Genomic DNA, 144,179 nt, shown 5'->3' with positions numbered 1-144,179 from the left:
TTGATTGATGTGTAGCCGATGAGATGATATGTGAACTATGTTGTCCTGCATTTTGTCATCAAAAAATGTTGGTAACAAAACAAAACTTTTCCAAGCTAGTTTCACATTTCTCTAAGCTTGAATTTGATATTTATTTGTTTAATGTTGATTGATCGATCCATTTCAATTCAAATATCAAATTATTTTACTAAAGGCCTTCATCAAGTCTTTTTCATTTTATTTTCTGTTGAGCCTTTGCTTGATTTTTGAAGCTTTCATCATCCATTCTTTGCTTTTGAGTTTGTGTTTGCTTTTTTTTAGTCCTTTGGTTTTGCTCATGTCATGCCTTTCATTTTTCCCTTCGATTTAGTCTAACCTAGAGGTCAATTGGAGTTGTGAATCAAGAGTTATGTCCATTTTAGTGCCTCAAAAGTGGACATTTTAGGTGCAACAACACGAATTGAAAATATGATGTTATATTTTCAAATTGACATTCACTTTTTGAAAAATATAACATTATATTCACTTTTTGTTATGTTTTTAAGTTACTTTTACTTTAAATTTATACTTAAAGTGACTACAATGCACTTTATATTATAATTTTAAGTTGAGTTACGTTTTAATTTTTCACTTAAAGTAATTGTATAACTATATAGTTTCATTTTAATTGTTGGTTTTTAAAATCAAATGGTTATTTAAATGTTACTTTAAAATGATTTTTATGTATTATATGATAAATAAATATTGTTTATAATCCATTTTGTAAATTTTTTATAATTTTAAGTGAATTAAATAACTTAAAGTCTTTATAAGTGGATATTTTATATGTAAATGCATGTAAAATCCATCAAAAGTGGACTTTTTACATACTATTGCATACAAAGTTTACTTTGGTGGACCTTTTTGATGTCATTACATCAAAATTTCATCATAAGTGGACCTTTTTGATGCTATGACATGAAAAGTGAAGTTTTCATATCTTTACATCTTAAAAGTGAGATGTAGCTTAAAATATGCAAGTGATGCAAAAAGGTTCGATTTTGATGACTTGCATGTTTTAAAACATGTTATGCACCCAAAAAGGTTCAATTTTAACTTGGATGCATATTTTAAAACATGTCATGCACCTAAAAAGGTCTGATTTTGAAGGAAAGCATATTTTGCAATATGCTATGCATCCCAAAAAGTTTGATTTTGAAAGGAAAGCATGCAATTGGCCTCAAAGAACCCGATTTTGCTCATAACTTGAGATTTACTTGGTGGATTTGCATGAAATATTCTCCATTGAAGATGTTTTTCCTTGACAATAATTTTCTTTGTATCAAGAATGGATTTAACATGCTAAAAATTGTTTTTGGAGCTCAATCCTAGGGCATGTTTTTGAAGAAAACTCCAAATACCTCCATTTGTGCTCATAACTTCAGTTTTTCTCAATAGATTTGCATGAGATTTGTTTTATTCGAAATTTTTTTGGATGGCAATGAGTTTCCTTGCTTCTAAAATGGATTCATTTACCTCAAAAATGTTTTTGAAACTTTCATAATGGATCACATTTTTGAAGAAATCTGCAAGAAAATCCATTTTTAATGCATGTTTTTCCTTCCAACTAATTCGATTTGGAATCTTTTGGGGATCACATTGCATTGTAGTTCATGTTTTGAGGTTTAATGATCAAAATGTTTTGATCTTACAACATGAGAAAAAATGTTTTTTTATCAAAAATGCCTTGCAAGCATGAACCTACAAAAATGTTGGATCTTGAAGTGTTTTTAGGGCATGTTTTGGAATCGTCTAATAAGAATCCCTTGTTTTCTGCCCTCTCCCATTCAAATTTGCAATTTTGGAAAAGGTCTTACCATTTTTGAAGAATTTTTCAAAAATTGGAGCATCTTTTTGCTTCATATTTGGCTCTTAATCTTCATGTAAGTGGACTTCTTCCTCCTTACTATTTAATTCATGCTTATCTTATTGATTTTATGCATGAAATTACTTGATGGTTTCCATTTGTGAAAATCTTTGCCATGGAAAGTGCATTTTTCCTTTAAATATGAATTTTTTATCCATTTTCATGTTTTTGGTTCTTTCCCAAGTCCCAATTTTGAATTTGAGTTTTGAAGTGCATTGCATCTTCACATGTTTGAGTTATTTTTCAAAGGTACATTATTTCTTTTGTATTTTGTGTTTTGTGCTTGCTTGCCGATTTTCTCCACTTGGAGAAATTGCAAGTTCTTTCCCAAGAACTTGTTTTTGCTTCATTACATGCGAAAGCATCATCATATTTCACATTTCATTTCCATGTCATAACACTTCATCTCTCACTCAATGCGATGCAATTACATGTTTTTCATCTCATTTTCCATCCCCATGTGCATGTAATCCCATTTATCACTTCCATTTTCACCCATCTCACTTTTCACTTGCATTCTAATGACATGATTACACAAAATGTTTTACATGTACTTGCATCCAAAAGGTCCAATTTTAATTAAAAGTCACATTTTGAAAAGTCAAAAAGATGTCATTTTCACTTCCCATGTACTTTGACTTCTCCTTTTCACCAAAAGTGACTATAAAACTCATTATCTCACTTTCATTTTCCATTTCCATCCCTTCCTATGCATTTGCACTTTTGTGAGCAAATACATGTTTCCGCATCATTTCCATGCTTTCCATCTTGACCTTCATTCGCACATACATGTGAAGTGTATCCTTCACTCGCATTTGCATCTCATTTCACCCTCCACCTCCCATTACATGTTACATTTACATGTATTCATTTTTCATGAAATAATGACTTGAAAATGCTAAGTCACTTTTGAAATTAATATTTTTTATTTCTACGCATTGCCATGCATTTCACCTTCTCACATTCTCATTTCATATCATCTTCCATTTTCTCACTTTCATTTCATTTCATTTCACTTTTTGTTCCATGGCATATGCATATGCTTTCTCTTTGAAGTTACTTTGAGGGATTTGTGAAGTCTCCATTCCATTTTTGAATCTTCACTACTGATCTAGAATTCACTTGTATGGAGATCCCTTTTGATGATGTATTTACGTTTTAAGATTTTTGTGTTGTAGCGCAAGCACAAGACATGTCCTCACCATCCAAGTCTAAAGTCAAAATGAAATATCAATATGATAAATAATTGGCTCACATAGTTCCTTCTTTAGCCATATCTATTTTGGATAACATGTTGGACACAAAGGTTGCTCATGTTGATGTGGCTAATTTTCTACAAAAAGTTGAGGCTTTAGATAATCATGAAATAAAGCATATTAGGAGAAGAAACATTCATTTGGTATCCACATTTCCTATGGTGGCTATAGAGCCTGACTTTATTTATGGATGTGCACAATAGTTTACTCCCAAGACAAAAACTATCAAAGATGCTAACTGCAAGGTTATCATTAGCATAGATATTGAGGTTATAGAACAAATCCTCAAGGTTTTACATAAATAAGAATGTGCTTATTTGACTAAAAGATCATCATTGGCTAGTTGGAATGAACAAAAGAGTAATTATCAGAAGTATGTCAACCTTTACTGGTTAGACAATAAAAGAAGCAATTTTTTTGGATGGCCAAAGACTATTCATCGGTCAAATTTCAAACAAGAGTATAAGGATCTCATTATCCTACTCAGTTAGATTTGTGGCCTTAAAAATTCTATTGATTTTTACCCATGGATGTATAAGTTTATGTTTCAAATTATGGAGAATAAACAACACACCTTTTGGGGAGAACTTATCAATACTATAATTTGTCAGCAAATATGCCATGTGGGAACATTAGTACATTTTTACATGAATTCTTATCTAGTTTCCATCATTGCTACAATGGGATCTTTCTTTGGTATTTCTACCAAAGGAGATCATCTTCAAGTTTTTATTTGGGATTACTATGACCAAATCACTTTGGAAAATAGTAAATTCCACTATAGAAGAGTCCAAGATGCCTTCTTTAGACATTTCTGATGCTTGTTTGATAAGCTATTGATTATTAAAAGAATATCTGATGCAACATGGGAGAAGGTGAACCAATATGATTGTATTTTTCTTTATTTTTCCACTTTCACATACTTAAGAGTTGGATATTTCAAGGGAGATTCATATACTTTACTTAGGTATGCTACAGATCAAATCATCCTAATGAAAGTAGCTAGATAGCTCATGGACTTGCAGAGTGATTTGCATGCTTCACATAGGCTTGGTTTTGGCATAACCTCAGTAAACCTTTGGATATTGGCAATTATTCAATTATTTTTATGCCTAAAGAAAAAAATATGGAATCAGAGTTGCAGTTGATTACCTTGAAGAAATTCAAGGCTAGATTTGACTTTGACTATTGAGAGATGAATTCTTAGATGAAAAGAGCCTATGCTCATGTTCATCACATCAAAGACATCTAGATAGATATGAGGAAAAAAATTGATATCATGAAGATAGATTATTGCAAATTAACCTTCAACTGAAAATTGATCTTAACATGTTGGAAATCCATTTAGATTTCCAAGTTGAAGATGATGGCGACATTCTTGATCTAGAGTTTCATCAAGCTGACTTTGATAAGAAATGCCCTTTTCCTATCCAATGGAAACAAAAGGAAGGTACATCTATCATGGACAAATTTTAATCCATCCTAGTAAACACTAAAAAATGGTTGAAAAATAAAGGCCTTAAAAGAGTAAATCCTAAGATGGACTTGGATTCTGGAAGTTTTGGTCCTCCCAGTAGGAAATCAAAATTGGAGATTACAGAGAAAGATGGTGCTTCATCCTCTGATGCCAAGGGTTCCCTCAAATTCAAATTAAAGGGAAAAAAGGGAACAAAATCATCTAAATTTCCTGAGCTAATTCAAGAATCAATAGCAAAATTGAAAGAAGAATAGGAAATAGAATTTGATAAAGGAGATTCAGATGAATAAGGGGAAATCACAATCATATCTCCTCCAAAGCCAACACAAGCCTATACATCTTATATACATGAAGAACCTTTTTTGCATGAGGTTGATGATGATGTGGATTCATTTTCCACTATTTTCACTCCTTCCATTCCAGTCTTAGAGGTTAATATCATGGCTCTTCCTATTTCTTCTACTACTCCTTGCATCCCTACACATGAATAATATGATCACTTAGCAAATGTATTTGAAGGTTTTTTGACTCTTACCAGTGATCAAGTTTCCCAACTTGCTATGTCTTTTGACAAGATTTGAACTTTTCATGACAAAGTCTTCTCAACATTTTCCTATGCCTTCAATGGTACAGATAGAATCTTGCTCAGTCACTAAGAATATACAATATGGATCAATACCAATGGTCTCCACTATGCTTGCTTCTATAGATGGAAGTTTTAGCTTGCCTGCATGGTTGAGTAAAATAACATCAAAGAGAATGAAAATGGTTGTTCCTCTTGACAATCTTCCTATTAAGAAGAATAAATCCAAATCTTTGAAAAATAAGACTGTTTCTAGAATTTTGGTTAACTCTGATAAAACCAAATATTTTGAGGTTGATGAGCCCTTGGTAGATAAACTTGTTGAGGAACTTACTCATTCTAACTACAATTTTACTACGGTTGAAGTTGGAAAGCAATCAAATTTGGGTTGTTTGCAAGATGCTCAAGATGCACTGGCCAATGTATCAAAAAGCAATCATGAGTTTTGGGAAAAGAAGAATTGGATAAAATAGGAGATCTCTCGTTTGAATGAGGTTATCTAGAAACAATCTTGTCAAAGTGTTGTTATTATGACTCAAGCATCTAAGACAGAAGGCTAATTGAAGTTGCTAAGTCTTGGATACAAGAAATCATTTCTCAAGGAGTTTGAGCCATCACAAAGGCATTTGTAGTTCTTAGGTGTGTCAAATAGATGAATGAAATGGAGCAAAACTTAATTTCTTCTTTGACTCAAGAAGCTAATAACTTGAAGGAAATTCTTGATGATTGGGATGAAATGGTGAGATTCAATTTGGATGCCTTGGTTTCATGTGACATTCTTCCATCATGTTAAATGTTCTTCAAATTTTAAGGGCTAATTGGTTACAAGGAGGAGACATTAAGGAAGCTGATCACAAAGTTGTAGGTGGCTTTTGGAGATTGTCAAGTAGTTGAAATGAGTGTTTCTTGTGATTTGGAATAGATGGGATTTCATGTTATTGATGAATACGGCAATCTTAGTGTAGCAGAGATAGTAAATTCAGAATATACCAATAGGATCAATGTTGATGTAGATTCTAAAGATTTTGGTTCACATAGGATGAACAAGTTTGTTTTGTATAAATCCTTGATGAAACACTTGTTAGATGCTACAACAAAAAAATCCAAAATCATGCAATCACCATATGCAAATGCAATGAGAGTTGAAGCCATATTGAAGTGTTAGGATTAAACCATGGATAGAAGTAACAATTGCATGCAAATATAACCAATAACAGAAAACAAAGGTCATACAAAATAGAACACAAGGCACCAAGATTTAATGTGGTTCACCCAATCCTTGGGCCATGTCCACCAAACAACAAGTCCAATATTTTTTATGATCTAATGAGTACAGCCTGATTACAATCCATAATCCCTTACAACTCAATACCACCACAAGAACCAATTTCATATCAATAACCACAATCTAACAATCTTCCTAATAGGTACTTTCCTTAGCAGTCACCACAATCTAACAATCTCCCACTTGGGGACTGATAAGGCTCCACAATAAAAAAAATCTCCCACTTAGAGACTGATCCTGTAGTAATACCACTACCACATGGGGTTCCCACTAGATCAAACCACCCTAGAGTCTATTGTTCTTTTATTCATATTCAGTCTAGAAGACCAACTGAAGTAGAAGGGGAGTTCAACTTCTCCCTTGTCACTACCTTTGTCAACATATCTACTAGATTTTCATTGGTATCTATCTTCTCCAGCTTAAACTATCCATCCTCTAAAACTAACCAAATGAAATGGTACCACAACTCTATGTGTTTAGTCTTTGAATGTAGAGCTGAATTCTTTGCAAGATAAATGGCACTCTAACTATCTATGAACAAATAATTATCCTTCTGAGAATGTCCCAATTCTTGCAAGAAGAACTAAAGCCATATCATCTCCTTGGCTACCTCTGTAGCAGCTACATACTCTACCTCTATAGTGGATAAAGCATTAACCTTTTGTAACCTAGAAACCTAGCTCATGGCTACCCCACCAACAGTAAAGATGTGACTTGTAGTACTCCACTTGGTATCAATATTCCCTACCAAATTTGAGTCAACATAGCCCTATAAATCACTAGTAGAGCCCCCAAAGTGTAAAAACTTGTTGGATGTTCCTCTCAAATATCTAAGAATCCATTTGACTACATTCCAATGCTCAATGCTTAGATGACTCATATGTCTGCTAACAACTCCCACTGCATGTGCAATATCTGGCCTAGTACATACCATAGCATACATCAAGCTTCCTATAGCTGAAGCATAGGGTACCTTGGACATCTTATCCTCTTCTTCTTGTGTCTTGGGACACATCTCCTTAGTCAATTTCAAATGACTAGGTAAAGGAGTGCTGACAGCTTTAGCATTCTCCACAAAGAAACATTGCAACACCTTATCAATATAATCAGCCTAAGATAGCATCAATATTCTATTTTTCCTATCTCTAAAAATCTTCATACCAAGGATTTGTTTTGCTACCCCCAAATCCTTTATAGAAAATGCATGTGCTAATTGGCTTTTCAACCCTTTAATGTGATCCATTGTAGACCCAACTACAAGCATATCATCAACATATAAACATAAAATAATGTAGCTATCATCACCCAACTTCTTAAAGTATACAGAATGATCTAAATGACACCTACTATAACCATGCTCATGCATAAAACTGTCAAATTTCAGATACCATTGCCGAGGTGCTCGCTTCAAGCCATATAAACTTCAATTTGCACACTAAGTTCTCCTTAGCTTTGACTGTAAATCCCTGTGGCTGAGTCATATATATCTCTTCATCCAAATCATCATGAAGGAAGGCTATTTTAACATCCAGCTGCTCTAAATGAAAATCTTTAGTAGCCACAAGACTTAAAATAGTATAGATAGAAGTCATCTTAATAATAGGAGAAAATATCTCATCGAAATAAATTCCCTTTTTCTATGAAAATCTTTTTACAACTAACTTGGCTTTAAATATTTTTTTACCTCCTTCCTCTTCTTTTAACCTATAAACCCACTTATTCTGTAAAGCCTTTTTACCTATAGGCAACTTGCACAAATCCCATGTCTTATTCTTCATCAAAGAGTCCATTTCATCTTTCATTGTAGACTCTCACTAAATCTTAGTATCCACCTACACAACTTCATCATAACTTTCAGGTTCACTAGCATCAGTAAGTAAAATAGAATATAAAGAGGAAGAAAATCTTTATGGAGGTTTAATTTGCCTTCTTGACCTTCTAACATTCACCGATGTGTGTGGTATTTTTATTTGTGGTTGTTGCACATCATGAGGAATGGCTAGAACATCAGCTTTTGGAGTATCATCCAATGCTACATAATCATCTTCTTTCTTCTCATGTTGCTGCAAAATATCTTTGTACAACATTTTCTCATTCAATATGACATCCCTGCTTCTTAAAATTTTATGATTTTCAAAATCCCAAAGCCTATAACCAAACTCATTAATGTCATATCCAAAAAATACACATTTTTTTGACTTAGCTTCTAGCTTGGTTCTATTCTTAGAGTCCATATGAGCAAAAGCTTCACAACTGAAGGTTTTGAAAAAAGAATAACTCACCTTCTTACTAGTCCATGCCTCCTTTGGAATATCACAACCCAAAGGAGTAGAGGGACCTCTATTAATCAAATATATACCAGTATTGATAGCCTCTACCCACATGTGTAAGGGCAACCCAACATGCAACCTTATGCTCCTTTTACGTTCCATTATAGTCCTGTTGATGTGTTCAGCCACTCCATTTCCCTATGGAGTCCTTGGAATAGTTTTCTGTCTATAAATTTCATTAATTGAACAATAATCTACAAATTCATGATTGCAATACTCACCATCATTATCAGATCTGAGACATTTTAATTTTTTACTAGTCTCATTTTCAACCAAGCATTTCTATTTCTTAAAATTGTGAAATAGATCAAATTTTTGTCTAAGGAAATAAACCCATACTTTTCTAGTTGTGTCATCAATAAATGTAACATAGTAATGAGAGCCACCAAGGGAAGATACCTAATCCAATCCCTATACATTGGTATGCACAAGCTCTAATTTCTCCCTTTATTTTCCTTCCCAGTCTTTGTAAAACTCACTCTCTTTTGTTTTCCATACACAAAAATTTCATAGAAATCCATATTAACACATTTCAGACCTAGTAAAACTTTCTTTGAATGAAGTACTTTCATACCTTTCTCACTCATGTGCCTAAGTTTGTTATGCCATAGCACTGTATCAGAATCTATAGCAGCTATTTGTTCTCCCTGCTCAACTGCAACAATTGTTCCTAAACATTCATTTTTCTCTAAAACAATTAAAGTAGAAGGAACAATATGACCTGTACAAAGATATAAGGTGCCTACTTTCACACCTTTTGCTACTAAAAGGGAACCTTTTGAAACCTTCCAATTTTTATCATTAAAATTAACTACGTAACCCTCATCACCAAGTTGCCTTGCTGAAATTAAATTACTACTTAGGCTTGGAACATGTCTTGCATCATGTAGTAGCCAATGATTCCCATTCAACAACTTAATCTTAATGTTGCCCTTTCCAGAAATCTAACAGGGTTCATTATCTCCCAAATAAACAAGCCCAAAATCCCCTTGGACATAATCAATGAAATAATCTCTATGAGGTGTAGCATGAAATGAAGCACTAGAATCTACAACCCAAGAATCATCAACACTTTCTAAAGATAGAAGAAAATCATCCTCTTCAGATTTGTTACTTACCACATTTGCCTCCTTGTCTCCATCTAATTTATCTCCTTCATTTTTTTTGATTCCATCAATCTTTCTTTTTGTCCCCTGGTTTCCCATAGTACCAATAGTCATTCGGTCCTCTTAATTGAGACCTCCTCCCCTTTGACTTTCCTCTTGATTTCCCATGATTTCTAGAATTACTTCCTCTCTCAGTTGTTCTACCCCTGCTTTGTGCATTCAAAGCACTTCCTGATGTAGATCCACCTGTGGTTTTCCTACGAGTTTTCTTACTCAAAATAACACAGATCACATCATCATATTTCAGGGTACTAGATCTAGGAACAAAATTACTCATAGCCATTACCAATCCATTCCAACTTTCAGGCAAAGAACACAAAATCAAGAGCACTCGAATTTCTTCTTCAAAATTGATACCCACAGAAGATAACTGACTAGTAATTACTTCCTCTCTCAGTCATTCTACCCTTTCTTTGTGCATTCAAAGAACTTCTTGATGTAGATCCACCTGAGGTTTTCCTATGAGTTTCCTTACTCAAAATAACATCAATCACATCATCATATTTTAGGGTACTCGATCTAGGAACAAAATTACTCACAACCATTACCAAGCCATTCCAGCTTTCAGGCAAAGAACACAAAATCAAGAGAGCCCTAATTTCTTCTTCAAAATTGATACCCACTAAAGATAACTGACTAGTAATATTATTAAACTCATTTAAATGATCTATAATAGATCCACCTTCTACCATTTTCATATTAAATAAATGCTTCATGAGAAATACCTTGTTTGAAGCAGAGGGCTTTTCATACAATGTTGCTAGGGTTCTCATCAATTCTTTTGTCATCTTTGCTTTTATAATATTAAATGCCACCGATGGTGTCAGGCATAATTGAATGCTTCCAAGTGCCTTTCTATCCAAAAGATCCCATTCATCATTTAACATAGATCCCTGATTCTTGGCTTTGCCTTCCAACGCTTTCCATAAATCCTTCTGATATAGATAGTCTTCCATTTGCATCTTCCATAACTAGAAGTTCTACTCATTAAATCTATCAATCCTCATCTTACCCTCATTTTCCATTGCTCCCACTTAGCTGTGAGACTCCCATTCAACCATGAAAATTTCCTACAGAGGATAATTGAAAAAATAACTAGGCTTTGATACCACTTGTTAGGATTAAACCACAGACAAAAGTAATAATTACATGCAAATATAACAAATGACAAAAAATAATAGATCACATAGAAAAGAACACAAGACCCCAAGATCTAACATGGATCACCCAATCTCTGGGCTATGTCCACCAAACAACAAGTCTAATATTTTTATGATCCAATGATTATAACCTAATTACAATCTGTAATCCCTTATAGCTCAATACCACTGCAAGAACCAATTTCACATCACACCTTATGAAACAATCCCTAACCCTAAGCCCTTTTATAGAGGTATTTTAACTGCTTTAGGGTTATAATTAATAATTACATGTCAGCCCAAAATCTTGATAAAATAGGGCCCAAATTATTTTTTCCAGGGTGATGCCCCGATCTCCAAAGAATTTATGAAGTATGTACAATACTTTCCTGATCAATCACCACAATCTAACATGAAGACCATGAAAATTGTTGATCTTCCCATACTGTGCAACATCATTGTCAAATTCAAGGCATTGAGAAGCAATATCTAAGATTATTGTTTTGTTTTTATTTCATGTTAGCAGTTGTAAAGAACACATTACATGAAAAAATATAATTACATTTAATGCAAAGTTACATGTATCTAAAAGGATGTAATGTGAGTTGCATGTGCAATTTCATGTAATCCTATATTTTCTCTTGTAGTTAGACTAGGTCAAAGTTGGTTGAGTTGCTCCCACTTTTTTCTCCATCTTTTTCTCAACTCCTATGCTTATATAAAGGAGTGCCCCCTCATTGTAAAATTATCATTATATTTATGCAAGAGAGCTCTGGAGAATTGTGCCAGTAGAACTTTGTTTGTGTAAGCACTATATTGATAGAAACTGAATAGAATGGAGCATTTGAGACTTAACTTTGATTAAGTGAGATTTTTATTTGCGTGAATTGTAAGCTTTGTCTATAATTTATCCATGTTGTCTTTGATTCATGTTATCTTGTGTTATTGGTAGTTGTATCTTGTGAATTGAATAGAAAAGAGTTAAGAAGAAATTGAAGCTAGAGCTTTGACTGAGAGCAATTATGGAAATATTTAGCTAGAAGCTTTATCCATAGCTTATATTTTCTTCTTAATTTACAAAATAGCTGAGTATTCTTACTTTTAGGAGTCTTTGTGCCCTAGTTGTAAAGCTTTTCATATAGAAGTATGACCAGACTTAGAGTAAAACTGGTATATTTTCAGCTGGCCTTTGAGTTAGTGAAGATTTATTGGTATGACTATTTCCAACTCTTGATAGAAGTGTAGTTAAGATTCACCCTACCCATTACTTGCTCCATGAGTAAGTGGATTCTTTCTTGAAAGATATGAATAAAGGATATTGGTAACACCCATTTTATAAAATCTCTTGACTTCTTGCTTACCTTGAGTTAATCCAAGAAACAGTGAGAAGGGGGAGCCTTGCCTTTAAGGTAGGAGAGACTCTGTCTCATATGATATGGTTGGTCATCCTATTTTATGACTTGATTTTTATCCAAAACTATCGGTTGCAAAATATCCACCCAATAGTTTTTTGGTGACTACAAACACATTCGAAAGCCTCTTGCTTTTGTTTGAAGTTTAGTATCTTATTCTAATTGGCATTACTAGTTATCACACTAGCAATTTTTGAGCACATGTATTCTCAGAGAAACAAGGGAGATAGTTCTTCTAGTTCTATTGGATCATTTTGGGCATAATGGGCTCATTTTGATTTACTTATTAGCATTCCCCCCCCCCCCTCTCTCTCTCTCTCCCATACTACAAGTTATCCTCCTCCTAAAAAGAAGTCACTTGTACATAGTGAAGATTCCTAATTTTTCCTCAAACCCCTTTATGTCTGCCGCATAATTACACCTAGCTACTACTAACCCTCTAGTCATCAATATGGCTGCAGGTCCATGGGGAGCAACTTTTGGTCCATTAAATCTTGTAGCACCATTACATGCATTACCTTAAGGTTCACATAAGAATTTTCCCAATTTCTATGGAGAAGGTAAGCAATATCCTGATGAACACATTAAAACCTTCTACATTGCTATGGGAATCTTTGGTGTTGAAAATGAAGATATATCTGTAAGGATCTTTATTGAGACTTTACAAGGTATAGCAGCTGACTGGTTCTATAATCTATAACCTAATTCCATCACTAATTGGGCATCTTTGCATGCTAAGTTCCTTGAAAGATTCAAGCCCACAGAAGATGAGCATGCTCTCTTAGCACAACTCACACAAATGATGGAATGTAAGAGTTTATTGCTAAGTTCAATAAATTAGCTAATATAATTCCTATTGCTTCTCAACACACTGCCACAAATTAGAAGTATTTCTTCATCAACACTCACCTTCCTGAAGTTAGCTTTTTACTTCAAAGGGCTGCCCCTACAACATTGGATCTCACAAAATCTTTGGCAACTGAGATTGAAGATAATGTAATTTCTGTAGGAATGATTTGCAAAGATGCTAGCCGATTCAATAATTCCTTAGAATCCTCTTCATTGGGTACATCTGATTCACTAGTTCAGAAATTGAAAAATGAACTTCTTGCTCTCAAGAAGAAAATATCTCAAGGTTCATATGCAATGCCATATAAGGATATTCCAAGGTGACCTTATCCTAATGCTACAAACAATTATGTATCTAAGAAGTAGAATAAGCTTCCTCTTCCTTCGGAGAGGCTTACGCTCAAAGCACCACCAAGTAACATAGCTACTAGTTACTTCAAAGCTGATCCACTGAATGATAATCAAGATGAATATACTTTTGAGGATAATGCTGCTTTGTATTATGATGATCCTCAAGTAGTCAATGAATCTACTATTGGTTATGTGTAGTACAATGCTGAAGATCACAAAATTGATTTTGCACAAGCTTATGTAGTAATGACATGTTCACAAGCTAAGTTGGCTTAACAACAAGAAGAGGCTAAAAAGAAGTTGGATGTTCCTTAGATGCCTATTACTATTGCAAAGAGGGGGACACCATTGCTTAGTCCACCTAGTGATTTAGCTAAAAATCAAGTAAGTACTGATGAAACTATTCCTGCATCTACTATTTTAAAGCCAAGTATGCCTTAATCTCATACAAAATTTTTCAATTATTCCTTAGAAAATTATTTTCAAGCTTTTAATATCATAAATCATGCTAAGAAGACTACAATTCAAATTTTTGAGGTATAATATCTACAAGCTTATCTAGATCAGCTGGACAAACTTGCTAAATTTGTCAAATAATCCTAGCCTACTCAAACTAATTTGGTTGCTCCTAAAGTCAAGAATATGCCAAATAACTTAGTAACCATTTCATCCCAAGTTCCAGGAAAGATTGAGCCTTTCTATCTTTCTCTTTTGATCAATGGTTTTATGTTAAGTAATTTCATTATAGATTCAGGTGCCTATAATAATGTCATGCCTGCCAAGGTTGCTAATGCCTTAGGTTTGACCTTAACCAAGTCTTTTGGTAGCTGCTATTCTATGGAGAACAAACAAGTGCCTCTAAAAGGGAAAATCAAAGATACTTAGTTTGCCTTTGCGCCCTTCCCAAACATAAAAAGATCAAAATGAAAGTCTTAGTTTCTGATGTACTAGCCTCCTATGGTATGTTACTTGGTCACAATTTCTATAAGAATGTAGGAGGAGAATTTAACATGGATATGACAAAAGCTAGAATACCTATTAAAGGTGTTATGCAGAAATTGTATCCAAAAAGAGAAACAAAGTATGTGGTAGTCAAATCCAATGATCCACATGCTCAAATTCTTTTTGAATCAGCAGGAATGGGAAATTATTATCTACATGCTAATGAAATATTTGAATTTGCAAAAGATTGGATAGACTCTAAAAGTTCTTCACTATTATCAGACATTGAGAGATTTGTTGATACCATAGAGGAAGATGTCATTCTTGATGAAAAAGCTATTCTTAAAGATGATCCTATGGATTGTTTTAAAGATGATGAGATGCACTTTGAAGGTGATTCTACTAACTCTCTTGAAGGAAGAATTATTATGAATGATTCTAGTGCAAACACAAGTAGCTCTACTACTATTTGGGTTATGGAATTTGATGGTAGTTGTGCTTCTATGGGATTCGGTGTTGGAGTTGTTTATATTTCTCCTAATGGTGAATTCTTCCCTTTTTCATAAAAGGTGTAGTTTTCTAACACCAATAAAATGACTAAATGTGAAGCCTTGATATTGGGATTGAACATGGCATAGGCTAGAGGAATTCAAAATTTGCATGTTAAAGGAGATGATGAATTGGTAGTGTGTCAAATTAAGGGTTAATATCAAGCCAAAAATGAATAACTTAGACACTGTCATGATTTAGCCTAGGATTACATCAAGTTATTTGATGCCTTCAATATTTGAGTGATCCCTAGAGAATTAAATGATAGAGCTGATGTGCTTGTTGTTTTAGCCACTCTTCTACTTCTACATCATGATTTTGAAGACAACATCTATGAAATATAGTTGGTCTACTAACCAAGTATTCTAGATAATTTTGAACATTGGAAAGTGTTCAATGATGGTACTCAAATCATCAAATTCCTTGAAATACAGGAAGGTTTTGATGAAATGTACTTCATAGGAGGTGAATATGATCCAAATGAAGTTCATTCTAAAGTAGATCTAGAAACTAGTCATGAAGTCATTCAACTTAAAGGGAATAAAATTCCTAAAGGATTGGTTTCTTTGGAAAATTTGTTTGATAAACATTAGGTCTATGGAACAGTATGAGAAGCAAAACATTGGAATGGATGAAGACCCAAAACTGGTGAACATTGGTAATTGGTGCAGAGAGGAAGAAAAAGAAAAGTTTATTACTCTTCTTCATAAATATGAAGATGTCCTAGCTTATTCTTATGAAGATCTTAAGTCTTTCCATCCTAAAGAAGTAAAACATGATATTCCACTAAATTTTGGTGTAGCTCCTTTTTGCCAAATGTAGAGGCAATATAATCCTAAAATTTTAGGTAGTATTCTGGTTGAAATTCAGAAGATGCTTGAAGTAGGTATCATTTTTCCTATCCATCATTCATCTTAGGTAGCCAATATTGTTCCTATCAGAAAGAAGAATGACAAGATTCACAAATGTGTGGATTTACACAATCTTTATCAAGCATCTCTTAATGATAATTATCCATTGCTGGTCATGGACCAAGTATTGCAAGATGTTACTAGTTTCGAGATGTTGTCTATGCTTGACAACTTTTCTGGATATAATCAAATTGAGGTCCATGAAGATGATCAATACAAGACATTGTTTACTACCCCATGGGGAACTTTTCCATATAGGCAAATGCCTTTTGGTCTTATTAATGCTGGAGTGATTTTTCAAAGGGCAATGGATCTTACTTTTGATGGTTTAATCAATGACAGTATTGTCATATATTGAGTTGACTTGACTATTTATTCCAAGAAACATCAAGATCATTTCTTTCATCTATGACAAGTTTTAGAAAGGTGTAGACAACATGGCATGTCTTTGAATACCAAGAAGTCAATTTTTGGTTTGATGGAGGGAAAATGCCTAGGACACATTATGTCAAAGGAAGGTATTAAGATTGATCTTGAGAGGGTACTAGCAATTCAAAGCCTATCTCTACCATCAAGTAAGACTACAATTCATTTTTTCTTTGGAAAGGTGAATTTTCTCAAAAGATTTGTACCTAATTTTTTTGAACTAACTCATCATATTGTTGAGATGATGCAAGGCAAGACTACTTTCCATTGGAATCATGAAGGAAGGAAAGCATTTTCAAAAGTCAAGGACACTATAGCACATGCTCCTATGTTGGTATGTCCCGATTATACTAAAAGCTTCAGAGCACACTCTCTCTACTATTCTAATGCATAAAAATAATGAAGGTATTGAATCACCTATTTCATTTATGATTTCTCCACTGAATTTGGCTCATGAATTGAAATACAATCAAATGGAGAAACATGCTTATGTTGTTGTCAAGGTAGTAAAGCATTTTAGATTCTATATTTTGAATTCACGTATCATTGCTCTAGTTCTAGATACTACGGTAAAGACTATCTTGACTTAGCAAGATTTTGGTACAAAAAGAGGGAATTGTATTGCTAAGATTCAAGAGTATGATATGGAGATACACCCTACCAAGTTAATACATGGTAAGGGACTTTGTTAGCTTATGGTTGAAAAAGAACTATTACAAGTAGAAGATGAGAACTCCTCCTCACTTCCTACTATTTTGTTTATTAGTACAATAGATCATTGGTTTTCTGACATGGCTTATTATTTAAGTTATATTGAATGCCCTCCACACTTGACATACAAAGAACAAAGGACTCTCAAGTTGAAAGCTTCTAGTTTTTTTCTTTGGGAAAATGGTCTCTTCAAGCGAGCATTGGATGAAACATTTTTAAGATGTATTGATAAAGTTCAACAAATCCAACTTTTGGATTCTTTTCACAATCAAGTATGTGGTGGACATTTCTTAGCACCTGTCATTTCTCACAAGATTTTGAGAGCACAATACTATTGGCCCACACTTTTTCAAGATGCATATCAGTAGGTAAAGAAATATGAGTTATGCTAGTAGTTTGTTGGTAAGCAAAAACTTGTTGCCTTTCCATTGAAGTCAATAATAATTGATGAGCCATTTTAACAATGGAGAATTGTTTTCATTGGTATAATTAATCCACCTTTAAGAAAGGGTCATAATCTTATATTAGCAGCAATAGATTACTTCACCAAATGGGTTGAAGCAATTATGGTGAAAGGCTCTACATCAAATTATTTGTGACTTTTTGAAGTAGAACATCATCTCATATTTTGGTGTTCCAAATAAGATTGTGATAGATAATGCAACTGCTTTGTCTTCCAAGGAAGTTATTGAATTTTCTTTCAATCATGGAGTTACCTTGGCACATGCATCTAATTATTACCCTCAAGGTAATGGTCAAGCATAATCAAGCAATAAAAAAATGGTGAACGTCATGAAGAAGTTGATTGATTCAAATCAGCAAACCTAGCATAGGGCATTGTTTGATGCTTTGTGGGCAAATCAGATCACTCCAAAGTAGGCAATTGGAATGTCACCTTTCTAATTATTATATGGGGTCAATGTTGAGATTCCAATAACTTTAGAGCTTCCCACTCTCAAGTTGGTACATGCTATTGAAGATGAAACTTATTCAGATGCATTGAATAAGAGAATTATGTTTCTTCAATAGTTGGAGGAACAAAGAAAAGAAGTGGTTGATATGCTTGCTACTCATCAACAAAAAGTGAAAGTTATTTTTGATAAGAAGGCCAAGTATTGAGAATTTCAAATTGGTGATCTTGTCCTACTCTGGGACAAGAGGTGAGAACAAAAAGGAATGCATGGTAAATTTGATTCTCTTTGGTGAGGTCCTTTCACAATTCATTAGATTGCAGGTGAAAATAGTTTTTGGCTTGCATATCATGATGGAACACCAATGCCACTACCTTATAGTGGATAGCATCTGAAACATTACTTCTAGTGATTATTAGATAAGTACCCCTTGTATATAGTTTTGGTTTTTGAGTCATTAGTTTAGTTTTTGTTTTCTTTTGTTTCTTGAATCTATTGCCCAATAGAGTGGATAAAGGCACTTAGAGAACTGGATTTTATGTCACTCTTTGTTTCCAAGAACAAAAGAGTAACATTCCCCAGATAGAGCCAACTGTTGTCCTACATTTTATCAAAAAAAAATGTTGGTAATAGCACAAAACTTTTCCAAGCTAGTTTCACATTTCTTTAAGCTTGAATTTGATATTTAATTATTTAACGTTGATCAATTGATCCATTTCAATTCAAATATTAGATTGTTTTACTGAAACCTTTCGTAAAGTCTTTTATTTTTCTTTCTGTCAAGCATTTGCTTGATTTTTAAAGCCTTCATCATCCATTCTTTTATTTTGAGTATGTATTTTCTTGTTTTTAGTCCTTTGGTTTTGCTCATGTCATGCCTTTCATTTTTCCCTTTGATTCAGTCTAACCTAGAGGTCAATTGGAGTTGTCAATCAAGAGTTATGTCCATTTTAGTGCCTCAATAGTGGACATTTTAGTTGCAACAATGGAAATTTAAAATATGATGTTATATTTTCAAATTGACATTCATTTTTTGAAAAAATAACATTATATTCACTTTTTGTTATGATTTTAAGTTACTTTTACTTTAAATTTATAACTTAAAGTGACTATAGTGCACTTTATGTTATAATTTTAAGTTGAGTTACTTTTTAATTTTTCACTTAAAGTAACTATATAACTATATAGTTTTATTTTAGTTTTTGGTTTTAAAAATCAAATTCTTATTCAATTGTTACTTCAAAATGATGTGTATGTATTATGTGATAAATAGATATTGTTTATAACCCATTTTGTAACATTTTTATAATTTTAAGTGAATTAAATAACTTAAAGTCTTCAGAAGCGGACATTTTATATGTAAATGCATGTAAAATTCATCAAAAGTGGACTTTTTACATGCTATTTCATATAAAATTTATTTTGGTGGACCTTTTTGGTGTCATTACATCAAAACTTCATCATAAGTGGACCTTTTTGATGCTATGACATGAAAAGTGAAGTTTTCATGTCTTTGCATCTTAAAAGTGAGATGTAACCTAAAATATGCAATTGACCCAAAAAGGTTTGATTTTGATGACTTGCATGCTTTATGACATGTTATGCACCCAAAAAGGTCTCATTTTAACTTGGATGCATATTTTAAAACATGTCATGCACCTAAAAAGGTCTAACTTTGAAGGAAAGCATGCTTTAAAATATGCTATGCATCCCAAAAAGTCCAATTTTGAAAGGAAAACATGCATTTGGCCTCTAGGAACCCAATTTTGCTTGTAACTTAAGATTTACTTGGTGGATTTGCATGAAATCTTCTCCATTAAAGAAATTTTTCCTTGGCAATAATTTTCTTTGCATCAAGAATGGATTTAGCATGCTGAAAATTATTTTTGGAGCTTAATCTTGTGACACATTTTTGAAGAAAACTCCAAATACCTCCATTTTTGCTCATAACTTGAGTTTTCTCGAATGGATTTACATGGGATTTGTTCCATTTGAAATGTTTTTGAATGGAAATGAGTTTCCTTTCTTCTAAAATGGATTCATTTACCTCAAAAATATTTTTGAAAATTTCATAATGGATCACATTTTTGAAGAAATCTGTAAGAAAATCCATTTTTAATGCATGTTTTTCCTTCCAAAAAAATTGATTTGGCATCTTTTGGCGATTACATTGCATTGTAGTTCATGTTTTGAGGTTTAATGATCAAAATGTTTTGATCTCACAACATGAGAAATATTTTTTTTTACCAAAAACATATTGCAAGAATGAACCTTCAAAAATATTGGATCTTGGAGTATTTTTATGACATGTTTTGGCATCTTCTAACAAGAATCACTTGTTTTCTGCCCTCTCCCATTCGAATTTGAAAAGTTGGAAAAGGTCTTACCATTTTTGAAGAAATTTTCAAACATTGGAGCATCCTTTTCCTTCATATTTGGCACTTAATCTTCATTTAAGTGGACTTTTTCCTCGTTGCTATTTAATTCATGCATATCTTACTGATTTTATGCATCAAATTACGTGATGGTTGCCATTTGTGAAAGTCTTTGCCATGGAAAGTGCATTTTTCCAATAAATATGAAGTTTTTATTCATTTTCATGTTTTTGGTTTTTTCTCGAGTCCCAATTTCAAATTTGAGTTTTGAAGTGCATTGCATCTTGGCATGTTTGCGCTATTTTCCAAAGGTATGTTGTTTCTTTTGTGTTTTGTGTTTTGTGCTTGCTTGCTAGTTTTCTTCACTTAGAGAAATTGCAAGTTCTTTTCTATGAACTTGTTTTTGCTTCATTATATGCGAAAGCATCGTCATATTCCACATTCTATTTATATGTCACAACACTTCATCTCTCATTCAACGAGATGTGATTACATGTTTTTCATCTCATTTACCATCCACATATGCATGTAATCCCATTTTTCACTTCCATTTTCACCCATCTCACTTTTCGCTTCCATTTGTATGACACAATTATACAAAAAGTCTTACATATAATTGCATCCAAAAGGTCCATTTTGATTAAAAGTCACATTTTGAAAAGTTAAAAAGATGTCATTTTCACTTTCCATGTACTTTCACTTCTCCTTTTCATCAAAAGTGACTATAAAACTCATTATCTCACTCCCATTTTCCATTTCCATCCCTTCATATGCATTTGTGCTTTTGTGAGCAAATACATGTTTCCACATCATTTCCATGCTTTCCATCTTTACCTTCATTCACACATACATGTGAAGTGTATCCTTCACCTGCATTTGCATCTCATTTCACCCTCCACCTCCTATTACATGTTGCATTTATATGTATTCATTTTTCATGCAATAATGCCATGAAAATGCTAAGTTACTTTTGAAATCAATAATTTTCATTTGCATGCATTCCCATGCATTTCACCTTCACACATTCTCATTCCATTTCATCTTCCATTTTTTCACTTTCATTTCATTTCATTCTACTTTCCATTTCATGGCATATGCATATTCTTTCTCTTTGAAGTTACTTTGACAGATTTGTGAAGTCTCCAATCCATTTCCGAATCTACACTGCTAGTCCATAATTCACTTGTATGGAGATCCCTTCTGATGATATATTTATGTTTTACAATTTTTGTGTTGTAACACAAGCACAAGACATGTCATCACCATCCAAATCTAAAAGAAAAATCAAATATCAATTTGATAAAGAATTGGCTCATGTAGCTCCTTGTTCAATCATATCTATTTTGGATAACATGTTGGACACAAAGATTGGTCATGTTGATGTGGTTGATTTTCTACAAAGATTTGAGGCTCCAATTAATCATTAAATGAAGTGCATTAGGAGAAGAAACATTCATTTGGTATCCACATTTCCTATGGCAGCTATAGAACCTGACTTCATTTATGGATGTGCATGATGGTTTACTCCCGAGATGAAAACTATAAAAGATGGGGATGTCAAGGTTATCATTAGCCTAGATCTTGAGATTATAGAACAAATCTTCAAATTTTTGCATAAATCAGAATGTGCCAATTTGACTAAAGGATCATCATTGGCTAGTTGGAATGAATAAAAGAGTAATTATCAGAGGTATGTCAACCTTTATTGTTTAGACAATAAAAGAAGTAATTTATCCGGATGGCCAAAGACTATTGATTGATCGAATTTCAAACAAGAGTATAAGGATCTCATTATCTTAGTCAGATTTGTGGCCTTAAAGATTCTACTGATTTTAGGCCATTGATGTATAAGTTCATGTTTCAGATTATGTAGAATAAAGAACACATCTTTTGGGAAGAGCTTATCAATATTGCACTTTGTCAAAAAATATGCCATGTGGGAAAATCAATACCTTTTTACATGAATTCTTATCTAGTTTATATTGTTGCTACAATGGGATCTTTCTATAGTCTTTCTACCAAAGGATATTGTCTTCAAGTTCCTATTTGGGGTTACTATAACCAAATCACTTTGGAAAATAGTAAATTCCACTATAAAAGAGTCCAACATGCCTTCTTCAGACATTTCTGATGCTTGTTTGGTAAGTAGTTGATTATAAAAAGAATATATGATGTAGCATGGGAGAAGGTGAACCAATACAGATTTATTTTTCTTCAGTTTCCCACGTTCACATACTTGAGGGTTGGATATTTCAAGGGAGAGCCATATACCTTACCTAGGTATGCTATAGATCAAATCATCCTAATGGAGTTATCTAGATAGCTCATGGACATCTAGAGTGATCAACATACTTCACATAGGCCTAGTTTTGGCATAACCTTAGCTAAGCCTTTGGCTATTGGCATTTATTCAATGATTTCTATGCCTAAAGCAAAGAATATAGAAGCAAAGTTACAGTTGATTACCCTGAAGAAATTCAAGGCTAGATTTGACTTTGACTATCAAAAGATGAATTCTCAAATGAAAAGAGCCTACACTCATGTTCATCACATCGAAGACATCTAGATATATATGAGGACAGAACTTGACATCATGAAGATGGATTATTGAAGATTAATCTCATTGTAGATAATTGAACTTAACATGTTGGTTTCCAAGTTGAAGATGATGGCAACATTCTTGATCTGAAGTTTCATCAAGCCAACTTTGATAAGAAATGCCCTTTTCCTATCCAATGGAAAAAAAAGAAAGGTACATCTATCATGGATAGATTTCAATCCATCCTAGTAAACACTAACAAATGGTTGAAAAGTAAAGGCCTTAAAAGAGTAAATGCTAAGATGGGCATGGATTGTGGAAGTTTTGGTCCTCCTAGTAGGAAATCACAATTGGAGATTACAGGGAAAGATGGTGCCTCATCTTTTAATGCCAAGGGTTCCCTCAAATTCAAATTGAAGGTCAGAAAAGGAACAACATCATCTTAAATTCTTGAGCCAATTCAAGAATCAATACCAGAATCAAAAGAATAATTGGAAAAAAAAATGATAAAGGAGATGCAAATGAAGAAGGGAAAATCATGATCATATCTCCTCCAAAGCCAGCGCAAGCCTGTATGTGTTCTATAGATGAAGAACCTTTTTTGCATGAGGTTGATGATGATGTGGATTTATTTTCCACTATTTTCACTCCTTCCATTCTAATATCAGAGGTTAATATCATGGCTCTTCCTATTTCTTCTTCTGCTCCTTGCATCCCTGTACATGAACAATATGATCACTTAGCAAATGTGTTTGAAGATTTTCTGACTCTTACTAGTGGTCAAGTTTCCCAGCTTGATACATCTTTGGCAAGATTTGAATTTTTCATGACAAAGTCTTCTCAACATGTTCCTATGCCTTCAGTGGTATAGACTAAATCTTACTTAGTCACTACAGATATACAATCTAGATCAATACCAATGGTCTCCATTGTGCTAGCTTCTGTAGATGAAATTTTTAGCATACTTGCATGGTTGAGTAAAATAAAAACAAAGAGAAGGAAATTGATTGTTCCTCTTAACAATCTTCCTATTAAGAAGATTAAATCCAAATCTTTGAAAGATAAGATTGTTTCCAAAATTTTGGTTGATTCTGATAAAACCAAATTTTTTGAAGTTGTTGAGCCCTTGATAGATAAACTTGTTGAGGAAGTTACTTGTTCTGACTAAAATTTTACTAAGGTTGAACGTTTGCGTTGTTTGCAAGATGCTCAAGATACATTGTCCAATGCATCAAAAAGCAATCATGAGCTTTGGGAAAAGAAGAATCGGCTAAAATAGGAGATCACTCATTTAAATGAGGTTTTCTAGAAACAATCTTCTCAAAGTGTTTTTTTTATGTCTCAAGCATCTAAAGAGAGAAGCTTGATGGAAGCTGCTAAGTCTTGGATATAGGAAATCATTTCTAAAGGAGTTTGAGCCATCACAAAGGCATTTACAGTTCTTAGGCATGTCAAAGAGATGAATGAAATGGAGCAAAACTTAATTTCTTCTTTGATGCAAGAAGCTAATAACTTGAAGGAAATTCTTGATGAGTGGGATGAAATGGTTAGATTCTATTTGGATGCCTTGGTTTCATGTGAAATTCTTCCATCATGTGAAATGTTCTTTAGATTTCAAGGGCTCTTTTTATAAGGAGGAGACATTAAGGAAGCTGATCACAAAGTTATAGGTGGCTTTTGGAGATTTTCAAGTAGTTGAAACAAGTGTTACTTATGATTGGGAACATAGGGGATGTCATGTTACTGATGAATCTGGTAATCTTAGTGCAGTAGAGATAGTAAATTTAGAATATGACAACATGATCAATGTTGATGTAGATTCTAAAGATTTTGGTTCACATATGATAAACAAGTTTATTTTGTATAAATATTTGATGAAACACTTGTTATATACTACATCAACAAATTCCAAAATCATGCAATTAGCATATGCAAATGCAGTGAGAGCTGCATCCATATCAAAGACCACTAAAATTGCTAATCTTCCCATAGTGCCTGACATCATTGTCAAATTCAAGGCACTGAGAAGCAATCTCTAAGATTGTTGTTTTCTTTTTATTTCATGTTAGTAGTTGTGAAAAAAACATTACACGAAAAAGCATAATTACATGTAATGTGAAGTTACATGTATGTAAAAGGATGTAATGCGAGTTGCATGTAACCCTATATTTTCTCCTATAGTTGGAATAGGTCAAAGTTGGTTGAGTTGCTCCTACTTTTTCCTCCATCTTTTTATCAACTCCTGTGCCTATATAAAGGAGTGCCCGCTCATTGTAAAATTATCATTATCTTTATGCAAGAGAGCTCTGGAGAAATTGTGCCAGCAAAACTTTGTTTGTGTAAGCACTATTTTGAGAGAAAGTGAATACAAATGAGCTTATGAGACTTAAGTTTGACTAAGTGAGATTGTTATTTGTGTGAATTGTAAGATTTGTCTATAATTCATGTTATCTTGTGTTATTGGTAGTTGTATCTCATAAATTGAATAGAAAAGAGTTAAGAAGCAATTGAAGCTAGAGCTTTGATCGGGAGCAATTATGAAAGTATTTAGCTAGAAGCTTTGTCTATAGCTTATATTTTCTTCTTAATTCACAAAATAGCTAAGTATTCTTACTTTTAGGATTCATTGAGGCTTAATTATAAATATTTTCATATAGAAGCACGATCGGACTTAGAGCCAAACTGGTATATTTTCATCTAGCCTTTGAGTTAGTGAAGATTTACCAATATACTTTCATCTACCATTAGTTATTCAGAGCTGATGTTAGAGAGTGAATTGGAAGTTGTGTAGTTAATAGGAGGTAGTTTACATAGAGAGGAAACTATGGTCAAGTGTGCAAGTCCAGATATGATCACAGTAAGTAGGAAAGTAGAAAACAAGTTTATTGGTGATCAAAGATAGTATTTGAATTTGTGGCAGATACACATTTAATGTGTAGTACAATTTGAAATAATTTAAGAATTGTAAAAAAGATTGTGTATACCATTTTTCATGTGAAGTGTCTTGAGAAAATTGAAGAGAGATTTGACAATGGATTGAAGTGTGAAGAGAAGTTTGTGAAGTGCAAAGTTGCAGAAGCCCTAAAACATGGTTTTAAGGTATTCTACAAAGTTTGAATCTAGTTTTTAAGTACTTACAATTACAATTCAATGGCTAGTTAGACCATTTATGATGTGAGTGAAAGGCCACAATATGTATTCAAGAAACATCAATTCATTTCACTTATGGATGACCCATTGGACACATTTTTGCAAATTCTGGAGAATGTGCTTCATGTTGAAGATGTCAGAAGCTATATACATTGTAACATTGAGAGCATTGGTGATGAAGATATACATAAGGACTTGGGGACTATGTGTAATAATGACCTATCCTTGAAGTTTGAGTATGCACACCTAGATGGCTTAGATCTAGTATAGTATGTTTTATACAGAGTTTGATGGCCACAAATGGACCCAAATCATTCTGAGTAGGGTATATGATGATATGTTTTGGTTAAGTGATGCACAAATAGAAATTTATAATGACCTAATTCACAAGGTCATAGGTTTGATCAATGAGGGATGCAATCTCATAAATGAGAAGAATGTATGAAAGATGGTTGAGACAAACTTGAATACAAGATATGTTGGAAGAAACATGAAGGTAGACACCATTCAAGATAGAGGAGTAAAGTTAAAAAGTAAGATATTAGGGTACACGTTTAGCCATGCCTCTAGGCTTAACTTTGTACTAGTTGGATTCTTGCATGTAGCCGATGTGATGGAAATTCAAGGAAGAAAAATCTGCATGAGTTTATCATACTCTAATTGTTGGATAACATTGTAAAGTTGAAGAAGACCAAGAGTATAGTCTTTAGATTTGAGTCCCTACTGACTCATTTGTTTTCTATGCTAGAAAGAAGTTCCCAAGAGTAACAAATTGGGATAGCAATGAGTGCACAATAAAGTTGGTGACTCAATGCTACAAATTTAATATGGAGAATGTCAGAGATAATGGCATTAACATAATGATGAAGAGTTTCTAGTCTGAACTAAAAAAAAGGTACATAATACCTCCATCCATGGTAGAGAAATGTAAGGATGAAATATGTTTCATGGTGGAGACATACAACACCTATATGGAAGTTGTGGTACCAAGGGTTAAGTTCATTGAACCCATGGGATATGAGATGAGCACAAAGCTCATAGAAGGGTATGCAAAGATCATACTCCAATAAGAAAAGGAGACAAAATTCCCTACATGAGGAACCTTTGAGGAAAAAATGAGAATAGTTCATTCCAAACTACATAGCAAGGAAAGAAAGAAGAAAATGGAAAACATGATACATTCCATCCTCAAGGAATCATGCATGACTAGAGAGGAATTTAATGAAGTCAAAGGCATTGAGATAGAAATGAAAGCAAGTGGACAGACTGAAGTGATTGCAATATCTCGTATTATTATTGCAAGACCTTCAAATGGTATGACAATAGCACAGCCATGGCGTAGACCCCCATTGCACCATATGTAGCAGTTGCACAAGTGCAACCTGTGAGAATAAGAAGTGATCAGCCAACAAAGCATCAAGAGGTGGAAGCACCAACAACACAGAGGAAATCTAAGAGATTGGTAAAGGTGAAGAAAGAACCTACACCATCATCCAAGAAAAGGGTCAAGAAGAGCACAAGTGGACTAGGAAAGAGAAGGAAAATGATGCAAGTGAATCTAAAAGTTTTGAGGAAGAAGCTGAAGATACACTAGTTGAACAGGATGTGCAAGAAGTCAAAACAACAGCTAGAAAGAGAGTATGGAAACCAAAGCTAAAGAACTTAAACATGAAAATAATTAATGGCGACAATTTTGTATAGTTAAACAAGTATTATAATTTGTATGGTAATATGGATAGAAGGCAATTAGAAAATGCCATAGTAAGAAACATGATTTTGAGGTATAAGAAGTTTGAGAATATTTAGAATAAGATTCCTGAAGACCTATATAATAGGCTAGTAAATAGGAAGAAGAGAGTATTGGAAGAAGATCTAAATTTAAGCATCACAATGATAAATAAACTATGTGAAGTTGAGTCTAAGGAGGATTTAGATAGAATCTTGAAGGGTATTGAGCCCTTACGAAGGAACAAAAGAAGAGAAATTCTTTTGATGGGAGGAAATTATGAGGATGTTAGGAAGGGGACATGGCATGCAATTTTCAAACTCTTGACTACAGTGCTAAAGTTAAGTACATAGTCCAAACTTGAGAGTCTAGTGTATGTGGAAGAAAACACACCATCCAGTAATGAGGGAGAAGTAGAAGAGCAACAACAAGCACCCTCACCACCACATATTGTTATGGGTATGTAATCCATGCAAGCGGATAATACACACATAAGTATAGATGCAAAGGAGAATCCTTTTGCAAGATGTGGAGTAAATATTATTGGCAATATGAACAATATAACAACATACACTGGCTTAGATGAAGATGAAGAAGAAGAGATGAAGAAACAAGTTGAGGAGAAGAAGAAAGAAGAAGAGAAGAAGAAATAATCATAGAGGATAGAAGAGGCAAAAATGATAGAGGAAGATAAGAAAAAAGAAGATGAGGAGAAGATAAGAAAAGAAGAAAAATACAAGAAAAAGAAAAAAGAAGAAAAGAAGAAGAACAAAGAGGAAGAAAAGAAGAAGAAAGAAGAAGAGTAAAGGAAGAAAGCTAAAGAATATGCAAGGAAAGAAGTAGAAAGGTTGGAATAAGAGAAGAAGAAAGCTGAGGAAGAGAAGAAGAAGGAAAAGTAGAAAGTAGATACACTTATTCCCACAGTAACTCCAGTTGTAGCAACAAAAACAATAATAGTGCCAGTACCATTAGATGATGAAGATGATAAAAAAGGATTAATGAGTTCATTGGGCAAGTTATTTGAAAATTAAAAATTAGTAGTAAAATCTTTGGAGAAAACACTAACTAAAGTCTTGGAAAAAATGTAGAAGACAATTACTACAACTATAGCTAATCTAGACTTGCAGGTAAAGGCCAAATAGTTTGTGAAAATCTTTGATGAAGATTTCACAACTTTAGCAAAAGTAGCTTTAGCACAAGCACATATAAAACATGATGTATCACTATTTGATACAGTGTGCACCAATGTGAGAAATGACTTGAAGGAACTTGATGAAAGCATCAAAGAACTAAGGAAATACATTGATAAATGGAAAAAATTGTATGGACAGTGTGCACTATCATACAAGTACTTGACTAACTTTGAGATTCAAATAAAGGGCAAGTTGAGTGATCTTGAAATACTCACTACAAAATTATAGCTCCCAGAGACCAGCATTGAAAATTGTGGAACAAAAGTGGAGAAGATCCATGATGTAATCAGAGGTTTGGAATTTGATAAGGAGAAGGTAGAAAAGAGATTCTCTAGTCTTAAAGAATTTTTTTCACCAAAGATCAACATTTTGTAGAGGCAACTAGAGGAATGTCTTGCAACAAAGACTTCCTATGAAAAGTTTTCTTGAGCACAATTGAAGTTACATCTTATGCACTATGCACACTAATAACTATTTTTGATAAATAAAGGAGAACTAGAAGAAGGAAGTGGATAGGCTAAAACTTGTTTATGCAAATTAATTTTCCATGATAACAAGTTGATCAATAGTAGGTTGCCTAGTTTTGAGAATACATTTTTTGACACCTTTGCCATTGATGTCAAAGGGGGAGTAATATGTAAAGGAAAATTGTATGTATGTATTGTATATGTATTGGGGAGTACACTTATGTAATTATGTATCAATGTAAAGGAATGATAATGAATGTAATGATCCATCAAAACATGAATAAAATTGTTATGTTTTGAAGGCAATTTTGTATAGTTACTTTTATTTGTTTTTGTTATGTATGCCATCATTTTGGGACTAAGCCAATTTTTTCAAATTTTTCCATCAATGCCAAAGGGGGAGATTATTGGCAATATGGTCAGATAGATGTTTTGGGAGTTGTCATTTATGGAAACATATATTTAGCATTTCATTTATGCATTTTGAGATAGAAAATTGTCTAAATGTTAGATAGTTTATAGTAGTACAGAGATAGATCAGATGTGTACATATGAATCCTTGAGAGTTATCTTATGTGCAATTAAGGAAAGCTCTATGATAGTTTCATGATGACATATACCAGTGTGTAGGTGTGTATGAATAGTATGATGTGATATATGATTGAAATACCAATACATGTATTGAACAATATATAACATAGTATAGAAGAGAATTGGATATTACAGCTTTGGGAATTATTTTAGTGACAAAATAGTTACTAAGTTATGATGAATTGACTATGTGGATATTATTCCATAAGTTATTTTATATTATGCCAAGCATGTGAAAGCATGAAGGTTGACTAAGCAGTAAATTATGAATGTGCAAGGTATATGTAAAGATCTTATCTTGTGAAGATAAGTGTGCAATAGATATATGATCTATGCAATATTTGTGATTGATGTGAAGTCAATGAGATGATATGCAAGCTACATCTGATGTATGATCAAAGAAAGTGAGAAATACAATGGATAGAAAGTATTGTATGTATATCTATTATTATGAAGAACTAAATTGCATAATTGCATTTTAGGGAAATGGGAACTTCTTGCATACTTTGTATTTAATCTACAAACTCCTAATAGGGTTGAGGCTTCTAACAAGGACTCAAGACACTATATATACTTCATAGACTCTTAATAGGGTCAATATCCTTAACATGATACTTTTTTTTAGTGAATCATCTTATAGGTATCATCCCCACTGAGGTTTTCCCTTGGCCAAGGTTTCCCTAGTTAACAAATAATGGTGTTATGAGTTCTTTATGTGTATGGTTATATTTACTATTCAACATTGTTGGTTTACTTTCATATGCAAGTTATAAAGTAATTAACAATATTTAGTTGTGGGTAAAATTTTGTAGAATATAGATTCACCCCCCTATCAGTATTATCTATTTATATTTGTTTCTTTGACTAGTTTTCCTTGCTCTTGTTTCACCCTTTCTAGTTCCTCATCTTTTGAGGTCTTCTTTTATTCACTAATAGGGGTGTCAGGTGTGATGTCATGAATAGGTGATATGTTGCCTTGTAGACTCTACACAAATGAGCTTTCTTCATCACTTTGATCATCTTCAATGGTCACTATTGCCACTTCTTTCTCCTATTCAACTATCTTAGTAGTTAACTCAAAAATTCTCTTCCATAGAAACTCTTTTTGCTACATAAAAACCTCAATTTTATTTTGTAGAATCATGAATTTTCTCAATTTAGGAACAAATTGATTCCTATGCTTATTGAAAAATATTATGTTCTAATTATTTGATAAATTCGACATAATCTTGGCCAATGTGTCTTCTCTTATTTTTCTCTCTACTTCTGATGTTGGTTGCCATCTTATATCTAGTCTACTATAAAAACCATTTGGAATCTTCTTTTCTAATTCAATAAGAGTCAATTTATTATTAGTCATCATATCTATCATGGTCTCTTCTACCTTAATTTTGTCATCATTGCTCAATGTATCATACTTCACATATCTGGAACTTGATAAACTTGTAGATCTTTTGATATTGGCACATACACAATGTTTCTTGGCTTTGTAGGTAAAATGACTTGGTGATGTCCACATTCATCAAATTTATTCTCTTTGCATCTTTCTCTTTATTGTCTTTCATCTTTACTAACATTTTCCTCTTTGTCTAGTCTTTAGCATCTAGCACTTTCATCTTTTCTACACTAGTGCCACTAGGTTTAGTGATTTTAACCACTCCTTTCTTCATAGGTGGATTGACACTTGCTATTGTTTCTACTCTGGTGCTTAGCCTTTTTGGCTTGGGTAATGCCTATTGGAATTTACAAGTGGGAAGAATCTAATTAACATGAAAATAAAGGCATGCATGAAAATAGACAACACAATATTTGATCACCTAGAAACCCTCTAAAATGAGAAGGTAAAACTGGGGTGAGGATGACACCCACAACTTATCACTGTAGCAATAGGTAACTTGTTAAGGTTATAAAGTTTGACCATCATCAATGGTCTGCAATGTGAAAGGCCTACCCTATTAGAGGCTCCAACACCTTGTTAAAAGTGACCTATCTAAAGGATTTACAAACATTCACTTGGAATGTCACCCTATTAAAGGATTTTACAAAATGGATGTTAAACCAACCTATCTTCATAGGATTTTCATTCTCCTAATAAAATGGCTATAAAGCATAGTAGAATGTGTTGAACTGATAACTTACAATCCTCAATTGCTGATTTTAGATACTTATTTTATCCAATCTAATCTGATCCTCCTTGATTTGATTTGATTATGTTCAAAGTGTTGATACTCTATTTTGATAACTAATATTGCAATGCTATCCTTCTTCTAAGTCTTTACACCCCTTTCACTTCCTTCAAAACTTCACTAGCATTCTCTCATGCATTCACATACACTTCCATACAATGCTGAATTGTGGGGTTTTAACCTCCTTAAAAAGGTTTCATGACTTAGGGTTCGATATGAATCTACGATTGAGATTCATTCATCTTTCCTACTCAAATCTTTCCATTTTTCTAATTGGTTCCATGTTGATTTCATAGGGAATTAAAAATATTCAATCTTATCTTTAAATCCTTCAAGATTCTTCATATGTCAGCTCAAAAATGGTTTACATCTTAGTTTGTGGGGGCGCAAACTCTTATGTTGATTCTATGTTACTCAGCACTTACTGATTACCTATGTTACTTGGCACATATAGGAATTCTATTTTTTTTGGTACCTATAGAAATTGTCTTTCTCAGCACCTATACTGACTCGACATCTGTTAGTTACTTAGCAGTTGAAACTTGCTCAACACTATCTATCTATTTGACATCTGAATGACTTAGCATCTATTGAATTTCTAGCTCAGCACATACTATAACTCAACATCTATATTAAGAAAATTTCTTAAGTGTGTTGACACTCAATTATCAAACCCAATCTGAGATGAATAATTGCCCCCTTTGACATGAGTGTCAAAAACACTTAACTATACATGATGAATCTAATCTTCTTCAAGTATAATATACATCTATTTGACATGTATACAAAACTTCAAAAAGTGTTCAATTTTTTGTGAAGATAATTCAAAATTATTGCTCCCTTTGAGTTGATGTGCCTTTGCTATGTCCTCAAATTCTCATGCTGATTGCCATTCTTTCTCTGTCTGCTTTGTTCTATCTGTCCTGCTCTAGTTTTACTCCCTCTTTCACACATCTTCTCTTGCAATTATAATTTCCTTTTGGACTATCTATTTCTCTTCCTCAAAATTTATCTTCTCATCTCCCCCTTAGTTTTATTTTCTTATATCCCCCTTTTTATTATAATTATCTCCCCCTTTTTTGATACTTATGTCAAAGGGTTCTATACATTAACTAAATACTTAGCCAAAAAGGATTCATTTACCTCCATAACTATCCTAAGAGAAACATCCCAGTTGTCTAGTGCAATTGCCAATGATTTAAGCTAGATGGTTGTCTCTATTGCAAGGTGAACTAGGCCTTCCAATGTAGAAAGATTGGGGTCTTCCTTTAAAATATTTTTAGCATAGGCCAGTTTTTTCTGCAAAATTTCCTTGTGTGGAGTGATGACATATTGAACTTGTATTAACTTGGCCTTTGTATTTCTCTCATCTACTGTTAGCACAACTAGTTCCTTTTGAGTGTGAAGTGTAGTTTGAAAATGCTTCCTACTATGAGTTGGATCCTTAGGTAATTGCATGCTTGATATTTTAAAGTTCCTCTCCAAGCTCATTATTTGCTGGCTAGTCTCTTGTTTGAAAATGGATGGGTCACACAATTTTGAGTACAAGGAGAATATATTCTCAAGTACTTCTTTTACCTTTTCAATCTTCTTGGATAGCTCAACTTGTAAAAGTGCTATTTCACTTGATATTCTTTCATTTACCTTTGTTTGAAACCTCTTCTCAAACCATTCTAATAGTTTTTCATTAGCATCAAGGTCTTCATTCTGTACCTGGTCCACTATATTGGATAGTTGTTCCATAATAGGCTTGGTTTCATTAGGTACTTGCAAGCCAAATGCATCTTAAAAGATGTCCTTTATCTCAATCAAATCTTGCCTTTGTTTATACTCACTTCTAAGTATCTCTTGCTTCTTTTTCTTTTTTAGTGCCTCTTGCACTTCATTTATCTGATCAATGTTCATATTTTCATAGTCATACTTGAGAATGACTATGTCCTCATCTAGTGTAGGGTCTCCATAGTGAAGTACCCTTGCTATTCTTGTTGATCTTGAGCCTGGTGCTGAAATTTGTAATGGCATGGCAATAGTGCTCGGCTTCTGAGGCATTGTTGGAGTCCCTGTTGTAGGAAAATTTATCAATGTTTATATTGCCTCTTGCTCCTTCTCCTTTGGGGTCTCCTCCTCTATTCTTCCTTGATAAATTACTATGATCTTTGGGGGTGCACCTTGTTCTTATGCTGTAGAGACAGAGGTATCCATCTATCCTATTTGATCCTTCACTAGCTCCTCGACACTTGTAGTGATTGGAACTATAGAGTCAACCTTTGCAAATGTGTCTTGTGCAATTTTCTCATGGGGTTGTCCACTTGTAGCTATTGGGATATGAGAAGGTGGTTCTTGTGGATTCACCTTATCCCTTGTGAAGTCAGCTACAACCTTTTACAGTTCTTCTACACTCACCAAGATTGGATTTATACACAATTGTGCTTGTAGGGTAGTCTAGTGAAGAATCTTTTTGAGATCATCTATAGTTAGTGGATTTATGTTTTGACCAGAGTTTCAGGAACATCTTGAATAGTTACTATATCTATAGGTGTGGTAGTTACATGTGGAGGACTTGGTGGTGGTAGTTGTGTGTCTTGCATACTCTATTCTTGTTGCTGCTCCTAAGTAGTTGCCATATCATCTTTTTGTGTCTCCTTTTCCACTATAACATCTACCTTTTCTTTTTCTCCTTCTTCTTCCTTGTCATTGTCCTCTTCTTCTTCATTATTTCTTCCCTCAAATGGATCAACTTCTCCTTCTTTCATAGTTGTGAGGCCATAAATCAACTTCCACATTTGAGTGGACTTCTTCACAACATCTTCAATTTTATTTTGTAGTATACTAAAGGCTCTATATTTGGGTGGAAATTTGCTCCCATGTTTCTTATTTGCCTTACTAATTTTCCCTTTAGTAAGTTTAGGCATTACTCTAGTCAATTTTGACTCTCTTATTTCTTTTTCCATATTAAGGCAGTAATGCCATTTATTTTCTTCTATTGAATATAACTCCTTAGGAATTGTATTGTCAAGTTCAAGTGGAGTGTTCTTGAACCTTGCCATCATGGTATAGACTGACTCTTCAACCATATTCTATTCCTCTCTATTAAATTTATTAAAATCAATATCTTTTAATCCCAACAAGTCTACATTATCCCTTATATTATCACATGTTTTCCAAATTAGACATAGGGGTGTGACTTACCACTCTAAATTGGCTAATGTCCTCTGACTCTATTCTTTCTTCATTTGATTTAGGAGGTGCAACATATTTTATTCTTAATTTCTTCTGGGTTGGACCTTCCTTGTCAGTGGCCTTCTTCTTTTCTTACTCTTATCCTTCTTTGATGTGGCTCTTGTATTGGCCCTTGTAGTAGGCTTTGTTGGGATAGGCTTAGCAACTTTCTTGGGTTTGGCAGCTAGTTTGGTGGAGGCTTTTCTTTTCTTGGCTTTTGGCTTCGTATGTGATTCCTTGGTTTCCTCTTCTTCCTTGGCACCTTCTTTCTCTTTTGCATCTTATCCCATGCCTTGGGTTAATGCAAGTGGCCCTTGATCTTGCTCTTCTTCATCCTCATCTGCCTCTTCATCATCCTCCTCACCTTCTATAACACCTTCACCAAATCTTGCCTTAAGATTCTTGACCAATCTATCCATTTTCTTCAAGGTTGAAGTAGTTTTCAATTCCATGTCCACCTTTGATCTAACAACATCATAAGTGCCAAAGGGTTGAACACTTTTATCAATATCCTTTGCTAGCAATGCTATGATTGTTTTTGATGCCTCATTAATATTGATTTCATATGCAAGTGGCCTTAGCCATCTCACCCTTGGTACTTCTGCTTGAATGTATGTGAAATCAATGTCTACTAAGAAACATATATCATTAATATGCTATTCAACAAGAGAGATAGGTATCCTTAGTCTCTGTTTCATTGACTTCTTAAAGTCTTCAAAGTAGTTGGTCATTATAGTCTCAAAATTTTCCCCCATCTATTCTATATATTCATTTACCTATACTGTTATTGACTTGTTTGTTTTCCAGCTTACGTTTCTAAAGGAAGGAAATTCATACATAAAAGAATATGCATATCAAAATTGCTCCAAAGTTGCATTGAGCTCCCTTGGATCTTCTTATGGCTCCCAAATTCTCCATAGTCTGCTGTAATTACAATTTAGATAGATCATAAGTATGATCCTTCTTAACAATTTTGTATCCCACATCTACTATAATACAAGGTACACTGTTGAGTTAGCTTGATTGATAGAATTTATGAGATATGACCCTAACAGAAAATTCTACAAGAGGATCTTTGATGGTTTCAATAGTCATCCCTCTCTTGTTCCACTTTGCCCCAGTGTTCTTCTCTATGGTTTCCTTAAAATCACTCCTTAGGGTTTTTAGCCATTCTAGGGTTGGGTACCTAGTTACTCTATGTATAATTCTTTTAGACAGTTTAATGGGTCCATCTTCTAACCATAGGAATCCATCATGGATTCTATTCAACACAATTCTAATCCATTTAGTCTTGAATATAGTGGGAAAATCTAGGGCACGGGTTAAGCCCTTCCTTTCAACAATTTGAAACTCTTCTTTCAATACCCTATTCTCACACAATTTATTGTATGCTTCCCTAATCTCCATATCACCAATAGCTCCAATTTCATAGTTATAACATCTCCTAACATCTTGTACCATCACAACTTGATGTGGGATCACAGATAAAGCTCTGACATGGTCGTTCTTATAAGAAACTTTAGGAATTGGTCTAAAGTTAGGTTGTTTTACTTCATTATTGACCAATTGAATGTCAAACAACTCCTTATCCTAGGGTTTCCTAGAGCTACATGCCATTTTTTTAAACTAGGGTTTCAAGATGTAAAAATTTCTTAACTGTGTAGCTTAGCACAAGTGTAAATACCTTGAATCGATGAAAAGATGTTGAATCTTGGCTTGAATCTTTGCAAAAGCTTCAATCTTTTCTTGGAAATCATTTTTTCACTCTTCTTGGTCTTGCTCTATGTTTGCAATGATGAAAAATGATTGAAAACTTGACCTTATACCCTTCATTTCATAGCATTTAATGCTTAGTGTATATACAACTATCCACTCAGATCCTTATACAATTCTATTTCATTCGGCTTCCATTTTCCAACACTTGGCATACATTGGAGTTTCCCTTACTTGGCAACAGTAAGAATTTCCCTTCACTCAGCAATAACTAATCACTCAACCTTAGAATATACTATGATTTTACTTGGCTTTTGAAGGCAACTTTCTTTACTCGACAACAATGTGAAAATTTTGAAGATTTAACTTTACATCTCTATTCATGCTAATCTATGCTTTTTAGTATTGATTTAGTCTTGGAACTGATGTATGATAAAATATTTAAATATCAGTCCCACATTCCTTCTTTTCTTAGTTGGATGTAGTGTGACCACTTGACCTTTTAGGTGAAGTGATCCCTCCACTTGATGTGCTACATTCATCTTTTCTTTTCCATGTTCTATTCATTTCTCCTCTAATGTGTTCAACATCAACTTTTCCTTTTCCTTTGTTGAACTCTAAGTTGGGTGCCTTTGTCCTTGTTGGGTAGTGCTTGTTGATGTGTCCAATATTTAGACAACTGAAACAAGTGGTTTGACTCAACCACCTATTTTAGTTTCCATTAAAGTGTGTTCTTATGTAGTTCTCTAGAATGTATCCATATTCTTGACAGTAGTGACAACTTTGCCTGGTGTTGTAGTCCCAATTGTAGTGGTGTCCATGACTATTTGACTTTGCTGGTTGGTTTGGTGTCCACATAGGCTTAGATCTACATTCAAAGGCTCTATGTCCATACATCTTGCAATTGTAACACTGGCCTTCAAATCTTGGTGTCTTGATGGTTCTAGTCTTGCAATCATGTGCTTGATGTCCTTGCTTGTTGCACTTGTGATAGTGACTCATGTTTTTAGGTTTGTCATGCTGATTGGTGTTCTTACTCCTATATACATTAGAGATATGTCCCTTCTTACCACAAAAATGACAAGTAGGTTTTGTGTTCTTACCCTTGTTACTTCTTTCTTCTGTAGTCTTTGATGACTCTCATTTTTCAGTGTTGGTGTATCCTAGTCCTAAAGTGTCATTACTGGATCTTGGTGATTTTAGTAGCTATTCAAAGTACTTGATGGCTTCATTAGGTTTGTTGAAGCTTTTTGAAATTTCTTTTTTACTTCTCAAGTCATTTTGTAGTTGTTATTTCTACCTCTTTAGTGTGGAGATCTTAATGTCCTTGACATTCAGCTCATGATGGGCATTCATCATTTGGCTTAGGGTGTCTAGCTACATGCTGGAAATTTTTGCAAGCTCAATTGACTTTTTCTCTAGTTTATTGGCAAGGTTTCTCTTATCATCTTCCATCATAGCTTTATCTTCAATAGCTCTCTTCTTCTATTTAGTCACTTCACAAAGCATCATGGCTTGTGATTCTTGTTCAATCTTTAGAGTTCTAATCTCTTCTACTTGAGCTATATTCTTTTCAATTAGGTTTGTAATTGCTGCATCAAACTTCTTAGAATCTCCATTGGCAAACAATTTTGTGGTGTCAATCTCCTTGTACTGTGTATCATTCTCAGCTGTGAAAATTTCTCTTCTTCTCTTTAGGGATTTCCTCAATTCTTCCCTAGATTCTTCCAAAGAATGTAAAATGAGATTTATCTCAATCTCCTAATTCTCTATAATCTTCCCAAGCTTTTAGACATCGATTTCTAGATCTTTTCTTCAAACTGTAAGGCTTTTCCTTGTAAGAACTTGGCTTTGATACCAATTGTTTTAATTTAAAAGTGGGAAGAATACTTCTGAGGGGGGGGGGGGGGGGGGGGGGGGGGCGGGAAGGTGGGTGAATCAAAAGTACCAAACTTTAAGCTTTAAAACCTTTTAACTAAAATTAATACATGCATGAAACATATCTAATTGACACAAAAATAAAGGCATGCATGAAAATAGACAACACAATATTTGATCACCTAGAAACCCTCCTAAATGAGAATGTAAAATTGGGGTGGGGATGACAGCCACAACTTATCAGTACAACAATATGTAACTTGTTAAGGTTTCAAAGTTTGACCATCATCAATGGTCTACCCTGTGAAAGACCTGCCTTGTTAAAGGCTTCAACACCCTATTAAAAGTGACCTATCTAAAGGATTTACAAGCATTCACTTGGAATGTCACCTTGTTAAAAGATTTTACAAAATGACTGTTAAACCAACCTATCTTCATAGGATTTTAATTCTCCTAATACAATGGCTAGAAAGCATAGTAGAATGTGTTGACCTAATAACTTACAATCCTCAATTGCTAACTTTAGATCCTTGTTCTATCCAATCTAATTTGATCCTCCTCGATCTAATATGATTCTATTTGAAGTGATGATACTCTATTTTGATAACTGATACTGCGATGCTTTCCTTCTTCTAAATCTTTACACCCCTTTCACTTCCTTGAAAAATTCACTACCATTCTCTCATGCATTTGCATATACTTCCATACAATTTTGAATTGTGGGGTTTTGACCTCCTTAAAAAGGTTTCATGACTTAGGGTTAGGTATGAATCTATGATTGAGATTCATCCATCGGTTCCACTCAAATCTTTCCATTTTTTTGATTGGTTGCATGTTGATTTCATAGGGAATTAAAAAGATTCATCTTATCTTTAAATCCTTCAAGATTCTTCATATGTTAGCTCAAAAATGGTTCACATCTTAGTTTGTGAGGGCACAAACTCTTATGCTGATTCTATTTTACTCGACACTTACTAATTATCTATGTTACTCGACACATAGGAATTCTATTTTGCTCGGCACCTATAGAAATTTTGTCTTGCTTGGCATCTATTAGTCACTCAATAGTTGAAACTTTCTCGATACTGTCTATCTACTCAACACCTATTGATTTTTTGGCTCGACACATACTATAACTCAGCATCTATATTAAGAAAATTTCTTAAGTATGTTGACACTTAATTGTCAAAACCAATCCATGACCAACAATGTCTTCTTTACAATCTTCTTCTCCTTAGGTTATATAATTTTTACTAATTTAGCCCCTTCTTTAGTGATGGGGGAGCCATTGCTAGGGCTTTACTCTTTTTCTCTACACTTTCTTTGTCTTCCTCATCACCACTATCATTTTCTTCATCTTCTCCTAGACCTTGAGTTAGCATCAAAGGTTCTTTTCCTTTTGTTTTTTTGCCTAGCTTTCCTTCTAGGTCTCAATCATTTTCTTTCTCTTATTGTCAGTAGAATAAATTTTGATATCAATTGTAATTCTAACCTTTTCTTCTTCATACTTCCCAAAGGGTTCTACTTCTACATCAATTTCCTCCTTTAGTAATGCATCAATACTTTCACTAACATCATGAGCTTTGATCTCATAATCAAAAGGTTTACAACTTACTTTCCTAGGCTTAACTGCATGAACAAATGTATTATCTATTTCTACCAGAAAACATACATCATTGTAGTGCTTCATTACTAATGATGTTGGAAACCTCATTCTTTTTCTCATCTTGTGGTTGAACTTCTTGAAATGCTTATCCATAACATCTTCAAAATTTCTCCCAACTATGTTATGTACTCACTAATCTATTTTGTAATTGGTTTTCCTTGCTCCCAAATAGTATTTCCAATAGAAGAAAAATGATTCTAAACATATAAGAAAATGTACATTATTAATGATTCAAACTTACACATATAATTCTTTTCCTTCTTGATTGATGTCAGGTTCTCTGCCAATTGTGGCCTCTGTAACTCAGAAAGATCATATTCATGATCATTCATCACAATCTTCCAAGCTTGGTCAACTTCCATACAAGGCATGCTATCTAGTCTACTCAAGTGATTAAATATGTGAGAGATTACACTTACTGCAAACTCAATCACTATATCTGTAATGCTTGAAATAGACAATCCTCATTTATTCCACTTTTCTTTTGTATAAGCCTCAATTTCTTCTCTACTTAGGCAACATATTATCTTCTTCTTATCCACCATTGGATATCCAGTAACATTATGAATTAATTTCTTCAAAATCTCAATAGGTCCATTTTCTAACCACAGCTTCATGTCATGAATTCTTCTAAGAACTACTTTAATCCATTCAATCTTAAAATTCCTTGGAAAATATAGGGCACAATTTAAGCTTTTCCTTTCAACAATTTTAAACTCATCCTTCAATATACCTTCATCACATAATTTCTCATATGCCACATGAATCTTATAATCTCCAACTTGGCCAATCTTGCACATGTAGTAGCTCCATATATCATGAATGATAATGACCTTAGGTGGTATTGATGATAACGCACATTTTGGATCTCCTCTCATAGCAATATCTAGAATAACACAAAATTTAGGTGGAGGACAATCATCACTCATCATGAATTGAATATTGCTTACCTCTACTCCTTGATTCTTCACTAAAAATGATGAAGATTCCATAATTGCTTGTTAGGGTTCTAAAACTTTACTTTTTGAACTATTTGGCACCTTTGAAGATCAATGATTTATCACTCTTTCGCTGCTAGTTCACTTCCAATGGCCTTTGAAATTGCTTCACTAATTTCTCAAATTGTTCTATACTCTTTAAATTTGAATGCAAGGTGTGAAAGATACCTTCAAATTCTTGATATATACCTTCATTCATTCAAGTTATGGTATCCCTTAATGCTATGATCTCTGTTAGCTGGAATCCAACTGTCTCGATTGATATAGACATTTTTGAACTTAGTCTCCACTATACAGCTCAGTCCATTCCATCTAACTTAGCCTATATATCAATTTGTCATTTGGGGTACTTGGTCCATATTACAATGCTTGGTCAATATATATAATTTTACTAATGTTCAAAACCCATTATGTAAATTATTCTTTTTCTTTTCTTTCTAAATTGTTCAACACAACTAAAAATCAATGCTCGATCACTCTTTCACTACTAGTTCACTTCCAATTGCCTTTGAAATTGCTTCACTAACTACCAAAATCTCTTTGTGCTCTCAAAATTTGAATGAAAGGTGTGAAAGATACCTTCAAATTCTTAACATATCTTTATTCATTCAAGTTAGGGTCTCCATTAACATTGTGATCTTTGTTAGGTGGAATCCAGTTGTCTCAGTCAATATAGATAGTTTTGGACTTAGTCTCCACTATACAACTTGGTTCATTCCATCTAACTGAACTTATAGATCAATATTTTATTTGGGGAACTCATTCCATATTGCAATTTTTGGTCAATATAGACAATTTTACTCATGTTTGAGACCCATATGCAAATGATTCTTTTGTAGTATTCTTTTTGTAGATCTGTTCTAATGTATCTTTTCTCATGAAAATATGAACTTTAGCACATTTTATGTGAGGAATTGATGTGAGATAAATCATTAAGTACATAGTCCCTTACGTACCTTTCTTGATTAGTTTGAGATAATGTGATCACCTTCTCCATTGGATTGGGTAACCTTAACTTCATTTTTTCCATTCTCTTTAGTTTCCACATTTTTCTTCTAGGTTTGATTCCTTTACTTATTTGTTTGTTCAGAATCCACTTTTCCCTTACCTTTGTTATGTTCATTATTTGGTACTGGTGCTTGGGTCATATAGTTCTTATTCATATGTCCAATCTTATGACAATTAGAAAAAACTTTCTTCAGTACATTCTTGTTTGTTGAGTTATGTTTTGCCTATAATTTGCATTCATATTCTCTATGTCCAAAATTTTGACAATTGTAACAATAACCCTCAAATCTAGGTGTAGTAGATGTATTTTCCATTCTTGTTCTACACTCATGTATTTGATATCCTTGCTTCTCACATTTAAAATTGTTACCAATTAACTTAAGTTTAGGGTTTTGCATACCATTTTTACTTCTCCAAATGTTTTTAGTGTGTCCAAGTTTACCATAATGATATCATGTAGGTTTTCCTTTTGAATTTGCATTCCTTAGATCTCTACTCTTGGATGATTCTCCTTCTTCAATGGACGAATGTTACTTTGTATGTCCTAGTCTTGAAGTGTTGCCAGATGACCTTGGTGATTTATTCATTTCTTTGAAGTATCTTAATGCTTCACTTAGCTTGTTCATTCTTTCCACAAGCTCTTTCTCAGATCTTAACTCATTCCTTAGTAGGCTAGTCTATGATCTCAGATTTTCTATCTCCATGTCTTTCCTATTCAATTCCTAATTTTCAAGCATTAGTTGATTCATCATGTCTAGCTAATTCTTTGTAAGCTTCTGTAGATCAGATGACCTTTCTTCAAGTCTGATAGCCCATATGCACAATTCGAATATGTCCCTAGGGGTCCTAGGACCCCTAGGGACATATGTCATTGTTTAATGGGTCAAAGGGGGTCATAGGTCATGCTATGACCCCCTTTGACCCATATGAACGATTCAAATATGTTCGTAAGGGTTGTACAACCTCTAGGGACATATGTCATCATTCAATGGGTCAAAAGAGGTCATAGGTCACCCTATCAACCCCTTTGACCCATATGGCCCATTCGAATATGTCCCTAGGGGTCCTAGAACCGCTAGGGACATATGTTGTCATTTAATGGGTCAAAGAGGGTCATAGGTCACCCTATGTCTCCCTTTGACCCATATGAACGATTTGAATGTTTGTAGGGGTCCCATGACCCTTAGGAACATATGTCATCATTTAATGGGTCAAAGGGAGTCATAGGTCACCCTATGACCCTCTTTGACCCATAGGAACGATTCAAATATGTCCCTAAGATTCTTAAGACCCCTAGGGACATATATCATCCTTTAATTGGTCAAAGGGAGTCATAGGTCACTCTATGACCACCTTTGACCCATATGAACAATTCGAATATGTCTTTAGTGGTACTAGAACCCCTAGGGACATATGTAATCATTTAATGGGTCAAAGGGGGTCATAAGTCACCCTATGACCCCCTTTGACCCATATGGCCCATTCGAATATGTCCCTAGGGGTCCTAGGACCCTTAGAGACATAGGTCATCATTTAATGGGTCAAAGGGGGTCATAAGTCACCCTATGACCCCCTCTGACCAATTTGAACAATTTGAATATGTCCTTAGGGGTCTTATGACCCCTAGGGATATATGTCATCATTTAATGAGTCAAAGGCAGTCATAGGTCACCCTATGACCCCGTTTGACCTATATGAACAATTTGAATATGTCCCTAGGGGTTCTAGGACCCCTAGAGACATATGACATCATTTAATGGGTCAAAAGGGGTCATAGGTCACCCTCTAACCCCCTTTGACCCATATGAACGATTTGAATATGTCTTTAGGGGTCCCAAGACCCCTAAGGACATATGTCATTGTTTAATGGGTCAAAGGGGGTCATAGGTCACCCTATGACCTCCTTTGACCCATATGAATGATTTGAATATATCCCTAGGGGTTATAGGACCCCTAGAGACATATGTCATCGTTTAATGGGTCAAATTGGGTCATAGGACACCCTATGACCCCCTTTGACCCATATAAACAATTTGAATATGTCCCTAGGGGTTCTAGGACCCCTAGCGACATATGTCATCATTTAATGAGTCAAAGGGGGTCATAGGTCAACTATGACCCCCTTGACCAATATGAACGATTCAAATATGTCCCTAGGGGTTCTAGGACCCCTAGAGACATATGTCATCGTTTAATGGGTCAAAGGGAGTCATAGGTCACCTATGACCCCCTTGACCCATATGAACGAATATGTTCCTAGGGGTCTGAGGACCCCTAGCGACATATGTCATCGTTTAATGGGTCAAAGAGGGTCATAGGTCACCGTATGACCCCCTTTGACCCATATTACCCATTCGAATATGTCCCTAGGGGTTCTAAGATCCCTAGAGACATGTCGTTGTTTAATGTGTCAAAGAGAGTCATAGGTCACCCTATGACCCCCTTTGACCCATATTACCCATTCGAATATGTCCCTAGAGGTCCTAGGACTCCTAGGGACATATGTCATCATTTAATGGGTCAAAGGGACCTATGACCCCCTTTGACCCATATTACCCATTCGAATATGTCCCTAGGGGTTCTAGGACCCCTATAGACATATGTCATCATTTAACAGGTCAAAAATGTTTATAAGTCACCCTATGACCCCCTTTGACCCATATGAACGATTCAAATATGTCCCTCAGGGTCCTAGAACCCATAGGGACATATGTTGTCGTTTAATGGGTCAAATGTGACCTATGACCCCCTTTGACCCATATGAACGATTCAAATATGTCTCTAGGGGTCCTAGGACCCCTAGGGACATATGTCATCGTTTAATGGGTGAAAGGGGGTCATAGGTCGCCCTATGACCCCCTTTGACCCATAGGAACGATTTGAATATGTCCCTAGGGGTCCTAGGATCCCTAGGGACATATGTCATCATTTAATGTGTCAAAAGGACCGATAGGAACGATTTGAATATGTCCCTAGGGGTCCTAGGACCCCTAGGGACATATGTCATTGTTTAATGGGTCAAAGGGGGTCATAAGTCACCCTTTGACCCCGTTTGATCGATATGGCCCATTCAAATATGTCACTAGGGGTCCTAGGACCCCTAGGGACATATGTCGTCGATTAATGGGTCAAATGGGGTCATAGATCACCCTATAACCCCCTTTGACCCATAGGAACGATTCGAATATGTCCCTAGGGGTCCTAGGACCCCTACAGACATATGTCATCATTTAATGGGTCAAAGGGGGTCATAGGTCACCCTATGACCCCCTTTGACTCATATGAACAATTCAAATATGTCCCTATGGGTCCTAGGACCCCTAAGGACATATGTCGTCATTTAATGGGTCAAAAGAGGTCATAGGTCACCCTATGACCCCCTTTGACCCATATGAATGATTCGAATATGTCTCTACGGGTCCTAGGACCCCTAGGGATATATGTCATCATTTAATGGGTCAAAAGGGGTCATAGGTCACCCTATGACTCATATGAACGATTCGAATATGTCCTTATGGGTCCTAGGACCCCTAGGGACATATGTCATCGTTTAATGGGTCAAAGGGAGTGATAGGTCACCCTATGACCCCATCTAACCCATAGCAACGATTCAAATATATCCCTAGGGGTCCTAGGACCCCTAGGGACATATGTCATCGTTTAATGGGTCAAAGGCGGTCATAGGTCACCCTATGAGTCCCTTTGACCCATATGAACGATTTGAAAATGTCATCGTTTAATAGGTCAAAGGGGGTCATAGGGTGACCTATATCCCTCTTTGACACATATGAACAATTCGAATATGTCCCTAGGGGTTTTAGGACCCTTAGAGAGATATGTCATTGTTTAATTGGTCAAAGGGGGTCACAGGTCACCTATGACCCCCTTGACTCATATGAATGATTTGAATATGTCCCTCGGGGTCCTAGGACCCATATAAGTCAAAGGGGGTCATAGGTCACCCTATGACCCCCTTTGACCCATATGAACAATTCAAAATGTCCCTACGGGTTCTAGGACCCCTAGAGACATATGTCGTTGTTTAATGGGTCAAAGGGGGTCATAGGTCACTTATGACCCCCTTGACCCATATGAACGAATATGTTCCTAGGGGTCCGAGGACCCCTAGCGACATATGTCATCATTTAATAGGTCAAAAAGGGTCATAGGTCACCCTATGACCCCCTTTGACCCATATTACCCATTCGAATATGTCTCTAGGGGTTCTAGGACCCCTAGAGACATAGGTCGTCATTTAATGGGTCAAAGAGAGTCATAGGTCACCCTATGACCCCCTTTGACCCATATTACCCATTCGAATATGTCCCTAGGGGTCCTAGGATCCCTAGGGACATATGTCATCATTTAATGGGTCAAAGGGACCTATGACCCCCTTTGATCGATATTACCCATTCAAATATGTCTCTAGGGGTTTTAGGACCCCTAGAGACATATGTCATCATTTAATAGGTCAAAAGGGGTCATAGGTCACCCTATGACCCCCTTTGACCCATATGAATGATTCAAATATGTCCCTCAGGGTCCTAGGATCCGTAGGGACATATATCGTCATTTAATGGGTGAAAAAAGGTCATAGGTCACCCTATGACCCCCTTTGACTCATATTAACCTTGTAATATGTCCCTAGGGCTCCTAGGACCCCTAAGGACATATGTCATCGTTTAATGCATCAAAGGGGGTCAATGGTTGACCTATGACCCCCTTTGACTCATATATATTAATATGTATACATATTTAATATAATAGATATGTATATTATTAACATATATAATATACCTATGTTGTTATTATATATATTAATAACATATATATATGTATTACTTTATTATATTTAATGAAAATATTATGTTATTATATATATACATATATTAATAACATACATATTGATATATATAAATAATTATAATACATATTATATATTTATATTTAATATATTACGTTATTATATACATATATATATTATTATACAAATTAATATAATAATATAATATTATATTTAATGAAAATATTACGTTATTATATATATATTAATAACATACATATTAATATTATAATATATAATACGTATTATACATATATATAAATTACGTTATTATATTTAGTAAAAATAATAATAATATAAATTATATTTATAGATTGTAATAAGATTAACATAATATATTATTATATATTGCTAGATTATATTTTATATCTTTTCATTACGTTTATATATATATATATATATATATATATATATATATAATGTATTAAAATACATCTTTACATATAATATAAGTGAAAAAATTTATAAATAATAAGCTATGATGTTTAAACCCAATTTTTCCTCCAAAATGGGTTGAAATTTCAAATCTGCCAATCGCTACATATCGGATATCAGATTAATAATCGGTTATTCGATTTCGAATCGAATATCCGATTAGGCTTGGTATTTACCAAGCCTACCCGGTCAACCCAAAAGACGTGTTTGAAGAGGGTTTTAGTGATACTTAGACTTCGGGTAGCCATCTGACAATGTTATTTTGATCAAAATTGAATAAAACGAAAAAAGTTTTTTAATATCGCTCTCTAGATTCTATCAATATAATTTCTGTCAAATTCTGAGTTCGATAAGTATTTATTAGTTAATTATCAATGAAGATAATTGTAAAGTGCTGATTGACATACTGATTAAAAAATAGCTATAACTTTCAAACGGTATAACATTTTTTAAATCTAAAAGTTGCATTGCATTCTATACTTTGACTAGTATAAGAAAATAAAATAAAATTTAAATTTGGTAAAATTTTCTATTTGTTAGGGTGGTCAGACACGAGACTTTTTTTTCGAAAAAGTTTTGGTAGAAAATTCATATTTAATTATTTATTTGGAATAAAAATACCAAAAAATATGCGTCACATCCAGGCATGAGTCTACTTTTCATATATATAATTATATTAAAAAAATATTATGATTTGATTTTGATTGAGGTGGTAAGACATACACCTACTTTTTATTTTTGCCTTGAAATTTTCTTAGTTATGCATTCAAATTCAAACTTTTGACCAATTAATTATTTTTTTCTCCTTATAAGGCCTAGTAATTTAGAAACTACATTCAATTTCTTACAGATTATTTTCTTTCAACTTTTTGATATAAATTTCATAACGACTTCAAAATTATGTGTCAAGTTGACATAAACTCGATTTGCTGATTTTTCACTACCACTTAAGGCCATAGTTTGGTACACCATGATCCTACACATACCCTATAATAATAATATTATTTCTTATTTTCTTGTATAAACTATTAAATACAATTACATAGTATATTAGGATTATAGTACTATATATTATCTATATTATTATCAGTGTTATCTATATGATATTAAATATATATATATATAGAATTATAAATATATCACTAAATATATCTATTATAATATATATTTTAACATAGTATTAGGAATTATTATATAGTATTATATATTTTATTAAATAAATAAATTTGAATTTAATATTATATAGTTTAAATATAATTTCTTATGTTGTCATGAAATGTGACGAAAGAGGTCATAGGTTATCCTATGACCTCGTTTGACCTATACAAACAATTTTAATAGGCCCCTAGGGATCCTAGGACCCCTAGGGACATATGTTGTCATAAAATGTATGAAAAGGGATCATATGTTATCCTATGACCCCCTTCAACCCATATGAACAAATTAAATAGGTCATTAGGGGCATATGTTGTCTAGAAATGTGTCGAAAGGGGTCATAGGTTATCCTATGACCCCTTTCAACCTATATGATCAATTATAATATGTTCTTAAGGGTCCTAGGACCCCTAGGGACATATATTGTTATGAAATGTGTCAAAAGGGGTAATAGGCTATCCCATGACCCCTTTCAACCCATATGAACAATTATAATGTATCCTAGGGGTCATAGAATGCCTAGAGACATATGTTATCATAAAATGTGTCAAAATGGGTCATAGGTTATCCTATGACCCATTTTGACCCATATGGACAATTATAATATGTCCCCAGGGGTTGTAGGACCCCTAGGGACATATGTTGTCATGCAATGTGTTAAAAGAGGTCATAAGTTATCCTATGACCCCTTTCAACTCATATGATCAATTATAATATGTTCCTAGGGGTCCAAGACCCTTAGAGACATATATTATCATGAAATGTGTCTAAAGGGGTCATAGGATAACCTATGGCCCCTTTCAACCTATATGATCAACTATAATATCTCTCTAGGGGTCCTAGGACCCTTAGGGACATATGTTGTCATAAAATGTGTTGAAAGAGTTCATAGGTTATCATATGACTCATTTCAACCCATATGAACAAATAAAATAGTTATGACATAAATTTTCATAAAATGTGTTGAAAGGGGTCATAGGTTATCTTATGACCCATTTTGACCTATATGATCAATTATAATATGTCCCTAGGGGTCCTAGGACCCCTAGGGACATATGTTATGATGAAATGTGTCAAAAGAGGTCATAGGTTATTGTATGACCCCTTTTAGCCCATATGAAAATCATAGGTTATCTTATGACCCATTTTGACCCATATGATCAATTATAATATGTCCCTAGGGGTCCTAGGACCCCTAGGGACATATGTTACAATGAAATGTGTCAAAAGGGGTCGTAGGTTATCCTATGACCCCTTTTAGCCCATATGAAAAATAATAATAGGTCCTTAGGGGTCCTAGGACCCATAGAGACATATGTGTTAGCCCTATTTCAGATAGACTAGTTAAAACTTTGATGCATCCTAGTCGAGCTTGATATTTTCCAAGGGAGGGTTTTTAGATGCCAAAATTTTCATTTTTTACTCTAAGATTGAAACCCTATGTTTTCCCTTTTTTTTTCTTTCTTCCTAAATATTTCATTTTCCTAAGCCTTGTTCTTAAGTTCACATTTTATGTGTTTGCAATTTTGTAGGAATCTTAGATTAGTGCAAGTCTTGAGTTGTGATATCACTATTCCCTTATAGATGCTTGGTCACTAGCTTGTTAAATGGTTACATTTTATGGTCCTAATGATGTGATGTAGTTTGTTTATGGTCCTATGCTACATCTCTGTAATTAATAAGACCTAGTTACATAGACTCAAAATGTCACGATGACCTATTTTAGCACAAGATCACCAAGGTCATAAACACACATAGATATGCCACATGGAAAGATTAGAGAAAGGAAGATTAGAGGATCAATAGTGAAAATAATGCTCATCAAATCATGTGGGTCATCCATCCTAGTAATTCTATGTGTTTGCAGTGTTAAAATTATGATTAAATTTATAAGTTGTGATGTTGTGATGACGGTTATATCATGGCAATCACTAGTTCATAGGGTTAAGTTCTCAATGGTAATGCCAAGTTGCGAGGTGGAGATTAACTATATTCATAGCATCATAGGGTTTTGATCATGATTAGAGAAGATTATGTTGAGGTTGTGAAGAGGCTATATGAACCAAAGAATATGCCATCGTTGGATCTAGGTGGTCAGAGCATGAAGCCATTAAATTTTTTCGATATAGAAAGAAAACTAGTTTAGCAGTTTGGCACTACTTTACAAGATAGTTTAAAGGTCAGGAAATGTAAGCCATGATGTTGCAATCAATCATATAAAGTGATGAGCACTACCTCTTCACTCATACAATTTCTCACCTCATAAATGTCATCGTGATATTGTGATGAGGTTATAATGTGACATTTTCTAATTTGCAGAGTTAAGGGCTACATAGTAATATCAAGTCATGAGGTAAAGATATGGGTTATTCACAACTTTGCAGAGTAATTTGTATGGTTAGAGTGAACACCAGAGAAACAATGAAAGATTCATCAATAAAGGAAAATAGTTTATCACAAGGTCTTAGCAATCAAGCCTAAAGGATGTTGATGCTACAAGAGGCAAGGAATGATAGTTGTGCACACCATGGTGACTTGGTCATGTAAGCCATGTGTAACCATTAAAAAGTGGAGATAGATAAGAGAAATGTTACTTGTGACATCACTATTCCTAAAATTATAGACATGCTATGAAAAGGGTAGTTTTCCTTGATAGGTGAAAAGTGATTGTAGATCATACGAATGTAGTAAAGTATGAATGAAAATTTGTAAAAATTTGAAAGATTTCATGCATGAAGCCTTGAATTCAATTAATGAAACTTTTAATTTGCATAAGCTTTTAAGAAGTTGGTGTAATCAGATATGTGTCATAATTTTGAAGTGGTCAAAATTGCAGAGAAGAGAATTTTTTAAAAGAATTCAACTAGTTTATCAGAGTATGCAAAAATGGCAGAAGAGTTAGGAAACTTGATTTCTTAAGAAAAGATTGAAGAGGTTCCTGCTAGTTCATGTCAAACTAAAGACAATAATCCAAGTCCCTTTGAAAATGAATGGGTGTACTTCTTACCAGATTGTTCAAATGCACAATCTATGAATTCCCATACTCTAAGAGATCCATGCATCTTTTGTAGAGATGCAATTATGCTTGATACAAATGGGAATTAGATTTTCTAGTTCTTCTATGAGAATAGATTGAGAAAACCTCTAGCTTTGAATCCTTAGACTAGGAATTAATTGTAAGGTTGTAATGCTAGAAGTTTATGTTGATGTGAATTTGGTAAAAGCATTGATTAAAGAATATAATCTAGTCAACCTTTCATTTCACAAGAAGGATTGAAGTGTAAGTTGTGCATGTTAGACACAGAGACTTTCATAGAAGCTTTTGATCTAGGAGGGCCCATGACTGTTGCAATTGAGTTTGATAAATTTGAAATTACCTTTCAAACACAAAAAAGTTTCTTCACTAGATGAGTCATGAGAAAACATATTCCTCAGTCTTTTAAAGGAAAGGGTGAAATTCCAAAAAAAATTATAGGATTTCATGCCTCTTAAATATTTCAAAACATATTTCTAGAATACCATATTTTCCCTAAATAAAGTATTGGGAATGAATGGAAATATGAATGCTACTTGTGCCATGTATGTAATGGCTATCAATATACAAGACTAGTTCACAAATATAGGGTATGATTACGTTACACATATAATAAGTCTTGTTCACAATGATATTTTTGCAATGCAACAAGGAGAGCTAAATAATTTTAATTTTCACTAGTACTTATTATTGATGCACTTGATCCTATTTAAAAATGTTGGCTATATCAACCACATCTTCATTGAGAAAATGGAAGATATGGAAGGAGCTTTACCACTATAATGGTGGACAAGGGTATGGAATAGATTTTACCCTTATGAAAATTCTCTTTCTTTCCAATGATTTTGTTTTTCCCATTTTAAATGTGTTAGGTGTTGTTCTTGAGAGGGTTTCAGGAATTGTTAGACAGTTTCTTAAACCATCTAGATGTTATGATGAAGACCACAAATTAGGACATGATTAGGGAAGTTTTTTTATTTTTGACAAATTTACTATAATGAGGGTTTATGGATTCCCACAACCACCCCATCTTTTACCTAAATACACCCTTGAGAGGTTGGGAATTACAATTTTTTTTGACAATTGATTCTAATGAATAGGGAGTATTTAAGGCCCAGTATTTGAAAGGACTTTTCTTTGTAGAAACTTCAAGATTGGGGATTTTAATATATGATAGGATGTAATTGAGGAAATTGATGCATTTATTAGAGAGTTTAAATTGCCAATTGCACCTGCAAAGACACATGATCGTGATGGTGTTGTTAGGGGTTCCTTGAGACAAATGAGGGGATACAAATTTCCCAAAGAAAACCCATATGGGAAGATGACATCATAACTGATATTTTACATGAAGATAAATGTAGGGATTGTGTCTTGAATGGAGAGAAATTATGATGATTGAGGAGGAAATGAAGAGAACTGATCCTTCATTTAAATTTTTTTTACCATAAAGAGAGATATTTGGATAGGTTCAATAAATTCCTTCAAAATTATCAAGAGATTACGTCTCAAGTGCCTGTAGAGTTGAGAGACATAGTAGAACCTATGTCTCTTGATTGAGACATTATGTTAGAAGTGGATGAGGGGGAGGAATAACCTGAGACATCAAATTGGGCCCAAGGAGGCAGAAAGAAGAAAAAATTGATTAAATTTCCATAGAAGGTTAGAGAGAAGGCCCTCTAAATCATGCCAAGAAAAATTAAATACTTTGATGATTTAAGGAAAATATTTCTAATGAGAAATGCCACTAAAAATGAGAAGATTCTTAATAGGCTAGAAGTCGAAGCTAAAATGATAGATGATAGGATCATTCAAACTTAGGAGTTCTTGGGTGATGATGACTTTGTGAAATCTAATGAATTCGAGAGTTCACTTTTAAAATTAAAACAAAGTGAATTTTCCTTACAATTGTAGCTAGGATACTCAAATGAAAAAGTGGTAGAGTTGGTATAAAAGCTCTAAGCATATGATCTTGATAGTAAGACTCTTACTATGGAGGATGCCAGAGATTTAGTTAGGATAAGTGGTATGTTGTTTTTTATTGGCTAGGATTTGAGCCCCTCTTTTATGTTGGATCAGATAAGAAGACATAAGATTTTATTTTTTTGAGGATGTAAATATAGATGGATAGTTAAGAGGAATATGGTATAACATTGATGCCCAAACCATGAACATATGGAGCATTTCTCTAGAAGATGAAAATTCAAGATTAATGAATCAAAGATTCACCACTTGGGAGTGTAATTTTGAAACATCCATTCTACTTATGGTAAAGGAATTTCTAGTTTGTTTAACATAGTGTCACATATGAGTGAGGATAAAATAAAATAAATTGAAGAACAATTCTATTAGTCTTGTGGTAAGTATATAGATACTAGAAAGTAGTATGAGGAGGAAACAAAAAGGACATATTTAGTTGAGTGAAGGATTGTTGAATTGGAAGCTAAAGTTAAAGCACTAAAGACTACTTCTAGGCCCATCACTGAGGTAAGTGATGAAGAGACTCAAATAGAAGAAGATGTATCTAATAACATTGGAATGATTGAACAACCATTAGGAATGGATGTGGATGAACATGATACAAATAAAAAAGTGGAGGTAAGGATAACGAAGAATATTCTTTCCCACAAGATAGGTGTTTTGAAGAAAATGTGACAAAATGTTTACAGTAGTTACATTTAATTGCAAGGTACAAAATATCAGTGTTCTGCGGCACTATCCTTACTTTCTCCTTTGTTTAAAAGTGGGGTCCATATATGCAATTTTTTTATAAAATTATTCCAATTTTGAATCAAGAGAAAGAATTTCCAAAAGAAACTATTATTTCTACTAAAAAGATTATTGGCAAAGTTAACAAGTTAGATGATTTTTTTCTCAAGAAAGATGCAAATAATACAAAATAAAATAAAAATTATTTAAGAGAGCATGCCTAGATTTGTGTTAAAAATCATTGATGATGAGGGCAAGTTAAAGGACTAGCAAGGGTAGGCCATGTATTTTGAAGATATTTTGAAGCATGAGAGATTTGTTTCTTATTGTAATGATGAAAGAGATATGTCAACTATTTATGATATGATTGATGTTTTCTACAAATTCGAGATGGATATGAATTAGTTTGTTCCAAAAGTAAGGGCTATAACAAATTTCAAATGGAGTAAATGTCTGAGTGAATTAAATACTATTAGAGATGCCACCTAGCCAAATGTTGAAATGGACATTACTATATGTTAGGTTATATATGAAATTAAAGCACCTCCACATGGAGATAGTGACTAAATAGATTTGGATCAGTTATGAGAAATAGACAAAGGAAGAACAACTAGTTGAATGAGATACTTTACTTTTTTAGTTCACTTGCTATGGCTATTCTCACATTATAAATAAAGAGTTGATCTTGAACATCCATCATGCCAATTATTTAATTTTGAACTATCTCTAGATGCTTTATTCATGTTATTTTGTCTTTTAGGTAAAAAACTTATTTTCCAAATTAAAACATGACATCTATAAGTTATTTCTAGCTTGAAGCTTGTTTCAATCCTTATTCTATAAAAGGATTTCCAAGGCTTGGAAAAGGGGGTCTAATAAATTTTTATGTCAAGAGAAATTTTTTTTTTTAGTCCAATTTGCTGTGTCAAGTCTTTGATACTTAGTGAAATGAAGAATCTATAAGACCCCTCCTCTTATGTACTTATTTAAATATAAATTTCTTTATTAAATCTTGTATAGGAGATTTTAATGGATGTATGAACATGACAAGATAATGGTAAGGGAAATGATTTTTTTCTTGCTAGAAAATATGTAGATAACATTATGATAAATTCTCACTATCTTACATATAATGATTTGATGATTGTTGCAATTATATAATTTAATATTTACCCTCTTATGAATCATTAGAAATTCAAGACAAAGATTATCAACTCACTAGAAGTTCCCTTAAGTAGCTTAATTTTAAATATTATAAGTACATTATGATGTGTTAAGGTTTTTAGGGTATCATGTACAAGAGGTTATACTTTTGTATCATGATGAGTTATTTAGTTACTTGAAATTATGGTTTGAATCATAAACATTGTGTGTGTTCTATAGGATACATCTACATAACTAGGTGATAGAAAGTTATGGACTTAGATGATTATGATGGTTAATATGAATTAAGGTTGTATGGTTTAGGTGTCTGAATAGAAGTTGAGTTCAATTGATACATTAATGTTTTGATACCTCATGATTCAAGACCTACTACATTGTTCGACCATTTAAACATTGATTTGTACTAATAATTTTATGAGGTGTTTCACCTTATGATGATGATGTTATTTATGATACCTTGATGATTAGGATATATTCATTCAGATAGTTCACTATGCTCTATCGATGATGTTTAGGTATATGCATGTATTATGGTGATTATTCTAGTATTTTAATTCAAAATGATGAACATGTTATGCTATTTTGATTATGCAATTAGTTATGTTTATGAGGTGCAAAAATGGAAAAAAATTATTAAAATGAGAATGTAGAATGTCTCATCAATTAATTATGCAATTTGAATTGTATATATATACATGTGATTTTATTGAGGTACTGATGTTGAAATTGAGTCTGTAGGAAATTACAATCAAAATTTTATTGGAGAATCAATAACCAACCATATGTACAAACTATGAATCCAAGATTGAATCTAATGAAGATATTCAAACCTCATTGTTAAGTGACTTAAATTTTATGATTGTAAGTTGTATTAGGCAATTTCACTCTTTATTAGTGATATGTCAATGCTGTCTAATGTTATTTTACTTGTCATGTGTATATGTAATGACATGTCTACTAAGGTTGGCAATATAAACCTAAGCCTAACTAACCTAATTAGGAACCTAATTAAACCCCCTTGATTAAGGTAATGAATAGTCCCACCAATTAGGTTAATTGAATTCAAAATTTTCTAGTCTCTTGTATAGGCCAAAAAGGGGTCCTAGAAGCCAATTTTAATGAAAACCAAGTACCCATGTGGTAGAGGTATGGGTTGGGTACCTTTTTAACCATTCTAGAACCTCCTATTGACTTTTATGACCCTTAAAACATCTCATTTTACTCTGGTTGCGAAAATTGAGCAACTTCATGACTCTTTCCAAATCCTTACTTGTACCAAAAGATTTGCATTTATGGTAGGATCAAGTTGGTAACCAAGAGGCTTAGGGTCAATGATGAATTTGATGCTAGTTTAGGTGGTTGAGTTTTAGAAACTTATTTAGAGGCCCTTTGAGGAGTTGGAGGGTGTTCACCCACTCTCTACTTTTAGAGATATTAGGGCTTTCAAGTGAAGGAAGAAAAGGAAAGATTGGGATCTTCTCAAGCACCATTATACCATCGTACTTGTGAAGGTTGGTCTTTACCATTTTCATGGAAGTTTCAGTTTGTTGTTGCAAATAGATTAGTATATATTTTTATTCTCTTACATTTGTGATCAATGCATTTTGTGTTGTTTCTATGTAAGGGGATGGGATTTGATTTTTATTTCATGTTATTGTGTTCTTCTTGATTGAATGAGGGAGTTTTGTAAAGAGTGTATGACATTTCTCAGTCTTTTGGGTAATAAAAGAAGTATGATCCCTTTCATGCCAATGTCATTGATCTTAATTTTGGGGGGGGGGGGGGGGGGGGGGCAGGCGGGGGGCGGTGCAGGAGGAGAAAGTATGAAAGTTTATGTGAATTTCTAGCCTTGGAAAAGGCATGTATATTGTATGTTTTAATTGAGCAATCTCCTACTTTGTAGTACACCTTCACCCCTATGTTATCATTTCAATATGAATCCAATTGTGCAAGCATTAGAAGGGTCCTTTTTTTTTGTGTCTCATGTTGTGAGATTTGAATTGGTTGTCACTTGTTGGTTACTGGTTCTCCTAGCTTGGTGGGTGGTCTCTTTTGAGACCTAGGATGAGAGGTGAGCACTCCATGGTTAGTTCTATATATTTTTTCATATTTTGGATTAGCCTTATGATGAAGCCATTTTGGAATTGATCATTGAAGGTGTTATTGATGTCATTGTGTTGGTTACTTCTCCATTGATTCTATTGTGTATTCATTTTGAAGATGAATGTGTAAGGAATGGATTAAATGTTGTAAAATCCAATATTGATAATATAAATGCAGTTATTTTGTGAAAATAGACAAGTTATGTGATCAATTTTGATTGGATTGTAAATCATATCTTACTTTCAAATGTATTGCTTTACAAAAAATTGAATTTGAATACTCTTTATTTCCCTCCTTGAAATCTTGGTTTATAAACAATGTGATCAAAGTTCATGTCATAAGATCTTTATTGTTGAATTATTTGAATTATAGTTGCAATAATCATCTCTACGATTATGATTTTTAATACAATGTTCAAACATTATACATTTATCCTACTTGCACCTTAAACCTTACCTAGTAGAAATTATGATGAATCAATGAATTATATTCTATATAGTAATGTATGTAAAATATCTATAAACACCCCTAATTTGGATATAAGCTTAACATCAATATTGTAATTGCTATCCACAAAGTAAAATGAGCCAATAAAAATACATATTGTTATCATAAAATTCCTAGAGAAAACCTATTACTAAGGAGGATAATAGAAAGTTTACAACTCCCATATATTTGAGAGAGCGAATAAAAGGCTCTCTGGGAAATGTATGGGAAACTTGTGATTCCCCATTTGGTTATAGAAAATATTCCCTAGATTCTCTCCTAATATTTTGTTATAAAATTTATTTTCATATATACTAATTTTTCCTTTGCAAAAGAAAATCCATCAATAAAACTTTATTCATTTACCCCCCATTAAACCCTTTCTATGTCAGAAGACTTTAACAAATGCAAGTAAAAAAATTAAAAAATTAAAAACTCAAAATTTACCTATCTTACCCTTCCACCTCACATCCTTTTCACCCAAATTTATATGCAACACAAGAGAAGGAGAAAATTCAACATAAATATTAAAATAACAAATCAAATATATCTAGCCTACCTTTTAACCTACACCAACCCTTTTCTTGCATTTGGTCTCTATCTTTAAATGTACCATCCCTCCTTAATGTATAGGATGTCTTGGACAATGCTCAAATTGCATGGGTTAGCATGCCAAGTGTTGTGGGAAACATAAAAAGGTATGGGGAAGTGGGGAGAGTAGGTGGGACAACCTTCTTGTCCCCTTGCCAAGTGTAGGATAATAGGGTGTAAGGCAATTTAGGTTAGCATTAGTAAATGATAATATTGTTAGTAGTTTTTTTTAATTGTGTTAGGATTTAGTGAGTATTAGTAACATGGGATGTATTGGTAAATTGTTATGAAATTTTTTTGTTCTTTTATGATTGGGCATAAGATTGACTTAAAGATTTATATTAGCAAGGTGGTATATAGTTAGTAACCTTGCTTTAGCTAAAACTGAGTAGTTAGGGGATAGTTGTTAGTGTTGACTAATTAAGTTAGGAGTATTATTATGTACCTTAATATCATTTGTATATTTTATATTTTAAAATGTGTTAAAATTTAAAGTTACTTTAGTTGATTTTGGCTTTAGTGGTTTGTCATGTCCAAAATTTACAAGGCAAAACACAACAAACAATTTTTTTTTGAAAGATGAACCAAGGATAAATACATATGTATCTATGTATATTAGATATACTCTATTGAACCACTCAATGATTGAAATATACAACTCATGTTTCTTAAGGACATTAGGTTATCAATTATTTGATCATGGAGTTGGAGGTAATGCTTAGAAACTTTTAGGAACATTGATACTTTAACTAGGTCTTAGGTATTAAGGTCAAGATGTCAGTATTCCAAGTTAAAGTTTAGGGAAATATTTTAGTTACATGTCAGCATAGAAGGATTCATCACTTTCCCATTAAACATAACTAATTTTGGTTCATTTTATTTTGTTTTGTTTTTGAAACATAATAGTGTGCATTGTACATAAGTTAGCACAATATGCATCATGTTGTAATAAGGTAGTAATAAGTTGATTGTTATTGTTTTTTTATTATTATGATGGGTGGATGTACTTAAGGTATCCATGGGGTTTTCTTCGAGTTTACATAGAACAATTCCTCCTATCGTCCCCTTACGGTGATATCATGTTTACACATAACATAGAATAGGTGTATCTTAGTTGTACAGGATATATACTTGTGCACTCAAACTATTATTATCTGAATATTTATGAGGTTAATTACTTATTAAGATTATATTAAGACTTATTCAATTAACTATGTTTTCTATTAATCATCGTGATTGGTTATAAATAAAATTTTAATTTCTACCTAAAAGATATTATATATGATTAATAGCATATCCATATTATGAAATACTCATGATAACTATTAGTAATTTAATTGACCACTCTCCTATAACCTACTAACCATCTTACTAATTCAAAATGATCAAAGGTGGACTCACCTATTTGTTCTCTCAACTTGTTAAAATTTACTAAATTTACTAGTACTAACCATGTCCTTTTACTAACTGCTCCGAACAATGTTCTCACTTTGCAAACTTGACTATATTTCATAGTCTAAAATCTTATTACTAACTATTTTAATTTAGAATTCTATTTTACCTAACTTCTAAAATCCCTAACCTAACTCTACCTACTCACACTCCTTACCATGCATATCTATTACTAACCATGATTAACTAACTCTTTTTATTAACTTAATTCCAATCTAATCCCAAAAAAATTTACCCCTACCTATATTAAAAATTAATCCCCATCCCTACCTATTTCCTATCGCCTTCCCCTTAATACACTAACTATCTTTCTTTTTTTCAAAATGTGGACCTCCAACTCTCATGTGTCACATGTGTGAGGGACCTGTGACCTTCTTTGATCTCCCTTGCACTAAAGTCTATGTGCTATTCTTGGCTCTTCTAACCTCCCACATTCCCTAGGTCCAATATCCTATGTGCCAAGGTGGCAACCTGACATGATGTAGGATTAGTTAACAAATCAAGCAAAAAGGTGGAGCTATGTACCTAAGTCTCATAAACTTTTAACTCCCTCTTTCATGCCTTGGTATATAGATTTCAAAAGGTATATCTTGGTAAGCGTGTCCACATAAAGTTTATTTTGTTTGAGTGTGTTCTTTCCAAGGATGGGATCGATTTCTTAGGGGATTGGGTAGATCCTTATTTTAATTTTATTCTCTAAATTATTTATTTATTATTTTATATTGTGTTATGATTAGGTCATGTATGTCCTCTTTAAGGATCACATGACCGTTCTTGGGGGAGAATTTAGGAGTCATATTATTATTAAATTTATATCATAACCTCTTAATTTATTGGCTCCTGCTAGGGGAATCAAAGAATATTCCATTGATATTTTATTGGTCTATAATTGGGAAGATATTTTATTTTCCCTCCCATACAAATTCTAGAGAGTAAAAGTGTAGCTACAAGAGTATTTTCACTATAACTTTTATGCATTTCTCTCCTTTGTCATTTTAGGAGACCATGATTATGAGTTGCCAATGATCTAAGTTTGACTTCCCTATTAATTTTAATTTACAAGTTTGATATTACTATAGAGTCTATCTCATCTAAGGATCTATTAGAACTTTAAAATTCAAGGTTTAACACAATAATTGATATTGTACTAGATCAAACATATATGTTCCAAAAGATGAATCGTCTCACATATGGTATAGTTTTCTTTTGTATTTTTTTTACTTGAAACCTAATGAATCAATCTCCATACATATGCAATGAACTATCAAAATATAATAACTTTCTTTCCACTATATCAAATACATAACATATGATTTTACAATGTAATCAATTATGTTTTGAATTGAATCAACTATATCAATAAGAATCTCTCACACAAACAAACTATGAAATATTTCTACTATTAGATTTATAGATCAACATAAGGAGTGTCTTATTTACATAACTTATCCATAGGCTTCATAATAATAGTTAATCCCCTCCATGAGCCTTTTTTAAAATTACATCAAATCACATAATATGAAACATTACAATGAGTTTATCCAATCTACCTTGAATAGTTATTAAAAAGATTATCCTACATGAGGACTCCATAAGATTTAGCTTCAAACTGAATGCATACATCTTTATATGTGCAAAAGCTTGATCATCTAACTTCAACATGTCTTTTCTCACAATGAATATATCATTGCATGAACTATTTCCTTCCTTCCTAAACAACAAGGGATGATACGATCTTTCTCTTTAAAGCCAACTACATACATAGGCTCAATCTCATATACATACTCACAATAGTATACACTCAAATTTCAAGGAACATAAAAGTGGGGATTTAGCTATTGTAGCACATTAAAAAATGAAATGAAAAAATGATGATATCTTCACAACACCTTATTCTTCAAAAATGTTAAGGAAAAAACCCTAATTTCTTCATAAGATCCATTTTCACAAATCTTGCAAAACAACACAAAACTAGGAATGATGAAGGCTCACCTCCCATCCTAGGCTTCTATGAAGCCACCCACCAAGTAGGGGAAACAAAGCCCAAACTAGGTTACATTCCAAACTCACAATGCATAGACATCACATTACAACACTTGAACAAGTCTCGTCCCAAGGATATTTCACAATGGTTCACCAATGGAACAATGAACATAGGGTGAAGGTGTGCTCTACAAATGGAGACTTTCCATATCAAATAATATTTTCAATAAACATATTTCATGTGATTTAAAGGCTTTCAAAATCATTTTCCAAACACACTACCATCAGTTGTAGCTTCCTTGGAGCCCGTACTCCATAAAATTCCTTTCCACACCAGTCTTCCCTTACCACCCCCAGCAAGATATGAATGATTATTTCATACAATGGAGCCCATACTCCAAGGTTTTCAAATACATTTTCAAGCCTAACTAACCCCTTCACCCTAGCCTTCTCTTCCCTTCCCAAAGGGTGAATGTAGCCCTCACACCCATAACAATACTCATGCACAAAATCATGGAAACTCCAAAAATAAGAGAATAATGAAAATCTAAACTTCATGCTCATCACAACACAAAAAAAAAAAACACAACATGATACAAGATGATACCAACATTTTCCTTAAAATGGAATTCTCACTAACCTACATGCACATGAATGCAATACCAAGATTCAACTTCAAAATGGAAGAAATTAACTACATGGAAGGAAACACTAACCTTGAATTCCTTTGCAAAATGAAAATGAAAGGTTATAAAAGAGCTCCCTCCAAGCTTCCAAACCCTAAGTGTCTCTAAAGTTAGAGAGCGGGTGAACACCCACTAGTTTGTCCAAACTACCTTAAAAAGACCTCCAACCTTACCACTATCTCCATTTTTTGGCAAAACATGAAGCCCACTTTCTCTTACACTATTGTCCCTTCTAAAGATAGGAACTTGACCAAGTGTGAAGAAAAAATTAAAGTAATGTGACAACTCCAATTTCGAATTGGTGGTAGAATACATTTGTTAAGGGACCCCCTAGGCTAGCTAAACACTAAAATGGTCAAATTTAGGCCCCTAACATGTTATGCTAACATGTAGGTAGCTTAATTTCATTAAAAACCCACATTGGGACCACCTATTGACCCTCTAAAGTCCTTGTCAAGTTTGAGTTCAAATTTCCTTTGATATTGACTCATCATATCCCTTGTTAAGTGGGTTTACTTAATGTTAAAAAAAGGTAATTAGTTTAAGGTTTAAATGCTACCATGACAAAAACCCTAGGTGACATGTCATTAACACACAACAATCTACAAGTATGAAGTGACACATCAAAGAACATTACACATCACCATGATGTTAATATATGATTGAAAAGATCATTTGAATGGAAATATTGTTGGAAGAAGACTATGTGTTTTTAATCATTGTTTTTATTACTGATGTCAAACCTACTATATGTTGGTAAGATAATTGCTTATATGTTTCAAGCAATATCACTTAGGTTGATGAAGAGGATTTGATCAACAAGATGTAACGAAAGTACCTAGAGGAAAGGTTGAGTTATGATTATGTATTGAAGTGAAAGAATCAGTTAAGATAGTGATAACATAATGTATTGATGATCTACTTGAGGTTAAAAAATGATTGGCTACACTTAGAAAGTTTAGAAGAATAAGGTTGGACAAAGTTCATTTGCTAAGCTTGACCAAGTTAATAGAAGGTGCCGAGAAAAGTTAGAGCAAGCCAAGAAAAAAGTTAGTTGGAGTTGAGTGAACGCAATTTCTAGTGGACGTCGAGTAATTTAGTAGGTGCCAAGAAAGATAGGAGAAGTTGAGTGATTTTTAGTTGATGCCAAGCACCAATAAAATCTAGTTGATGCCAAGTGATTTTACAATAGATATTGAGTAACACGGTATGTGTTGAGCATCAGTAAATTGATAATGTTGAGTTGCTTTTTTATGAAAAAGATCGAAGATTTTCCAAATCAAAGCTGACAAGTTTGTTTTCTTGGAACTTGTAAACTAGGAGGAAGATAAGATTGATGAGCTAGAGGCGTAGAATCTTATGCAAACCATTTTAGAGAAAAATTCAAATGAATTCTAGAAGAATCTTCTATAGAAGACAAGATATGGGGCAGATACATTGTATCCTACCTAATCCATCAAAAACACTAATTTTTGAGATAGCTAATAAGCAGGAAAAAGAGTTATAAATTCCCGATATGTAGGGATATCTAGCCATGAAGCAAAAAGGTTAGAGATTTTTGGATGCAAAAAATCTAACAAGGAGAAGGAAGAGGGTTTGCTTCATCAAAGCGACCCAAGAGAAGAAGTCTACAATGATGAACTAAGCAAGAAGGCTTAAAGAGGATGAATGCTAAAGGGTGAGCAAGCTTTCGAAGCTACAAAAAGTGGAAGCCGAGTAGAGTTGAGGACTGAATAGTGATCTATAATCTGCAAGTAAGGTTGTAAGTTGTATCAGATCAAAGGTCTACTGTTACTTTCTAACAATTTTATTAGATTAAGATAAATTCTTTGAAGAAAGGTTGAATTAACAATCATTGGAAAATCCTTTAACAGGGTGGCATTCCAAGTGAATGGCCTAAAGTCCTCTAACAAGGCTCACTTTTAACAAGGTGATCAAAATTCTTTAACCAAGTCACATTTAACAATGTGTGTTGTAACCTTTAATAGGGTTGGCCTTTAATAGGGCATCACTTTAGAAGAGTGAAAAAGGAGTAGCATGTTACTGGTGGTTTTTTCCAAATTGGGTTTCCACGTTAAATCATTATGTCAAGTGTTCTTATAGATATGTTGTGTTTTATGCTTTATATTTCTGTGTTTTAATATTACAGTAACATATCAGTTTTGGTTAACACAAAATGGATGCATGCATGGTTAAGAATGATATATGGGTTCACTAAATTGTGAAAAGTTTTATTTTTTACATTTGGACCTTGAATAATTGATTCACCCCCCTCTTAGTTATTCTAAAGAATTCCAACAATTGGTATCAGAGAAAAGTTTCTTAAGAGGATTAGTTTTAAGGTACTAAAAGCATAAATATCAAGATGTCAAAAAAAGAGGTACCCAAGTTAAACAGAGATAACTTTTCTACATGGAAAAGTTTGATGAAGCTACACCTTGGAGGGCTTGGAGATTATGCACAATCTTGCATTTTAGTAGCACATGTTAATCCAACAAGAGCCCTAACTGTTGAAGATTTGAAAAAGAAAGAAAGAGCACAATCAAGCTATGTTGGAGATTGCCTCTGTCCTAAGCTATATTGAGTTTGATGATATCAAAGACCTTAAAAGTGCAAAGAAAATGTGGGATTCCCTAGACACCATCTATGGAGGAGACAAAAATGTTCAAAGAGCCAAGTTAAAGAACATCAGAGGTAAGTTTGATGACTTGAGAATGGAAGAAGGTGAAAACATTGCTCAATATGTTGTTAGAATAAAAGAAATTTTTAGTGCAATAGATGATACTATGCTAAGTAAAGTCTTGAGAACATAGTTGCCTATGTATTCCATTAGTGTGTCTATAATCCAAGAGTTAAGATGTATGCTAAGAAATGATCTAACCCTTGAAGGTCTAGTAGGAAGACTCACTACTTTTGAGTTATCTAATTTTGACAACTATAGACCAAAGAGTATTGAATCAACTTTCAAAGCCAAATTGCCACTGAAGGATTTTGAAGAGGTGAAGCCAAAGAAGAAGAAAAGAAAGATAAAGTATGCATTCAGTGACAACAATACAAATGAGGAAGGCATTGAACAATTGGAAGCATTACTAGCCAGAAGATTTCACAGAGGAAAAGACAAATTCAAAGGTAAGTTGCCTATCATTTGTTTTAATTGTAATGAAGTTAGCCATATTGTGGCAAGATGTACATAGAAGAAGAACTTCAGAGAAGCGAACAAGCACAAAAATAGAAGAGAAGATGATGGAAGAGATTACAAAGATAAAGGAAAGAAGTCATGCTACATTGCTGATGAATATGACTCTATTGAAAATGATGATAAAGTGGTATATGTTGCAATGAAGGATGAATCAAATGAGGATAAGGCTACTACACTTATGACTTGTGTGAACAAAATGAAAAATGGATCATTGAAAGTAGATGCTCACATCACATGACTAGTAAAAAAAGTAAGTTCATTACCTTAACTTGTTATGATAGAAATAGTGTAAAATTTGGTAATGATGCACCATGTTTAAAAAAAGGAAAAGGGTCTATCAAGTTCACAAACAAGATTTCATGTAACAATGCTTATTATGTTGAAGGATTGAAGTATAACTTGTTAAGTGTGTCGCAATTGAATAATTTGGGTGCAAAGTTGAGTTTGAAAATAAATCAGCCAAGATATATGATACAAATGGAAACTTGATTGGAAAAGGTGATCAAACTAGGAGTAATCTATTCTATTTGGATATAGAAGATGCTACTTGTCTTATTGAAAAATTTGATGATGTATGGCTTTGGCACAAGAGATTATGTCATGTTAATTTTGATAATCTAATTAGTATCAGCAACATGAAAAGAGTTAGAGGTTTGCCTAAGTTGAAGAAATCAAAAAATATAATGTGCAAACAATGTCAACTAGGCAAGATGATAAAGTCAATCTTTAAAAGTAAAGCTTATACCTCTAAGGAAATACTTGAAATTGTTCATACTAACTTGTGTGGACCTATTGAAGTGCATAGCTACAAAGGACATAGGTATATAATGTTTCTTGTTGATGATTACTCTAGGATGATGATAGTCATGTTTCTAAAGAAAAAATCAGATGCTTTTCAAATGTTTAAATGGTAGCTGGCAAGAGTTGAAAAAGAAATAGGTAAAAGCTTGAAATGTTTGAGATTAGAAATAGGAGGTGAATTCACTTCACATGAATTTGAGATGTTTTGGAATGATAGAAGAATCAAGAGATAGAAATCAACACCTAGGACCCCCCCACAAAATGGAATTGTTGAAAGAAGAAATAGGTCTATAATTGACTATGCCAGAACACTCATGATGGCAAAAAATGTTGCTCTAAAATACTAGAGAGAAGCTATAAGTACTGTTGTATACACCTTGAACTGTGTGCAAGTAAAGAAAGGTACTCACTCAACACCATTTGAACTATGGTATGGTCATCCACCTAATGTGAAATATTTTAAGGTATTTGGAAGAAAATGCTATATGCTTAAAGATGTTAGGAGTGGAAAGTTTGATGCAAAGAGCGAAGAAGGTATATTCCTTGGGTACTCCATTAGAAGTAAATCTTATAAGTGTTTAATTACTAACACTCATAAATTTTTGGAAAGTGAAAATGTGAATTTTGATGAGTTTACAGAAGCACATGAGGCTAAACCTACAAAAGAACTAGAAGATTACAAGACATTTGTATATTATTATGAAGAAATGCCTACTGAAGAAGATGCTAGAAATCATGTAGCAAACCAACAAGTCTTAACAACTATTGAGTGACATCTTGTGAATGTTGAGTTACATTCAGATGTCAAGTTGGAGAATGAGGAGAATACACAGCCTAAATTTGAGATTGGCACACATGAAAGAGATGCTAAAACAATTGACAGAGATGCACATAGTGATATTGAAGTTGAGAGACAGAATGTAGCCACAAGAACTGAGCCAAGACTATCCAAATATGTCAAAAGATACCATCCTGTAGATCAATTCAGTGGAGACAAAGATGCAAGGCCAATGATAAGAAATAGGTTGAGAAGTGAATCATGTTTGTTAAGCATGAAGGAACCTAAGACAGTGAGAGATGCATTGAAAGATGATGATTAGTACAAGGCTATGGAAGAAGAAATTTAGTAGATAGAAAAGAACAAGACTTGAAGCCTAGTTCCTATACTTGAAGACAAGAACATGATTGGCACAAAATGGGTATTCATAAACAAGCTAGATGAGAATGGTGAAGTGACAAGAAACAAAGAAAGACTAGTCTGCAAAGGGTATGCATAAGAACAAGCAATTGACTATGGTGAAATGTTTTTCCCTATTGCAAGAATGGGAGGAGTAAGAATTCTACTTGCTTGTGTTGCATACAAAGGTTTCAAATTTTATTAGATGGATGTTAAGTCTGCATTTCTAAATGACATATTAGAAGAAGAGATCTACACAGAATAGCTAGAAGGACTTGTGGATAAAAACAATAAAAAAATGGTATGTAGACTACACAAAGTCCTATATGGATTGAAACAAGCACCAAGAGCATGGTATGAGAGACTTCATACTTACCTTGTTAAGATTGGATTTGAAAGGGAAAATGATAACAACAATTTGTACATGAAGATAGATAAAGAAAAATGTATACTATTATCTAAAATATTTGTTGATGACATAATATTTTGAGGTCAAGATGCTTTGTGTAAATATTTTGCAAATTAGATGAAGCAAAAGTTTGAAATGTCAATGTTTGGTGAGATCAAATTCTTTGTGGGATTATAAGTCTATCAAATGAAGTATGGTGTATATATTACTTAGTCAAAATATGTCAAGGAGATATTGAAGACGTTTAGACTTTAGGATTCAAAACTAGTAAGTACACCTATGGTAACAACACTCAAGCTATCAAAGAATGATGATTCAATTGTGGTCAATCAAACATTATATAGATCCATGATTGGAAAATTGCAATATGTAGTACACAATAGACCTGGTATTGCATTAGCTATGGGGATAGTTGCTAGATTCTCTGCTAACCATAGAGAGAATCATTTGATGGATGTGAAAAGAATAATGAGATACTTAAAAGGAATAGAAGAGTATGGTTTATACTATAAGAAGAATGAAAAGTTTGAACTAAAAGCCTACATTGATGCTGATTGTGCTAGAAATATTGATAAAATAAAAAGAAATAGTGGAGGAGCATTTTTCTTAGGTAGAAGACTTGTTACATGGACAAGCAAGAAGCAGAGTTGTACTTCCCAATCTACTATTGAAGCAGAGTATGTTGCTACTACTAGTAATTGCACAAATATTGTATGGATCAAATAGCTACTTAAGGGAATGAATGAAGAAATCACTAAACTAGTGACACTTTATTGTGATAATACAAGTGTTATAAATATATCAAAGAATCCTATAATGCATACAAAGACAAAGCGCATTGCAATCAATTATCATTATGTAAGAGAGTTGGTTCAAGACAAAGAAGTGAAGATGGAATATATCAACCCAAAGGAGAGAACTATTGATATCCTTACCAAAGCATTACCTAAAGATTCTTATGAGTATCTAAGAGGTAAATTAGGGGTGATACCCCTACCAAAGGCTATGTAAAAGATAGAGGGAGTACCCTACATCAAATAAAGCTGACACTCATTTTATACAAATTGATGCAGTGGATTTTACTTTAGGAAATTGCCTAAAGTAATCATAGAGATGGAATTTCAAATCAATCATAAGAAAGGTGACAGAGGGAGAAAATTGAAGAGCCTACAAAATATTATATTTGCATATATCAAAGATGACAAGTGTTGAGTATATGTTTTTGGCATTGTTGTCAAAGAGGGAGAAAGTACATTAAACTGATCAAGTGCATACTAATCAAGAGGGAGAACATAGAAAGTATAGTGCATAAGAGGAGAAATGAAGTGAGAGTACAACTTCAGAAAGAAGGAAGACTGAAAGAACTGAAAGAAAAAGGGAGAAAGAAAAAAAATAAAAGAGGGAGATATTTAGATATTCTGCTGATCCATGGAAGAAGAGAATGTTATATTTTGTAACCTAAGAGGGAGTTACTAATAGAGGGAGAAGTTTTACTCACAACCTTTCTTTTTTGGTATTGCCTTAGTGTTTTAACCTAGTTAGTTTATCATTTGTTTGACTGGTTGATTAGTTTGGTTTGCCATCAATTCCAAAGAGGGAGAATGTTGATATATGATTGAAAAGATCATTTTAATGGAAAGATTTTTGTAAGAAGACTATGTATTTTCATTCATTGTTTTTTCAATGATGTCAAACCTGCTATATGCTGGTAAGACAATTGCTTATATGTTTCAAGCGCTATCACTTAGTTGATTGATGAAGAGGATTTTTTCAACAAGATGTAACAAAAGTACCTGGAGGAAAGGTTGAGTTATGGTTATGTATTGAAGTGCAAGAATCAATTAAGATAGTGATAACATAATGTATTGATGATCTACTTGAGGTTACAAAATGATTGGCTACACTTAGAAAGTTCATAAGAATAAGGTTGGAAAAAGTTCATTTGCTAAGCTTGACCAAGTTGATAGAAGGTGCCAAGAAAAGTTAGTACAAGCTAAGCAAAAAGTTAGTTGGAGCTGAGTGAAAGCAATTTCTAGTGGATGCTGAGTAAATTAGTAGGTGCCAATTAAGATAGTAGAAGCATAGTGATTTTTAGTTGATGACAAGCACTAGTAAAATCCAGTTGATGTTGAGTGATTTTACAATAGATGTCGAGTAACACAATATGTGTCTAGGATTAGTAAATTGATAATGCCAAGCTGCTGCATTATGAAAAAAATCAAAGATTTTCCAAATAAAAGCCAACAAGTTTGTTTTCTTGGAACTTGTAAATTAGGAGGAAGATAATATTGATGAGTTGGAGGCATAGAATCTTATGTAGACCATTTTGGAGGCAAATTCAAATGGATTCTAGGAGAAGCTTCTAGAAAAGAAAAGATATGGGGTAGATACATTGGGTTATGTAGGGATGTATGGTAATGAACTTTATTTTCTAATAAACTTATATTTTCTAATCATTTTCATATAGAAGCATCTAAAATATTAAAATATTAGAATTTTCATATCAATATTATTATCTAATAAAATTATCCAACTAACATTCTAAACCACATCATAATTCATTTTCGATCATATTGATGAGATGTTGAATCTACAATGTTAAATTATCCAACATGAAAATTAATTCTAAATACATGTCTTAGATCAAAATCTCCTAAATGTAAACATCAAAACTAGCATCCTTTGATTCAATTAAATATAGTTTGATTACTAATAGTATCTTGTTATCATTATGAGATAATGCATTATAAGGTGTATCAATTATGTCAGGTAATCAAGATGTGTGCATAGTCATATAGTTTTCAAAATCAATCATAGAGTAAATCCACTATATTTCATTGGGCCCTAAAATCTGTCCTTATTAATATCAACATATCCACCTAATACTACTTACACAATAACTGGATTATTGCATTACAACATACTAAGTTCTACTGTGTAGACCCTTACCTAATTTTGATAATAATTTTCATCTGTGATTATTAGAGATGTTCACAAGAGTGCATGTTGATTTATCTTTCTAGAATTCAATTATCCTAATAGCCCATACTATATCATGAAACCATCAACATAGTTTCTAGGTCATGACATCTTGAGCCTTTATTCCATAGGTCTTAGCTTATCAACCTAATGTTATTCTAAATACGATACTTAACACAACAAAGAATAAAACATATTTCAGTCCTAATAAGATCTTAGGTTCAATATTAATAAGGAGAATGCCAATCATGGCATACCTAAATTTTGGAATGTACTTATCATCATTTTATCATAAGGCATACAATAACAATATATAGTTCAATTTCTATACACGAGAGACAAAAACATGATGTCTCATCTCCTTAATCTTCATATATCTAATCATATTTGTGATATTAAGATTTATAATAGGATACTAGGGAAGAGGCCTTACATGGTTAAACATAGGGTTTGGGAGTTATGGTTGTTAGTGAATGACTATGTTTAGCTTTTTATTTTGTGATAGAGTATGGGTGAAATTATATTATTTTGTTAAGAAAGTATCTTAGTATTGTCTTATAATAATATTATGTATTTAATTATATGTTTATTTAATTTGAAATTTCTAATGTTAAAAACTAGGACCAAGTATTAAGGTGTTGATAGGTTAACCTACAATTGCAGATTAGTACACCTAGGTGACTGAACTAGTAAAATGAATTGAGTGTAAAGGTATGAAATCAAACCTAATGTAACTTATGTTACTGATCAAATGCATCTCTAATATGATGTCACATCTTGTTAAACATGAAACTATATTTTAATCAACCTGACCTAAGTGTTCTTGTAGCACTAAGACTTAGGGTTTTGAACCTGTGTAATGAGTTTGAATATTGACTTTGCATCCTCTTGTAATGTTAGGCAAAATTAATTGTTGCCAGAATTTGTGATTTGAAACTAACCCTATCTTGTTGACATCCTTTAGGAGCACATTTTATGTCAGTATTTGTGTTAACATAATTGTTATTACCTTTTAAAAAAATTATTGGTGTATTTTTTCCCTGATTCTTGGGCATGATAGAATCTCTAAAATATTGAAGTTTCAAGTCTATTTTTGGGGCTTTTGGATCATTGTGTAACCATATATATCCATTGTTTCAAGGAAGTAATAAAAAGAATATAAGTACTAGAGTTACATCATTTAGATCTCATCTCTTTGGTTATCTTATTTGATTTTCTATAATTTAATAGAAAATTATATTAATTTCCATTTCTAATTCTCTTTGAATTGTATTTCATAATATATTTTTCTAATAATCTAATGGATTATGTAGACAATTAGTATATTTTGAGAAAGTCATTAAAAGAGAGAAAAAGATTTCGATAAGTATAGGCTTGAAATGTGTATTGATCTTGTTTATAAGGCAAATAAATACATCACAGGGTCTGGGTGTCAAATGTGTGAGAAACTTTCCCAATGGATAAAGCACTGATCGGATTATCAGTTGAGTAGGGTTATGAATTGAATAGTTATAAATTATTTCAATCCAAACCAAATTTCATACATTTAATTTACATATCAGAAAAGGTTTGGTTGTACTTGATTTAGATTTTTCTATGGTATTGAGAAATAACTGGTTTAGGGCCCTTGTATACTCTCTAAATTAGAAGATATAAAGGAAACTATTATGCAAAAATGGGGTTTGTAGTAATGAATATTGTTCGGAGAATTGATAATAAACTCCAAGGTGTACCCACTTGAACTTTGCAGAGTTTGAAAAGAGAAGAAGACATCTTTAGTCTTGTTAGTTGGTCCCATTATTTATTTGTGGGGATATCTATAATCGCTAATTCCTAGGTATCTCATGCTATCTCAAAGGTAATTAAAACCCTATTAGATCAAGAGCCAACAAAATGGTGACTCCACTTGAGACACAAAATGGAAGCATTATTCAAAGTATTACAAAATATGTGTACTAGATTAGTGTCTTATCATCTATAGAGTAGGCTCATGCTAGTTTATTAGGATTCTATCAAACTCAAATTGTGAACCATAACCCTAGTACAAGTGTGACATTCCCATTGCTCAAAATAAGTTGTGAAAGTAAGTCATGATCAGTGGAATCTCTAGTGAACAATTGGGTGTACTGATGTATTTTCTTTTGTAGATTCTTAAGGTTTGTCATTAGAAGGTATTTTCCCTTAGTGGATGGTGACTTAGTCAAGGTTTCAAAAGCTAGTGCTAGATTAATATTGTAAAAAATGGCGAACAAAAGGAGAAATACAAGAGGTAATACAAAAGAAAACCCTGGGGTCCCATTGTATATAGAGATACCATAGGCTAATAGAAGAAATTGTGCAAATAAAAAGGGGAGTCAAGCCATACTTAGAAGCCTATGGATAGTCTTGGGAATCATCCACTATATCAAAATCAGGAAGAAAAAGAACTTTCATCTTTAAGTTTTTGTTATCAAAAGACATTCAGCTAGTCAGATCTAGTCCTTACAAAAATTCCATTCACAAAGAGAAATATCATTATTTTAAGTGATCCCATAGAATCTGAAGCTACAACAATAGACCTTGATGATTTTTTGGTTGAGGTGGAGGCCCTCAAAAAGAAAGTTGCTAAGGAGGATGCCAAACACTTACACTTGGAGAAAGAAAAGGAGAAGGTTAGTATGAATGCTCTTTTGGTAAGAGATAACTTGCTTAGAAGAATGTCCATTCTTAAAGAGGAAAATAAGATGTTAGAAGATAAATCTAAACCCTTACACTTAGATGTTTTTGGAGATCTTGGAAAAATTAGATCTAAAGTTCAAGAACAAGAATGTGCCTTGTATGAGAAGTAAGGACTCGTTATCACACAAGTCCAACGATATAAACCTATTGAAGAAAACAAAACTGAACCAAACATAGTTGACCTCACTACTAAAGTTGCTGATAAAGGAAAACAAAAGGTTGTGGGAATTCAAATAAATGAAACCACTATTACACCCAAGGATAATAAGGGTATGCCTAAAATTGATTTGGAATTGGAAAAGACCAAAAAAGAATAAGAAGATTTGGCCAAATAATTGGAGAAAGTTGAGAATGAAGCTAAGGCTACAAAAATGAAGAGGAATATCCATTTCTTAAAGTCTACTTCTGGTGTAACAATGGGACAAGCTCAAGCTTCACAAGGTATATCCTCCAACCTAGTTTGTGGCCCAAAGGCAAGTAGCATAGGAATATCCTAGCCAGGACCAACTTCTTTTTACACTACAATAGGTCAACAATATGTAGGGAAGCAAGGGAAATTAGCTATAGAAACTCAACCTGTTGGACCTAGTACTACCAATATTTTAGGATTTTAGAGAAAATCGATATATGAAAATGTATAAATAGATGTCCTTCATGGGTATTATTGGTTATTCCAATCCAATTCCAAATAAATTAAGAGATAAGGCTTTACAATTTTCTAGAAATAATGCAATCAATGGTGAGAAACACCTTAGAAAATTCACTAACATGTTAAATGATTATGAGGTAGAGCACAAAGATGTGGTTATGAAGTTATTTGTATATTCACTCACCAAAGATGCTAGGGATTGGTTTGGAATGATTCTTGATGATAGTATCAGTTCATGGGATGACCTAGAAAAATGTTTTAAGGAATAGTATGGGGATAATACCAATGCTAGCTTTTTTCTAAATGAGTTTAACAACATCAAGAAAAATCAAAATGCATCCACATTTGATTTTAATGTTAGAATCCAAAAAGACATGTATAAGTTGTTCCAAATTATGAAACTAGATGAAAATGTATGCCTAACTACATATTTTGATGCATTTGATAGAAAGATGGCATATATGTTGAGGGATAAAGATCCTAAGACATTAAGGGATGCTTTAAGATTTGCTATGAATATTGAAAATAATAGAAGAGCCTTAGGAAAGTTGGGAAGGAGAGATGATCCAAAATTATTCAACCCTCAAGGAAATAAGAAAGAAGGTGCTACAAACAAGAAGCCTAAAGAGGATAAGATGGATTAGATGTTGAATCTATTGAAAAACATGAAGCCTTCATTGAAAAATGTCAATAGGCCTATCATAGGTCTTTTGTAGGGGCCTCTAAAATTGAAACACTAATGAAGCCTTCAATACCATAAAACATTGAAAATTGGCAAGTGTTTCAAGATGACCAAGATATATTAAAGTTCCTCCAAAGTGAAGATAGATATCATGCATAGGAATTGGATTGTAGTGCTCTAGTGGAAATTTTTGATGGTAAAGATACAATTCTTAGCCAAGAAATCTTGTAGTTCAACTAGAAATCAAAGACAAAAAACTAGAAGAGTTGGAAGAAATAATTATTAGAACCGTTGAATCTCTTAAAAATATTTATATAGGTAAGAAACTATCCCCTTATATAAGGAAATTTCTCATTGATTTGTTGAGAAATTTTAGACATGTTTTTGAATGGTCATATGGTGACCTAAAAGCATATAGGGAAGACATTTTCAAACATGTTATTCCTCTAAATGAAAATGTCAAACCTCTTAGGCATAAAAAGAGGCCCATTATCCCCACATTAGCTCCAATAATGTAAGAGGATTTGATAAAAATTAGATATGGAGGTATTATAAATCCAATAAGATATTCTACTTGTGTTTCAAATTTGGTACCAGTCAGAAAAAAGAATGAATATTAGGTTATGTGTTGACTTTGAGAAATTAAACATTGCTTTCCTAAGGGATAACTATGGCTTGCCAAATATGGAAGCTATGCTACAATAAGTGACACACTCAAAGGTTTTTCCTATAGAAAAAGTGTACTCATAGCTTTTTTTTTTCCTATTTTAAAAAATATGCCACCACTTGATTTCCTGCCATAATTTGGGCTCATATTTTAGGTATGTGATCCCATATCAGGTACTAGATTATTTCGGGTATCCAATATGGGATTGGGTACTTGATTCATTTTACTTGTAAAATTTTCCCAAAATATTCTTTTTTATTGCAAACTTGACAATTACATTTTTTTTTTCCTTTTCATGGGTTTCAATAATGGTTTTGAAAAAAAAGGGTTTGCGGCCCATTGTTTGAAAAAGTGGCCAAAAAAATTGATAAGATGTCCTAGATTATTGTTTGGATGAGGATTAGTAGCCATCTAAAGGCTGAACACAAAAGGAAGGCATTGAATGAAAACATTGAAGCATATAGGGAAAGACACTAACAAAATCACTAAAGGAAGAGACAATGTATGTTAAATGCCAATCAAGTTGACCATCTATTGATTGAAGGTGAAAGTATAGAGTTGGAAAATGAATATGTTCAATTGGAGAATGAAAATGTACCAATTCACAATGACAATGTTAGGATTGAAAATGTGGAGAATGAAAATGTACAAATTCATCATGTCAATGCCAAGATTGACCATGTGGAAAATGAAAAGCATAGGAACCCTACATATCTCCTAATTATAACTGAAATGAAAGTCCTATAATACCAAAATAATTAATTGAAATTGATGAAACTATTATTAGAAATTTGGAAGTGAAGAAATCACAAAGAACCATTCAATTATGGGCTTCAAAACTATATGAGATTTTTTTTGGCAACATTACAGTGGTGGAGAAATGTCAACTTTTTGTGTACTAATTAGAGATGCAAAATATGATACCTATGCTTGCCAAAATGAAGATTCATGCAAACAAGAAAATAATTAGAAATACCATTATTGTGAAGAATATTTTTTAATTCTCTCAATAGCATTGGGAAAAATAGCATGGAGAAGGACAACAAAGTTGCTCAAAGGGTTACTAAAAGCTCTTTAGTAAGTCATCATTTGAGAAAGGGTAGATATAAGAGACAAATTTTCTTTACTTGAACCTAAATCATATTACTTTGAGAAGAGCACTTGCTATAAGAGAGAGAATTGTTTATCCTCTTCAAAATGATACATGGGATTATGGTTGGAGACTTCCACATTTTGATATGAAGCTAATCGATGGTGTGAAGTAAGAAATTACACAATTTTGGCACTATAGCTCAAGAGTCTCACCTAATGCTAAGGACATCTTGAAGTTGAGAATTGGCATGAGAGACTGCATGCCACATCCTAAACATTATTTGGAGGTAACTCAAATTATGTTGTTCAAACAATTTAGAGATAGTCATCAAAGATTTCATATATCAAAAAGGGCTTTTGAATCCTTGAAGCCATTATATTGCATGCCACTTAAGATTTGAAATGCATGTTGTTGCAAATACCATGTGGAGTTTTATATGAACTAGGAAATATTACGTTTCATCCATTCTACTTATTATAGTAATAAAATGTTGGAGAATTGTGGTGCTAGTGGGCTTCCAAAATCAATAAGAGACTTTCTAGACCCATTTTTATGTCTTAGAGTTGATGATTGTTTCTTTTTATAGAAATGATTTCTTAAATTAGAAGTGTTCACAATGTGATGACTTTTTAGGTTTATAATATTCTTCCATGAGGGGTGCAAACAAGATCTGGGGAGGACAATAGTAAAATAATGGTATATGAAATGGTAAAATACACATTGAAGAGTGGAGATGAGGACTCTAGATGTGAGTTGGTTACAAAAGAAATCGACATGGTTGATTTTATTTCAGAATTTAAGAAAACTCTTTTCTATAGGTATGTAAGCCATATTCAAAAGTCTCAATAGTTGGATCAACAATTTGGAATGTGTAAGGACACTTTTCCCATTGGCACTATTATATCAGTTGTTGACTTTGGAGAGAACTACACATTGTAGCCCCAAAATGAGAAACAATCTCAATATTACAACTCCATTGAGATTGCATTTTTTGTCCACATAACATCTTGACATGATCTAATAGTATAGAAGATAATCAAAAGGTAATTAGAGAGTACTATTTTTACATGTGTGATGATAGATCTCACTCTCATGAGTTTTTACAACATTATTTTGATTTCTTGCCAGAGCGTGATATTGGTATAGATAGACATATCATTTGGTCAGTTAATTGCACATGTCAATTCAAGAATGCTCACATGTTTTATTAGTTTGTATGATGCATGCATAGAGGGGGGTGCCTCATGTCTGGAGTTTTTTTGAGTGTGGCCATCCAAAAATGGGAACATGATGGAGAAGGGGCATGTATGAAAAGAGCTCTAGTTAAGAAGCAATTGAAGATTTTAGGTCCATAGCTTTTTGATGCTTGTAGTATTTTGATTGGTGTAGTTTAGCATTAACAAAGAGTGGGGGGGGGGGGGGGGGGACACTCTTGATTTAGTAGTATGAAGGTTATTTTGGTTGGTTTAAGAGGGGTCCATACGTGATAGTTTGGATTATGCTACTTTTAGATATTCATAAAAAAATGCATTCATTTTAGAGCTTTGATTCTAGTACATGGACCATTTGGACATGAAAACTAGCTTTCTTTTGTCCTAGTTTTTTTTAGTGTGATTGGGATCACTATGAATTGAGTGAGTGGGTGGAAAATGGGCTCCACATTATCTTACTCCACTATCTCTATTGCCCTCTATAAAAAAATATGATATTGAAAGTTCAATTCAGTGTAACCATCTATCAGATCTTCTTTAGCCAAGATAGGTCTTTGCATTGGTTTCAGCATAGGGAAGTGATGGAATAATAAGATTATTAGTTAGCACATTGTGTAAGAGGTAAGATAAACCTTGCACAACTGATTATAGATGATGATGGTTTAACATATCCTACTAGTCCAAAAGTTGTTTTCGGGACATGGTTGTAGACATACATTCTTAGAAGGAATGGAATTCCCACATTTGAAGACTATGAGAAGCACAAAACAATTCTCATATATTCACACCTTATTATAGAAATTAATGTAAAGTTGTTGAAGCATCTAGAAAGACCAAAAGTAAAAGAACTTTTTGCTGTTAGTAATGTTGATCATGAAGCCCTATTGGAGACCTTCAAGTAGAGAGAGGAACCTATAGGAACAACCGACTAGGTATATTTACTTGTTATGGTCTTTTATTCATAATGATTTGGTGAACCAATTAGTTTCTTTTTAAAATTAAATTAAATTATGATGCAATATTTATTGTTAATCTACTTATTATTATGCCTACATAATACTAATATTTTGTATGATATTGGAATGTAGGTACAACATGAAGAGTAGTAGTGCATGAAGATAGAAACCCAATAAGGAGCGGAATGAAGAAAATTCTATTATATTTTTGACACTATAATTCTTCGTAATTGTGTATTAATGTAATAATGATGAAACACTTGAGAAATTTTAAAAATGAACTCGTTGATTTAATATAGTTTTGGTAGTTGTCTATTGATGTAATAACGATGAAATTGATGTAGGAGAATCCTGGGTGTGAGGCCAATCTTTCATCACCCAAAAAAATATTTTTATTTTCAGCCTTTTCTATTTTAATAAGGGCTGGTAGATAGGGGGTTACTATTTCTAGGAACTTACTATTTTTAGTAATTTTGTCATACTAGCTTGGGATGTCCTAATTTCAAAGACATATATTCATCTTGGGTGTGAACCCAATCTTTCATCACCCAAAAAAATATTTTTATTTTCAGCCTTTTCTATTTTAATAAGGGTTGGTAGACAGGGGTTTACTATTTCTAGGAACTTACTATTTTTAGTAAGTTTTTCATACTAGCTTGGGATGTCCTAATTTCAAAGGTGTGTATTCATCTTGGATATATTAACCTACCAATTGAAGCTTACTACCATATAATGCATATTCATGGATTTATTACAAATTTTTGGTTTACAATTTTGGTATATAAACTTTAGGCTCATCATTGGAGGCCTTAGAGAGTGCCTAGATGAGGTCTAGAAACTTGACAGATGGGTGATTGCACCAATTTGAACATGTAGATTAGGAGTTGGGGTTTCTAAAAAGTGGTTATAATAGCCAATCAGAGCAACAGTTCAAAAGTTATGGTCTTCTGAAGTTGGGCTAACCAAAACATCCAAAATAAATTTAAAAAATGTATTTGGCTAACTTTATATGTATTGTTTAGGTCTGTTGACCCTAGTTATTAAGTTTGAGTGTCTAGAACCTTCCCAGGCAGCATAAAATTACCTATTTAAGAAATGCCTGAACATGTCTAGGATAAATCTAAGTGATAGTTTGTAGATTTGTCTTGTAGTTTACTATAATGAAGGTTCTCATGTGGGTCAACATATTCTAATTGTAAATTCTATAATTCCACATTTTTGGTGATAATGAGAAGTCCATAGTTTGTTCCCACAATTTTTTTTTGTTTCTTTATTTCTATTATGTGTTTATGCTATTAAGGGGAGCACCCTTCATCAAGTGGTATCTGAGCCAAGTTCTTGAGTGTGTTGATAGATCACCAACTATGAGGTAGTTCATACCAAGAATTTGGGCTATGCATGTAGATATATTTCCAATTGTGAAGTAGTGTGCACTAGGGTTTTAATGGAAGTGAAAAAATGCCTCTACAAAGAGAGAATGGTGGAAGAGTCAAAGGTGTTACACCTGAGGATTTTAAAACCCTCTAGAGGAAAATGAAAGCAATGCAAGAATGGATGCATAGAGGAATGAATAATACCATACGAGATGATGAATGTAAGGATGAAAGAGAAGAAGAAGGAAACGTGGATCTAGATGCAGTAGAGGAAGTTCTTAACCTAGAGGAGGCGAAGCTTTTTAAGGTTGTTTCTAGTATTGAAAAAAGACCTAAGTTTTATGTTCCCATATTTTTGGGAAATCTCAACCTAAAGGAATTGATCAATTAGATCAATGAACTCAAAGACTGCTTTGAATATGAAGATAATTAAGATCCAAATAGGGTCAAGTTTGTGAAGGCCAAACTGAAGGGTCGTGTAAAGATCTAGTAACAAGAGATCCTCGTGGGATTGGATGGTGCCTAAAATGAACTGACAATTCATTCCCATGGATTATGAGCTTGATTAATTTAAGAAATCAAAGGTTGAAGCAAGTAGGAAAGTCTATTCAAGAGTATACTGAAGAGTTTAGCGAGTTCTCATTAGAACTAGCCATGTAGAAGCTGATAAAGAAAAAGTTGCCCATTATCTCAATGATTTAAGGATAAGCATTCAAGATGAGTGGAGTCTAATTTGAATGACCAGTATTGAGGAGGTATGCTAGTTTTCCCTAAGAATTAAGGAGAAATTGAGAAAAAAGATTGACAACAAGAATAGTGGAAGAGGTCATGGTGGAAGATCTGGCAGACAATCTTATGGAGGCTGAAATGATGATCAAGAGAAAAAGGATGAGGCTAGAAGTAGTAGTCAAAACCAAAGGAGAAACAATTCCATTTATTTCCATGATCAGAACAATAGAGATCAAAGAGGAAGAGGTAGAGGAAAAAGATATGGAAGAGGAGGCTTCTACAGGAAATGTTTTCACTGTAGAGAAGAAGGGAATAAAGAATTTGAATATTCCTAGTACCAAGGAAGGATAAATCAAAGAATATAATGTCAGGATAGAGTTTCACATGTTAATGAAGATACTAGATCATCACATTCTGAAGATGCTAAATGAAAAGTCCTGGTTAATAGAAGAGTCCTGGTAAATGGTGAGCATGAACCTGATCAAAGAAGGAGCTTGTTTTGCAAAAGGTGTAAATGTAAAGATAAGTGTTGTAATGTGATCATTTGATGGTGGAAGTACTAAAAATATGGTGTTAGAAATGATGGTCACAAAGTTAAAGCTAAAGAGATATAAAAATTGATATCTATACTGTATTGCTTGGGTACAAGATGACCACAACGTCATGGTCAGTGAGAAATGCTCAGTGAAGTTCAAGATTGGAAGTTATTAGGATGAGGTACTATGTAATATCATAACTATGGACTTATATAATATGTTGGTGAGTAGGCCATGGTAGTTTTACAAGCATGCTATATATGATGGGCGAGAAAATACTTACACTCTGACTAAGGATGGAGTGAAACATAAGTTGAAGCCATTGAAGGAGAAAGAAGAAAATGTATGTATTGTTACTAGAATATGTTTCATTGATGGAAAGGAGTTTCTCCAAGATATGAAGCATGAGCATATGTGTTTTTCTATAATTTCAAAAGATGGTAAAGAAAAAGTAGATGAGGTACCTGTAGAAGTTACAAATATGTTGGGAGAGTTTTTTGATATTGTATCAGATAATGTACATAATGGATTACCCCCAATGAGGAAGATCAATCACCAGATGGATTTGATTCTAGGAGCTATTTTTCCAAACAAGGAAATGCATATAATGACACCAATATAAAGTGAAGAGTTGAAAAATCAAGTTCATGAGTTATTGTAGAAGGGGTTGATTTGAGAGATTCTGAGCCCATGTGTTGTACTAGTAGTATTAGTACCAAAGAAGAATAGAGAATGGAGGTTGTGCATAGATTCTTGTGCTATTAATAAGATCACAATCAAGTAAAAAATTTTGTTACCAAGGATAGATGATATTATGGACTATTTGAGTGGGGTAGAGTATTTCACAAAGATAGATCTAAAGAGTGGATACGATCATATTCGCATCAGAGAAGGAGATGAGTGGAAAACTACTTTCAAGACAAGGGAAGGATTGTATGAGTGTTTAGTAATTCCTTTTGGGCTAATCAATGCACCGAGTACTTTCATGCAGCTCATGAATGAGGTATAGAAGGAGTTTATGGGTAAGTTTGTCATTGTTTACCTAGATGATATTTTGATCTTTAGTAAGACAATGGGGGAGAATTTGATGTGTATCTGAAAGGTGTTTGATAACTTGGTAAGAGAAGTTGTTGATAAACTTGAAGAAGTGCAATTTTGTGAAGAAGAAGTTGGTGTAGGTTTAGGATTTTTAGTCTTAGTAGAAGGTGTAAAAATGGACCCAGAGAAAGTGAAGGCTATCCTTGAATGACCTACTCCAAAGAGTGCTATAGAGGTAAGATATTTTCATGGACTAACTAGTTTTTATAGAAAGTTCATAAGAGGTTTTAGAAGCATTTGTGGACCCTTGATTGAAATAATGAGAGGGGATAGAAAATAATTTAAGTGGACTGTAGGAACAGATAAGAGTTTTTACCTATTGAAATAGAAAGTTATAGAGAAACCTATTTTAGCACTTCTAGATTTTAACAAAGTATTTCAAGTAGACTGTGATGCTAGTGGTAATACAATAGGAGTTGTTTTGAGCCAAGAAGGTAGACCTATTTCTTATTTTAGGGGTAAATTAAATGATGCAAAAGAGATTTTTTTTTTTTATGATCAAGAATTTTATGCTATAGTTCTAGCATTAAAGAAGTGGAGTCACTATCTTCTTCCTAAGGAATTCATTTTGTAGACTAATCATCAAGATTTTCAATATTTGAATAGTCAAAGAAAATTAAATCAAAGGCATTTGAAGTGGGTTGATTTTTTTTAGAGTTATACAATTGTTTTGAAATGAAGTGCCTCTAGTGTTTACAGTCTATACCTTGTCATATTTTGATCTAAGAGATACTTGTTACTCATGTTATTTTTACATTTAAAATTACCTAACAGTCAGATGCTATACTTTGATTTCCAATATCATAGATGTTAGATTGTGATGTTGTTCAGTTGATCATATTTGCATGATGATGTCATTTTGAGATGACACTATATTTTAAGATGATATCTGGTGATCCGATATTTAGATATATATCTTATTATGTTATATGTTGGATTTAATGTTATGGTTATTTACTTCATTCTTTCTTTGCTATGATCTACGCAAACGTGAGTGATGTAAATGGATTATTTTAGTATAATTAAATAAATGACTAAATTAGGTTATTTAATGCATTTATTGCTTTAGATATGTTATTATATGCAATTTCACTTGATCATATATTTTAGTGTCCATGATTTATATCCCTGGCAGTGACACATGGAGTTAGTGATTTGACTATTCATATTTTACCAATGTCATCCCTATATGGTCAACCTATCATATTTAATTGTTTAAATTAAACCTTCTAGTGATTTGATTAAATCTGGACCCATTTGCATTATGTGACTAGATCTATAAATGCATCTATGCATTTAGAGGTTCGCATTTGTCATGAAAGTTTGTAAGGTTTTATGTGATTTTGGATTAAGGGGTTTCGGGATTTATTTTAATTAATTTTAAATTTTTGTAGCTTTTCTATAGATGAATTCAAATTACATGGAATATCCCATTTTTTTTGGATTGTTTTAGGGTTTAGCTTGGTTCCTAGTTATTTACCCTAATTGATTATTCACTTGAAAAGTGAATAAGTATCTAAAGAAGAAATTTATTCCTCACTTCTCACTTTTGAAAATTTGAAATTTGAGAGCATTTTTCCAAAATTCTCTTCTGGAGGATTGTATTTATATTCATTGTGAGAGCTATGACATGGAATCTTTGTGAGATTGGTCTCGTTGGGTTTAGCTTAGGGAGACCTTGGTTTTCTACAACTTTCAACAACTTCCACAAGATATTTATTTTATCTACCTAATTCTCATTTTAGCCCTTTTTGCTATTAGGTAGAGCTCTCCCATTTTCGTGTTTCAACTCTAATTTTGTTTTCATTTTGGTAGCTATATGTTAGGAGGTTGAGAACTAGTGTTCCCTTTCATTTGTGATTGTTAGTTCTACCTGTTTGGACAAGTATGAACATATTTTTGATTTTTGGGATAAGGGTTTGGGGTTTTGTAGTGTTATGCTAGCTATTTTTGCATACAATGTTCAAAATTGGATTTTTATGGCTTTTGTGCCCTAAAACCAAATGGGTTTTAATTTCAATTTTTTTAAGTTTTGAGGTTTTTACCTCAATTTGTGTGCCACCCATTTTTTTTAGGTTTTCTTGGCATGATGTTGGTCATGGACTTGGATGATATCTAGGATGTTAGTCATACCATTGTTGCACATTTATGTTGCATTGGGATGCATGCTACATCTGTCCTCCTGAGCTTGTTTTAGTCAAGTGTTATTTTCTTGTGTTCTCATCCAACCCTTATTTTGTGATATTTGTGATGGTGGTGTGCTACACATGAGCACATGCACATGCATTTGTTGGGTGACTTGCGAGACCCAAACTCCTGGTTGTATTTTAGTGAGTATCTTCATTTGGAGCTGGGTTGGAAATATGCATGCCTTTGGGAACTCATTGTTGGATGAGTATGAGTAGAGTAGGGTTGCATGGAGGGTGCTTCTCTCTCACGGTCTGGTGATTATTGTGCCTAGAGGGTTAGCATGAAGAAGTTCTAATAAGTGATAACTAAATAAATTACTAGGTAATAAAATTTAGATAATAAAAGGACACAGCATGAGAGCCTTGCATTAGGGAGTTGAATCCACACAAAATTTAGCTTGGGCTACCTGATGCTAAGTGATTTACACTTTAGTGAGTCCCTACATAGTTACTCCTTGAGTGTTTGACCAAGGCTTGTTGTACTTGTATTGTCTCATGATCTTGGTTTCAGTCATCTTTACTATCTAGCATGAGTGTTAGCCATGAGTATCTTTTTTATGTATGTTTTTTTTGGATCATTATTCCATTAGCATGATAGGAGTGGGCCTGTGGGTTCAATGTGGTTTGGAGGTGTGGCTACCTATACCACTACTAGGGACCAGTGTATAGAGATAGTCTATTATTCAAGTGCAACTAGTGCTTGATGTTTTACTTGGTATATTTGGGATTCCAGAGTATGCTTCCTTGTGATTTATGCTTCCATTGGAATGCTTGGATATCATTTGTAGATGATGATAGTTTATTTAACTCATTCCTATATTATGATGTTTAACATATGATTAGATGATGTTATTTACTTGGTTGGAGTATCTATTGCTTTACTGGATTAGCATGCTAGATTTCCTTATTCTTATTATATTATTACATTTTTGTAGTGACACCCTCATAATATAACTCTGACTATTTGGTTGATAGTTTGGTATGTTACACGCAGGGGATGGCTAGGACCTTCGAGGTCTCATGATGCTATTATGGTTGGGAGGAACCGCACAAGAGTTTAATTGTTTTTGCACGTTACAATGTTACTTTTTGTACATTTCCTTTACTATTATGGTTCAGTTGGTTTTATTCTTATTCCATCTTTTTTTTATTGTGTTCAAGTGTCCAAGCCTAGATTCATGGATCTAGTACTCCTCAATGTGGAGGAATTGATTTTCCTACTTGTTCGTTCTTCATTTTTACTTTTTGTTGTTATACTTCCTTGCGTTGGGGAAGTGTTTTCTTGTGCAAGAATATGTTCTCTTGCCCTAGAAGGAATTCTCTCACATGAAGTGTAGAGGAAGCTCGTGTGAGATAGTATTCTCACCCATGTGAGAATTTTCTCTTCCTCATGCATATGTTGGCATTCTCTTGCACAAAACTTGATAGAAAAGTATAGAGAAATTTTGACTATTCCCTAACATTTCCTTACATGAGAGGGTAGTTTCTCATGCACCATGGTGCACTTTCTTGTGCGAAGGTCTACTTCCTCACATAGAAAATAGGAGGTATCTCTATTATTTTTTGGAGAATGAATTTTGATGTTTTGAGTACCCTTTAGGATTGCCTCTATGCTCAAGCTTTGATGGATCAAATATTTTATGTTCTATTGTCATCTTTAGTTCTCATCTTTCAATTTGAGCTTGTCATTTGGTAGTGGCATTTGGAGATTTGTTGGTTGCTAGGATTGTTGGTTAAGTCTTCCATTATGATTATTATGATCCTTGTATGTTGATTGTTGTGTGCATCCATATTTTTGTAAAAGAAAAATATCTTGGCTTTTATTTATCCTTGTTCCAAGGATCTCTCATGGGAGCATTACATCTAGTATCAGAGCCCATGTTGCAACATTAGGATCTTTGTTTTATGCTTGCACTATGTTATTATTTTTAGTGTGTATGTTGTTATTTGATGTTTTTTATTTTGATATCTTGTTGTAAGTCATGCTTGTGACTCTATGATTGTGAGGAATAGTTCTAACCTTATCTTGTTGCTTCCATAATGATGACTCCTACATATAGACCTTGTGGTCAAGGTAATAATTGACATAATAATTGTGAAGAAGAACACCAAGAGGAAGAATGTCAGGTTGGCAGGGAAGAGTAGGGTAATAATGATTAGGGTGGCATTGGGGCACTTATGCCTTTTCTTCAAGAGATCATAACTCAGTTGGGACCTCATTTATAGGAAAACCAATATTATTGTGGTTAGAAAGAGGGATCTCATCACAGAGATTCCCATAGGTTAGATCATAAAGAAGAAAAGGAACATGACCATGTGTGTCTCTTAACATTGGGGATGTCTATGTTCACCAATCAAGAACACTTGCACTTGTCATGGAAAATGAAGAAATTATTGAGAGTAATGTGGCTAGGGGGTTCAATGGAAAATCAAGCTCTCAGAGCCATAGTGCATGAACTTTAGGGTAGGATGTATAGGCTCCTTAGTCCTAAAGAAAGGGCTAAACATAGACTACACCCTCTCAAGGTGGATTTTGTCATAAGAATCAAAAGAGGTTTTGGTCAAAGGGTGGATAGAATTTAGGTACCTCAGAGAAGAAAGGGGATGCCTAGTGCTATGGACAAAAGTCTTAGCAAGATTTCCTTCCTTAGAGTAGTCATCATAAATCTAGCAAAAGAAGTGCACCATATTCTAGTGCTAGTTAGGTTGGGTGTAAACCCATTTCCATCTTTGCAAGAGAATGTTATTCTTGTGGCAAGCTTGGCTATAAATTAGTGAGATATCCTTCTAAGACATCTTTAGGACCTAGTAGAGGTGCAACTAGGTTAGAGCCTACTATGGGAGATGTAGGTAGAAGCCATTGAGTCTTTGTGGTGGTTCATAACTGTCAAGCTAAGCACTAGGGTACCGTAGTCAAGGCTATAGGTACATTGCATGGTATTTAATCTTTAGTATTATTTGACTTAGATTCTTTAGATTCTTTCATTTCACCATCTCTTATTCAAAAATGTGAGCTAATGGCAGCATGTTAGGTCAATAGGCAATAAATTGAGTTAGCCACAGGATCCAAAGTGACTATAGATTCCTTGTTAGCGGTTGTAGATTGAACTTGGGTACCTTCACCACTACAATGGATCTTTGTATCCTACCTATAGGATCATAGAAATTATTTTTGGGCATGGATTGGTTATGTTCCCATCAGGAAAATATAGGTTGACACTATAAGTTGGTACAATGTGTTGATGACATAGGTGGGTAGGTGGAACTTTTAGGGGTCTAGAGACTAGTTTCACTTTGGATGATCTCAGCTAACTAGCTGAAATGGACTGTGCAGAAGGGATGTCATGTTTTTTGTTTCTATTAGTGATCTTGAGGAGACTGAGAGTCATATAATGACACTTCATGATCACCCACTCTTTCATGAGTATGCAGATGTGTTTCCTAATGAGATACTAGGTATGGCACTACAACATGACATTGACTTTTAGATTGATCTCATAGTAGGAGCGAAGCCTATTTCATTATCTCCTTACTACATGAATACTTAGGAGTTGAGTGAACTCAGATTGTAGTTGGTGGAATTGTTGGAAAAGGGCCATATTCTTCCTAGTGTATCCCTGTGGGGTGCACTGATCATCTTTGTGAAGAAGAAAGATGGATCCTTGTGTTTATGCATTGAGTACTAGCAGTTGAATAAGGTGACTATGAAGAACCAATACCCTTTATCAAGGATAGATGACATGTTCAATTAGATGAAGGAAGTGTGATTTTTCTTGAAGATTCATCTTAGGATACTATCAGCTTTATATTCATGAGGCCAACATTCATCGAACAACTTTTTTTACATGATAAGGACATTATGAGTTCATGGTTATACCCTTTGGGTTAACCAATGCACCATCAGTCTTCATGAGCTTGATGAATGGAGTATTTAAGATGTACCTTGATCAGTGTGTCATTATATTCTTGGATGACATCTTGATCTATTCTAAGATTGTAGAGGAACATGAAGTCCATTTATGCCAGGTGTTGCAATGCTTGTGAGATCATCAATTGTATGGAAACTTGGATAAATATGAATTCTTCCAATCAGAGGTAAAGTATTTGGGGCATATCATCACTGGTGATAGTATTGTGGTGGATCCAAAGAAATTTGACCTATCATGGATTGGTCGGTATGCACTAATGTTTATGAGGTTAGTAGTTTGATGGGATTGGTGGGTTATTACCATCACTTTGTGAAGGATTTTCATGTGTATTTCACTCCATCACTTCTTTGTAGTGGAAAGGGTAGAAGTATGTTTGGTCAAACTAGTGTGGGGAAACATTTATGACTCTTAAGGAGTGTTTGACTAGTGCACTAGTCCTTGCAGTGCCTAATCCTATAGGTGATTTTATGGTTTGCATGGATGCTTTGTTGGAAGGTGTGGGTGTTGTGTTGATGCAAGATGGTCGAGTAAATGCATATGAGTCTAGAAAAATAAAGGGCCATGAGATTAATTACCCCACTTATGATTTGGGACTTGTGGTCATAGTGCATGTTCTTGTTTGTTGGAGGTATTTCCTTTTGGGACATAGGTTTGAGTTGCATAGCGACCATATGAGCTTGTAGTATATCTTTACTCAACCAAACTTGAATGCATGACAATGTCATTGGATGGAGTTCCAATGTCAATATGAGTTTGATGTTCACTACATTAAAGGGAAACAAAATTTTGTCACAGATGCCTTGAGTAGGAGGCCACATGAGATATCAGTTTTTCCATTGGGAGTGGATTTACGAGGTCCTACCTTAAGGGCCTTTCCTAGTGACACTTGGTATCAGGAGGTGAGGGTGAAGATCGAGTCTAGATGTACCCTTGAGAGGAGGTTTTCAAGTTATTTGATTGAGTTTGATGAACTATTGTGATACTTGGGGTGTATTTATGTACCAATGCCTAGTGATATTCGTACCTTGGTTTTCTTAAAAGCACATGTGCACCATATTTTGTGCATACCAGTGTCAAGAAGATGCATGCCAATCATAAATAGTTGTACTTTTGGGTAGGTATGATGCATGATGTTGCTGATTTTGTTGCTTGATGTCTCAAGTGCCAAAGAGTGAAGGTAGAGTATTAGCATCTAATAGGTCTTTTGCAACCACATGCTATTCCAGAGTGGAATGTGATATGATATTTATTGATTTTATCACTAGGTTTCCTATGTCATCACAATGACATGGTTATATTATTGTGATAATGGACAAGCTATTCAAGGTAGCATATTTTTCACCCATGAGAACATCCTATGCATCTTCTTCTATAGTGCATGTTTTCTTGGAAGAATTGTTCGATTGCATGGGATCCCTCATTGGATTAGTTTGGATAGAGATATAGTGTTTACTTCAAGACTATGGATGTCTCTCTAGCATGTTATGGGTGCACAATTAATTTTAGTTTGACTTATCACCTAGAGACTGATGCTCAAACAAAGAGAGTGAATCAAGTTTTGGAAGACATGCTTTGCATGTATGTGATGGATAGGCAAGTGAAATGGGAGGATTATTTATATCTTATTGAGTTTGCATATAATAATAGGTATCATATTTCTCTTGGCATGTCACCTTTTTAGGCCTTGTATGGTAGACCATGTCATACCCCTTTGAGTTGGGATCATTTGGAGGACTGAGTACTTCTAAGTCCAAAGATGCTTCAAGATATGAAGCAATAGGTTGTTTGTATTAGGGAGCATTTGGTTACTACTTAGTATAGGAAGATGAAGTATATAGCTTCCCATAGGTTGGATCATCACTTTTCTATTAGTGATAGGGTATTTTTGAGAGTACATCCGAGGAAGAGCCCCATTCCTTATGGGTAATGATCTAAGTTGGTGCCATGTTTTGTCAGACCATTTAAGATCCTCAAGAAGATCAGTCTTGTTGCTTATTGACCAATGTTTCCACCTAGCCTATTGCACATCCATGATGTTTTTCATGTTTCTATTTTGAGACAATATATTCTCGATGTGACCCATGTTCTTGATTGGGATTTTTTATAGGTGGAGGACGAACAACTTTCTTTGGAGCCCATCTGTATCCTTTAGCATTAGAGACTAACTTTGAGATATTGGTACATAAAGTAGGTAAGGGTTGAGTGGGACCCAAGTGATGAGACCTCTGCTACTTAGGAGGATGCTACATGATTGAGAGGATTGTACCCCTATCTTTTTGTAAGATTCCAGGAGTAAGCTTATGCCTAGTGGGGAAGGATGTAGTGCCTCTTGTGTTTTCAGTCTGTGCCTTGTCATATTTTGATCCAAGAGATACTTGTTAATCATGTTATTTTTTACATTTGAGATGACCTGAGGGTCAGATCTTATACTTTAATTTCCAATATCATAGATGTTAGATTACTAAGCTATTCAGTTGATCATATTTTGCATGATGATGCCATTTTGAGATGATAGTATGTTTTATGGTGATATCTGGTTATCCAGTATTTGGACATATGTCCAATTATGTTACATGTTGGATTTAATGTTATGGTTATTTACTTCATTCTTGATTTGTTATGCTCTATGCAAATGTGAGTTATGTAGATATATTGTTTTAGTATAATTAAATAAATGATCAAATTAGGTTATTTAATGCATTTATTGCTTGGGCTATGTTATTATATGCAATTGCACTTGATCATGTGTTTTAGTGTGCATGATTTATATCCATAGCAGTGGCACATGGAGTTAGTGATTCAATTTTTCATATTATACCAATGCCATCCCTATATGGTTGGTGTATCATATTAGATAGTTTAAATTAAAGCTTCCAGTGATTTTATTAAATCTAGACTCATTTGCATTATGTGACCAGACCTATGAATGTGTATGCACATTTAGAGGTTTTCATTTCTCATGAAAGTTTGTAAGGTTTTCTATGATTTTGGTTTAAGGGTTTGCTATGGTTTCACAATGCACATCCCATTTTACCTAGAAATGGGGACCTCCTACTTTATTTTTTAGCTTTCTAGATCCCTAGTCCAAGGTTTGTCTTTTTAGGGGTTTTCCTAGTTTTAAAGCTAATCTAGGTCTCTACTTGAAAACCTAGATTTTTGAAATCATGTTGTAGAGAGAGAAAGTCATTATTTCATATTAAGAGGTGCACTAGTGCACCTAGTGCACCTCTTGAGGTGTACTAGTGTGCTAAGTTACTTAAGGAAAGAGCACACCCCTTGGAAATGTGTAGCAATGCACTTACATAGCTATGCACCTCCAAGAAGTGTGCTAAATCTTGGGCCTATAAAGCCCAGGACCCTACCTCCCTTTCATTATGATTTTCTCCTCTCACTCTGATCTCTCATATCTCCACACCTCCTGAGGTGCACTACTCTTTTGTGCCTGACCTCACCTACACACAAAAAACACATTAAAACAACTAAGGTAAAGGTGCACACCTTTTTGCATTAAAAAAACATTAAAAAAATTGAAACTTGAATGAAACAAACATGAACTAAGCTTGGGATAAAGGTGCATAGGTGTGCACCTTTACACAAACTAAAACTATCTCTAAAGTGAAGTAAAGGGTGCACATTAAGCACACCCCATAAGGTGCACTAAATGTGCACTCTTTTTTTTGCACTTACCTTTGTGATATAAGTGTGTGCACCTAGTGCACCCCATGAGGTGCACCCCCTTAGTATTAAAGTTTTTGCATAGGAGATGGTGCACCTAGCACACCTCTAAGGTGTGCAAGGTGCACTATTTTGTTTTTTAGATGGTTTTTTATGAGTTTCAAGTGTTTTTATCAGTTTCATAAAAGTAGGGTTTTTGGGTTGTATTTTTGTCATCATTAGTGTTTATGTTAGAAACTTTTTCTACCTATGAACTAATGGATGTTGATTTTGTGTAGATTTAATGGATTCTTCCTCATCCTCCCTCACTACAAAAATGGCTCCAAAACTAGTAATTTATGAATTTCAAGGTATTCTAGCAAAATTAAGTTTTCAAGATGAATATTCAGAGATCTGGGACATTGAACTTGGCCATATCAATTGGAATGCCTTCTTAGTTCTATGCAACAAACCTACTTAGAGGTCTATGATGATATCTTCTCTTATCAGATCAAGGCTAGTCAATGCATCATCACACCTAATATCAATACAATCTTCATAATTAATCATGACATTGGTAGAGAATTATGTCTCAGAAGAAAGGGTTGTGAAAAGTATAACTAGAGAGATTGTGCTAGACCTGAGACCTTAGAACATAGAGAAGTTATTCCATATTCTAAGAGTGGATCAGTATATCAAATTGACATATCATCAGGTGGAAAGATGGTATAGAAAGCATGGAGATTAAGCATCATAAATCATCCAATCCTTGTACCTTATTAATAAGACTCCTCTTGGATGCAAACTAGGCAAAGTGGACATGAAAAGGGGCTATATGAAAGATGATATTGGATATTCTATAATAATTTTGAGTAGAACCATGGGGTTGCCAACATTAGGACACCTAAATATATGCATGGTACACTTCATTGAGACCATTAGAACAACAAGGATGCCAATTGATTGGGCTTCCATTCTCAATGAGAATTTGGATGAGCAACTGGTGGAAGTCAAGAACAATCAAAATTTCTATATGATATCCTATTTGGTGTACTTTTTAGCTACAAGAGAAATAGACTATTCAATATTATTCAAAAGGTGTAGCATGCAAGATTCAAACACATGGCCTTATATAGTATACCCTTAGTTGGTAAAGAAAAATCTTTCAACACATAGTAAGGAGTATAAAATAGTGAATTATGCCTTTATTTTTGCAATTATCTAATTCATTGAGGGGGATTATGTAAAAAGGATGTCAGATGAGGCACAGACAAAGCTTACTGAAATCAACACCTACTACATCCAATATAAGACATTCACTTATTTGAGGGTAGTGGGTACAATAGTCAATCCCAAGAAGCTCCTGAGATATCCATGTGTTAGGATCATATTGCTGGAAATTATACAAAAAATCTTGTCTACATATGAGAGAGTAAGAAAGAAAAAAAAGAAAACTTGGGTATGGCCTATTACTATAGGACTATTTAGTGTGGTCCAAAAATAGGATATTCTAACTTTTGAGTCTGAGTGGGATTAGTATCCTTTGGATGAATATAACTCTCCTCATCCCTTCTTTGATAACATTGGCAGAGTGCAGTACTTGGTAGGAAAATAATTCCAACATGAAGATGCCATCGAGGACCATTGGATGAATGTAGTGGATCACTACAAAATCTAAATAAGGGATTATTATAGGATGAATCTCAATCTAGCAAGTACTACATTGAAGATAAAGGTCCCTTTAAAGATAGTACAACAAGATATTGAAGGGTTCCTTGATCCATTGTACAATAGAGAAGATTTTTGATCAACCTATCATGAATGCAAAGATTGATAAAGAGGAAATTTTAGATATTAATCATAGGGCAAGGCATGTCATCCAATTGACCAAGGATTGGATCGAAAGACCATTCAAGCTGGATCCAATTCCTCAAACTATAGTTTTCCAAGCTACAGGCCACCCAGTCAAAGGTAGAGGAGCAAAGTTAATAGTGCCAACAATCAAAGCTTAGTCCCCAATGAGGCCAGAAATAGTGCACCAACTTGATAGAGAAGTTAGATACTATGGGGCTTAGAAGGGTAAAGGAAAGAGGAAAAGAACTTGGCCCCAACAAGCTGAGTCAAAAGAAGGAACAACTCAAGCACTAGAACAACATGGGGTAGAGAATGTACAAGGAGAAGAGAATGTAGAAGTCACATAGACTCAGGATAATCCTCAAGTGCCACCACCAAAAAAAGGAAAGGAGGATCTAAAGTATAAATACAAGAAGTATCTCTACTTGAACAAGAGGTACAAGCCTCCCCATTAGCCCCCAAGAGAAGAAAGATCAAAATTTCAATTAAAAGGAGACAAAAGGTAATAAGAAAGGTTGTTCCTTTTCGATAAGTCCCAGAAGTGATTCTAGAAAAAGAAGAAGAGGATGATGAAGACAAAGAATATAACTTTCCCTTTAGTTAGAGGACTCGTCTTGCTAGGTCTATAGAGTTAGAATAGAGAAGAACCTCCATTTTTACTCCACCCTCCATACCCATATAGCTTATTCAGTCTACAACTTATAAAGATCAGTTGCAACAATGGATTGACGAGAAGGAGGATGAAGGGGTTGATTTCTTTCAGATGTCAAATTTTGATTTCATCCCGATAGGAATTGAGTTGGCAGGTGATAAAATAAGAGATACTCCAACAAATCAATCTCCACAAGAGGATTGGAGGCAATAACCACCACAGTTACTAGGGCCTTTAATTGCTTCACCATCACCAAGTCTAGATTCATTTTGCATAGATAAAGGTTCAGCTACTCCTCTCCCTCTAGGTAATGAAGAATAGGTATAGCTTGAATAGGAAGAAGAGAAACAAGAAGTACCTACCAAATAAGTGTCAAAGGAAGGACAAATATGTTAAGAACCTCAAAAAACTTCCCAAGACACAGAGGTAAGGACTGTGGATTCAATAGACATAGAGACACCCAATGTGGATCCCTCTCAAAAGGAGAAGTCTCTAGATAGGAGTGATAAGGGAAAAATCATAGTAGAACAAACTTCTTCTTCTAAAGGAAAATCTCTGATGGTAAATACTTTGAGATGGTTAAGGAAAGAAGTGATGTTTAGAAAAAAAATGCAGCAATCTTATACTGAGAAAGAGGCGATGAGAGAATTAATTGACGCTATCAAGAAGCCTGAGTCACTTGTGGGAGATGGGAGAACACTGACCTTTGTAATGAGTGATCAAAATTAGGAATTTTTCACCCATATTTCTATCCATCCTCCACATGGAGATATTAAGGACTTAACCCTGAAAGATTATCAAATCAGGAAGGTCATGCTTGGGAAGCCCACTATAGACACTGCCAAACTAATGGTGACAACAAGAATCAAAGAAGTGTTTAGGATCTTAGAGAAGGATGAGACTAAATTGATAACCCTTTGGAAGTAGAATGAGATACTAAGGGGATATCTTAATGTAGTGGTTAGTCCATCAGATCCTAAAAATCTTAAGGAGACTCTAAATGTTACACTTGAGAAAAGCGGTAAGGAGAATGTGCAACTAGATTTATTTTTGAAAGCTTGTCATCAATGGTGAGAAAGTTTTAAAGAGAAAGGTGTGCAAATTATACAAGGAAATCTCAAACTGCTACACCATATGCAAAATAATGCAAATAAGCTTGTTCCTATATTGAACCAAGATTTTGGGTTAATAAATGAAGTATATACTTGGGGTAAAGACCTACAAGTGTTATAGTCAATAAACGGTCAAAGGAATTGGATGTTAATGGATGTATATACACCAAATGAGTAAGATTAAATATATGATTGGATAAAGAAGATTGTAGATGAAAATAAAGTAATGGAAAATTACATGTGGATATTCACAAGCTCAAGGATCAAACCCAAGAGAAAATTTTGGAGGTAGAGGGACACTACAATGATGCTTGCTTAGAATTTTTTGAAGAAGATTAAAGAGATAGACATATAGTTGTAGAATATTTTTTGAATAGTTTCAGAAGACTTTTGAAGAAGCTTCCATTGATGAAGATATTAGACAAGCATTTAAGACTAATGAGGCATTGCTTGAATTAGATGTGAAATTGAGAGATTTTGCAAAAACTTACATAGAGGTAGGAAACTATTGGTAAAAGGTAAAGGACAAATACAAAGCTTTAGATTTTCTAGATGTGACCCAAGTCACATAGATTATTGAGAAATTCAAGAGAAAATACCCAAACATAGCTCTAGTATGAAGGGGAATAAAACCAAAAAACTAGAATTTCAGGACACTTGGTAAAATTTTACTTTTTTTGGACCTGCTTCTGAGGTACGTTAGATTTTGATGTGTGTAGGTGCACCAAGTGCACTAGGTGCACTACTTCCAAGGTGCATTTCTTCCTAGGTGTGTCAAAAGTTTTTGAGCAAGTCAGAGCTGCGCCAATAGTTAATTACTAGTTCCCATACATCAAAAACATATTTTGGTGGTAGCTTAACTCCTAAAAACATCCAGTGAAGGCTAAGCTTCTATTTTTGGCATCTCTAGAGACTCCTACATCATCTAATGACTTTGTTCTTCTTATTTTCTCATCCTTTCTTTGTTTTAAGACATGTAAAGGCTCATGCATCCATTTAATGATATAAATAAGCATGTTGTTCTACTTAGCACTAGTTAGAGAGTTAGTTTGTACATAAATAGATTTATTTTATTAGTTTAGAAGCATATGTTTTCATATAGAGATCTCTCACTCTCAACACTAATTGAGGAGAAGATTTCTTATAAATTTAGGAATGTAATATGTATTCCAGGTTATTATTTTGATGCAGTAGTATATGATTTTGGTGCTCACATCTGGAGTGTAGTTATTCTTGCCTACGTGTGTTATATTTTGTGAATGTATGTTCATGGAGTGTAATGGAGCCAATTATTTTATTGCATTATTTTGATTGATCGATCTTTTAATTCTTATGTTTGCTACAATTTTACAAATTCTATTGACATATTTAGTTCAAGAAGAGATCACCTCATTGTTCCTGCATAGCTTTTTATCTTGAATGAGTGCACTTTCTATGGCCTTGCGATTTGATAAAAAGTGAAACATCTTATGGTTCTTGAATTCCCATCGACAATTTCAATAGTGGAATTAAGGAAGCAAGGCTCCTATTTTCATTAATTACCTACCAATATTTTCAAAGGCTTAACTCACAGACATGTTATTTCTATGGCTTATGTCCATTAGGAATTTACTTTTCAAGTTATTTGTTTAAAATTCTTGTTACCCTATCTTTGTTATTTAATTTTACAAACATTTGGTTAATTTAGGAATTCATATAGTTGCAATTTTAGATTGCATTCATTGAAAAAATAGAAAATAGAAAAATATATTTCTTTTTTTGTGGTTATACTTTTGAGATATCAAGAATATTCAACATCTTATAAAAAATTGGTTAGAACCAGTAGAGGCCTCCCTATGAACAAATACATTTATCTTTAGCTAAGCAGATTCCAATAGGTTGCAAGATCACCCATAACCTTGTAGTTGATCCTAGATCAACTTTTCAAGAAAGGAGTTCAAAAGGATTCCTGTTGTTAAGCATCATGCAAAATGATAGCTCTGTGGCACTATAAGGAGGGCCCTAATCATTTGGAATAGAAGAAAACAATTTGCAATTTCAAATTATTTTATTTTATTTTAAAAGTTCAGAATTTTTTTTGAACTACCAAGGTTTCAAGGTGCGCAAGATGCACCATATTTTTTGAGAAAGTGTACTTCTACAGAGGTGCAATTTTTCCAGAATTGACATAAACTAGAAGATATTAATCCATCATCTCCATTTCAATGAGCTTTAAGATCTTCACCCAATGCACACAAGTTCCTCAAACCTAGCCATTTTCATAAGCCTCATAGCAATAAAGAATTCCCTCAAATTCCACTGATTCTCTTCAACATTTCATCATCTTCCTTAGTTCCACCTCCACAACAACCACTTTTTATTCTACCAAATCCTTTGATATCCTTTCTTGCAAATGTTGTAGACTTACCAATCAACTTGATAGGTGTACTCAATGACCTTCCTAAGAATCTTGAGAAGTTTTGCCCAAGGTTCATTTATGGAGAGACAAAAAAATTTAAGATCATATTAAGGTATTTAAGGAAATTTGCAATCAAAAGTAGATTGCTAACAAAAATTTCATTCTTCACTTATTCCCATACTCATTGGGACAAGTTTCCTTTAATTGGTATGTTAATTTGACACCTAGATGTATTGGAGACTGGGATAATTTCAAAAAATTGTTCTTGGAACAATTTAAAACTTTTATCAACCTAGTTGTGATACATCAGCAATTCGTATCGATCAAAAAGGACCCAGCTAAGATAGTTTCATGCTTCAACCATTACTTTCATATGGCATACCGCAAGTCAAAAATGCCATACACTATACAAGTTGAAGCGGTGATTTATATTTATTTGAATGCTATGGATCATCTTACTACTATTTTCCTAAGAAGACTTCCTGTAGAAAATATCAACACATTGGATAAAGTCTTCTTAGAAGCAATTACCTTTACTAAGCAAGCCAATCCTAATGGAGGAGGATTGATGCTTCCAACTCAAGCTATTAAAATGATGCCAACATATCCTATTGGATCACCTATGATGCCTAGCAAATTGATACACATGAATCCAATTCCATTACAATAGGCACTCGCTCCACAAATCCCAACTATAACATATCCAGGGTATGAACCTCCAAAAGCTTCTTTCTTTGAGCAAAAGGTAGTAGTTTTCATCAAAGCAGACAACATTTTTGCCTCCAAATTTGGTCAAATGAAGAAGACCATATCTCAAATGAATAATGAACTAACTCACTTCAAGTTGTCATAAGGATAGAATCACAACTTTTAGAGAAATAACAATGGTCCTTACAACAACAATAATTACAGTAAAAAATATAATAGGAACTTCAATTGAAAAAAAAATACTCAAAATAATAATACAAGAAACAACAATGGAGGAAACAATTTCAATCCTCCTGATCATAGCAATAGTTTTAAAAGACAAGATCAACAATGGAACACTCATCCGAAAAATGGAAGAATTCTTGTAGAGAATAATAACAATAATGTTCAATATGTGGACATCGATCAATATGATGATGGTCAAAACACATCTAAAAATTTTGGTTCATATTATAATGGAAATCAAGAAACAAATCAAAATTCACAAATAAATGGTAATGTGCCTCCTATGCAATTTAATGCTATGCTACTAGAATCCTATAATTCTTCACAAAAACCACAAGTGGAACAAACAACCAACGAAGAATTCTCTTTTCCATTTAGTTAGGGATTAGATATTCAACTTAAAGAGGTGATGGCTTTTTGAAACAAAATTGAAATATTTACAATATGTGAAGTCAAAAAGAATCTATGATAGATGGAATTCCTCCAAAATTACAACCAACTCCTCCCAATCTAAGAGCAAGTAATAATCTAGTACCAATCAGGCCCTCGCATGCAAGATAGCAAAATTAGAATCAAGGAAATATGCCTACAATCTTGAAAAATCCCACCTGGTGTATTGAAAAGTATAGTGTGGTGGAAGATTTGAAACAAACAAAGGCTAACATGTCCATATTTGACATGCTGCAAAACTACCCTCATCAATGAGAAGCACTGATGAAAACTCTTGATCATAAAAAGGTACCCCATAATATGAATAATATTCCTCAAAAGACAATGTCTCAACAAGTCAATGCTTCACAGGCAATGCCAACTATGTTTAAAGACAAGGTTGAGGTGCCCCTATTTTTTCTTAGCATAAAAAATATATGGGAATAAACTTCATAATTTCCTAATTGATTTAGGAGCCACTTGTAATGTTATGCCACTATTAAAAGCACAAAGGTTGGGAGTCACTCCTCATCCCTCTATTTGAATAGTTATATAATTGGATAAAATAGAGGTGAATGTTATTGATGTGTTGAAAGATGTTCAGATATAGTTGATAGTTGACCCCCAAATTCAAGACATCATCGATATATATTCATTGAGATTCCTAAGACATATGGACTGTCACTAAGTAGAGAATGGACAAAATGCCTAAGAGAATGGTTTTCTATGGATTTTACTCAATTATGGTGACCATGGAAAGGGTCCAATAATCAAATCAAGATGGTTTTAGGGCTAAAGTTAAAAAAAATGATTACAAAATATAATGTACCAAATGAGGTTTCTTTGGGCTCTTACAAAGTGATGGAATTTGATACAACTTCAACCAAAACATTATATGACCAAGATGCAAAATCCATGATTTCAATCCCAAAACAAGAGATTGTAACACAATTCATATACAACATGGTGGCCAACTTATAATGCTTAAGAGAAGAAGTTGATCCCAGTATTTTGCTTCTCCCAAGATTTTTTAGATTGCATAAAGTTAGTCATTCAGAGTTTGAATGTTCACATTACCAAGAAGCAGTTGCTAAAGTTTTAACATAGATGATGGAAATAAAGAGTGGTAATTCTCCAAAAGATGAATCTATAGAAAGTCAAAATTCCATGAATATATTTGAATCTATGGAAAATTTTGAAGAGGAAATTGAAGATCTAAATGCATCATACAGTGATACCTCTTCAGATGGTGGAGGTTTTTCGTCTCCTCCATCAGGAATGATCAAAGTCAAAAGAAGGAGATATTATGTGAAAGGTCAAGGATGGAATTTGGTAGTTATTCATCCTAAACCCAAAGTAGATGAAATTATAGAATTTATAGGGGAAATTCAGGACAAACAAGAAAAACATATGCCCCCCATATCAAGGGCTAACAATGGAAAATCATCAAGTCCACCCCATGAAAGACTATAGTGGATCCCTAAGAAATAATCATTTTAGGGCCAAGTAAAGGAAAAAATGAGGATGACTAAGTATAAGGTTAGGAAGCCCAAAGAAGATCAAATCTGGACACTCTACTTTGATTGATCCAAATACAAATTAGGAGCTAGCACATATATTAAGTTAATCAACCCAAAAGGTAAGTATTTTTATGTAGCATATCGGTTGTAGTTCAGATGTACTAATAATGTTGTAGAGTATGAAGAATTGATTTGAGGAATTCTTTTTACATTGGAGAAAGGAATCACAACTCTCATAGTTGAGGGAGATTCTTAGTTGGTTATAATACAAGTGAAGTTAGTATATTCTTGCAATGGTAGGAGATTACTTGCTTACAGGAAAAGAGTATGGGACATAATGGATGATTTTGAAGCTTTGAATATAAAGGCCATTCCAAGGAGGCAAAACATGGTAGCATATGCCCTCGCTATTTCGATTAGTGCATTATAGCTAGTTGAGAGTACAAAATTGAAAATATTTTTAGTAGAACTAGTGGCGACCCTATCTATCCTAGACAATGTTACAAACTTCTAAGTCTTTTAGGATGATAAACATATACTCAAATTTATCACGTGCAAGGGCCACATTAAAGGGCAAGAGATTGATGACACTCTGGATGAAAAACCTAAGGATGATGAACTTGAAGATGAAGATGGGATCTTGAACTTAAAAGCCAACACTATTCCTAATAGAATGGTTAATTTGGAACACATTTTTGATTGTGACGAATCAACACTTAACAAAAGGATGGTCAAAGAAAAGGTAATCAAGGAATAAAATTTATAAAACTTGGTTTTTGATGAAGATCCTAGAATGGTAAGGGTCAGAAAGACATGAAATGCACAGGAAAGGGAAGTTATGCTCAAATTTCTTACAGAGTGCAAGGATGTCATTGCTTGGAGCTATGAAGAGCTAAAAATATATGATCTTGAAATCATTACACATGGCATCCCATTAAAACTAGATGCCAAGCCTTTCCATCAAAGGCAAAGACATATTATTCCTATTATTGAACCCTTGATAATGAAGGAAGTTAAGAAGTTGCTTGATGCCAAGATCATTTTTCCCATTCTCCATTCTATGTGGGTGGCTAACTTGGTTCTTGTGCAAAAATAGATTGGAGAGATTCATCTTTGTGTGGATTTTCATAACCAAAACCTTGCATCTCAAAAGGACAACTACCCTTTTCCCTCATTGGATGAAGTTCTAAAAATTGTTAATGGTTCCATATGATGTCTTTCTAGGATGGATATTCAAGTTATAATCAAGTAATAGTTGATGAAGAGGATAGACTAAAGACAACCTTTACAACTAAATGGGGGACTTTTTCTTACAGAAGAATGCCTTTTGCGCTGATTAATGTAGGGGCTACATTTCAACAAGACATGGACAGATATTTTAACGGATTGATAACCAAGTGTATAGTCATCTACATGAATGATTTAAGTATTTTTTCAAAGGATCAAAGCACTCACATTTCTGATTTAAGATAGGTATTCAATAGATGTTGTAAATATGGCATATCACTCAATCCAAATAAATGTTCATTTGGGGTTACTAAAGGAAAGCTCCTAGGCCATATCATCTCTAAAGCTGGAATCTCCATTGATCTTGATAGAATTGAAGCCATTCTAAATTTGTCACCTCCTTACAATAAAAAAGAACTTAAGTCTTTCTTTGGGAAGATAAATTTTGTGTGAAAATTCATAAGTAGATTTGCAGAGATAGTTTGTCCCCTTAATGATTTACTCAAAAAGGGAGTAAAAGCAGAATGGATTTTGGAGATTATGAAATCATTTGAAGATATCAAAGTGTTCATCTTATTGGTGAGTCCAGATTATGAACTACCTTTCAAGATATACTCTTTTTCTTCAAAACATTCATGTGTTGGGATTCTTACATAGAAGATGAAAGGCCCATCGCCTTTATGTGTTCCCCTCTAAAAAATGTTGAGTTAAAATATTCTAACCTTGATAAATAGTCTTTTTCTTTAACCAAAGCAGTAAAGAAATTATGCCATTATATACTAAGGAGCAAGGTATATGTGATTATGCTTGATCCTGCAGTTAAAACATTACTAATGCAAAATGAGCTAGGTGAAAGACAAGGGAAATGGATGGAAATCCTTCAAGAATTTGATTTAGAGATTTAGCCCATGAAGTTGTTAAGAGGCCAAGGATTATAAAAAATGATAGCAAATAACCAGATCGAAGATGAAAAGAAATTCTAGTTTAATGGTGAAATAGAGGTGGAAGATCAGAAGAGGTTTGTAGTATCTCAAGTTGATATTGACCAAGGTATAACAACAGATGTTTAGTACTAGGATATTGTTTACTATCTTTTAGAAAAATAGTACCCCAATTGGATGAATAGTTCATAGTGTAGGGGACTCAAAATGAAGTGTGAATCCTATATGCTACATGATAGAAAATTAAACAAGAGGAACTATGAAGGGATTTACGTAAAGTGTTTGGGATGCAAAGAAGTAAAATAAGTTTTAGAATAATTACATGATAAGTATCATACAGGGCATGGTTCAGTAGAGGCTTTGAGTTGTATGATTTTGAGATCAAGTTATTTCTAGCCCATAATCTTTAAAGATACTTTTGAACATGTGCATACTTGCCACATTTGTTAGACTAGTGCTAACAGAGAAAGACATCTTGCAATGCATTACAACTAGTGTTCGAGGTACACCCCTTTGCAAAGTGGGGGCTAGATTTCATTGGTCCTTTAAACCCACCATCGTCAACTAGACACACTTTTATTCTTAAAGCTACTAATTACTGTACATGTTAGACAAAAGATGAAACTTTCAAAACTTGCAAAGCTAAGGTGGTTGCAAAATTCTTGGAAGAACACACTGTTACTAGATTTGGGATGCCATTCTTTCTAGTGTACGATAATGGATTGGATTTTACATCAGTGTTTTTTATTCAATGGGCTCTGGAAAATCAATTTATAATTGAGTTCTCTTCAAATTATTATCCACAAGGAAATGGTGTTGCTGAATCTACAAATAAGAACTTGATCATGATAATAAGATGTTTATTAAAGGAAAATCCTAAAGATTGGTACACTCAACTCAAATATGCGTTATGGAAAAACTGAGTGAGAGTTGAGAATGCTTTGGGGACATCTTCATATTTTCTCATCTACAGATAAGAGCTAGTGTTCCAACTTAATCTTAGGATTCCTATTTTAAAATTCATGAGTGGGCAAGTTGAAGATGTTGATAGGGTACAAATTAGATTAATGAATCTTTTGGAGATGGATGAAAAATAGATAGTTGCTTTTGAGAATATGACAAAAAATCAAGCTATCATTAAGAGGTGGTTCGACAAGAGGGCTATGATAAAATCTTTAGAATATTTAACCTTGCTCTACTTTGGGACAAGTCAAAAGAAAAGTCGAGCAACCACACTAAGTTTGAATGCTTATGCATTGGTCCTTATCAGATCATGGAAATTTTGGGAGAAAATAATTTTAGGCTAAGTTCCTTATAGCCTAGGGGTAAAAGCACAGATCTGTGTCATCATTTAGGATACCAAAACCTATTTTGGTCAAATACCATTTTTCTATCAAAACTCTTTTTTTTTCAAAAACTAAAAATACCCTTTTATAGATCTCAAATTTAATATCATCATTATATAGTTGTTTGAGTGTTTTGATTAGTTATAATATGTTATAATTCCAAAATATTATAAGTCGATATTTCAACATTTTAGAAGATGCTCCTTCAAAATAGGAAAAAAATAGTAAATGATATCAAAAAAATTTTAAAATTATATTTAACTCTAGAGGAGAGATTCCTCTTCATGAATACATAATTTTTTTTCAAGAAGGTGTATATTTGATAGGGAAGTTTTGACAGGAGGAAAAAATTGTTGGATTCTAATAAGGTCAAGCTTGAGCACTTATAACAAAGAAAACATACATAAAAAATAATTATTTCTTTTTTTGTTCCCTAGCTATTCATGTCATCTATAAGATGTTTCCAAATCAGAACAAAAAAGGATGATTTGTCTATACTTATTTGACAAGAACTACACTCTATATTTTTTACAGTTAAAAAAGGGACTTCAAAATAAAAGAAAACAAATAAAGTATTAATCAAAAAAATAATAAAAATTATAGGCATAGTATTCATACAATTCTACACATTTCATTAGTTTACATCATCTTCAAATTCTAAACAAAAATACCATTTTTTTTGTCATTAATGTTGAACTATCGCATTTTGATATCCCGTTTCTTTATAAAAGGTGAAATAGGTTTGTGCTTTTACCTAGGGGGAATTGGTTCCATTGCCACTCAATGGAAAATTCCTAAAGAATTACTTTGAAACCTAAAAGTGAAAAAAAAATACCTTTGTTGCAAGAGTGTTTATTTTTGTGAGTGTGTTTTTTTTTGGTTGTGTTTTTGTTTTCAGTTTTGTGTTTACTTTCAAAGTTGCATCATTCCAAGGGTTAGGTGCACTCAAGATTTTATCTTAATGTATCTTATTAAACCACTTTTTGGTTTCAATTTTTGGGGAAAAGGTATTTCTTTGTCAAAACATTTTAATGTTTTTGTTTCTTATACCAACTAAGGAACAAATATTACTTGTTGTAATAAAGGATTTTTAGTCTTGAATTCAGAATTCTAGATCAACAAGTTTTCAACACATTGTAAATTTAAAGATTGACTATCTTAGGTGTTTTTGAACCAAGGTCAATGGCAGCAAGGGATAGTCCAAAACCTACTGGTTCAAATAGAAGGATCTTCTCAAAGGAATTGCTAAGATCATTGTTTGGCATGGGAGTTTCTAAAATTTCATAAAAGAGGAATGCAAGGGATTTTCACTAAAGATTGAATCTAAGAAATGAAACCAATGTCTTGGCCACATAGTCTAAGCATGGTCACGGTACAAAAAGAAAGTAAAAAAGAAAAAGGTATTAAGAATGAAAAGTTCTACAAGGTTTGTGAAAGGTAATCTGACTATAGGGATATGCATTCCAAATAGGCTATCTAGTTTCAAAACAAATACTTCATTAAAGAATCAAATGGCAACATTTAAGCTACATGAAGAAAATATTCAGAAGATTACCCAAGACTTCAAATAAAAAGTGAAAACCCATTTAGAGCTCTCAGGACTGATTCTCTCATCTAGTTAGGTAGTTAATTGATGAATATCTTTCATGAGGATTCTCGATGAATAGACCAAAAGGATGGAAGATTGTTTCAAAGTTGTCAAAGGTTTTTTCCATTTTGAGATGTCAAAGAAAATGGATACACTGAACTTGGACATTCAAGATTCTAAGGCTTTTGACAGTAAAGTGACTCAAAATATGCTTGGACCATTCAAGATTCAGTTGGTGTTGGACACATATCAGAGGAATGTTTGCTTATGAAGAAATTCCTTTGTCATTTCTTCCCTTTTTTTGGGGCTATTTTTTGTGGTTTCACAATGCATATCCCATTTTCCCTAGAAATGGGTATCCCCTACTTTATTTTTTAGCTTTCTAGATCCCTAGTCTAGGGTCCTAGTCTTTTTTAGGGTTTTTCCTAATTTTTTAGCTAATTTGGGTCTCTTCCTGAAAACCTAGATTCTGGAAATCATGTTGTTGAGAGAGAAAGTAATTTTTGCACTAGTACACCTAGTAAGATTTGCACTAGTACACCTAGTGCACCTCCCTAGGTGCGCTAGTGTGCTAAGTTACTTATGGAAAGAGCACACCCCTTGGAAATGTGCATCAACGCACCTGTGTAGATGTGCACCTCCAAGAGGTGCACTAGATCCTAGGCCTATAAAGCTTGGGACCCTACCCCACTTTCCTTATCATTTTATCCTCTTACTCTAATCTCCCACATCACCACACCTCTTGAGGTGTGCTACTACATTGCACCCAACTTCACCAACACACAAAATACACATTAAAACAACTAAGGTAAAGGTGTGCACCTTGTGCACCTCCAATATTTTTTATGGTTTCACAATGCCCACCCCATTTTTCCTAGAAATTAGGACCCCCTACTTTATTTTTTAGCTTTCTAAATCACTAGTCTAGAGTCTTAGTCTTTTTAAGGGTTTTTCCTACCTTTTTAGCTAATTTGGGTCTCTTCCTAAAAAGTTAGTTTTGCATTTTAAGATTTTCCCTAGCACATGTAGTGCACCTCCCTAGGTCCACTAGTGTGCTAAGTTACTTATGGAAAGAGCACACCCCTTGGAAATGTGCATCAACACACCTATGTAGCTGTGTACCTCCAAGAGGTGCACTAGATCCTGAGCCTATAAAGCTTGGGACCGTGCCCCACTTTCCTTATCATTTTATCCTCTCACTCTAGTCTCCCACATCACCACACTTCTTGAGGTGTGCTACTCCATTGCACCCAACCTCACCTACACACAAAAAATACATTAAAAAAACTAAGCTAAAGGTGTGCACCTTGTGCACCTCCCAAGGTGTGCACCTTTTAGCATTAACAAAACATTTAAAAACATAAAACTTGAACTAACGAAACATGAGCTAAGCTTAGGATACAAGTGCACAAGTGGGCACATATTTGAGGTACACACCTGTGCACCTTTACACAGGCTAAATCTATCTCTAAAGTGAAGTAAAGGGTGCACATTTAGTGCACCCCATAAGGTGTGTTAAATGCACACTCTTTCTTTTTTGTAGTTACCTTTGTGATATAAGGGTGCACACCTAGTGCACCCCACAAGGTGTGCTAGGTGTGCACCCTTAGTATTAAAGTTTTGGCATAGGAGATGGTGCACCTAGTGCACCTTTGAGGTGCACAAGGTGTACTCTTTTATTTTTTAGATAGTTTTTATGAGTTTCAAGTATTTTTATCAGTTTTATAAAATTAGGGTATCTATGTTGAATTTTTGTCGTCATTAGGGTTTATGTTAGTTTTTTATACCTCTGGAATATTGAATTTTGATTTTGTGAAGATTCAATGGCTTCTTCATCATCCTCCCTAACTATTAAAATTAATTTGAAACCAGTAGTTTTCAAATTTCAAGTTGTTTTGGCAAAATCACACTTTTAGGATGAATATTTAGATATCCAGGACACTGAACTTGACCATATCAATTAGAACACCTTCTTATTTCTATGTAACAAACCAACCAAGAGGTCTCCAATGATATCTTCTCTTATTAGATCAGGGCAATGCAATATCACACCCAGTATCAGTATAATCTTTGAAATTGATCATGGCATTGGTAGAGAATTATGTCTCAAAAGAAAGGGTTATAAAAAGTATAACTTGAGAGATCATGCTAGATCTAAGACCTTAGAACATAGAGAAGGTATTCCATCTTTCCAAAGTATATTAGTATATCAGATTGACATATCATTAGGTAGAAAGATGGTATAGAGAGCATGGAGACAAAGCATCAAAAATCATCCAATCCTCATACCTTATTGATAAGACTCCTCTTGGACACAAAGCAAGAAAAGTGGACATGACAAGGGGCTATATGAAAGATGATATTGGATATTCTATAATACTTTTGAGTAGAGTCATGGGGTTACCAACATTAGGACACCTGAATATATGGATGGTATACATCATTGAGACCATCAAAACAATGAAGATGCCAATTGACTGGGCTTCAATTCTTAGTGAGAATTTGGATGAGAAATTGGTGGTAGTCAAGGACAAATAAAAGTTCCATATGACATCCTACTTGGTGTACTCGTTATCTACAAGAGCCACAAATTATCTAGGATTATTTGAAAGGTGTAGCATGAAAGATGGAAATGCATGGCCTTATATAGTATACCTTCAATTGGTAAAGAAAAACATTTCATAGCATAGTAAGGAGTATAGAATAGTGAATGATGCCTTTATTTTTGCAATTATCCAATTCATTGAGGGGGATTATGTGAAAAGGATGTCATATGAGGTAGTGATAAAGATTACTAAAATTGGAAACTACCACATCCAATATAAGACATTCACTTATTTGAGGGTAATAGGTACAACTATCAATTCCAAGAAGCTCCTGAGATATCCATGTGATAGGTTCATGTTGCTAGAAATTGCATGACAACTCTTCTCTACATATGAGAGTGTAAGAAAGCAACACAAGCAAACCTGGGTATGGCCTATTACTATAGGACCATTTAGTGTGGTCTAAAGATAGGATATTCTGACTTTTGAGTTTGAGTGGGATTAGTATCCCTTCGATGAATATAAATCTCCTCATCCCTTCTTTCATAACATTGGGAGAGTGAAATACTTGGTAGGAAAATAATTCCAGCATGAAGATGCCATTGAGGACCATTGGATGAATGCAGTAGATGACTACAAAATCTAAATAAGGGATTATTGTAGGATTACTCTCTATTTGGCAGGTAGTACATTGATGATAAAGGTCCCTTTAAAGATAATACAACAAGATACTAAAGAGTTCCTTGATCCATTTTACATTAGAGATAAGATTTTTGGTCAACCTATCATGAATGTGGAGATCGATAAAAAGGAAAATTTAGATATTAATCATAGGGTGAGGCACATCATCCAATTGACCAAGGATTGGATCAAAAGGCCATTCAATCTAGATCCAATTCCTCAAACTATAGTTTTCCTAGCTACAACCTACCTAGTCAAAGGTAGAGGAAGAAAGGTAACAGTGCCCACATTCATGGCTTAGTCCCCAGTGAGGCTAGAAATAGTGCACCATATTGACAAAGAAGTCAAATACTATGGGGCTCAAAAGGGTAAAGGCAAAAGGAATATTTTTTTGCCCCAATAAGCCAAACTAGAAGAAGGAACAACTTAAGCACTAGAACAACATGGTGCAGAGAATGTAAAAGGAGAAGATAAGGTAATCCTCAAGATAATCCTCAAGTGCCACCACTAGAATGAGGGCAAGGAGGACTTGAAGCAAAAATACAAGAAGTATCTCCTCTTGAACAAGAGGTACAAGACTCCCCATTGGCCCCCAAGAGAAGAAAGATCAAAATTCCAATTAATAGGAGACAATAGATAATAAGAAAGGTTGTTCATTTTCCATAAGTCCCAGAAGTTATTCCAGAAGAAGAAGAAGAGGATGATGAAGATGAAGAAGATAACCTTCCCTTGAGTCAAAGGACTCATCTTGCTAGGGCTATAGAGTTAGAATAGAGAAGAAGCTCCACTATTACTCCACCCTCCATTTCCATAGAGCCTATTTATTCTACAACTTTCGAGGACGTGTTGCAACAATGGATTGATGAACATGAGGCTGAAGGGGTTGATGTCTTTCAAATGTCAAATTTTGATTTCATGCTGGTAGGTACTGTGTTGGTAGGTGATAAAATAAGAGATACTCTTAAAAATAAGCCTCCATAAGAGGATTGGAGTCAACAACCACCTTAGTCACTAGGACCTTTAATCTCTGCACCATCACCAAATCTAGATTCATTTTGTGTAGATAAAGGTTCAGCTACTCTTATTCCTTTGGGTAATGAAGAACAAGTATAGCCTAAACATGAAGAAGAGCCACAAAAAATATCCACTGATGAAGTGCTAGAGGAAGGATACATATGTTAGGAACCTTAATAGACTTCCCAAGACATAGAGGTAAGGATTGTGGATTTTACAAACATAGAGACACTCGATGTGGATCCCTCTCAAAAGGAGAAAACTCAGGAGAGGAGTGATAAGGGAAAAAGCATAGTAGAACAAACCCCTTCTTCTTCTAAAGGTAAATCTCTAATGGTAAATACTCTAAGATGGTTAAGGAAAGAAGTGATGGTTAGAAAAAAAAGGTAGTAGTATTCTACTAAGGAAGAGGGGATGAGAGAATTTATTGAAGCTCTCAAGAAGCCTGAGTCACTTGTAGGAGTTGGGAGAACATTGGCCTTTGTAATGAGTGATAAGAATTAGGACTTGTTCACCCATATTTCTATCCCTTCTCTGCATGGAGATATTGAGGACTTCACCCAAAAGCTTATCAAAATAGGGAGGTCGTGCTTGGAAAGCCCACTGTAGACACTGCCAAATTAATGGTGACAACAAGAATTAAAGAAGTATTTAGGCATTTAGAGCAAGATGAGACTGAATTGATAACCCTTCAGAAGTAGAATGAGATCCTAAGGGGATATATGAACAAATTGGTTGGTCCATTAGATCTTGAAAATCCCTAGGAGATTCTAAATGCTACACTTGAGAAAAGGGATAAGGAGAAAATGCAACTAGATCTATTTTTGAAAGCTTGTCAACAATGGAGAGAAAGTTTTAAAGAGAAAGGTGTATAGATCATACAAGGAAATCTCAAACTGCTACACCATATGCAAAATAATTTAGATAAGATTGTGACTATATTGAACCAAGATTTTGGGTTAATGGATATACGACATACCTGAGGTAAAGACTTGCAAGCATTATAGTCAATAAAGGGTCAAAGGTATCATATGTTAATGGATGTATATACACCAGATGAGTAAGATTAAATAGATGATTGGATAGAGAAGATTGTGGATGGAAATAAAGTAATGGAAACATTATATGCAAATATTTAAAAGCTCAAGGATCAAACCCAACAGAAAATTTTGGAGGCAAAGAGGCACTATAGTGATGCTTGCTTAGACATTTTTGAAGATGATTCAAGAGATAGACTTATAATTGTAGAAGAAGTTTTTGAATAGTTTCAAAAGACTTTTGAAGAATCTTCCATTGATGAAGATATTAGACAAACATCTAAGATCGAAGAGGCATTGCTAGAATTAGATGTGAAATTGGGAGATTTTGCAAAAAATTGCATAGAGGTAAGCAGCTATCCATAAAAGGTAAAGGAAAAATATGAAGCTTTAGATTTTCTAGATGCAACCCAAGTCAAAGAGATTATTGAGAAATTCAAGAGCAAATATCTAGCACAGCTTTGGTATGAAGGGGAACAAAACCCAAAAGCTAGAATTTCAATTTTGACACTTTGTAAAATTTTACATTTTTTGGACATGCTTCTGAGGTGCCCTAGCTTCCAAGGTGTGCTAGGTGCACTGCATCCAACGTAAATCTTTGATGGTAAATACTCCTTCTAAAGGTAAATCTCCAATGGTAAATACTCCAATATGGTTGAGGAAATAAGTGATGGTTAGAAACAAAAGGCAATAGTATTCTACTAAGGAAGAGGGGATGATAGAATTAATTAAAGCTCTCAAGAAGCCTGAGTCACTTGTAGGAGATACAAAAACAATTTTCCCATGTTGCTATCCCTCCTTTTCATGCATATATTGAGGACTTGACCCCAAAATATTATCAAATCAAGGAAGTCGTGCTTGGAAAGGTCACTGTAGACATTGCCAAATTAATGGTGACAATGGGAATCAAAGAAGTATTTAGGCACTTAGAGAAGGATGTGGCTAAATTGATAACCCTTTATAAGAAGAATGAGATCCTAAGGGGATATCTAAATGAAGTGGATGGTTCATTAGATCTTGAAAATCCTAAGGAGACTCTAAATGTGGCACTTGAGAAAAGGGATAAGGAGAATGTACAACTAGATACATTTTTGAATGCTTGTCAGCAATGGTGAGAAAGTTTTAAAGAGAAAGGTGTATAGTTCATAAAAGGAAATCTCAAACTACTACACCATATGTGGAATAATACAGATAAGCTAGTGGCTATATTGAACCAAGATTTTGGGTTAATGGATGAAGTACATACTTGGGGTAAAGATCTGCAGGCATTACAATCAATAAAGGGTCAAAGGTATTGGATATTAATTGATGTATATATAGAAAATGAGTTAGATAAAATAGATGATTTTATTGAGAAGATTGCAGATGGAAATAAAGTAATGGAAACATTACATGTAGATATTCATAAGCTTAAGGATCAAACCCAAGAGCAAATTTTGGAGGTAGAGAGACACTATAGTTATGCTTGCTTAGAAATTTTTGAAGATGACTCAAGAGATAGACTTATAACTATAGAAGTAGTTGTTGAACAATTTCATAAGACTTTTGAAGAAGCTTCCATTGTTGAAGATCTGAGACAAGCATTTAAGATCAAACTGGCATTGTTGGAATTAGATGTGAAATTGAGAGATTTTGCAGAAACTCACATAGATGTAGGAAACTATTGGAAAAAGGTAAAGGAAAAATGTGAAGCTTTAGATTTTTCAGATGTGACCCAAGTCATAGAGATTATTGAGAAATTCAAGAGAAAATACCTAGAGATAGCTCTAGTATGAAGGGGAACAAAACCTAGAAGCTAGAATTTCAGTTTTGACACTTGGTACAATTTTGCATTTTTTGGACTTACTTCTGAGTTGAATAGGTGTGCTAGGTACACTACTTCTGAGGTGTGGAAGAAGTTTTTGAGCAAGTCAAAGGTGCACCGATAGTTAACTGCCAATTCTAATTTTAGAGCTTTCCATGTACCAAAAATGCATTCTAATAGTAGTTTAACTCCTACAAACATCCAAAAAATGTTAAGCTTCTATTTTTGGGATCTCCAAAGACTCCTACATCATCTAATGGCTTTCTTCTTCTTATTTTCTCATTCTTTCTTTGTTTTAAGACATGTAAAGGCTCATGCAATGATTTAATAATATAAATAAGTATGGAGTCCTACTTAGCACTAGTTAGAAGGTCAATTTGTACATAAATAGATTTGTTTTATTATTTTAGAAGCATATTTAATATATATTTAGAAATGTAATATGTATTCTAGGATATTATTTAGATGCAATAATATATACTTTTGGTGCTTGCATTTGGAGTGTAATTATTCTTACCTGAGTGTGTTATATTTGGTGAATTTATGTTCATGGAGTGTAATGGAGCCAACTATTTTATTGCATTATTTTGATTGAGAGATCTTTTAATTTTGGTGTTTGCTATGGTTTTACAAATTCTTTTGATGTACTTAGTTCAGGAAGAGATCACCTCATTGTTCCTACATAGCTTTTTGTTTTGCATGAGCACACTTTTCATGGCCTTGCAATCTAATAAAAAGTGAAACATCTTACAGTTACTAAATTCCCATTGATGATTGCATCAGTGGAATTAAGGAAGCATGGCTCTATTTTTGTTGGTTACCTACTAATCTTTTCAAAGGCTTAACTTGCAGACATGTTGTTTTTGTGACTTATGTCTATTAGGAATTTACTTTTCAAATTATTTGTTTAAACTTCTTGTTACCCTATCAAGTTGTTATTTTCTTTTACAAACACTTGATTAATTTAGGAATTCATATAGTTTCATTGTTAGATTGCATTCATTAAAAAAATAGAAAATAGAAAAATATATTTATATTTCTTTTTGTGTGGTTATTCTTTTGAGATAGCAAATTGATTCAACATCTTATCCAAAATTGGTTAGAACTAGTAAAGCCTCCCTAAAAACAAATACATTTATCTTCAATTGAGCGGATTCCAGTCAGTTGCAAGATCACTCGAAACCTTGGAGTTGATCCCAGATTAGCTTTTTTAGAGAGGAGTTTGAAAGGATTCCTGGCATTAAGCATCATGAAAAATGATAACTCAACAACATCTTTGGGATTTATTTTAATATATGTTAATTTTTGTCAGGTTTTCCATAGATGAATTCCAATTACTTAGACTAGCCTATTTTTGTTTGGGTTGTTTCGGGGTTTAGCTAGGTTACCTGGTTATTTACCCTAATCGATTATTCACTCAAAAAATGAATATGTATCTAAATAGAAAATTTATTCCTCACTTCTCACTTTTGGAAATAGGAAATTTGAGAGCTTTTTTCCAAAATCCTCTTCTGGAGGATTGCATTTCTAATCATTATGAGAGCTATGGGTGTGGGATCTTCATGAGATTGGTCATGTTGGATCTAGCTCAAGGAGACCTTGATTCACCATGACTTTCGACAGCTTGTGTGAAATATTTATTTCATCTGTCTGATTCCCATTTTAGCCCTTTTTGTTATCAGGTAGGGCTCTCCCATTTTTGTGCTTCAGCTTCATTTCTATTTCTATTTCTATTAGCTATATGTTATGAGGCATAGAACTAGTGTTTCCCTCTATTTTTGATTGTTAGTTATGCTTGGTTGGATGGGTATGAAAGTTTTCCTTATTTTTAGGATGAGGGTTTGGGATTAAACATTGTTATGCTAGCCATTTTTGCATACGATCTCTAAGCCTAAATTTTATTAGATTTTTGTGGCTTTTGTACCCTAAGAACAAGTGGGTTTTAATTTCAAAGTTTTTAAGTTTTGAGGGTTTTACCTCAATTTTTGTGCTGCCCAATTTTCTTAGGTTTTCTTGGGATGATGTTGGTCTCTAGACTTGGATCATCCATAGGATGTCAGTAATACCATTATTGTACTATTATGTTGCATTGGGATGCATGTCACATCCATCCTCTTGAGCTTGTTTTGGTCTATTTTTACCTTTCTTGTGTTCTCATGTAACCCTTATTGCGTGATCTTTGTGATGGTGATGCACCACACACGAGCACATGCATGTGCATTTGTTGAGTGACTTGTGAGGCCTAAACTCCCACTTGTATTTCAATGAGTATGTTCATTTGGGGTTGAGTTGGGAATATGCATGCCTTCGGGCACTCATCATTAGATGAGTATGGGTAGGGTAGGGTAGAATGGAGGGGGCTTCTCTCTTACAGCCTAGTGACTATTGTGCCTAAAGGGTTGGTGTGAAGAAGTTCTAACAAGTGATAACTAAATAAATTACTGGGTAATAAAATTAAGATAATATAAGGGCATAGTGTGAGAGCCTTCTATTGGGGAATTGAATCTACACAATATTTAGTTTGGGCTACCTGATGCCAAGTGATTTACCTTCCAATGAGTCCCTACATAGTTACCCATTTAGTGTCTAACCAGGACCTATTGTACTTGCCTTATCTCATGATCTTGGTTTTAGTCATCTTTATTTTCTAATGTGAGTGCTAGCCATTGACATTTTCTTTATGTGTATTTTTGGTTGGATCATTATCTCCATCAACATGAGAGGAGTGGATCTATGGGTTCCATGTATTTGGGAGGCATAGCTACCTATACCACTACTAGGGACTGATGTATAGAGAAGATATATTCTTCTAGTCCAATTGGTGCTTGATGTTTCACTTGGTATATTTGAGATTCTAGAGTATGCTTCTTTATGATTTATGCTTTCATTGGAATGGTTAGATAGGGTAAAATTTAAGAAAGCTGCCTCCAAAAAAAGACATAAAATATAGGTAAATCTTTCATTATTTTGAAAAAATGAAATTATTTCTATTGGTGAATCTCTCAATTTTTTATTCTAAATATGATTAATATTGGTGATTATTTTGAATCATATTTTTTTAGGTATAAAATATTGATGAACCTCAATAATAATAGGAAGTTCAATAATCACCATGGAATCTTACAAATCAAAATTGAACAATTTTTTACCTCGTGGAATGTTATGAGAATCGTTACACATACTTTAAATCAATCATAAAAACTAAATATTAGTGATATATCCTTAAAGTACATAATAATTATGATAATTATTGGTTAGTTCAATTTAATTTCTCTAATAATATATAATATTTAGGTGACTCAAATCTAATCATTATCAAATATTGTGGCAAATATTTGAGTTTAAACTTTTCAATAAAATAAATTATTGAGCAATTTTAAATATTCTAGAACTAAACTTTATAAAACAATGGTGATTTGGGTTGTATCAAATCTTAAATTATTAGCCATATTACTAGCAAAAAAATTTTAAAATTAGCCAATTTGTGAATATTAGCCACTAAAATATTGTTCATCTCAGATTGGTTTTGACAAATATTGAGTGTCAACACACTTAAGATATTTACTTAGTTTATGTTGAAATAGTAATGCATGCCGAATATAATATGTAAATACAAGACTGTTGAGTTGCAATGAGTGTCGATTCACTCAAGTGTCAAGTAGATAGACCATGCCAAGTGATTCATGTGCCGAGTAAATAGTAGATGTAGAGCAGTTTAGGTGGTGAGTCAAAAATATAATTACAATATGTGCCAAGCATCAGTAACTTCAATTGCCAAGTAACACAGATTGGACATACTTGTTCGTGATTGCACAAACAACTATCTAAACCATTTTGAAGATGACTTAAGGTTAGATTTTGATTCTTTATAGATAAAGAGGAATCTATTTGTAGAATATCTATGGTTTGCATGTAGCCAATCAAAAAATAGAAAGGATTAAGTGGCAAAAAGGATGAATTTTAGCCATAGATTCATACCTAACCCTAAGCTACCAAAGTCTTTATAAGGAAGATGAAGCCCCAAAAAATACAAGGAAGCAAAAAATGAATAGAATGTGTGAGAGATAATGTTATAGGGGGTAACAAGGGGTGGATAATCAAATTTGTTTACAAAGCATTCAAGGTGACTTAGTAGTGAGAGTGTATCACAAAATCAGTTGGAGGAGAAAAAAGAATAGAATGATACAACAATTGTTATATCAGATCAAAGAGGATCAAGCAGGACACTGTATGGATTTGATCTTTAATCAAGCAACTAGAGCCAATCACAAGATCTATGCTGAAACATCCTAACAGGTGATTTTAGTTAAATCTTATAGGTAGAGTAGTCCTAACAGGCTGTTGTAAATCCTTTAACAGTGTGACATTCCAAGTGAATTTTTTGAAGTCCTTTAGCTAGGCACACTTCTAACAAGGTGTTGAAATCCTCTAACAAGGTGGGACTTAATAGTCCTTGTAAGCCTTTAATAGGGTAGGCCTTTCATAGATCATGTTTCATAGTCAAACCATTGTAACCTTAATTAGCTACACTTTATTGCTGTAGTAGTGAAGATTTGTGGGTGTCATCCCCACCCTAGTTTTACCTTATCATTTAGATGGTTTTTGGGTAATCGTATTTGGTGTTAAGTGTGTGTGTTTAATTGTTTACATGTTTTAGATGCATTTACTTTACATGTTATTTTTAGCTCATATATTGCATGCATCTAATGAATGATGAATGTTTTAATAGCTAAAGTTTGAAATTTTGATTCATCGCCCCTCTCAAAAGTATATGTTTCCCATTTTTAATTCCAACAATTGGTATCAGAGCTAAGTTCTCAGAAGAAGAAGCTTTGTAGCTTAGAGGAAAGATCTTGAAATGAAAATCTACCAATTGGGAAAGACCATTGAGAACTAGGAAATTGAAATACATCTCATACTACATCAATTGAATGAAGCCATAGATGCTTTGAAGAGTTCCTTGAAGAGAAGGAAATATATTTCTATAGTAGAAAATGACACACAATACAAAGAGATTAACACCATAAATCTATTTGTAGATGGTAACTCCAGTGAATTTGATGCAACAATTGTAGATCTAATGGGAAAGAATAGAGCACAAGTTAAAGAAATCATAAATCTCAAGTTGGAGTAGGAATCACAAGCTATACTACTATGTGAAGTGACTGAACAAAAGAAGAAAGCTATAGAAGACAAGGCCATGATTGAAGAAGAAAAAAGAATGCTAGCAAACAAATTGGAAGAGAAGTCAACAGAGCTATCCAAGATCTCAAACATGCAATTGGATACCTTAAGCAAAATGATGAATGCTCATCATTAGTTAAATGTCAAGGACATTGAGATAACTACATTGAAGTTGTAGAATGAACAACTGCAAAATGACCTAAAAAGAGAAAAAGAATTTGTTGAAAGTTTCAACAAGCCAAATGAAGCTATCAAGTACTTTGAGTAATTATTAAAATTCCCTAGATCCAATAGAGATACATTAGGATTGGGCTACACAAGCATTGAAGAAAGAGAATTATCCAAACCTACTAAGGAAAGGAACAACAAAGGTAAGAATTCCAAACCTACTTGTCATCATTGTGGAAAGAATGGGAATACCTCTAATGTGTGTAGGATCAAGAATGCAAATTAGAATGCTAAGCCTAAAAATATGGTCCATTTTCATAAGTGCAATAAACAAGGCCATCAGGCACATGAATGCAAAACTAGAACCACGCATGCACCAAAATTTGAAGGATATTGCTACAACTGTCAGAAGTATGGATGTAGAGCCTTTGAATGAAAATCCAAGTCCACATGATCAACAAGGAACTCAACAAAGGTAAGAAGCTATGGAAATTCTTATGACTAGGATTACAATACAGGATATAGCTATCACTACTGTTAGGAATATGGACATGTACCCAAAAACTGCATTAGGACTCACTTTAGTGGTAATTACAAGAGGTGGTTGAGTCAAACTACATGTTTCAGCTACTTGAAGACTTGTGACATTAGTAAACATTGTCCAACTAGGTCCAAGGAACCAAGTTGTGAATTTGATAAAGGCAAAGGCAAGGTAGATGTTGAACACATCAAGGATGAGATGAATAAGACATGGAAGAAGAAGGAAGGTTGTAGTACATCAAATGGAGAAGGGATCACTTCACCCAAAGGGTCATGTGGTCACACTTCATCAAAGTAAGCAACAAGAGGTATGTGGGACTAATATTCAAAAGTATTATATCATACATTAGTTTTAAAAGAAAACAACACTGAAAAGATTACATTAGCATAAATAAAGATGCAAGAAATTGAAAAAAATTCAAGGTTAAATCATCAAGTTTTCATGTTGTTGTCGAGCATGAAAAGTTCTTTGTGTATGCCGAGTGAAATACTAGTTAGTGCTAAGCTACTAGGCTAGCTAGTTGATGTTGAGCTTGTAGTACCTACCGAGTGATGGTCATGTCAGTAGATGTTGAATGAAACATAAATTATGTTGATGTTGAGTTTACAGTTGTATAAGCATTAAGCATTAAATGTAGAGTTTTGAAGGGTATAAGGTCAATTTTCACTCATTTTTTGTCATTAACAAGAGCAAGTAGAGTGAGAAGGTGATTAAAAAATCAAGTTCAAAGAATTTTCATAGATTCGAGTGATGATCCAACATTAGTTCTTCAAATTTCCAAGGTATTATTCATAAGCCAAGTCATGCATATTGAAATTTGTATAAACCCTAGCTTGTCAAATGGCATCTAGTTCAAGGAATGTAGAGGATCAAGGAGTTTTAAATTTTTAATTAGTTAGTAATAAAGTGAAGCAACTAGATTTTAGAGCAATTCCATATGTTGCATATAAACAAGACCCGTCAGGCGCACTTTCCATGATTCCCCTAAAAGTCATAATGATCCAAGACATTAGAAAATGCTAAAACTGCAAGATAGGAGGAATATGAGACATGGAAATAAGACAAGCCTATAAAAAATTGTGTGAAAATGACATTTTGAAAGAAGAATTTAAGATTTTTGAAAGGAAAGTTTTGACCTATGCCTTAGATTTCCCTACGGTGTTCAAAATAGAATGGATCAAGATAGTGCTAAGAAGAATACATGATGGATACTTATGGCTAGAAGATAGCCCCATCAAAATTTAAAAGAGAATAGTTCATAGAGTAACTAGTTTTCCAACCCTAGATTGGCCAAAGACTCTACAAAGTGACTCAAAGGAAGTTATTAAGAAAAATATAGGAGCCAAATGGAACAAAAGTGGAATGACTATTGACACCATAACAGATCCTCTATTAGACTTTTCCATAAGGGTGATTTCTCATAAGTTTTATAAATCAAGAAAGTTAAACAGTGTACTTTGCATTGTAGTAGATGTGGGCTATAAAATTGTAAAGAAGGATCATACCTATGATCTAGGTGAACAACAATTGCAAAAAATAATGGAAAACCTAGGTACCCTTAGAAAAACTAAGAGTGCACAGTGTAAGTTTGGAGCAATCCTAATTTGCATATTTTTCTATGTTCAAAATACATTCCCATCTTTTGGCAAGGTGAGTTGGAAGACAAACACATCAGTTGCAGTTCACGTGAATGAGTATATTGAGCAAATGAGAGATAACTTTGCGACTGTCATGACCAACTATTTTGAAGACTTCAAGAAGTCTATGAAATAGAGGATGAGAATAACAATTTCCTTAGTTGAATAGTATTATAAATTTGACATATGTTTTCTTTTTGATATTGACTATACATATGTATAGGCTATCATACCTAGGGTAAGATGGCTAGGACCCTTAGGCTATGAGATTAATGTTGATGAAGCCTCAACTACCATCACTACACTTCTTACTAAAGAAGTTGATAAATCAACTAAATTTTTTGGAAACTATGATATTATGAAATCCAAAGTTGAGATGGAGTTGAAGACAACCTCCACATTGAAGAAGAAAGATAAATTGGTGAAGAAATTAAAGGCCAAATTTGGTGAAGTCATAGGTGAAGAAGAAGATGATGATAAGGAGGATGACAAGGATGAAGATAAAGAAAAGGATAATATTGAGGAGGAAACACAAAAGAAAGATGAAGACATGGCTACATCTGAAGAGAAATAGGAAGAATAGAGTGTGCAAGACACACAAATGCCAACTATGAGCCCTCCTCATGACACTAGTATACTTGCAAAAACCATAACTATTAAGGATGTTCCTGATAGTTTAACTTAGAAAATCAATGCGTTAACTATAGAAGATCTAAAGAAGATTCTTGACCAATCCAAACTACAAGAAAGATTATGTGAAAATCTAGTATTGGTTAGTGTAGATGAGCTTCAAAAGGTAGTAGCTGACATAACAAGGGATAAGGTGAATACAAAAAGACCACCTTCTGTCATCCCTTTAGCTAGTAGTGATCAACCCTTAATTCAAACAACTAAAGATACATCTATTAAGGTTGAAAAAAGTATCAAAGAAGACACAGTTGAGTAGGGGCATACTACCAAAGAAGAGAAAAAGGAGACAACAACAGAACAAACAGGATAGATAGACACATTTGTACCTGTAGCACAACCACAATGTGCAAGTCCAATCATTGTGATTGACCAGAGAGATCTAAAGAGAGAAAGGATACACTAAAGGAAAAGGAGAAAGAAGCTATTCAATCATTGGTAACATTACCAACATAAGGTACTCGTACAAAAATCCTTCAAAAGCCGAGCATAGATGTAGTGCCACTACACATTTTAGCACTAGGCTCAAGCTCTACAAAAATTGACAAGGTAACTCACTATGGTGATGTAACTTTAGATGAAGAAATAGTGATACCTTAGTTTGATTATGCAACAATGACACTATAACAAATACACATGTTGCAACAAGCTTTATAAAAGAAGAAGCACCAAGAGGTGCTTAGATAGGAATTTAGGCAAAAGAAAGCATTGCAAGACATCAAGAAAATCTTCTTAGATGAATTCAGCATGCCTACACCTAAAGACTCAAAGCCTCTATTGGAACAATTGTCAAAAATTATTGAAAAGGTCAATAAAGAAGATATTGACACAAGTGAAAAACTTCTTGAGTGGTCAGAGAAGAAATTCTAGAGTAAAGTAAACAAGAAAATATCTAGTGAGATTGCACTTACTCAAGTTGCAGTAACCACAAAGGTTGACGGTGTGAAGAAGGTACTAAAGAATATTTTCTCACTGTACACTAAACTATGTGACCCAACACTCTTCACTCAAGAAACAAGACATATAATTCTAAGACTAAAGAGAAACCTCAATGTATCAGGTATGCAACTACCTCATAACCTAGCTCAGAGTGAGACCAATTTTCATGCATTACTTCAATCATAGAGTCAACTAATTGTGTTAAAAAAAGAAGAGGCTAATATAAGAGCTAAGTTGACACAAATTCAAGCCTCCATCAACACACATATGGAAATACTCCATAAGCTAGGATATGCAAAAAAAAAATTTAAAGAAAGATCCTCATCTTTCTACATCAGATGGACTAGTTCACCTAGGAGCTGAGCTGGTAATTCAACTCAATTCATTAGATGTTTCATGTGATAACTATGATGCAACTTTGAAGATAATTATGGAAGTCCACAAATCCTTTTTGGACAAATATACTCTATGTGTATAAACCCTTTGACATCAGTGTCAGAAAGGGGGAGATAAAAGAAAAAGGGGGAGATAAAAGAAAAATGGGAGAGAAAGAAAAGAGCAAGGGGGAAATAAATGAAAGGGGGAGAAAACAAAGAAAGGAGGAGGGTATGTGCAGGATCATGGTGTACCAAACTATGGCCTTAAGTGGCAGTGAAAAATCAGCAAATCAGGGTAATGTCAACTTGACACATAATTTTAAAGTAGTTCTGGACTTTATATCAAAAAGTTGTAAGAAAACAATCTGTAGGAAATTGAATATAGTTTCTAAACTACAAGGCCTTATCTAGAGAAAAAATTATTTGATTGGTCAAAAGTTTGGATTTTAATGCAGTACTACAAAAATTTCAAGGCTAAAATAAAAAGTAGGTGTATGTCTGACCACCTTAATCATAATCAAATGATAATATTTTTAAATATAATTTTAGATATAAAAAGTAGACTCATGCCTGGATGTGACGCATATTTTTGGCAATTTTTATTCCAAATAAATAATTAATTATGAATTTTCTAATATATTGTTTTCAAAATTAAAAAACTCCCGTGTCTGACCACCTTAACTAGTTCAAAAAAAATAAAAACTAAGTTTTTCTTTTCTTTTTCTTATACTAGTCGAAGCATAGAATGTGACGCATCTTTTGAATTTCACAAATCTTATACGGTTTGAAAGTTATAGCTATTTTTCAACCAGTATGTTAATCAGTACTTTGTAGCTAACTCCATTAGAAAATAAGTAATAATTACTTACTGAACTTGTAATTTGACAAAACTTACATTTATGAAAAGCTAAGAACATTCTTAAGAAACCCTTTTCATTACATCAAATTTTGGTTTTAAAAAAGTCATCAACTACATGCTTGAAGTAAAAAATACATAAGAACATGCCAAAAACACATTTTCAAGATGTTTTAAAGATGACCATATAAGGTTGGTATTGAAAGATATAGTAGGAATTGTAAAGGTATTAATTATTTTCATTTAGTATCAGGATGGGTGGGAAAAAAGTGGGAATAGATTTTAAAATTCTTTGAGGCATTTCAAAACTAAATATTTTTTAGATTGCAACTTTTTGGCACACCATGATCCTGCACATACCCAGGAGATAAATAAAGAAGAAAATAATGAAAGGGGGAGCTAAATTAGTTTTTGACCCTAGTGATATACATTTTGAGGAATACAATGCAATAATAGACACAGAGCAAAGCACATATTAGATGATAGAGCATTAGTTGCAAATACATTGAAGCCAAAGAGTATCAATGAGAGACAAATCTACTTAGAATGGAGAAAATATTCTTGGATACAATATAGGCACATTAACTTAGGGGGATTTATAAATTTTTAGGTATATAGGTTATCACGAAATTTTAAAATTTTGAAATTTTGTATATCAGCTGAGTTGTGAATATGATTATACTCGAGAAGATTAGATTGATTATGTATAGTTAAGTTTTTTTGGCATTCATGTCAAAGGGGGATATTGTTGATCGTAGATTGGTTTTGACAATTGAGTGTCAACACACTTAAGACATTTACTTATTTTATGCTAAACTAGTAATGCATGCCAAGTATAATATGTAAATACAAGACTGTTCCAAGTTGCAATGAGTGCCAAGTCACTCAAGTACCGAGCAGATTCACCATGCCAAGTGATTCAAGTGTCGAGTAAATAGTAGATGGCAAGTAGGTCAGGTGTGAAGTCAGAAATAAAATTATAGTATGTGTCGAGCATTAGTAACTTAAAGTGTCGAGTAACACATATTGGACATACTTGTTTGTCATTGCACAAACAACTATGTAAAATATTTTTAAGCTGACTTAAGGTTAGATTTTGATTCTTTAAAGATAAGGATGAAAATATTTGCAAAATCCCTATGTGTTTGCATGAAGCCAATTAGAAAATAGGAAGGATTAAGTGGGTATCTCCAAGATCATGATCAACCAAACTATGCTCTTAAGTTGCAATAAAAATAAGAAAATCAGGGTTATGTCAACTTGATGTAAAATTTTCTACTTGTTATTAACTTTATATCAAAAAGTTGAGAGAAAAGAATCTCTAGAAAATTGAATCTAGTTTCTAAACTACTAGGACTTATTTCAAAAAAAAATAAAAATTGATTGGTCAAAATTTTGAATTTTAATGCAATATTACAAAAAATTTAGAACAAAAATAAGTAGACATATGTCTAACCACCTTAATCAAAATCAAATGATAATATATTTTTAATAATATTCTAGATATAAGTAGTAAACTCATGCCTAGATGTGACACATATTTTTGGGTATTCTTATTCTAAATAAATAATAATTAATTAATTTTTGACTTTGGTATTTTTTGGAATAAAACTCTCATGTTTGACCACCTTAAATAATTCAAAACTCTACAAAATTCAATTTTTCATTTTTTTTCCTTATAATAATAGAAACATAGAATGTGATGCATCTTTTAGATTTAAAAAATTTTGTACCATTTGAAAGTTATAATTTTTTTCTAGTGTGTCAGTTAGCACTTTATATGTAACTCCATTAGAAATAAGTAATAATTACTTACTAAACTCATAATTTGACAAACCTTACATTTATGAAAAGATGAGAACATTCTTAAGAAACCCTTTTCATTTCATCAAATTTTGGTGAAAAAAAGTGGTTAGCTACATGTTTGAAGTAAAAATCACATAAAAATAGGCCAAAAGCACATTTTTATGATGTTTTTAAAGTTGACCATATAGGTTTGGTATCAAAAGATGTAGTAGACCTTATAAAGATATTAATTGTTTTCATTTAGTATCAGGGTGGGTTGGAAAAAAGTTGGAATAGATTTTGAAATGGTTTGAGATATTTCAAAACTATAGATTTTGTAAATCGCCACTTTTTGGTACACCATGATCTTGCACATACCCAAGTGGTAAAAATGATGAATCTCAGCCATAGATTCATACCTAACCCTAAGCCACCAAAGTCTTTATAAGGAAGAAGAAGCCCCAACAAATATAAGAAAGTGAGGAATGAATAAAAAGTGTGAGAGATAATGTTACAAGAGTTAACAAGGTGTGAATAATCAAAATTGGTTGCAGAGCATTCAAGGTGACTTAGTAGTAAGAGCAAATTACAAAATCAATTAGAGGAGAACAAAGGATAGAAGGATACAAAAATTGTTATATCATATCAAAGAGGATCAAGAAGGACACTATATGGATTTGATCTATAATCAAGAAACCACAACCAATCACAAGATCTGTGCTAAACATCCTAATAGGTGATTTTAGTTAAATCTCCCAGGAAAAGTAGTCCTAATAAGCTTTTGTAAATCCTTTAATAGGGTGACATTCCAAGTGGATGTTATGAAGTCCTTTAGCCAAGAAAACTTCTAATAGGGTGTTGAAATCATCTAACAAGGTGGGACTTAACAGTCCTTGTAAGTCTTTAATAGGGCAAGCCTTTCATAGGGTATATCATCTTTCATGGTCAAACCATTGTAACCTTAATTGGCTACACTTTATTGCTATAGTAGTGAAGATTTGTGGGTGTCATCCCTACCCCAAGTTTACCTTCTCATTGAGAGGGTTTCTAGGTAATCATATACGGTGTTAAGTATGTGTGCTCAATTGTTTACATGTTTTAGATGCATTTACTTTACATGTTATTTTTAGCTCATATCTTACATGCATCTAATGAATGGTGAAAATTTTAGCTGAAGTTTAAACTTTTGATTCGCCCCCAATCTTAGAATTATATGTTTCCCCTTGTGCTTTGATGTCATGTTTAGATGATGTTAGTTTATATAACTCATTACTATATTATGATGTTTAGCATATGATTAGATGATGTGATTTACATAGTTGGATTATCTATTGCTTTACTGGATGAGCATGTTATATTTTTTTGTTCTTATGATGTTATTACATTTTAGTAGTGATGCCCTCATAAGACAACTCTAACTATTTGGTTGCCACTTTGGGATGTTATGTGTAGGGGATGGCTAGGACCTTCGAGGTCCCATGATGTTATTATGGTTGGTAGGAACCACACAAGCATATTATTATTTTGTACATTATGATGTTACTTTCAATACATTTCAATTAGTACTATGGTTTAGTTTTTTTCATGCTTATTCTATCTTGTTGTTATTGTGTTCGAGTGTCCAAGTCTTGATTTGTGGATCCAATACTTCACTGTGTGGAGGAATTATTTTTCCTACTTGTTCGTTCTTCATTTTCACTATTTTTTGTTATACTTCATCACATCAGGGAACTGTTTTCTCATGCGAGAATATTTTCTCTCACACCAAAAGGAATTCTCTAGTGTGAAGTGCAAAGGAAGCTTGTGCGAGATTGTACTATCTCCTATGCAAGGCTTGGAACTTCCTCACGCACATGTTGGCATTCTTTCATGTGAATCTCAGTAGTAGAGTGGAAAGAATTGTTGACTGTTTTGTAGAATTTCCTCTTGCAAGAGGACAGTTTCTTGCATGACATGGTGCACTTTCTTACATGAAGGTGTACTTCCTCATGCATGATTGTGGTTGTCATTCCTCATGCAGAAAACATGGGGTATCTTCGTTATTTTTTGGAGAATGCATTTTGGTATTTCAAGTACCCTTTATGATTTCTTGTATGCCCAGGCTTCGACAGAATGAAGATTTCATGTTTTGTTGTCATCTTTGGTTCTCATATTTGAACTTGAGGGAATTAGTGGGTAGTGGCATTTAGAGATTCATTGGCTGCCAGGATTGTTGGTTAATCCTTCTATTGTGTTAATTGTAATCCTTGTATGTGGAGTTTGTGTACATCCATACTTGTTTTAAAAATATATATATCATGACTTTTATTTATCCTTATTCCAAGGATCTCCAGGTAGGGCATTACATGAAACATAGGAGTGAGAAGTCTAATAGAGTTGTAGATGCTCTTAGTCGAAGACAACTTTTGATGATAGAAATGCAAATTGAGGTGGTTGGGTTCAAGGAAATCAATAATTTGTATCCAAAGGATCTTGATTTTGGTGAATCTTGGAAGGTTTGTACAAAACCTATTACTCTTGATAGGACAAAGTGGAAGGATTTCATAATCCAAGATAGTATGTTGTTCAAAAGAAGCTAGTTGTGCATTCCAAGAAGTTCAATGTGAGAGAATATCATCAAGGAGAATCATAGTGGAGGATTGGCTGGACACTTTGGTAGAGATAAAACCATTTCTTTGGTTGCTGAGAATTATTACTTGCCATAGTCGTAGCAAGATGTGAAGAAGTTTGTACAGAGTTGTAGGGTATGTCAGATGGTTAAAGGAGTGAAGTAGAATATAAGGTTTTACTAGCCATTACCTATACTAGAGAAGCCATGGGAGGATGTCAACATGAATTTTGTTCTTGGATTACTGAGGACACAATGTGGGCATGATTCTATTTTTGTAGTGGTTGACAAGTTTTCAAAGATGGCACATTACATTCCTTGCAAGAAGACTAGTGATGTTGTTCATGTGGCAGAGTTATTTTTTAGGGAAGTGGTGATACTACATGGTCTGCTAAACAATATAGTTTCAAATCGAGATAGCAATTTTTTTTGGTATTTGTGGCATACATTGTAGAAGAAATTGAAGACAGAGTTGAAGTTCAATTCATCCCATCATCCACAAACTGATGGATAGACAAAATTCATGAACTAAAGTTCAGGAAATTTGCTAAGATGTTTGGTTGGAGACAAGCCAAACAGATGGGATCTAATTTTACCATAGGAAGAATTTGCATATAATAATTTTGTCAATAGGAGTATTGGTAAATCATCATTCCAGATTATATATGGGAGCAGTCCTAGAAATGTTTTTGAATTGAGGCAGTTGGATAAAGGAGAGATAAGTAACGTTGAAGCAAAAGAATTTGTTAAACATTTGATAAAAATCCATGAGGAGGTGAGGAAGCACATTGTAAAGATGAATACATAGTACAAGGATAAGGTAGATGTGAAAATGAGGTATAAAAATTTTTAGATTGGGGATGAAGTCATGGTTCATTTGAGAAAGGAGCATTTTCTAATAGGTACATATTATAACCTAAAGATGAGGAGGTTCAGAACATGTAAGATAGTGAAAAGGCATGATTCTAGAAATGCCTATGAAGTGGAGTTGTCTGCTGAATTGAATATTTTACCATTATTCAACATTTTAGATTTGACAGCATATCATGAAGGAGGTAATGGAGATGAAGTTGCAGATGTGTAATGGATTATTCAAGGAGCTAGTTCAGCTACAAAGGAGATTGAGGAGATACTAGACAGTTGTGTTGGAAAAAGTACAAGGAACATAACTTATGAAGAATACCTAGTCAAATGGAAAGGATGCCAGTAGAGGATTCATCATGGCTAGTAAGGGAGGAGGTTAACCATCTTTATTTTCTTCTAAACACTTGAGATGTGACAGAGTCACTTCTCAAATTACCCAAGGTGTCTGATGCAGGAGCATCTTGGGTGTGAGGGCAATCTTGCATCACGCAAAAAAATATTTTTATTTTCAGCCTTTTCTATTTTAATAAGGACTAGTAGATAGGGGGTTACTATTTTTAGTAAGTTTTTCATATGAGCTCGAAATGTTCTAATTTTAGAGGTGTATATTCATCTTGGATATATTATCCTACCAGTTGAAGCTCAGTGCCATATCATGTGTATTAATGGATTTATTGCATATTTTTGGTTTACATTTTTGGTATATAAACTTTAGGCTCACCATTGGAGGCCTTAGATTGCCTAGATGAGTTCTAAAAACTTAACAGATGGGCCTTTGCATCAATCCAAGTCTATAGATCAAGAGCTGGGGTTTCAAAAAAAGTGGTTATAATAGCCAATCATAGCAATGATTCAAGAGTTATAGTCTTATGAATTTGGGCAACCAAAACATCCAAAATAAATGTCAAAAATGTATTTGGTTGACTTTATATGTATTGTTAGGGTCTGTCGGCCATAGGTATTAAGTTTGAGTGTCTAGAACCTTCCCAAGCAGCATAAAATTGCCTATTTAAGAAATGCTCGAACATTGTCTAGGACAGCTCTGGGTGATAGTTCACAAGTTTTTCTTATAGATTACTATAATAAAGGCACCCATGTGGTTCATCATATTGTAATTTTGAATTCTATAATTCCGCATTTGTGGAAATAAAAATAAGTCCATATTTTGTTCCTGCAATTGTTGTTTCTTTGCTTCTGTTATGTGTTTATGGTATTAAAGGGAGCAACCTTCATTAAAATTACTTGAGAAATTATTTAAAAAGTCAACAAATAACATGGAGGGAGATCAAAATGATGTTTTTACTTAATCTAATTTACTTGGTAATAACCCCTATTCTTTCCATGAAATCCCTCTTACTTAGTCTAATTTACTCGGTAATAACCTCAATTCATTAGTGTATCACTATATAACTTTCAAACTTTTGAAGTTGGCATCAAATTGTCATCTCTGTTAGCTCCAAATGGGTGAGTGAACTCTAATGACACCCTTGTTCCATCCATGGAGAGCCTAGAACATTTATGACCACCTGACACCGAAGCATCCCTAAGGTGCACTAAGTGTGTTTGAAGATCAATCTTCGTAGGATCATAACTTAGAGCTTGTGAGGGATATCAGTGCTCTATAAAATGCTACAAGATGGTGATGTTGAGGTATACAAGAACATCTGTTAGTTCAAAGAGATCACATTCTATTTCAATTTGGAACAATGATCTCATTAGATGCCAAAACTTGCAGTGTACCTCATTTTATTGATGCGTTACTATGTAAATTTCAAACAGATTATCGTGGCATCAAATCCTCGACACTATTAGCTCCGGATGGGTAGGTGAACCCTAGTGACACCTCTATTATATCTAGAGAGATCCTAGAACATTCTCGACCACTTGACACCAAAGCATCCCTAAGGTGTACTAAGTGCATTTCAAGATTGACCTTCTAAAGGTCCTAGCTTAGAGCTTATGAGGGATATCAATGCTCTATCAAATACTACAGGATGGTAATGCCAAGGTCTACAAAAGCTCTCCCATTTGAGAGATATCACATTCTATTTGAATTTGGCACAATGATATCACCTGATGCTAAAACTTGTAGTGTACCTCAATTCATTGGTGCATTACTATGTTACTTTAAAACTATTGTAGTGGCATCAAATCATCAACTCCGTTAGCTCCAGATGGGTAGGTGGACCCTAGTGACACCTCTATTCCATCCACAAAGAGCCTATAATGTTACCAACCATGTGACACTAAAGCATCCCCAAGGTGCACTAAGTGTGTATGGATAAAAACAAGAATAAACATGGAAAGTTCAGTTGAGCACAACCATCTACCAGATCTTCTTTAGCTAGGAAAATCCTTTGCATTAGTTGCACCATACGGAAATGATGCGAATTCATATTATTGGCTATCACATTGTGTAAGAGTTAAAAAAAATCTTGTACAAGCAATTACAAATGATGATGGAATCACATATCCTATTGATTCAGTTGTCGTTGCTAGGACATGGTTGTAGACATACATGCTTAGAAGGAATGAAATTCCCACATTCAAAGATGTTAGTAAACATATTTGCTTTAAGAAATCAATATATAATGACTCATAATGCCTAGACAAAAGCACAAACTCTACTAATAGTTGGGTCACTTCATGATTGGAATGCATAAGTGCCCTTTGAATTATCTGGGTACAACTCCTTATGTAAGATTTACAATGAATTATCTAACTTAAAATTGAAATTCTATTAACCAAAAAGCACAAAAGGCACATGAATGCTTATCCATAAACATGGAATAAATGAGAAAAGCTAAATGACTGAAAGTCCATTCATCCAACCTTTACATTATACAAAGAATGCAAGAAGAAAGAAACTGGCCACTTCCAAACACACAAATAACTATGGCTGAAAGTCCAAATGATAATCATGCATGTAGTCACATGAGACAAAATTACATTCATTGAGAACTAAATTGATTGAAAGATTGATTTCAATTAGAAAATAAATGTCCAAACTCAAAGTTTTGGCACTGAAATTTTCTTTCCATGAAAATACAAAAGATAACAAAGATCTTAATGTTTCTATGCTCATAAACTACAATTTGGAAATAAAAATACTCTCTCCCATGCAAAAACAAACAAAAGAAACCCCTTCCTGTAGCTCAAAGTATGTAGACAGAAAACCCAAAACCGCACCGCACAAAGTCTTCCCTAGAAAGGAGTTTTTATTCCTCTCAAATTTTTTATAATAAATAAGTTTCACGGGAGCATGATTCTTCAAATGATTTCTCACTTTTCCCTCACTCACCTTTATTGTGAGGAGAAGTTATTACATTCTTTACTAATTTTACCAAGTGATCTCGTGAATATACCTTTTCCTTTTTAAAGGAAATCCCCTATTCTTATGTCTTTGGAATGAAATATTGGAGCATTCTAATAAATTTATGGCTTTTTATCAAATGTTTCAATGCTCACATTTTTCCATATCTACTTTTAGGTATATAAAATCAATTGACATATGTCAACTGATTTTCACCCCACATCGCTACTACACTTGGCATACATCTGTGACATCGTCCCAAAGCTTAATCATCTGCATAAGTGTCAAATGTGGCTTCACCTGGGATCCTTGGAGGAAGAATCATTCATCAATTTCCACTGTGGATCGATATCCCTCCCGTTCACCCGGAAATTAGATCATGGGACTTGGGATTTGCATATCGGTTTTGATTGCTGCACTGGTTGGATTTGATGTTTCGATATTCAATAGGGTATCTGATTGTAATACTTTATGCCCAGGCACTTGAAAAGACTAGACTTCTCACTTATCTTCTTTCTTCTACACATGATGCCCTCATAGGTTTAATGGCTCACATAAATACCCAATGTTTGATGACCATGATGACTATTGATCATATACTCCATAGAAATATAAACTCGAGAGTCGGCCTTCAATTTCTATTAACATTCCTATGTAATAAACAAATGGATAATATTGCCCAATGTAAGGGTCACTTCCTCTCTTCCTGATCATAGAAAATGGGTTATTGTAAGAAGGTTTCGAGATCTTTCATTATCTATGATGGAAGCATATAAAAATCCTTTCATCACAATACTCAACCTTCTCCATTGATGTCTAATGAATTGCGGTGACCTCATTGATACCACATCATTCTACTCAATCTTTTACGTACCTCCTGTCAAAATCCATTAACCGATTCATGTTGTGCACATATAGAAGCACCCGCGAGAACCTTACGACAGAGATCATGAATGATTTTCTTTGGGATTCTCAAACATTGACATTTCATTGAACATTTTAAACGCACACTTACCACACTTATATATTCTTTCTTCGACCATGATAGGGGGTTTTAGTGAGCCGCACACAAATGATTCACATTTATCTCCTTTCTTTGTGAGCATTATTTTATCTCCTTTCTTTTTGAGCATTATCCATGGCGGTCGACTATGCCCTCTCTTTGATGAATATACATTGATATCGTATTTTCTCACCCCTCTTCCCCCATGTCTGTTAGACGGAGACGGGGATCCCAGTTTGTTCCTAATCTACATCACAAGATGTCTCTTCATGTGACATTGTGTCCAATAGTTTTCCCACCCCTTGAAGATTTTTTGAGCTCGGGCATTTTGTCAAATGAATCATGTGCGTTCTGCCATAATGAGACATCTCCATGGTACAGACAGTGGCATTCATACATGACAAGCGTCACAATAGAGTCCACTATATATTTTTGAAGATAGAGCATGAGTTAATGGAGAATGGACTCAGTGTGTCTTTATCTTTAGATGGTGAGTAACAACCTTTGGGTATCTTTTGCCAAGCCGAACTCGACATTAAACTTAAATATCTCCATCACACTTCTTTGTGTAAATGGCTCTCTACTCTTATGTTCTTTCATATCGGCTTTTGGCTAAAAAGGGGAGATGTTTCTATATAATCACACAGCTAACTTTTCCTAATTTAGTTACATTCCATATATAAACAACAAGAGACCATTTGGCATGGAACATTGGTGATATATATTTGATACACATAGATGTATGTGTTAGAATTTTTTCTAGCACTGTCCTCCAGATTTATGACAAGGGCTTAACTGCCTTCTATGTATTATAAGTTAAGTGGTTGTATTAGGCATTAATAGATCGGTCTTTTGGTGTAACAAAAATGGTGTCTCCAACAAATGGTATCAAAGCTGGGTCATAGGTTTGAATCCTTAGATAGTTAGGTAATATTGAGGGGGAGATTGTTAGAAAAATATTTAGTACTCCCCTCGAGATTCGTGACAAGGGCTTAACTGCCTCTATGTATTATAAGTTGAGTGGTCGTATCAGACATTGACAAATCAATATTTTGGTGTAACAAAAATGATGATTCCAATAGTATGAACCTTAGAGGGATTGCACATTCTGTCAAATAGTATCCATGCTTCCTCTAAATTTAACTCCATGAAGATGGGAGATGGTTGCACATATCTATCAACCTGATGATTTTGGTAGTTTTTGTTTATGTTGAAGTAGGGCATTCTAAAAAATGGTCTAGATGAATTATTTCTTTCATATCGACACTGTTCTAAAGCTTTCAAGCACTCAATTTGGGAACATATCTGGGATTTGAAATTGGGCTAGCCAAATTAATTCTATTTCTTTCAAATACTCAACATGATGGAATATAGCCAACTGGAAGGAAGTTAGGTTTAGGTATGGAGTTTGATTTTTGAGGTCAACCTTGAACTCCATGTCACATTTCTCAATATGTTGATGTCATTTGAACCACTTATGAATTAGTCAAAGTTTGCACCTATTTTCCATTCTTGACTTGATCTTTGATCTTAACCAATATTCTTAAACCACATGTGCCTCCCATATCCAATTAGGACAAATAAAAGTGTCAAATCCTTTCAAGATTGGTAAGGTCCATCAAATTTGACTCATGTCATTGCCATTCTACTAAATGTGCTAACTATAATAGATCAAACCACCAAACCTAACCTTTAATCTTGAACTCTAGACCTTAGATTTTTGACTCACACTTTTAAAATTTGAGTCATAAAACTCTGAGGTAAACCTTTGAGTTTGCATCTTGATTTTGAATGTGCCCTTCCTTGTCATTGAACTTGTGTTTCTGGATTAAAACTTTGAATGTCTGATTCAAATGCTCCAAGCATTATGAATCAAAATACACCTGCATGAATCTCCTAAACTTATTACACCAAATGTACTAGGGCGGACCACTAAACTTGGCCTTCAAACTTGAACCCTAAACCTTTGAGCCTATGTTTGGACCCCTTTGACTTAGGGAACCTCTTGAACCTATTTGTAGTAGTTGAATTAGTTGGAATTGGTTTAGAATGGTTCAAGGCATGTTCTTGAACTTAGCAATATCTAACACAAAAATAAAAGATAAATATGAAGCTTAGAGATAGAATGCTTGATTTTGAGATTTTAAAATGGGGGCCTATAAGGGTACTAACAAAAGACTATGAGAAGCACAAAAAAATTCTCATTTATTCACACCTTATTATAGAAATAAATGTAAAGTTGTTGAAGCATCAAGGAAGACCAAAAGTAAAAGAACTTTTTACTTTTAGTAATGTTGATAATGGAATCCTATTGGAGACCCTCAAGTAAGGAGAGGACTCTACAGTATCACTCAACTAGGTATATTTACTTCTTATGTTCTTTTGTTCATAATTAGTTGGTGAACCAATTAGTATCTTGTTTAAATTCAATTAAATTATGATACAATCTTGGTTATCAATCTACTTGTTATTATGCCCACACAATACTAATATTTTGTATCATATTGGAATGTGGGTACATCATGAAGAGTAGCAATGGATGGAGATAGAAACCCAATAAGGTGCAGAATGAAAAAAATTCTATTATATTTTTTACAATAAGATCTTTGGTAGTTGTGTATTCATATAATAACCATAAAGCACTTGAGAAATTGTAAAAATGAACTCGTCGATTTAATAAATTTTTGGTAGTTGTGTAATGATGAAAAAATTTTAAAATTGTAAAAAAACCAACAAATAACATGGAGGGAGCTCAAAAATGATATTTTTAAATAGCCCAATTTACTTGGTAATAACCCTTGTTATGTCCACAGAGTCCCTATTACTTGGATTAAGTTCCTTGGTGCATCACACCGCAATTTTCAAACCATTGAATTTGGCAACAAATCGCCAGCTCTATTAGCTTTGGATGGGTGGGTGAACTATATTGACACCCCTATTTCATCCATGGAGAGCCTAGAACATTCATGACCACCTAACACTAAAGTGTTCCCAAGGTGCACTAAGTGCATTTAGAGATTAATCTTTTGAGGGTTATAACTCAAAGCTTGTGAGGGCTATCATTTCTCTATCAAATATTACTGGATATTGATGCAAAGTTCTACAAGAACCTCTCTTAGTTTAGAGAGATCACATTCCATTTGAATTTGGCATAGCAATCTCTCCCAATGCCAAAATTTGCAATGTACCTCAATTCATTGGTGTATTAGTGTGTAACTTTCAAACCACTGATCATGGCATTGAATCATCAACAATATTAGCTCTATATGGGTGGGTGAACTCTAGTGACATCTCTGATCTATCCATGGAGAACCTAGAATGTTTGAGACCACTCAACAGTGAAGTGTCTCCAAGGTGTAGTAAGTGTGTTTGGAGATCAATCTTCTAAGGGTCGTAACATACAAATTGTGAGGCCATTGGTGCTTTTTCAAATGATGCAAGATGGTGATGTTAAGGTCTAAATCAACCTCTCTCATTGAAGAGTGATCACATTCTATTTGAATTTGGCACAACGATCTCAGTTGATGCCAAAACTTATAGTGTGCCTTAGTTCATTGGAGTATCACTATGCAACTTTCAAACCCTTGATCGTGGTATCAAATCATTAGCTTTTTTAAGCTTTGGATGGGTAGGTGACACCCTTTTTATATCCACAAATAGCCTAGAATGTTTGTGACCACCTAACACTAAAGCATCCCCAAGGTACATTAAGTGCATTTGGTGATCAATTTTTTGAGGGTCATAACTTGGAGTTTGTGAGGGATATTGGTGCTCTATTAAATAATATAGGATGATGATATTGAGGTCTACAAAAACCTCTCTTATTTTGGAGAGATCATACTTCATTTGAATTTGGTACAACAATCTCGCCCAATGCCAAAACTTTTAGTGTACTTGAGTTCATTGGTGCATCACTATGTAACTTTCAAACCGCAAATCATGGCATTAAATCATTAGTGTCATTAGCTTTGGATGGAAAGGTGAACCCTTATAACAGTCCTATTCCATCCACATAGAGCCTAGAAAGTTCTTGACCACCTGACATTGAAGCGTCCCTACGGTGGACTAAGTGCATTTGGAGATTGATCTTTCGGGGTTCATAACTCAGAGCTTGTGAGGGCTATCTATTATCTATAAAATGTTCAAGGATGATGATGTCAAGGTTTACAAAAAAAAAATTGTGTTAAGAGATCAAATTCTTTTTGAATTTGGCACATCGATCTCGCCTGGTACAAAAACTTACAGTGTACCTTAGTTCATTGGTGCATCACTACATAAATTTCAAACTGTTGATCATGGTACAAAATCATCAGCACCATTAGGTTTTGATGGGTGGGTGAACTCTAGTGACATCCTAGTTCCATCCACAGATAGAATAGAACATTTGTGAACACCCATCAAAGTGTCCCCATGGTGTACTAAGTGGATTTGAAAATCAATATTCTGAGGGTCATAACTAAGACTTTGTGAGGCTACTGATACTCTATCAAATGCTATAAGATGATAATGTCAAACACTATAGAAACCTCTCTCAGTTTGGAGAGATCAGATTTTATTTGAATTTGGTACAACAATATCGCCTAGTGCAAAAACCTGTAGTGTACCTTAATTCATTGGTGCATCATTGTGTAAGTTTTAAACCACTGATCATGGCATCAAATCATTAGTGTTGTTAGCTCTAGATATGGGGGTCAAACCTAGTGATACCCTTATTTTGACCACATAGCCCAAATAAGGTTCATGAACACTACGCACCAAAGTGTCCCCTAAGGTGCACTAAGCACAATTTGATGGGTATGTTATACCACTATAATGCCTACCCATAGTTTTCTTTTAGGACTTGTTTGGAAACAAAAATTATACTGGAATAGGCATTTATAAATTCCAAAAATTTCAAATTCTCTATTTGAGTGCATCAAATTGGAATTGATAATAGGAATACGTATTCTAATTTTAGCCAAAAAGAAAGCATTTGTTATTCCAGCTAAATAAGTGGAATTGGAATATGTATTCCAATTCTAATTTCACTTTTTCAATATATATATTGGGTAAGTGCACCAAGTTGTGGTGCCAAAAGGGGGGTATAAGTGGACACATTTTTCTTGAAATCAGCAATTTTTGAACTTCAACAAGAATTTGAAGATAGTTACACTCAAAATTTTAAGATATGACAAAAACAAAAGTCATAGTCCTTTGAATCTACTTTCTAAACTACTAATTTTTTTTCATAATGGTTTAGTTTTAGGTCCTCAAAAAAGGGAGCCACAGAAAGTGGTACTGTTTATTCCAAAAAAAAATAACATAGTACAAAGTGTGGCCCCCCTAAAATTTTAAATTTTTTTTTGAAAATCTTTAATCTTCAGTCAAAAATTACCTAACACTATGTAGTTTATCCCAAATTTTTTGGGTAATTTTATAATGTGTATTTTTTTTTAATGAATTTTTTAATCAGACACATCCCAAAAATGTGAAATATCTATGTGCTCCCCCTAGAAATGATTGAAAACTAATCTAAAATCAAAACTTCTTTTTTTCAAAGTGTATAGAATGGAGTCTAGTTTCTAAAAAACTAAGTTGTTACAAAATTTGATGAACAAGCTAAAATCTACAGCCCAATTAGTACATGTTGGTTTTTGACAAAAAATGGACATACATTCAAAAGAAATTATAGATGAAAGGCTTGAAATAGTTCAAATAAAAAATTAATTAAATGGTTTTGTAGCTAACACAGAGACCTACAATGTCATGTAACCTAACTTAATCGATGCTCAACTAGTTTATAGACTCCAAAGCTTTGGGTTGGATCCCCAAGGCAAAGCCAAACATTAGGCTTGGTAAAATGTAAAGCTTTAAATAGCATGTGCAACCTATAGGGCGCACATGCTATAGTGTGCACGTGCTATTTAAAGCTTTTTAAATTTACTTTTAAATAGCACGTACGCACTTTGTAATTTTTTTTTTTTGAAAAGTGTGCACACACTTTAATGCTTACACACTATAGCATGTATGTGCTATGGCTTGGCACACCCAAGCCATAGTGTGTGCATGCTATAGTGCATATGCACTATAGCGTATGCGTGCTTTGCAAAACTAGAATGAAAAAAAAGGTGTCATCTTTTTGGCACCACAACTTGGTGCACTTACCCTATTTTTTCAGGTCCATGAGTTTGGTATGTGTATAGACAAGGAATTTGGAGCACATATCATTGAAAGATAATAATAATTTTCTTCACAAAATATTAGTTCTTCTATTTGACATCTCAAAGGTTACATGTGTAAATGTTAGCTTTGAATGAATAACGACCTCAAATTTGATGGCTGGTAAGTTTGAACATCAAGTTTATAATTTAGGCATCATAGCTGACATACTCTTGAATTTAGTAAATTAGCAAAGAAAATCCATTTAAATACTTTGTTTCATTCTTCAATCTAGGCATCTTTTAATTAGGACTTCTATAAAGATGTGATTCAAGATTCCACACATCAAGTCACAAAAATAACAAAGCTTAAACAAGTGGTCATGCCTGAATGATGAAATGACTCTGCAATGATTATAATGAATTTTTTAAAGAAAAAAACAATCCAACTATGTCATAATTTAAAGAAAATGAGACACTCAATATGTGCCCATTGTTAAGAATTTCTTGCTCATCATCCAAGAGATATGCAACATGGGTTCATGAGTGTTGTCAAATTTCTTGATGCAAAAATTTCAATTTTGTCTAACCAAACAAAGAATAGGAATATGTATTCTAATTTTCTATTCTCAAATATGTATTCCTATTCTCACAACCAAATAGACCCTTATGTTATATTGTCAAATTATTTTAGGCCAGCTTTCATGATTATGTGATTTGATTTATTGGTACTTGGTTACCTGAGTTGGTTGATATTATTTACATGTTTGGATTATGTATTTGAAAAGCTACTTCATACTGATATATTTTATGTGTTCATGGTGATTCATCTGATGATGATGCTTTGTATACTTCATATAGCAATTTCTATAGTTTTTATGATGACAATTATATAGATGATTCATACATGGTTTTATGGTTAATTATGCCATACATGCATGCTATAAGGACCCTCCTCATGCGTACTTTTTAATTATGAATCCTCTATTAAAACTGTTATGGGAAATTGTATCGGAAATGAAGTAATGTGTTATGTTGCCAACGTCTTAAAGAAACTAAGATTAGCTGATTTATTCATGTTTTAGATATTTAGTGATTTGAGAACTAGTACATTATCTCGACTGTTAGAACATTAAAATTTCACTAATGATGGTATGAGGCATTTTCACCTAATGATAACGGTGTTGATTTGTTTTGGTATTCTAATGATAGTTTTATGCTTCAAATAGTTCAGAATTCTTTAATTGGTGTTGTTATGATGATCAGGTGTATGCATGCCTAACGATGATTATTCTCGTATTTAATCTAAATTAATGAATAAGTTATATGTCATATTGATGACATAATTTCTGATGATTAAATGTGAGTAGAAATGAATTAAATAGTTAAGTAATTGAAGCATTATGTTCTGAGTTCACCTTGATCCATCGTAGCATAGTGATACATTACTAGTATTTTGATACTCACGACTCAAGATGTCGAGACATTATTTGATGCTTGAACATATTTTATTATCTCATGTTGGGTGATGTTACTTTCAGATATTTAATATTCGTCATTTAAGGTTTTATGTATATGTATGTTGATGAAATTAGTAAATGTAGGATTGATACCTTCATTTAAAAGATTTTAATGGTTAAGAAATGAGAGAAACCCTGATTGATGTATGTTTCAATTTATGTGAATTTTTGATACATATATACATATGTGCATGTGATTTTATGGGACTACTGATGTGTGCAATGAGTGTGCAGATATTTCAGCCGAGACAACCGATGAAGGAACAGAACTGATCTCTATGTGCTAATTTTTTTTGAAACCTTGTTGTTCGTAATTCAAGTAATTTAATTGTGAGATGTATGTATGTATTTTCCTGTGATCAGTAAATGTTAATGTTTGTAACTATGTTCTTTTAGTGTCGATTGACACTTGTGAATTGTTTGTGCTCTTCAGCGTGCTAGTTAGGGTTAGCTGTGTAACCCATGGACCTTAGTCGGATTAAGTTAGTATCTTTTTCTTATTTGGTTCTTAATTGAGTTTAGTCACCCTAATCCAGATTAGTGCTTAATCTGCTTTTCTAGAGTTGTTAGATGGTCCTAATTATTTCCTAGCTTTTGTTTGGTTCCAAACCTATTCCTAAGGCTTTAAAACATGAAATAATTATGCCTAAGGGGTATGGGTATGGGTTGGGGGTCTTTTCCAACACCTAAGCCCCTTTTGTTGACTTTTGAGATCACTCAAAAAGTCTCATTTTACCTTTGTGCGAAAATTTCAAGTGGTTACCATGAGTTGCCTTACCTCACCTCTACTTAGTGGTTAACCATAGTGTGGGTTGAGTTAGGAGCTTCTAGATTGTATGTGGGTGGGTGAAGTTATTGATCATTTTTGGTGGTTGAGTTTGAGGCTTATTTAGAGGCCCTTCTTGGAGTAGTGGAGGTTGTTACCCAATCTCTACATTTAGACAGGAGTTTTGAAGATTGAAGCAAGGAAGGGGAAACTCTACTCAAACTTGTTCATTTGCCATTACCTCTTTGTGAAGGTAGGAATTCTCATCTCCCTTGTTCAGTTTTCATGTTTGTTTCATGCTTATGCTACCTTGTTGTCGTTTCAATGTTTGTATTTTTGTGGGTATGTTGGGAAGATTTGAAAACCATGTTATTTTGAATGATTTCCTTTCATGTTTATGTTTGCAATTTTGAGATTTTTCTTGCATGGGTGTTTTGGTATTACTCACCCATGGAGAGGGCAGAAGTGACCAATTTTGGGAAAGGTCTGTTTAGTTGGACTCCAACCAGTGTAGAGTCTCTTCTCAGGATGAGAAGAGGGAGAGAGGGTAGGGTGTTATGGGCCCCTACCCATCAACACAAACCTCGTATGAGTATGGCATGTTTAAATGGAAGAACAGAAGTTCTTAGTTAATAGCCTCAATTGGGCACCTGATCTGGTGTTGTGCTTGACTTCTCCTATTGAAAGAATCCACCTTTCCCTAGTGTTGCTTCATTGTGAATCATATTGTGAAAACCTTGTATGAATTTGCATGTTTGAATTGTTTCTTGGTCATGCTTATTGTCACTTGATCAGATTTTGTTTCCTCCATGGTTCATAGAAATGTGTTGCAGAAATTGTTATGAATCCCTTGATGAGGGTCATGAAGAAAATTCAATTATATTGTTGAAATTTGAGATTGATATCCTATGTAAAATGGTATTTCAAACTTTGTTGGATTGGCAACGAAGCCAGATTTTCTTCCTGATTCTTTCCCGGCTGAGCCTTTGAATTAGGTTTGCTAATAAAATGGTGTTTGAGTAAATATGCTTGCATTGAGTCTTATAGCTTTGTTTTCAGTTTTGCATATGTAATTTAAAAATTAGATGTGATGGTGTTACCTTACTACACATTTTTATGATTGGTAATCA

Source organism: Cupressus sempervirens, chromosome 5 (assembly GCF_028749045.1).
Source record: "Cupressus sempervirens isolate cs-2001-9-10 chromosome 5, ASM2874904v1, whole genome shotgun sequence".
NCBI classification, from domain to species: Eukaryota; Viridiplantae; Streptophyta; class Pinopsida; order Cupressales; family Cupressaceae; genus Cupressus; species Cupressus sempervirens.
The sequence above is the reverse complement of the archived record's forward strand: the minus strand, read 5'-3'. Positions refer to the sequence as shown.